Source organism: Lepisma saccharinum, chromosome 25 (assembly GCF_977018435.1).
Source record: "Lepisma saccharinum chromosome 25, izLepSacc3.1, whole genome shotgun sequence".
Lineage (NCBI taxonomy): Eukaryota > Metazoa > Arthropoda > Insecta > Zygentoma > Lepismatidae > Lepisma > Lepisma saccharinum.
In genome coordinates, this window is record NC_139253.1 from 24493652 (window position 1) to 24637830 (window position 144179).

Sequence of the window (144179 nt, forward strand, 5' to 3'; positions counted from 1 at the left end):
GTAAGACAATAAAGAAATGATTAAGTAGAGAGGCAGTATAAGCACGAATGAGGAATATTAAGACAGAAAAGAATATCGATATCTAAAAAGAAGATATAACATTTACAATGAAAGAGTAAGTAGGTAAGTTTTCTATATTCCAGAGAGGGAGGGGCTCAATCTGACTCTCCCATACTTCCCCGCTTACATTTTCTCGACATGTGTATTTCAGGAAAGTAGATTATCAAAATTAAACAGGATGACATAAACTTCACGATAAATAACTGAAATATAAAATTGGAAATATATTTTGTACTACTTCTGCATAATAATATTCATGTCCAGATATTATTAAAATAATTCAATCAAGAAGACTTAGATGAGCAGACCATGCGGCACGAATGGGAGAGGAAAAAAGAGTTTACAGGATTCTTGTTGTAAAACCTGTTGGCAAAAGATCTGTAGGGATAACGTTCAGAAATCGGTAAGGATGGAAAACATTGGATTGATCTTGGTAAGGATAGGGATAGATGGAAGGCTTGTCTTGCTGCAGCCATGAACCTTCGGGTTTATGAATGCCAGAGAGTTAGTTAGTTTAACCACAGGTTCGTTTATCTATGGTTTAACTTACTACTTCAGTGTTGGGAGATAAACTTTTACTTTTTTCTTGAAACTTTCATTTCCCCCTGACATTGACATAGTTTATTTCCAGTTACAAGAAAATAAAGCTTATTACTGTTTATTGCTAAAAATAAAGTTCAAATAGTTAGTATTCGAACAGAAAACCAAAGTAAAAACTGCCTTAGATCGAAAACATTGAGTGTAAAATACAGGAGCCAGAATATTATTCCATTTCCTACCATTTAATCTAAATAATAAATGGTTCCACAGTTTTCAAAATTCCAAAAATAAAAGTTTTATGTGAGAGGTCATAATAGAACATAAAATTTACGGCTAAAATTTCCCCCTAACTTTTGAAAGCTTTTTCTTGAACGAGGTTGTAAAAGTTAATAAAAAAAACAGAATGCATTTCAGTACACTAATTGTATGGAATGTAAAAAAAAAAGTTTTGGTGGATATTCACCCATCTGGTGGATAGAGTAGAAGAATCTCTCGAGGATACGAGGATATAACAATGATACATTTGGAATAAGATTGGTGAATTCTTATTAGATTGTATTAGTTGTTATTGTACAGAGTGTTTCAAGAGTGGTGCAACGCAAATTTTTAAAATTTATACCATGAAAACCGTAAGAGATATTTACACCGGGTTTTCTGCATTATAAAGCCTCATTCATTGAGATATTTTCCAATGCTTAACATTATCAATTTACTCCAAACAGAAAATTATATAAATTAATAACTGGCGGAGGGCAGCGTTAATTTTTTTTTCCAGAAATGCACCTTTGAGTGAAAAAAAAATATAAGAAATTATCGAAGGATCATAATTAAATGTCTGATGGCACTTTCGTCTATCATCTGCGACCAATATGGGTAATGTGCAAAATTTTATGCACTTGTCGGTTAATATAATACTAATCATAACCATGATAATAATAATAATTATTGTTATTTCTACTATTCAAATTGTATCAATGGCCTGAAAACCTTTACAAAAATTTCTGGCGAACCCATGATTGGTTTTAAACTTTACGGTCACCCTGTATATACCCCCTGGACTAAAAATTTGCTACCAGAGAGGAAGATATAGGATGTACTGGGGGAATTCCCTCACAGCCCCTGTGTATGAAACTTTCCAGAGCAATTGGACTGAGATATTTATTTTTGGGCCATTGTACGGTATTCTTAAATTGAAACGCAAGTAATTTTCCTAGCGGGTGTCCACATGACCTCGGAATTTCCGATGGAATCTTTCCCTTGATGCGCTGTTCCATTTCCTTGAACGGAAGAATGATTGTCCGTGTCACGTGACAGTTGTTGAATGACCAGGCGGGGAATACCAGCAGCAAAGGCAAAGACAACAAAAAGCCAGGCGTCAATAAACAAAAATAAAACTAAGAGTAGGCCATTGTCTTTCTGAAGCAGGGAGGAATTGATGACCCTCTCTTGTGGAAGGCGGGTGAGGTTTTCCTTGTAAACTGTCAAATGTTCACCGCTTATTCATTAAAGATATAAACTATATTCTTAATTCGATATTGCTTACATTTTGAAGTCAAAAAAGAAGGGGGCGGACATTAGCATAGCCAGAAGGGTGTGAGGAGCAAGGGTGTCCATCCCCTCACCCCCAAGATTATGTTATGATCCTCAAATAAAGGTATTTAATTACGACCGTGTATGTACTACTATCCTATTGCTGAAGGTCACTTTTTTCTTTGAACACATTACTTCATCTGTGTCCCCTCCCCCCAAAATTATTCCATTTCTTCATTTAACGGATTAAATATGACGCATCTAGTAGCAAAAGTGACTTGGAAGCAGCCGAAGTAAATGAATTACTAAAGATTTATTTTCTGATTCCTCCTCCACCCACCACATTGCACATATTACAGCATGGTGCCAAGGTGTAAACTTTTTTTTTCCACATGTATATTTCAGAAAAATATATACATGTTGAATTTTATATTACGTTAAGGAAAAAAATCCAACCGCCAAAATTTTGATCTTCATCTTTCTGTCTTCCACGGCTTGGAAGTTTGAGTTTGGGGACGGGACTTCGTGTGGTAGTAGGGTAGGTACCCTATAGGCAGGGTTGTTAAAGGGCCAGGAATCCATAAATTCTGATGGGTTCTATTGGGTTTCTTTGAAGAACCGGAACCTTTCGTTCCTCTTCAATTTAAATTCGGTCCAATTTGCGTGTTGTTTCATTGAAAAAAGGTTGCTGGACCGGATTTAAATTGACCCGGGATAAAAAGTTCCTAAACCGGCAGGGGTGCCCATCCCCCCCAAGGCCAATGGCGCAATCCCCCCAAATCTCGTCATGCGTCCCCTCCAAATCATGTGGTAATCCACATGAAGTATTTAATTACGATACAGTGTCTACTGAAAGTAACGTTTTTTTAACCTTTATTGAACACGATACTTGATCTGCCCGTCCTCCTTAAACAGAGGTTTCCATCCCCCAGCTAGACCGTGGATGCATTACCCCTCAAAATATTTTGGTGAATACGTAACAATTCATTTTATTTTTATACAATAGCCTGTTAAACTGTCTACATTTGTTAATGGTTCAAATTTTCGAAATAACGAGAAGCTAGCAATCTCAAGTGTCATAATTATATAAATATGTATTTAAACAGTGTTTGTGGTTGGAGAACAAGATTTCAATAACCCACAATTTGGGAATTAAACCAAAGTCTTATACAACTTAAGATCGAAAATTACAGAACCCTAGCTTGAAATTCCTAAGGCAGGGACGAGAATATAATAAGGTGCCTCCTTCAAAGAACTCACCCCTCTGCTTGGGGTAATTACATTTTTTTTAGTAATCCATAGCAATAATTATAGGGATTTCATCTTAAGTGCAGATTTCACTTGCTAAAGCAAAATTACCCTGCAACAATAAGTTAGAAATGCGAATTTGACACTACTTATTTTCCTGTTTTATCGAGTAATGTGCAAGGCGTTACTATGAAGTACACAGTTAGTACAACTATTGCAAAATAGCCTACAGGGAATCAATAATAGAATAATATTGCCAATAGAACCATATCATCGAACTGACTCACCTGCTTTAAATTAAGCAGTAGGCCTATATCGACACTAAACCTATTTTAAGAAATTATATTATTAATAAATATTGAGAATATTGTTTATGTCTTGTAATACAGCTACAGTATAATTCTTCACAATCGTCTCATGAAAATGCCAGACACACATTTTTGTAACGCAAGAAAATTTTTATATCAATTTCTTCGCAGGCTTGCAAGAATATTAATTTAATGGGACTTCAGTACTTTCATAGAATCCCTTGATATTTACTCTTTTCCAGCTTATCTTTTCCCATGTTCGACGTTGAAACGTGCGCATACCATATCGCTAAATGTGGTCCCCAAATATAATGTTCGAACCCTAAAGAAATCCCTTGTCAATCTAAGATTTTATTTTACACTTTATTAAGAGCTCCATATCTCATCGCCTCAAATTTAATGTTCAATCCTTCAACCTAGATATTACTCTCTCCAAAACAAAAAACCCTCCAAACCACATTTTCCGCTAAAATCTCAGACGTAATATTAATACACAAGAGTTGTATATCCCCCCAAATTTAATGCTCAGCCCCCCTAACTAAAAATCTCACGATAATCTAAGATTTAACAATGATATTCTATCGTCGGATATTGCCCCCCCTCCCCCACCGTTTAATCCTCAATCCCCCACCAGAATCCACGTGTCGATCTAAGACCCAATGTGTAAGAGTTGGATATCCCCACTTCCTTAATAATAATATTACCCGTTACAATTTCCTTGGCAGTCTAGAATTTGCTATTTATGTAACAGCAATGGATAATTAATAACGTAATTCAACTTGTGCCAAATGCTGTACTGTTTCACATCAAATGTCCATCACAAAGAATGCCCCCCCCAAAAATAAGTTGCTTGGACATAACGTGAGTTCACAAACCCACTTGTGGGCATCATCGCTACCGCTACCTCTATACTTCATTTTCTTCATCTAATGGATTAAATATGGTGTACCTAAGGTGTAAACGTCTTTACATTTATTTTGGAAATAATATATAAATGTTGAATTTTATATTAATACATTAAGGAAAGAATCCCCCCAAAAAAATTTCGATGGCGCAATCTGCGCCACAATCCCCCCCGTGGGCACCCCTGCTGAACCGAATTGAAATAATGTACAGATAAACAGGTTCTGTACGGTCCAGAACCCATTTACGCTTGCTGATTTTATCTCCTGGCCCGGAATTGAATTTATTTATAATTCCTTGACCTTTAACAACCCTACCTATAGGAATTGATATGCCAAGGTTCGTACTAGCGCGCACTAGTCAGTAAATTCCGAGAAATAGCGCATTAAAATTCATTGGTGGCAACAGTGAGCCTGTGCCTACAAAGGAACATATACAGAGCATTCCGTGACATTCGCTACGAGACTCGGCGGCAAGCGGCCCTGCGCTGACCGCCGGGCCGCTTGCCGACGAGTCTCGTAGCGAATGTCACGGAATGCTCTGTATATTAAGAATGAAATTTATTTTTCGACGACTTATAGCGCCAAATAGAAAAACATACTTGAGAAAGCCGGTTTTCCTCAATAATCTCTATACAATGTGAAAGTTTCGGCGGTGACATTCTGTATATGCTTTTTATAAAAGTAAATGTTTCGAGACTCGATATGATTGATTGAATTTGATTATTTTACGTCCATTTTCTGCCTTTTGGCTAATCGCACAATTTTGTTTGAGTTCGAAGTCCACTTTATACACAGATAGCCCATCGGGACTGAACCTACAGTTTAAAGTGAGATCCGAACCACTGTGCTGTGCCTCCACAGGGTATCAAACCCGGAACCCCTTGATTATAATCGCGTCAGTGAGGATGAGTGATGATAAAATGAAATTGATGAAGCGACATCCACCAAAGAACACCCATGCACAGGCTGGGATTCGAACCCAGGGTTCCCGGCGTCGTAGCGCGCTTTGCTAACCACTCTGCCACGGAGGTCGAAAAGAGACCGAGACAAATACTTTCAACTCGAGACAAGGCCGAGTCATATTCAATGTTTCATATGTTTATGTACGAGAAGCAGGGGCACAAAAATACAGGGCAGGGCGTCCGGTCGCCTGTAAATTTTCACCTGGCGCCTGAATTTTTAAATTCGGTTCGAATTTCCTTTTTAACATTTGGAGTTCGCTTATGGAAATTTCCGTTACATTTTTAATTTTTTCTTTAATATTTGTGTCTTTTCTGTATCACGTGTATAATTCAATGGGAATAAACGGCCTCCGTGGGGGAGTGGTTAGCACATCGCGCCACGACGCCAGCGGTCCCGGGAGCGAATCCTGGCCTGGGCATGGATCTTTGTGAGTGTCCATTAATCAATTTCATCAACTCCTAATCTTCGCAAATTAGCCAAAAGTGGCACACGAAGCGAAGTAAAATAAAGCAAGTCAATTAAATGGGAATAATAAACATGCATTATAATTTTTTGCAAATCTGCTGCAATATGGTAGGGTTGGCCATGTATTAGAATGTATTGCATAGTTATCCATGATCTTTGTTAACAGTTGAGCCTCCTTTTAAAAGGTCACTTGGGCGCAAGAATTAATTAGTTTTAATCCAATTTTGTATTAATTAATAAATTAAATGTTTTAAGATTACATTTCATAGCTTATCTTAGTTGGGCTCATGGCTTTCTTAGCGATGGAAAAAAAATCGCCTGAGAAAAGGAGGCTGGCGCCTGAATTATTTTTAGTTCTCTTTTCTATCCCTGCATATAAGTATGTAATAGTAATAAAAATACATAAGATAACAAGCATTAAGAGCACGAACCCAGGGTCCACAGACAGTGGCCAAAGAGGAGGGGGCCGTATTCCCTTTTGGCCCAGTATTCCTAAAACAAAGAACTCCAAAAGCTGAGAAACATGACAAAATGAGGGCTGACTACTAAAAAATTACACGTAACCCTCCCTTTGAAAAATCCCGGGCACGCCGCTGCCCACAGAGTACCCTCCCCTTCTAAACTAAGAACATGCTAACCACCAAAAAGAGAATTCAGACGCCCTCCGAAGACCTTGATGCATGAAATAATCCTCACTGCAAGTCAACCACATTCCGGTTGCTCTCATTATGGTTCATATTACAGTGACTATTATGAAACGCTTGCAAGTGCATGTACCGTCGCCCTCAGCAAAGAAATGGCGCTGCCATCGTTATTGAACGTGATTCGTCCATCACAGTGGCCCAGAAATCAAGAGAATGACTTTTCAGCCACGCTTCCTTTCCCCTCATCTTTTTTTCTTCCACGCTGGAGTGGGATTCTGAAGCTGTGGACATAAAGGCTATTTATTACAGGGATTGGGCGTGGTGTAAAAGGCAAAACCTGTTCCCCAGAAGCTACGATTTTTTGCCATTCTTCGAGAGGGGACTTGATGATAGGTTTAAGTGCAGTGAAGGTATAGCACTAGGGCTTCTGATGCGTATATTCATGAATACTGCATGTATGACTTAGGCTTCGGACTGTTACAAACGATGGAAGGATTTATAGATACTGAAATATTGGATCTCGACACGCAATGGCACTAAAGTGGGGACAATAGGCACTAAAGTGAGGGAAATAGGTACGAAAATGGGAAAATATGCATTAAACGTGGGGAAATAGGCACTAATGTAGGAAAATATACACTAAATTGTGGAGAATGTAGGCAGCACTAAAGGTGGGGAGAATATGCACTAAAGTGGGGAAATAAGCACTCAAATGGGGATAATATGCACTAAAAGTGGTGAAAATAGGCACCCAAATGAGGAAAATGCAACAAAGTCGAGAGAATATTCATAAAACGTGAGGGAAATAGGCACTGAAATGGGGAAATAGGCACCTAAGTAGAAATAATGTGCAGTAAAAGTAGGGAAAATAGGCACCGAAGTGTGGGAAATAGGCACTCATATGGGGAAATAGGCACCTAAGAGGGAAAATATGCACTAAAAATGTGGAACATAGGGACCAAAGGCAGAAAATAGGCACTCATATGGGGAAATAGGCACCTAAGAGGGAAAATATGCACTAAAATTGGGGAAAATAAGGACCAGAGGGAGAAAAATAGGCACTAAAGTGGGAAAATATGCACTAAAATTGTGGAAATAGGCACTAAAGTGGGACAACACTGTCCTGACATAAATTTTTTCCTACATTGCGCAAAATATTTCCCTGCTTCATGTGTATGAAATCAAAAGCAGGGGGAAATAATAATGTAAAACCGTTACACTTTGTTTAGAGTGTATTTGGATAGTACTATTTTCATTGTTTAATTCGTATCATCAAAGATATCTCTTCCATTGACTTCGTAACAATAAGATTTTTCAATTTTACATTTATTTTTCTTTAAAATATTAAAGAGAAAATATTAGCTGTGATTTGTTGGAACAAACCATTGTAACGTGTAAAGTCAAGATTTCCTGCAATATCGAGATTTATAAAAAAATTCTTATCTCAAAAATTTGTTCTCAAATTATGAACATTTTCTCTCCTGGCAACACCGCTGTGATCCCTGATTCAAGTACAGCGCACTCCCGATGTACCCGAGGCAGTAAGCGGAAAAGTGGGGACAGTGTTCACAGATTCAGGTCAAGGTCGCAGGATTGCAAAGATACAAAAAAATGACATGATTAAAGCATTCGGTGAAAAGTGCTTGGTCCTAACTGAAGTACCTCAACTCCAATCTAATTGATCCAGCTTCTATCTCAATGCACCTGCATTACGAAAAGTTCCTTAATGTTAGGCAACCTGTTAAACTTCCCTGTGTGCGTGGGTAGCGAACACTTAAGGGTACGAGATCCAATTTTGATTTCAGAAGATATATTTGAAACGTGCAGAAGTGGGTTAGACAACTCACATAACACATCGAATATATTGATTGCACACTATACAGAATCTCTATTGCATTTACACCAAAATAGAAAGCCTGGTGTCATTTTGTTTTTGTGTTTTTATTATTAAAACACTTCCACCTACTTACTATTGTACAGTCAGCGACACTTCTTGGTTGTAACGCTTCCATGAAAGTAAACACAACACAGAAGTGTAGGGGTCCCGGGTTCGATACCCGGTGGAGGCACATAGTGGTTCGGATCCCACTTTAAACTGTAGGTCCAGTTCCGATTAGCCATACTGTGCACAAAGTGGACTTTAAACACCAACTCGTCAATCAATCAATCAACACGGAAGTGTACGTGACTGTACTACAAAATCTGGTTAGTAATGACTAGAGCTCAGATTTGGTTTATAACCTATTTTTTTTCCTTTACAGGTATGTAAGAAATAATAAGTTACGTCAGCGTTTCGTTAAAAAACGCAACAACTGATGAGTTTCATAGCGCCTAAAAAAACCTATTTTGCTTGTTAGAACCTATTTTAGGTTTATGCGCCTAAATCAAGCCAATTTTTAGGTTTTTCTACATTTTTCAAGGTTCTACAGGCTTTTTATGTCACACAGAGGCATTTGCTTTGTTTGGTCACGAAAACATTCAATGACGAAACGTACTCTCTGTCGATTTCCCTTCCTACAAGTCCATGGTGATTTTTCAAAGCTCTAAACAAAGCAAAATGTCTGGTGCCACTGTTAACTGTAGAATCCAAAGTGATCTGATCTGTGTGATCTTCCTCACTTTCGCGTCACTTCGGTGCTTTGTGGCATTCACGCCTTGCAAACTAACATTTCAGCATTGAAGTTTGCACCACTGACTATGTTTTTGTTGAAGAATTATTTTCAGCATATAAGATGATCCTCACAGACAAAATTCCGGAGTTTGACTGTGGGTAACATCAACACAATCAACATTTTTCAGGATTTTTGAACTACTATCATAAGTTTTTTTGAACAGATTTCAGGATTTTTCGAGCCTAAGTTTAGATTTTTAAAACCTATTCTAGGGTTTTTATAACCTATTTTAGGATTTTAGAGCCTATTTAAGGGTTTTTAGAACCTATTTTAGGATTTTTAGAACTCTTTTAGGGTTTTAGAACCTAATTTTAGGATTTTTAGAACCTATTTAGGGTTTTAGAACCTATTTTAGAATTTTAGAGCCTATTTTAGGGTTTTCAGAACCTATTTTAGGGTTTTTAGAACTCTTTTAGGGTTTTAGAACCTATTTTAGGATTTTTAGAACCTATTTTACGGTTTTTAGAACCTGTTTTATGGTTTTTTGAACCTATTTTAGGATTTTTAGAGCCTATTTTATGAACCTAAAAGCACACTTTTTAGAGGTCTAATAATGACCAGGAAACGGATTTATGTGTAAATACATATTTTTGTACGAAGCTCTGAAATCAGTTATATTTTGTATTATCTTTGCACACCGTTGCATGTTGGCTCGAAAAATTCAGTTTTTATTTTCCATATTTGTACATATATTAGATTTTGGCCCATATTTGACATAATTTGGTTATTTTTACACATTATTTCCATATTTCAAAACATTTCTCAATATATACTCTATATTCACGCAATAACTACATATATGTCCCCGCGTGACCGAAAGAATTGGGTGAATTTCTTGCGAATAACTGACCAAGTCCGAACCGACGTTAAACAAATCAAAGTTTATGACCTTTTTTATGCCCTCCAATCGCATTAATTACAAGTTTTCTGTTATCCGAAAAATAATGTTTTTTCTTTTTTTTACACCTCCCAACTGTTCGCTTTTGCTATTGTAAAACACTTGAGATTCCTGTTTATTTACAATTAATTGCCTACAATAGAGAATGAGGTCTCAAGTATCGGCTCCTGCTTGTTACAAACATTATTTGGTAACATTGGAAGAGACTCCCAAGCTAACCCCACCCTCGCAACTAGTTGCACGCCCGACAGCAGCGCCAGAAGCAACAATTTTGTGGCATACGTACGGGATTCGCTTCTGGTTTCTCTTCAGCACAGCCACGGTAATAGTTACAATACCGAGACTGTATTTTATGTAGCTCGTGTAGTGTCTTATATTATTACAAAGGTATTTTTTTACAATTCTAAGTCCATGTTTAACTCCATATGTTGGTGATAATAACTAAATATGTATTTACATACTTACCACATTTTTAATACATGTAAATCCGTACCCTGGTCACGACTAGGGCAAAGCATATACTGACCTGAAAAATCCAAAAAATTACTTAAAAATTGTCACCATTTAGTGGACTATAGTGCAAAATTTTTAAATTTACTATAACTCGTTCTGGGAAGCGGTAATGCCCCCTTTAAGAAGCACTCTGATATCTGATAATTGCATAACTGACAAATAACCTATATACAATTTAAAATCAGTTTACAGAAAAAAAATATCCTGTATTGTTATTGCAAACACGAATTGCAGTATGCATATTTGCACAAAGAACATAAATACTTGGCGGATATTCCAAAATAAAAATGGTTGTCTATTGTTTGCTAGTGAAGGCGTACATGGAAAAACTCCTCTCTGCTTCCGGAGTAGGTCATAGGTCAATGTCTCTTGGATTTAATTCCCAGAATATATATATATATATATATATATATAAAATTCACCTGACAAAACTTGAAAAATAGGGTTAGGAGCTAATGCTATAGGCCTAATTTGTTTCCTGGAAATGTTCTTTGTTCTATGTGTACACAAGCATTAAGAAGCTGAAATATTCAATAACAAATAAAATCTCAAAATATAACAAAAAATACATACCCTTCACGGAAACTATTAAAAATGCTAAAAGGACGACAAATGTAAAAATCAAAAGTACAAAGTAACTTTAACCAATATTTCATGACACATATTTACATATATTCGAGCAATCTTTCAGCCATTTCGAAAAAAAAATATGCAAAATCATCAAATGAACCTAGTAATAACGTTCTTCTTCCTCAAAACCTTGGAAATGCAGTGACGTTTTAGCATTATATTTTCAAGAACGTATTGTTACACTCAACACTTCTATTTTTTTTCTGAAGAATTTACCTACACTTCCGTTGAGTGAAAGCAAACTTCCGATTTCCCAGTTATCAGTAAGGTTAAGAAATGCCGACGATGGTGTCGGTATAGAATAGGCAGTGGCGTATGCTGAGTCCATTACCCGGACTAGCTCACTATGACACGTGGTCCTAGACAATGGAGGAAGAGAGAAGACTATAGGCTCGCATAAACCCTCGGTATAAGTGGTCAGACTCGCCCATTTTGCTCGCTCTTGACGCTACCATCCCAATGGCAGCCAAGTTGCAAACGTCTAAGAATTTGGTTGCCAACTCCTAAGAATTCAGGTTGCCAACTTCAGAATCGCCATAATTTTCTTATTAATACTCTACCTCTACACGCTTCAGGCTTCGTAGATAGCCTATCTAACCTAGAATATACGCTCCTGAAATAGGAGTAAGTCTACGCTGTAGTTGTAGAACTACATGATTTCATGGTTTCCCGCTGGAACTCCGTTGGGGCAAAACAGTTTGGTGCCGAGACTCAGTTCCTGCTGCGACATTGGACAAGAAGACAGGACGGACAACACACAACACTATAGAGGCTTATACTAGCCGTAGGTTCAGACGCCAGAGCCTCGTATGCCTGTAACATTGCAGTTACCGGTGTGTACTTACACTCCACGAGGGAAAGAAACAGAGGAACAAAGAGATAACGAAACAAGATGAAAGAAAGAAGAAAATATAAAAGAATGAGAGTGAGATAGCAAAGGGCAAGGAAGAACTTTTAAGTCACACAAAACATTCGCAATAAATAATACATATTTCTAGAATACGTTAGAAATTAATTTAAAATTGACACTTTACTGGTACATCTCAGAGAAGCCAATTTTTTCCAACATTTCAGGTTTAGTCAAAATATATTTATGATGAGAGACTTGATAATCAAACTCTTCGAAACTTTAGGGACCAGTACCAAACTTTTTACAGACTTTATGAAAAAATTATTTCTCTCACGAGTCCGTTGTGCTGAATGCTAATGGAAGTAGTCTCTCAACACTTGCATTATGACCTGTAATGGCAAACCAATATTCAGCAATTGCCGTAATTTGAAATGGTTCCAGAAGTTCCACCTTGGGTAGTTTTTAGCTCAACAACTCTGTTATCTATACCCCTGCTTTGCAATCAAAATATTGAATAAGAATGGGAAAACATCTTGTTACATCAATATAAAGTTATAAACCCCACCACTCAGGCATTGAACAGTGACATGATCAGAATGTGGCCCCAAAACTTTGTTCACTAATTTCTTCCGTTTTTCTTCTACCAGGACAAACCTTTATTTTCTCCTTGTGCAATGACTGAATTAAAATAAATGTCACTATTAAGTGAGTTTGGGAGCGCAGTCAATAGACATATTTTTCAAATTTCTCCCGGAAGACGGACATAAGGTTAAAATGTAGGACATGTGCAGGTAAAACCAAACGTCTGGTAACACTATTTCTGGGACTGTCTCATTGTGCTGAGAGTTGCAGCGGAGAATCTGAAAACGATGAAAAGTTCCATAGATAGAGTGGATTCATATAGGGATAGGCGGATCTGAAGCCTAGGGCGCCATGTGCAGAGGGCGGCATGTGCAGAGGGCGCCATTCGAAGCTTTATTTTTAAAGGCAACAAATAAATATTTTGTAAATGTGACTTACAATAAGGTGTAATACATAGTCCATAACGATGTTATTTTTTCAAGCAGAGTTGAATAATTTTAAATTACAAATTTTTCCACTACATTCTTTAATTTTATTTGTAACTCAAAATAGTAGTAATAGTAGGTTTTGAAGATATTCTTCAGACACTAAGACATACCTGAAATATCCTTGAATATGCTAAACCATTTCTTTTAAAATCAGAAATACAAACTGTGAATCTTGAGTTTTTCTTCGTTTTCTCATTTCAAATTTTGTATGATGTAAATACCACAAACCATGTTGTAAGAAGTAAATATTGAAGGACGCACAAAAACATGCCTGTGCTTGGTAGTGTGGGTAGATGATAAAGGAGGCCTCCAGCCAGAATTCTGGCTATGGCCAAAATATCTAGCTACGGGGTTGATTTAACCCTTTTGGTTTGAATTTTTTGTTACGGAACAAAATGGCAGTTTGAAACATTTATTTGTATGGGTAAGACTTCCGACAACAAAAATTCTTCTGACATTGTAATAATACTAATTACAACTAATGGGACATGAAAGTCCCGATAGGCCACTAAATGATGTAGTATATCATATCTTAGTTATGAAATATAATATATCCTTTCAACACTTACATGCAAAATATCTACACCCTACCTGTTACACATTTTAGAATATACTCCTCAGAAGACAAATATATAAATTAAAAGACAAATAAGCAAGAAAGAGTAAATAAGAAGAGTCATCACCCTTGACCTCCCAACAGTGGCGTGCCCTGGATTTTGATAAGGGGGTAAGTTATATATAGCCTACTTTCTTTATTAGCCATCCTTTATTTTCGGTTTTTCCCACATTTGGATGGTCTTTTCAAACAATATTAGGCCAAAGGGCAGGGGGAGGGGTGTTATTAATCCCGCCAACACCCCCTTGGGCACGCCACTACCTTACATTCATCGCTATTATGCAGGGGCGGCGCCAGAAATTTTCGACCGGGTGGGCAGAAGCTCCATAGTGATAGATTAGGGTGGGCAGTATAAATGTAAGACCATATATAGTATATGACGTATGTATCCCCCTCTCTCTTACACTCCCGATTTTCCTCTTACTTCTTTTCCCTTTCCTTGTTTTCCTATTTATTCTTTTCTAATTTATTCTCGCATCTTGTTCCATTTCCTTTCGTTTTGTCTTTGATGGACACAATTATTTCAAGGAAGTGTTTACACATGCGCAGCCATACCCCAGCCATACATTCTAATCAAATTCTTTCATGCATGTTAATACAGTGAAATAAATGTGAATTAGGTTTAAGCTTGTGTTGCAAATACAAGGCACATACTTGATTTTATGTATTTGGTGACAATGATAGAAAGTGCCGTGGTAGACAATCGTGAAGTTTCTCGTAATTTAAATGCATGTTCCTGAGCATAGTATTTTCATCGTATGAGTTTTTGACTGAAAGAATTTTCTTACTCCTTGGGGGTTACTTTTCTTAGCTTACAAGGTTTGTACAACTGACAAATCTATCTGAATGTTTGTAGTAACAGCGATTGGGTGCCAACATTTGAGGGGCAAGGACAATCTACGCAGGGATAACCATCCCCCCATCCCCCAAGGCCAATGGCGCATCCCCACAAAAATCATGTCCATGTCATCCCCCCCCCCAAATCATATCATTTGCGCCCTGAAACTATATCGTAATCCCTACACCGAAAGTAACTTTTTCCTTAGCTCTTTGTTCCAAATGATGGACCTGCTTTAAAATAAGCAGTATACCAACACTAAGCACTATATTTCAAGAAGTGATGTTACTCATGAATATGGAGAATATCGCTCATGTCTTGTAATGCAGCTATAGCATAAAAATTCACATCCACCTCTGTAAAGCGCCAAACACATTATTGTTGTTGTTGAGTTGATGTTTTAAGTCCACTTTATGCACAGTAAGGCTAATCGGGACTGGACCTACAGTTTAAAGTGGGATCCGAACCACTTGTGCCTCCACCGGGTATCGAACCCGGGACCTCTTGATTACAAGGCAACGACGCTACCACTGCGCCATCGGGGAGGCCCCCAAACACATTATTGCGAGCGAAGCAAGCAAGAACATTTTTACATCCATTTCTTTGCAGGCTTTCAAGAATATTAATTTAACGGGGTGTCAATACTTTCTTAGGATCCCGGGATATTTAGTCTTTTCCAACTTCTGTTTTGGCACGTTCGGGGTCGAAAACGCGTGGATACCATATCACTAAATACAGTCTCCAAAATTTAATGTTCAAACTCGCTCTTCACTACAGAAATCCCTTGACAATCTAAGATTTAACACTTTATCAACAGCTTCCTATCTCCCCCTTTAAATTTAATACTCAATCCTACCACAAAAATGTCCATGCCAATTTTAGACTTACTGTTGATATTGAAGACTGGATATTGCCTCCTCCAAAAAATTAAGTCTCAGTCTCCACACCAGAATTTCTGCAACATTCTAAGACAATAGTAATACACAAGAATTGGATACCTTAATGCTCAATGCCCCTCTAACTAAAATACCCGCCATAATCTAAGACTTAGAATTGAATACTGTCCCCGCCAACGTATAATTCAGAATTGCCCCCAGAACCCACGTGTCATTTAAGGCCTAACATATAAGAGTTGGATATTTATCCCCCCAACTCGCACCTTCAATAATGACCTTAAACGCTTTCTTTTCTTCATCTAATGGATTAAATATGGTGAATTTAAGGTGTAAAATTTTTACCTGTATTTTGGACAAATATATAAATGTTCAATTTTACATTATTTGAAGGGAAAAAAATCCCCCAAAGAATCTCGATGGCGCAGCCTGTGTCATAATCCCCCCTGTGGGCACCCCTGAATATACGTTTTCTTGGTAGAAAAGGTTTAGCATAAAGAGGCCATAGTGCGGGGGCAAAAAGTGGCAAAATGTGGCTGGGGAACTGCATCCCCCACTTCCCGCTCCTCCTAATCGCCGCCATTGAATGTTTGGATTAAAATGATTTAAAACACACACAGAAAACAAATCATGTGTTGTTCATTGTCCATTAAGTATCCGTAGGCTAATGAAAGCCTATTTTGACAAATATCACTCGTCATAATAAACAAGTAAGACTGAGAAATCTGTTCAGAATTTAAGACATTATTAGGTAAGTTGCTATTCGTTTTCTGTCATATTACTAATGCGGGAGAAGCAATACACGTATGGTTACATGAACATATTTTTTGAGGTAACAAAATGATTTAGGACACAAGGAATTCATCGAAGTTGATCATCGTACCAGTAATATTTAATCTATTTTTCATTGGGTTGTATGGCGTGGCCATTTCGAACACACTTGAATGTCAACCTCTATCCTGTGCAGCATACTGAAACATACAGAAACTTTATTATTTCAGGGAACGAGTCCCTGGCGCCTGGAACCACTGTCAAAGTAATAATTTATGAGGGTTTGTATTTTGAGTGTCAGTGTGTGTTTGTTTTCGCCCCTTCGTTACTTTCATCTAATCACCATTGAAGCTTATAACGTCGTCATTATTAAAATTAGCAGAAAAATGACTTACAATATAACAAATCAACCAGAACTTACTCTTCCAAAAATGGAGTTTCATTAGTTTATACCTCTTAGAAAGTTGAGGGTTTCATTAGTGGATCAAGGCAGCTAATTCCGTGAACAATGAAGTTGTTTTCCGAAAGTCTCAAATATTTGTCTCAGGCAATCACCCTCTTAAAATAGACGCATCTTCTGTGGTGATAAAATGCCACGTTTGGTGCGAGTTCTTTCTGTATATTTTTCCCCCAATGGCATAACACTGTCGTATTATAATGAACAGGTCCTGTGTTTGACTCCCCCTCCTCTGGTGGAAGCACAATGTACACTGGTTTGGACTACACGTTAAACTGTAGGTTTAGTCCCGATTAGCCTATCTGAGCATGAAAGTGGGCTTAGAAACACACTAACAAAATCGTCTTCTATATACTTCGCGACATAACTTTTTTTCTTTACTTCAGCTTCATCTACAGATTCTGTTAACATTTTCGGCTGATTCATGTGACGAAGTTTATGTGTGGAACGAGGATTTCTAAATAGGATAAGCCACTCATTAGCAATTGAATAATTCTGTAGCTTTTTCCATATATAACTGATATATTAAAATTTATTCACTTCGGTATTGTAGTGATTGTTGTGATTACTTCTTTTTAGTAGAACGAATATTAAGTTGATATTTCGTATACCATATTGATATTTGAAGATGACAGGTATATAAAAATTGTAATGAAAAAAAAGGGACACTTCTGGAATTTCAATGCAGAGCTAATTAAAATTATATTATACTCTATAGCAGGTAGTGTTGCCCACGAGACGAGACTTTGGCCTGTCTCGTCTCGTGGAAATGCTGTCTCGTCTCGAAAATATTCGTTTGTCTCATGACACATGGTCAATCTCGTCTCGTCTCGAATTTTTAAAAGCCTGTCCCTTTTCGTCCCGTGGACAACACTAATAGCAGGCATGTCCAACTTCAATCAAGCAGTGACCCTACTTTTTATTTTCACAACCGGCAGTGAGCTACTATTAATTGTTCATCTCTGCAAAAATGTGTACCTACTCAGCCATTATACATTATAGAAGTTGAATTCAAATAACGTATATTCGTATAATTACAATAGATAACTGCGATCGACCAACAAACGCCCCGCGATCGACCGGTCACTCGCGATCGACGCGTTGGACATGCCTGCTCTATAGCATACTTAAACCCGAAGGTTTATGGCTGCAGCAACACAAGCCTTCCATCTGTCTTTATCCTGGGCAAGATCAATCCAATCTTTCCCATCCTTACCGATTTATTTTAGGTCCATCTCAACGTTATCCCTCCATCCTCGTCTTAGCCTTCCTACTGGTTGGTCCCTTACCATCAGGTTTCCCAACAAGAACCCTGTAAACTATTATTTCCTCTGCCATTCGTGTCACATGGCCTGCCCATCTAACTAAGTCTTCTTGATTAAATTATTCTAATATTAATTAAAAAGTCGAAATAATTTATTGTGTTGCTGGAGGAAGTAACGCTAAGATGATGTTTAGATTTGTTTATTTGGAGATTATTTTAACCATAGCCAGGCCGGAATATATATATACGTAGTGGAGGCCCGGAGCTGCAGTCCTCAAGTTCGCCCTCAATTCTGATTTAATCTTCATCATACCCTGCATAATTTTCAGCCTCCTAAGCCTACTAGCTGCTTTTAAACATGGAAGTATTCATTTGATCACAGTTTTTGTTTCAACAATGACAAAAGTGGCTTTTTATGGGTTGATAATATGTGAACATTTCCAGCATAGATAATATTCACAAGTAAAATATACATGTTATGAACACCAGGTTACACTTAAATATTTAATCATTCATATATCCCCGAGTATATGTACTTATTGAATTTGATTGGATGGGCAATCGGGTGGGCACAGGAATTTTTGGGTGGGCGCTTGCCCACCCGTGCCCACCCCTGGCGCCGTCCCTGCTATTATGATCAAATGGTGTTTACATTAGAGACATTTTCTGTCAGTCACCCATCAATATCCTCACCAATATCGATATTTGTGCCATAGCCCTACAACACCAAAAAGAGCTGTCTAGAACATTAGGGTGTGCAAGGAGGGGGCCTTGGTGGGGGTCAAAGACCCCATTTGGACCAGTCTTCGTAAAAAAATAACGTCAAAATTATGAAAAATGGCAAAATGAGGGATGATTGCTAATAGACACCAGAAGCCTGTCGGGCACAGTCAAAGTGATGTTTTGCTCTTAAAACAACTTTCCGATCATATTTTGTATATATGTTTTCTTCACGCTATAAAGGCATAACCGACCGCCGTGGCGGAGTGGTCCCGCAATGCAGGGGAAACAGAGGGGCAATTGCCTATCTCGATTTCAAATTTTATGCAAATAAAAATACGTTTCTTAAAATTTTCTCGCTCACTTCGCTCGCAATGCCTGCTTGTCTTACAGTCTCATCAAATTCAGAGCCGTAGCTGGCGCGGCAGGAGACGGACCTGAGCATCGAACGATATAAATGGAAAAAAATGTAAAGGAGAGAATACCATGGCGCCCCGTGAAATTATTTGAGCCCTATTAAATCAATATTGATTTCAGTTTGCAAAAATTGGATCTAAAAATATTCTTGTTCGCTTTGCTCGCTATATCATTATTTTCTGCAATGCATTGTAAATTAGGGATGGCCAAACGGATCCGGATCCGAAAAATCCCGATCCTTTTGGATCCGAAAGTTCCGGATCCGGATTCAATAGTTTCGTATCTTAATCCCATTATAATAATACCACACCTTAAAAGGTATTATGATCTTCGATTACAAAGAAATTTTTCATTTGTTAGTCCTACAAGATTTTTTCAAGTGTTGTTCCTAAAATAATTTGCTACTCATCGGCTAACACACTCGTGCATAAAATAATCTTACTTGTTTAACATAAAATGTCAGAGGTGATTTTGTAAATTCCATTGAATCGAATATGTATTCATTCGAATGTATTGGAAATGGAAACACACATAAATGTGAGACATTCCATTCTAGGATGAAACCTTTAACACATTTAACAAGATAGAAATGTTATACAAAAATTATACAAACGTTCTACAGTTACAGTTTTAAAAATTAAAATAAAACATTATACGTATAATTAATTACAAGGTATAAGACTAACAAGGGAGGTTATCTAAAAGTCCCCCTCCGATTTCCATAAAACTTGGCAGGTGTATAGAAGGGCCCAAAGGAAGAAATACGTGTTTTTTTGTTTCGGCTAAAATAGTGTTCTAGGGGGCAACCCCCCTCTCAAATGTTAAGATGAGAACAAATTGAAGTGGAGATCTGACCCCTGTGTCCCCCTCCGATTTTCATGAAACTTGGCAGGTGTATAGAGGGGCCCAAAGGAAGAAATACGTGTTTTTTTGTTTCAGCTAAAAAAACTGCTTTAGGGGGTAAAACCCCCCTCAATGTCAAGATGAGGACAAATTGAAGTGAGGATCTGACTCCGGTGTCCCCCTCCGATTTCCATGAAACTGGGCAGATGTATAAAGGGGTCCAAAGGAAGAAATACGTGTTTTTTGTTTCAGCTAAAAAACTGTTTTAGTGGGCAAACCCCCCTGAAATGTCAAAATGAGGACAAATTGAAGTGGGCATTTGACTCCTGTGTCCCCCTCCGATTTTCATGAAATTTGGCATGTGTATAGAGGGACCCTATGCCCCCTGTTTCTTGCTATGCCATATTTACGTGGTTTCGGGGTCAGATCCCCACTTCAACTTCTCCTCATCTTGACATTTGAGCGGGGAAGGGGGGGTTGCCGCTTTAAACCGTTTTTTATCTGATACACAAATACATGTAATTCTTCGTTTGGGCCCCTCTATACACCTCCCAAGTTTCATGAAAATCGGAGGGGGACACTTAGATAACCTCCCTTGTAAGTGTATTAATTATAAATCGCGCACGCGCACTATATATTAGCAGATAACAACATATTATAAACACATTTTTACTGTCCAAAGAAACGTTCATGTGGGATGGCCAAAGGAATCAGGATCCGAAAGTTCTGGATCCGGATACGAAAATTTTTTGGGTCCGGAACCAACCGGATCCGGATTTCGGATCCGCCAAGATCCGGATTTGGCCATCCGTATTGTAAATTACTAGAGGGGGAGAGAGAGAGAAGTAAGACCAAATATGTACTTCAGCCTGTTGCTGCTAAACAGTTTTGTTTTAAATATATGAACAATTGTTTTGAGGAAAAGAAGCACAAACACGTGAGATAAAATGTACGTATGTCATTTTTGCCGTTGGTTTATTATGTACACAATTTAGTGTTTATATGCTGCATATGTGTACATGTATATATATATATATATATATATATATATATATATATATATATATTAAACAAACTTTGAATATGTAATATGTACACAATTTACCATTAACATGTTGCATATGTATTTTCTTATTTTACGTCGCTCCATGTTGCATATGTGTAAAACACATGTTCTACATGAAAGTTACACATGCCCTATGTACAAACATAATTATTTTCGTCATTTTTTGTCTTTCAAAAATACAGTTTGTTTGCTTGTTTCCCATTATTAGCTAATGTGAAATTGAACGTGTTTAAAAAAAACAGGAAAAAATGCGAATAATAATAATAATAATATAATAATAATGCCACTATTATTATTATTTTTTATTGTTGTTGTTATTATTATTATTGGCACGTTTGTCCTCCTGGTACTTCCCGCCCCCCCCCTCCCCCCAGGTAAGACGTGAATGTTTCTGTTTGCTGAAAACTAAAAAAACTTGTTTCAAGTTCACTGTATTTCACAATGACCTTCCGACGCAAATTTCCGGAAACTCGTCAGGTTGCTGGATTCCAGAAAATCGCTTCAACAAAAATCAAATTACAATTACAACTTTTGGGTCAAGTTATGTCACATTTTGCCACATTTCAAAGAATGCACTTTCCATCTTGTGACTCTTTTCACAGCATTCTCCCCTCCTTCCCCCCAATTGTAGCCCGCGCCTGTAGACCTTCCCCATATCGAGTCTGATATGTGATTTGAAACGACTGTCCGAGACATCATGTCTAAGTATTCTTAAAAATATATATGCAGTCACAATGGCATATTCACTTAGTAACATCACTTTCTGTTTCCTATGTTTGGTTATTTCTGCTCTACAGTACATTAGGCAGCATAAAACTTACGAAAACAAACTTAAAAAGCTGCGAGGATTTCAACCCACACCTTTCATAGCTCTTAACCTGACAGATGCTTGAAGTGTATTTTGCTTTTCGTGTTAGATTGTTAACAGTGTAGAAACAACGGCTACACTGCTCTGCTGTGTTGATTATGTCACCAAGCGGAGGGGGGGAAAGTGGTGTGCAATCAGGGGAGCAGATCTAATGGATTACTAATGCTAACATCCGTTGAATTAACCTTGAGTTAGTAGCTGAACCAGTTGGAAACAGATCAAACGCAGTTTTTGTTTCTTTGTGATTTTCTTGGAGAAAAGTGGAGCGGCAAGAATTGAAAAAGTAGCCACGTCACTATTACTTTTTCCTCCTCTTGCATTTGCCACAAAGTGCTTGGAAACAGTTCGCGTGTGTGCAAGGACATCGCGGGAATTGGAAAAAAAGATGGGCACGGATTGTGTAAAATCAGTGGCGTAAATAGCACCACCGCCAACCCCACGGTGCGGGGTTGGGAGGGGGACGTATGGGTTCGGGGGCGCAATAAGAATGATAAATTAAGAAAGACCGATAGTTCACAAAAGTTTTCCTTTCGGCATTAAAATATATTTTCAACCAATCATATTTTATTTCTATGTCCTTACTACTGCAAACTTCTTCTTCTTCTTCTTATTTGGCGCTAAACTCGTTATGAGTTTTGGCTTGCTCAACAATATATATATATATATATATATATATATATATATATATATATATATATATATATACATGTACACATATGCAGCATATCAACAATAAATTGTGTACGTTTCTTTAATACACACATACATAGCTATACCTATATATACACCTGCCAAGTTTCATGAAAATCGGAGGGGGACACTTAGATAACCTCCCTTGTAAGTGTATTAATTACAAATCGCGCACGCGCACTGTATATATATATATATATATATATATATATATATATATATATATATATATATATATATATATATATATATATATATATATATTAGCAGGTAACAATATATTATTTAAATACATTGCATAAACAATATATCCACCTCATAATAAACCAACGGCAAAAATGACATACGTACATTTTATCTCACGTGTTTGTGCTTCTTTTCCTCAAAACAATTGTTCATATATTTAAAACAAAACTGTTTAGCAGCAACAGGCTGAAGTACATATTTGGTCTTACTTCTCTCTCTCTCTCCCTCTAGTAATTTACAATACGGATGGCCAAATCCGGATCTTGGCGGATCCGAAATCCGGATCCGGTTGGTTCCGCACCCAAAAAATTTTCGTATCCGGATCCAGAACTTTCGGATCCTGATTCCTTTGGCCATCCCACATGAACGTTTCTTTGGACAGTAAAAATGTGTTTATAATATGTTGTTATCTGCTAATATATAGTGCGCGTGCGCGATTTATAATTAATACACTTACAAGGGAGGTTATCTAAGTGTCTCCCTCCGATTTTCATGAAACTTGGGAGGTGTATAGAGGGGCCCAAACGAAGAATTACATGTATTTGTGTTTCAGATAAAAAACGGTTTAAAGGGGCAACCCCCCCTTCCCCGCTCAAATGTCAAGATGAGGAGAAATTGAGGTGGGGATCTGACCCCGAAACCACGTAAATATGGCATAGCAAGAAACAGGGGGCATAGGGTCCCTCTATACACATGCCAAATTTCATGAAAATCGGAGGGGGACACAGGGGTCAAATGCCCACTTCAATTTGTCCTCATTTTGACATTTCAGGGGGGTTTGCCCCCTAAAACAGTTTTTTAGCTGAAACAAAAAAACACGTATTTCTTCCTTTGGACCCCTTTATACACCTGCCCAGTTTCATGGAAATCGGAGGGGGACACAGGGGTCAGATCCTCACTTCAATTTGTCCTCATCTTGACATTTGAGGGGGGGTTTGCCCCCTTAAACAGTTTTTCTTAGCTGAAACAAAGAAACACGTATTTCTTCCTTTGGGCCCCTCTATACACCTGCCGAGTTTCATGGAAATCGGAGGGGGACACCGGAGTCAGATCCTCACTTCAATTTGTCCTCATCTTGACATTGAGGGGGGTTTTACCCCCTAAAGCAGTTTTTTTTTTAGCTGAAACAAAAACACGTATTTCTTCCTTTGGGCCTCTCTATACACTTGCCACGTTTCATGAAAATCGGAGGGGGACACAGGGGTCAGATCTCCACTTCAATTTGTTCTCATCTTAACATTTGAGAGGGGGGTTGCCCCCTAGAAAAGTTTTTTAGCCGAAACAAAAAAAACACGTATTTCTTCCATTGGACCCCTTTATACACCTGCCAAGTTTCTTGGAAATCGGAGGGGGACACTTAGATAACCTCCCTTGTTAGTCTTATACCTTGTAATTATATAATGTTTTATTTTAATTTTTAAAACTGTAACTGTAGAACGTTTGTATAATTTTTGTATAACATTTCTATTAGTGTTGCCCACGAGACGAGACTTTGGCCTGTCTCGTCTCGTGGAGTCTCGTGGAAATGCTGTCTCGTCTCGAAAATATTCGTTTGTCTTACGACACATGGTCAATCTCGTCTCGTCTCGAATTTTTAAAAGCCTGTCCCGTCTCGTCCCGTGGGCAACACTAATTTCTATCTTGTTAAATGTGTTAAAGGTTTCATCCTAGAATGGAATGTCTCACATTTATGTGTGTTTCCATTTCCAATACATTCGAATGAATACATATTCGATTCAATGGAATTTACAAAATCACCTCTGACATTTTATGTTAAACAAGTGAGATTATTTTTGTGCACGAGTGTGTTAGCCGATGAGTAGCAAATTATTTTAGGAACAACACTTGAAAAAATCTTGTAGGACTAACAAATGAAAAATTTCTTTGTAATCGAAGATCATAATACCTTTTAAGGTGTGGTATTATAACGGGATCCAGATCCGGAACTTTTGGATCTGAGATCCGTTTGGCCATCCCTAATTTACAATGCATTGCAGAAAATAATGATATAGCGAGCAAAGCGAACAAGAAAATTTTTAGATCCAATTTTTGTAAACTGAAAACCAAAAATAATTTCACGGGGCGCCATGGTATTCTCTCTTTTACAACTTTTTCCATTTAGATCGTTCGATGCTCAGGTCCGTCTCCTGCCGCGCCAGCTACGGCTCTGAATTTGATGAGACTGTAAGACAAGCAGGCATTGCGAGCGAAGTGAGCGAGAAAATTTTAAGAAACGTATTTTTATTTGCATAAAATTTGAAATCGAGAGGGGCAATTGCCCCTCTGTGCCCCCCTGCATTGCGGGACCACTCCGACACGGCGGTCGGTTATGCATTTAGGCGTGAAGAAAACAGTAAAAAGGAGAAATGCAACAGCGTAGGTGAATTGAAATGACTGTGTTCCATGACAATCAGTGTGGCGTTTCTGTCCGTGACCCATATGCAGGGTACATTCAGCAAGGACCAGCCATGGGTGAGAGCCAGACTTTCGTTCGTGTCAATGCCCAAAATGCAACCACGTTTCCTGCTTTTACTCTCGCAGGGCTCTTGACAAAGTTCCGGTTTCCTTTTCCAGCGTGCTCCTAACTTTGCGGAAGATGGAGGGAGATATGGGACAAGGTTGTGGGACTGATTTGATACGGAATGCAACGTGTTAAGTGGGAGAGAAACGATTTTGCAAGCCTATTATTGATACAATGGTGAAACTGCAGTTAGGCAAGGTTAGTGGTACGTTCAGGGTTCATGTCGTCATCACATAATTTGATTTGAGGATTGGCTTAAGAGAGGAAGGAATATTTCCATGTGGTAATATCTATGCCCTGTCCCAAACAAGTCTCTACGCAAGTAGTGACGCGAGACGGCTCCAGCAAAGAAAACGTGAGAGGGGATGGGATTGCATGGAGGGGGAAAGAGACTGTTCTTACCAGCGTGTACTGCTTCGCTCTGCCCACACGATTTCCTCCCCTTCTCTGATGTTAAGCGCGGCCTTGCTCCAGAGATAGTTTGGGTAGGGAGGTATACTACGGTTCTTTTGTTATCTCCTCCCGCTACTCTCTCTCTCTCTCTCTCTTTCTTCCAGCGTTTCGCTTTCATTTTCATTCTTTCTATTATTTCCTGCATATAGCCGGTGTTACTGCAGGTAACAGCAAAATGTAAAGAATTAAAAAGTTGTTTCAATAAAATGACAACATTGTTAAATACGTTAATGAACACCGTTGCCGTCGAGTAGATATTGTCTAGGACATTTTTTCTGCAGCCGACAGAAGCGAAGAAGGAGGCCGTTCCGCTACCCTGAAGAAGCAACAAGTTAGAAGAGGGCGCCAATGCAAGGAAAGTGCGGGGAAGGACTTTGGGACATAGTGTGCTATGGGGTTATTCATATGCCTGTTAAGGGGCCCTGTTGCAGTTCAGACCTACCGGATCAGCCAGTGTTGTCACATCGGATTGGCAGAAAAGAGCTAAATCTCGCCTAAAATGGAATACCATTTCTGTGAAGCAACTAGAGATGGACTGCAGAGCCAAGACTGCATTGAACTACAACTGAGACCAGTTAGGTAATATACGAAAATATAGTTCCTTGTTGTGAATCGTGATTTGGACAAACCTTGCTCCAAAATACTAAGTTGGCAACAGTAGTACGTACAGCTGGGCTTCCACAAAGGAGCGGAGTTCTGTCGTCTGCTCAGTGCTCACCACACAAACGTCAAACTTACCCAAAAAAAGTGTGGTTCTTCTTCTTCCCCTTTGCACCTCATTGCAAAGAAACAGAGACAGATGAAGAATTGACAAGGGTCTACCACTATTCATTGGATTTTCGTGGTAACTGTCTCATGAGTGGTATAGTTCTTTCTAGGAGTGTTTGTGGCTAAATCACTGTGCTGATTGCAAAATAAGAACGAAATGAACAAATATGTAGCTGGAAGACATGTTTTCTTTACCGGGGGGGGGGGGGTGATAACGTCTAGCAGGCATAATTGTCGTACTGATAGGATAGCCGGTAACACTTTTGAAAAAGTCACGCCACGCCACTGATTTCCTGTTATTCTTTCTTATCAATTTCTTTATTTTGATCCATCTTCCTTCGTATGTCTATAATTTTATTTTCCTCTGTTACTGGACACCTTTCTCCCTTCCTGTGTCTTTGATCAGCGGCGTATACTCTGGGTATATCTAGGTAATCGGAGATAACCCGGCTATAATGTTAAAAAGATATATATATATATATATTTAATTTCTTCCCCGCAATATTCTTCCGAACCAATCTTTGATTCATACTGCTTCCAGGGCGCGAATGTTTTCAACCGTTTGCCGCTGAATGTCCGAGAGGCTCTCTCCGGCTGGTAGAATCTCCTCAGGGTGAGATTCCACCGCCTGCCTTTAAATCCCTTGGCGAGGAGGGAGGGGAGAGGGGAAGGAAACACTGCTTCTCAAGCGCGGCGATTCCGTGGCTAGGGTAACCTCCTTCTGGAGAGAGTCCACCGGTCACACTCTCCACCCCCTATCCTTCTGCTGCCATTCTTCCCCGATGCCCATTGTATCGTAGGAGCTGTGTTGTGGATATTTCTCAGGTTTCTGAATACACCCAAATGTCAACCTCTTCCATGTAGTGCACCCTGAACTTCATTTTGCACACTAACGAGGCTCTGGCGTCAGGAATCGCAGCCAGTAAAATCCTGTATAGGACATGTGTCCATGTGGGTTTATGATTGTCCTGTGATCCATTTAATTTTATCACCAATCAGCTCCAGTTTTGCGATTAGCCAAAAGTGGCATAAAAGCGAAGTGAAATAGAACATATCAATCTCTCTCGTACTTCTCAGTGAGTGTGATTTTTTCTCCCAAAAAGGATTCTGAAATTTTACCATGTAGGCTCGTTGGGTGGCAAGGCGGGGTGGGGTGGGTTAAAGGCTCCTCACTCACCAGCATAGGCGTAGCTACGGGGTGTGCACACCCTAATGGGCTGCTTTATCAAAGAGCTGAAAAACAGATATTTCAATAAGAGAGAAAATAAGCGGCCGTTTGTAAGAAGTTGAAAATGTCATTACTTGGTACAAACGTGTGCATTATCGCTGATGAAACGGGTGTCTATAGATTTTCGATTTTTTGATGTCATTGGAGAAAGAAGATATTTACTGCATTCTACTCTGTACTGCAGCGACTTTCTTCTATACCTGTCACAAGCTGCACGTGTGAGAGAGCTTTCTCCAAGCTTACCCAAGTTAAAACTAAATTAAGAGGAACTCAGAAGCAGGATAGATTGGAAGCCTTGCTCTTGCTATTTGTGGAACAGAAAAAAGCTTAGTCTATTGATGTAAATGAAGTTATTGATGAGTTTAAGAACATTGTACCTTTTGACAGACGTCTCTTGTTATAGATGACGTGTATTTTGATGTATTTGTTTGTAACATTTATGAACATTTTGTGTGTGTGTAATTTCAATGCAATTTGATATTTTCTACTACATATATTCAGAAATGTTCAACACTGTCATTTAGTGAATTTATATTCCTTTACAAACATCAGTGCAGTTAAAGAGCCAAGTGATTGTGTTGCAATATATGCTATTAAAAAGGTACAATATCTCATTTTTTTTTCTTTGTGCACACCCAGATATAAAGTTCTAGCTACTCCTATGCTGGGTGTATACCTGTATGCAAGTAAATTTTGTTTTAAATTTGTATATACTTTCCTGGTACTTTTAACATTCGTTAGATTTTTAAGGATCACTTAAAAGTGTCTAGTAGGAATATCTCTAATTTCTGAAAAACGATATCGTTCTAAATCCAAGAAAATATTTCCATCTATAAAATATTCCATTAAAAAAATAAGATAAACGTTTTTCTTTATTTCAGGCACTAATATTGGATCGGATCTGCCCCATTTTTTCCTTAGTAATTTCTCAAAATTTATGGTCTTACCGTTTCAAGGAGTTCTCAATCAAATTCCTTTCACTATCTTCAATCCAAGACTATTCGCTGTTAGTATATTATTATGACACTGAATAAATATTAAAAAAATACATTAATGTAAGAAGAAAGATATTCCTACAAGCCTCGACTATATCAAAGAGAAAAGTACCTATAATTTAGTTGACACATCTCTTCGTTGATTAGCATAGTAGCTACAGAGGGCATGTACTGTAGGTTAGTTAAGTGTCATGTTGTAACACGTGTCTGTCTGGCTTAACGTTTGTCAAAAAATAAAGCATCAATAATGCATTTTTGACAACTTACTTATGGATCATCCTGTACATCATCAATAACAATCGCATTGCTATGAATGCGAAAGCCAAAATCTATGGTTGATTCTCGCACGATCTGATTTCAGTTCACTGCAATCATCTTTCCACCAGCGTCAGTAATAGAGCGAGAAATTTAACGGGTCAAGGCCATTTCAGTACATCGAGTAAACTTGAAATTCTAGTAGCGCCTACAGCATATGCCTCTATGCACCGACGACAGTTAGGCAAGCGCATGTTCTTGTGATGCAAAACCTCCCCTGCTCGTAACAATACGTATCGGTGACGTAGAGAGTCCTGATTGGCCCCGTTGGCCTTTTCCACCTCATTATTCAGTCTTGAAGGAGATTACCGGTATAAAGGTGATTGTTGTGACGGTCTGCCGTGAGAATTTTCTCCAGTTGTTTTGCGGACAGGTTCAACGAAATGAAGGACATCTTCGAGCAGAAAAAGGAGAATGGTAAGTGCTTGTCTTGCAGGCTAGCTTTTACTTGTATGTAACAAGTGAATACCGTTTCATATCAACTAAACTGTTTGGATTAAATGGTCAAAACCGGCTCTCGTAGCTGGGTCAATGTGATCGAAACCTTGACCTGCTGTTGTCAATCCACGAGCTTGCTAAATTCTACAAGGTTTGATTTGATTGATTTGCTTTATTTTACTTCGCTGTGCCACTTTTGGCTAATTCGCGAAGATGGGGATGAGTGATGATACTGATGAATGGACACTCACAAACATCCATGCCCAGGCCGAAATTCGAACCCTGGACCCCTTGCGTCGTAGCGCGATGTGCTAACCACTACGCAACGGGGACCGGCTCTACACGGGTGTGATCGCACACCTACAAAAACAGGCTTGGTTGATTGATTTGGTGTATTTTACTTATCATTTCTGCCACTCTTGGCTAATCGCGAAGATGAGGATGAATAATAATATGATGAAATTGATGAACGGATACTAACAAAGAACACCCATGTCCAGGCCGGGATTCGAACTCGGACTCCCGTCGTCGTAGCGCGTTGTGCCAACCACTGCGATACGGATGTTGGCATGAACACAAGTATCTTATGCACCTGCAGACTCATAAAGTGCAGAGAACTACTATACTCACAGCCATGAAAATAGCCGTCTGGGCACAATTGCGCTGGTGCCACATATGGGAAAAGCAAAGCGAGAGCGGGACAAAAGTCGCTGGTTCCCGCGCAATGTGCGGCAACGTCCAGTGTTGCCACATGAAGGGAAATTTCCCTTTTGCAGGGAAATTCGGACTGAAGTTTTAGCCAAAAGGGAAAAGGGAATTTCGATAAAAAATATCACAATTTGAGGGAAATTTTAGGACTTCTGACTCTATATTATTACAGTTTATGTCAAATTCCAGTTTCATATTCACATTTTTATTTTTTTCTGATCCTTCTTATTTCTGCTCCCTTGAATATAAGCCTGTATCTATTTATATTTCTCTTAAGTTTATTGTACGTTGCTTTTCTGTATCTTCGGATAATTGTAACGATTAGAATTAACGATTTAATGGATTCCTCACCATGATTTAAACCTGGGACATTTGACCAGAAAGCGATGAAGCTTACATGTATGTGTAAAATTTGTGTAACAAATTTTACTACTACCACTGCTAATAATAATAATAATTATTATTAAATTTGTTTAAGTGAAGGGAAAAATGGTCCAAAAAAGGGAAATTTTGCCCCTTGGAAAGGGAAATTGTGCCCTCAGATTGTGGCAACACTGGCAACGTCAACTGGGCTGAGTTGCCTAGTTCGAGCGTCAGACCGACCTCTCTCCGGGGCACTTTTGTGTCATCCCTGACCTTTCGAGCAAATACTCAGATTACAGAGACCAACTCTACAACGAGATATTTCTCTTCAACCTCCGAACTCACGGGGGTTGTGCTCTGATATAGCAACAGCGTGAATTTCTGCCACCCGCCTAATTTCATGGCCGTGCGTTTTGGCTAATGTGCATTTACGCATGTATTCTGAATCGGCGTAGTGGTAACGTCGTCGCTTTGTAATCAAGGGGTCCCGGGTTCAATACCCGGTGGAGGCACATGGCACAGTGGTTCGGATCCCACTTTAAACTGTAGGCCCAGTCCTGATTAGCCTTCCTGTGCATAAAGTGGACTTAAAACAACAAATCAATTAATCAATCGTATTCCGAATCGCTATGATTTTCGCCCTATGGGTCGTCAATTTTTCCAGTTGTCTTAAGTAACCTATTCGTAAATCAATCACATGCGTCATGGGAAAGTATAGACTATTATCGTTTCTAGAGATATTGCACCTAACCACATAACCTAGCACCATAATTATTCCCCACTGGACCTAACGACCTAATCTCAAAACTAGAACAAAATACAATGTACTTTTCTCACTAATAAATCTCTCCTACGAACTAATTCTGCAATAAAAAATCCACACACTTTGACAAATAGTGACTGGATCAAAAGTTTAAGTGACCAACAATAGCCATTATCAACAGCTATTAACACGGAGACGTAACATCTATACGTAGAACAACATAATCTGTGCATTTGTTTGATTATTGATATGAATATGATACCGGAATGACAAGAAGTAATGTAATAAAATATTACTTTTACGAGGAAAGCAATACATTGTACAAAAAGAATGATGTAGTGTTTAGATTCGATTAGTCAAGAAGAATCGTGCGTCTGAAAAATAAGAATACAAGGATTGCTTATACTCATGTACCGTAGGCAAAAACGGGATTTAATTTTTCCCAAACTTATTAATAATTTACACGTAATGTTGAAGGGGTGTAAAGGGTGACATTCCGAGAAGGCACCAAAATGTCAACCTCTATTCCATGTAGTACACCCTCGACTGCACTTTGCAGACTAACGAGGCTATGGCGTCTCAACTCACTCACCGCCAGTGTAATCCTCTGTGGGGTTTGTATACTGTGCATAATTGTTTGTGATCGTCCTTTCATCAAGTTCAGGAGCCACGGTGGCGGAGTGGTCAGCGCAGAGCGCTACGATACCAGGGGTTTCGGGTTCGAATCCCGGTTCAGACATGGATGTTTGTTCTTCTCCTGAATTACAAAAACCGATAAATTAGTAAAAAATTATATTTGAAAATTAAAGAAAGTGAATGACGAGGGAAACTACCGCTTACGGGCTTCCTTTAAAAAATTGTCGGTGGGGTGACTGACTGCCACATGGAAGACCCTGGTTCGATTCCAGAGGTGGGTGATCTAAGGTCGGATTTTTTCTCGGCCTTGTCCACTGATAAAGAGGTTGTGGGGCTCACCTAGCCTCAACTAAATGGTTACCTGGGGGTAAAGGCAGTCGGTGCGTGGTGCCGATCATATCACCTCCATCATACCCCTCGAGATCGATAGAATGTGTGGGGCCCTAACCTTACATCCTCCTATATATGCTTCATGGCATAGTGCAAAGTGCACGAGGAACTTTACTTTTTTTCCATCAAGTTCATCTCATCACCAGTCATCTCTCATCATTGCAATTAGCCAAAACTAGCAGGAAAGCGAAGTATAATCAATCAATCAATAAGCATGCTCGCCGGAACAGCCCTCTCCCACGGTATATTCCGCAATAGATATAAAATAATACGTGGTTTGTGTAGTATTTTTTGTAGTCTTTGAACAATTTTTGTAAAATGTTCAAGGTCTAAGAGTAATATGCCGAAATATTTACGACTCTCTCCGAAAAATTAACAAAGTTAAATTTTTAAAGTGGCGACGAACCATAATAAATTAACAAACGATATGAAAACCCGTTTCAAGAGGAGTAATTTAAAAGAAACCACATCATTCTAGGACAAAAAGTTTGCACCGAACAACCGTTTTTACGAATGAGTGCAGAAATCTAATTATTTTTCAAAACGGTGGTAAACTGGCGTAACGGGACTTTTTTGGTGATGAATAGGATACCTGTTTATATAAATCAACCGTTTATCCTTTGTTATCATGAGTTCCGATTTGAAATCATAATTGCACTGGATACCTTGTGTTTCTCCATTTTTATCTCTCTACCTCTCTCTCTCACTTTCTTCCACCGTCTTCTTATCTATCTCTTTCTCTGTTTTTCCTTTTCATTCTCAGATTAGTTTTATCACATTTCACTGTATTTCTGTTTCATTGTTTCTCTCTGTCCCTTCCGTTCCATCTCTCTCTCTGTGTGTGTGCGATATTCTTGCTATTATGGGTGGGGTGTGAGGGGTGACACTTCCGCGTAGTGCATCCTGGTCTGCATTTTGCAGACTAACGAGGCTCTGGCGTGTGGACCTATGGCCAGAATAATCTTCGTAGGACCGTGTGTGTTGTCCTTGTTTGTGCTGAGTGCCCCTTTACAGCCTCATCTTGTGTTATTTTAGATAAGGTAAGGGCTATTTGGTTGGGCGGCTAGCCCACCTTAGGCCTATCCCACACTGGAGATAAATCTACATCTGCTCAGAGTGTGGTGAAGTCGAAGGATTACATCGAAAAATTGATTGAATTTATTGATGGAATTATTGTTTTAAGTCCAATTTATGCACAGAAAGGCTAATCGGAACTGGACCTACAGCTTAAAGTGGGATCCGAGCCACTGTGCTATGTGACTCCACCGGGTATCGAACCCGGCACCCCTTGATTACAAGGCGACGACGTTATCACTACGTCATCGGGGAGTTCCTACATCGAAAAAGTCAACAACTCTAGACATAGAATGTAATAAAATCTTCACAACAATACGGTCTGAAAACATTTATTGAAACTACAAACGAAGAAGTGCTGCTGTAAACATTTTCTCTAGAAACCAATAATTTCAGTCCCAAATAGGTACAGAAGTTGATGGACTATATGGATTTTGACGCAAGTTAGTGCCAAACTTTCCCACTTTAGGAATTTCCTCGGACTGTCATGATACTCACTTTGGTTTGTTACCCTTCTTCGCCTTCTTGTTGGCTTGTTTGTCCTTACGAGCCTCGCGATACCGTTGCTGTGCCAAGAGAATCGCTTCAAGCCTCCGAACGTTCTCTTGAAGATCAGGGGGAGGTGGACGCTGGGGGGCATTACCCTCGAAGAGATTCTGTAGTTGAACCCCAAAAAGATTAGGACGCTCTGCTTCATCTTCATCTTCCTGAACATCTTCAACCGGAGGTCTTGCTTCAAGCTCCTTCTTCATGGTGGTCGCCAGATCTGGGAAGAGATCGCAGAAGGTCTGGTCCTTCAGATTGAACTTGAGGCTCGCTGCGGCCAAACGCTTCTTCATGTCCTCTGTCGTTATGACGCTCCCCAAGGTGGGAGTGTCCTCCATCATGAAACTCATCAACCCGGTGAGAATGGTAGACACGGACCATGCGGGATTCCATTCGTCAGGATGGAAGCTGCTGAGAGACAAACACAAGGGCGATCCGGGCTTGAACCTTCCGCTGGGTGTGATCATGTAGATGGTCGGCGGCTTGAAGGGGAACTGAGGGGGGAAGGTAAGCTTTCCGTGATAATACCCACCCTCGTATGGAGTTTCTGTTGGTCCGATGACGACGTACCGCCATTCCAGAAGGTTCGACGGGAGCGGCTCTGCCAATATATGCGGCAATGGTTCTTCTTTAAGTTTCTGGTAGTCGCGTTTCAAACGAGAACAGGCACTTACCCTCTTTGCCATGGCACTTAGTGTCAGGGACTTGATCAATTTAAAATTTGGTTTTGGTTTTGGATATTTCGACTAAAATCTCACTGCCTTCATGAGCGGCAAATTGTTGTGAGGCAACGTGTGGTAGCTTTTGAACAATGGATTCTATTGTTCCATTCTGGCGTAGCGCAAGTGTGAAGTTACCATCCATTTTTTGAATATAAATTATGCATTGTCATTGCATTTGTGGCAGTTACAGAACTCATAAGTCACAATCCTTTCATGTCTAGAAATAAAAGTAGAATTATTTTTGTCAATAATTTCCATTACAGAATAACGCACTTACTGGCAACATTGGAAAGTAAACTGCAAGTTATTTTAGAATATTCAACATGCTTCACAGAAGTAGTGCCATCTAGTAGCTGAAATTCAAAGTCGGCCCGTGTCCTGCTTAAGTCCGCTTCTGCTGGGTCCCCAGCAAGGTAAACGAAGCAGCCATGCTGCCGCTAAGCTTGCTGATACACACGGCGACGTTCTTTTGTACCTTCTGCCAGCCAGAGACCTGCGGAATATTTTTACCTGTTCTCTTCTTGATACCTGGCAGGAAGAGTGGGACGCGGTCATGGGAAACAAGCTTCACGCTATTAAGCCCACCATAGGTTCATGGCGTTCCTCGTCCCGTTCCTCCCGTCGGACTGCGTATTGGACACAGCCGTCTCACCCATAGCCACTTGATGCAAGGGCTGGACCCTCCAACGTGTCATGTCTGTGTTGTCGTTTTAAATGTTCGGCATATTCTTTTTGAATGTGCCGACATTGCTTTCCTCAGGCAGACTTTTCATCTTCCCAACTGTTTGACATCCCTGTTTGAAGATGTCAACAGTGTTTTAGCAAATGTTTTTAGCTTTTACGAAGAGCTGGTCTCTTCCGTTGTCTGTGAAGAAGTTTCTAGCTGATTCTTACTTTTCAATGTATCATGTTTGTCTTGAACAGGTTCCTATACATTGAAGGGTGCAAAATGGTCATACGTGCCAACGCAATCAAAAACTTTAAGTCTATAATCTATCAATCAATCAAAGCATCTCCAACTATACTGCGTTTGTTACAACCTGTTACGTTTCCCGCGCTAGCAATAGCTCGACATTCCCGGTGCCAATGAGAAGCGAGGGAAAAAATCGTCTGCTTGGCAGCGAAGAGCGAATGGAAGCCAGAAGAGAGGCGCTTACGCAATCCCTGTTGCCACGTTGTGGTCTAACTCCCATGTGTTTTGTTTCTGTCTGCGTGGTGCTGATTAGTGTGGTGTTGAATTTGTACATTCCCGCGTATCTTATGCGCAACCTGACCTCGGCTTCTGCCATCCCAATGAGAGGTCCAAACTGTCTACAGTGGCAACGCCGCGTGGTTTCTGCTAGAAATGTCAACGATCGGCAAGCGCGGGAAACTTGACAGGATCTACCAACCGCGGTATAGAGCATCTCGTTAACTCAAGTATTCAAAACTCAGAAAAACAAATCTGTTTGGAATTAGTCCTAAAACAAGCAATAGAAGCTTGGTTAAGATGCGTATGTGTATGTGTGGCACGAAAATCATTGTAAACATCTAGACAACAATAAGTGTATTTTACAATATCCGCGTGGTTCCTAGATAGTATTGCCCACGGGACGAGACGGGACAGGCTTTTAAAAATTCGAGACGAGAAGAGATTGACCATGTGTCATAAGACAAACGAATATTTTCGAGACGAGACATCATTTCCACGAGCCTCCACGAGACGAGACAGGCCAAAGTCTCGTCTCGTGGGCAACACTATTCCTAGAAACAGAGATATCTCTAAAATACATCACAGCGCAAACAAAACAGATCACAGAATCTCAGAAATCCGTACCAAGAGGAGAAAAAACGCATCACGTTCCAAAATATTGGTTAATTCCAGCAACACTTCACTATCCGTTGATCAAAGCAACAAAAAAGTAGGGAACAAAATTTTCAAGAGCAAGGGCGGGCCTCTTGAATCAAGGACATGGCTTTTACATGCTCGTATATCACTTATTTAATGAGTAGGAATGTGCAACATACACAAATTAAGGGGAAACCATGGGAGCAGCGGCCCCCGAGACCCATGGCACCTCCACAAATTTTCCGTGACTTAGAGGACATTTTACTTTAAAACTTTTACAAATCTTTAAATTATTTCCTTCGGAAACTTTTATGTACATCACAATCTGTCACCGTTTTAGTTATTGTACTTGTTGGGATATCGTTAATTATGGCCCACTTTCATCTATTTACGATGGCTGTTGTAACACGTGACATATCCTTTTCCGATCGAAGAAAGACTATTTTCACGGATTCTTCTTCCCCGCCGCGTTCAACTTCAACATGCACCTGTCACCCCTATTTTGCAACTGGACTCGTCAGGCAGAAGTGGTAGATCAAGAATAAGAAAAATACGGGGGAAAATGCATTGGATTCTAAGTGCCGACAATATTTTGTAATTCCGTTTCCATATAAAAACTGTATCTCCAACCGATATTAGTTTTGGCACGCAAATAAATTTTGCATAGATTTTCTAACGGACAATCCCCACGAAGAACGCTCAACTATTGTTTAATATCTTTCTTGTAAAAATTTAACGATGACACGCGAATTTAACTTCAACAAACATATGAAGACATAAACCAGATATTTCAACCATAATAAAATACCAATTCACTTCTCTATAAATATGCAAAAGTGCGTTTCACCGTCAAATTGATTCAGATAAAGTGTCCATATATCCTATTAACTGGTCAATTTATTAAGGCGAAAGTACACACAAAGTTGTCAAACGGGTTTACATGAAAATGACCAATCCTTGACTCTTAACCACAGCATTTGAGTCTTCACAAGAAACTAATTGGCCACTCGACACTTGCTTCTACAAGCAAAGAATTTATGGGGGCAAAAAATTGCTATTTGACGAGCGCACTCTTTCCCCAAGCTAGATATGGATTACTGGGAGCGGATTACGTAGGCAGTATGCACTTCTTATGTAGACCGTAAGCAGGAGCAAATAGAAAGTTTTTAATTAGCTAGAACAATAGAGATAGGAAATTGAAAGTCCCGTCCACACTAGGACCCGAACCTGTAACCATCGGTTGGGAGATTTTGAGTCCAGCAATCAACGAGTACGGCCATCCGGTATCTTTCTGGGAATATTTTTTTTCAGTACTTAAATGATCTTGTTATAGCCAGCTGCATATCTCTATTCAGGCTACTTTAGGCGAAGAGTGACAATTTCGCACCAGCTATGCATTTACTTCTAAAGCGTCGCAACACAAACAAAATCTTCAAACTGTCCTCTTCCCGTTCATGTATTTTCCTACACTATCGGAAGTTTGATATTCCAAAAGAAACAAGTAAAATAATACACTCGTAAGCATAATGCTAAGTTTTGTCCCATTCCTACAACCATCTAGAGAACAGGTCTCTCTTTCTTCGGCTTGAGGTCTTTGCGTGAGGAGCAGTTTCGGGTTCTCGCGACTGGCTGGACGTGGAAACTGTTCCTCGTGCCCTTAAGGGATGTAACAAATATAACAAGAACAATAATAATAATAATAATAATTTCTTCCGCTAAGGGGCAATGGTTAGCTCTCTCACTTTGGTACAAGTTGTCTCCAGTTCGAACCTGATGGCAGCACCAAATATTCTGTATCGATTTAGCATAGTGAAAACAATCGGCGAATTACTGGACAGAAATAGTAACAAGTATATAAGAGTATGGATCCACGCTTCAACCAATGAAAAGTCGCTCTGCAAGCCTTGGCTCTCAATGAACTGTTGGCCCTCAAATCTAATTTAGGGACGTGGATTCGATTCCCGTGGTGGGGAAGTCAAGTGAGAATTTTTTCGACATGCTCCTTCATTAAAGCAGCTCTGGAGCTAGCACAGCCTGTAAAAAAGTAGGACTCTGAGAGGTTAAAGCTGTCGGATCGGGACCCTGATCACATAACCTACACACTCCCTTTCCCTACACACTCCCTTTCCCTACACACTCCCTTTCCTATCGAGGAGGCGTCATGGGTATTCCTTTATATTTGTTCTCTCGCATATTTCTTCAAAACATTATTCATATTTATAGTCGCAATTAACCTTAAACATAGAAAATCGACATAAAATAAGGACAATAAGACAATAATAAAATATTATTTTGTAAATTTAATAGACAAAAGATTGGTTTGATTGGTTGATTTAGTTTATTTTACTTCGCGTTTTGTGCCTCTTGGCTAATTTGCGAAGATGGGGATGAGTGATGAAATGATGAAATTGATGAGTGGACATTCACAAACAACCAATACCCGAGCGGGATTCGAACCCTTGGCTTATTGACTTACACCATTTCAAAACAGAAAAACAAATGGTGGCCATATTAACTTATTATGCTTTTAATATGACCCAAAGTCAGACTTAGTTCACGTGCTTAATTTTTATATTCATAATCACGAACGAAACTTGTTTTTTTGGTATGTTATAAACAAAAGACCAACAAATTGCCTCGCACAACTTTTGTTTGCAAATTGCATGCGACGATGTCAGGATAATTAATTAAAGCTTAATGTGGCCATATTTGAATCAGAGACCTTATATCGAAAAAAGAGAGAATAGTTTCATCAAAGATGTGTTACATTTACGTTTTTTTTTTCTATTTCGGCTAATCGCGATGTTTCATCAAAGAGTAAGGCTAGGATAGTTTCATGTATTTAAGAAAACGGAGCAATGGAAACATGATAATGATGATGATACAAACTAAAGTATTCTGCAAATTATTAAGTTGGAATTTTTAATATGCCTGTTCGAAAACACAGGAATTTTCGTGTTACATTAAATCAGAAAAGACAGAGTTGCTCTGGCAGTTCAACAAGTAGAATTAATGGACACCATACTACACTTTGCAAGTTTCCTTAAGGCACTATCTGTTAACTATTAATAGAATCGGAGAAACTACCCCTTTTCCTGTTTGAGGTTGCTTCTTAAAACCGGCGCGATTCGAACTTTCGGACTTTGGATATTTGAAGAAGTATCCAATCACGCTCTCAAATGTATGTACGTACGTACACAGTAGTTGAGATTCAGGATGACATTTTTCGGGTAAATAAAAACGCGTTTCCTCTCTCCTGAACAGATGAAGATATCGTCTTAGAGTGAAATCGATATGTGTATATGCTGTTTAATGCCGTTCTTCTCATTTGACCATAAGTATTTTGCATCATGGCCACTATAACACAAAAACTCTAGCGCTTGAATGTTTTGTTCGATGTGTTGGTATATAGGCCAATCAATAAGGGAGTCCAATAAGGAAAAAAATAGGGAAAGCAGGAACAAATTTTATTATTTTTCTAAAAGGGTCCTTAACAACATATTAATTTTGCACCCCTGTACCACCTCGGATTTGGCCGCCATCTTTGAAAAATGGGGCCCAAAATCAGTTTTTTGCAAATATCTCGCTTGAAAAGCACCTTACAGCAAAAGAGGTTATGATGAAAAATAATCTACATAAAATTCTCTACAAAACATGTTCTGTGCATTTTTCTTCTAGGATGCTTCGTTTGGGTGCTAGATGAGCAAGAAAGTTTAGGTTATTTTCCTGCCCCGTTTTGCAAGCGCGGAACTCAAGAAGCACCTGTTATATGATGTTTTGCAGTATATCTCTTCTATAACACTGGACTTATTACATTTGTTCTTTCTTTAAGAATGTCATTTATTGTTCAATTCCAACTTCAACACCATTCCCTGGTTTTGATGGTATAAAGTCAATAATCACAGGATTAACAGGAAACAAGAAAACCAATCCTTCGGCTGCTCATGATATTAGAATGTCTTCAATGTTGAGTATTTGGTAAATGTCAAGTTTGAATGAAATAAGAGAGATAATCACTGGATCAGTCACTTCTGAAGTGAAAGTCAGAGATGCATTGTATCCAGTTGATCCAGAGTTTTTATTTAAAATAATATTTTACTAAAAAAATCACAAGACCTATTCAGAGTACAAACTGTCCCATACCCGTTGTGATGTGATCAGCACCATGCCGCCTTTACCCCCAGTTTCCTCCAGGTGCCCACTTTATACGACGCTGTGTGGATGCTGGAGCCGCTTGTACAGGTGGAAAAAATCTCCGTTCTCCCCCGCTGGGGATCGAACACAGGTCTCTCACGTGGTGGTCAGATGCCCTAACGACTATTCTTTTCTCAAGGAATACTCCTATGCGGTAGTATTCCCCGTCATTCACCATTTTCTCAACTTTCACACATATCGATTTTTACTAATATTCTAGGTTTTTCTCATTACGGACATACACAAGTATCCATGTCCTAGCCGGGATTCGAACCCGGGATCCTTTGCATTACAGCCTGTTGTGAAAACCACTCCGCCACGGAGGTCGACAGGACTGAGCTACCGCGGCTCATACATTTAGAATAGGTAATTTAATAAGAAATAAGCCCTCAAGTTACCTTGGATGAAAGTTTCCTTGTCTTTCGCTCTTGCAAAATAGAGTGGAGAAAAATAAGTGAAATTACTCGCTCCTCTAGCACCCTAACTGTGCTTCTTACAAAAACCTATTTTGTAGAGAATTTTATGTAGATTATTTTTCATCATAACCTCTTTTGCTGTAAAGTGCTTTCCAAGCGAGATATTTGCAAAAAACTGATTTTGGGCGCCATTTTTCAAAGATGGCGGCCAAATCCGAGGTGGTACAGGGGTGAAAAATTAATATGTTGTTAAGAATTCTTTTAGGAAGATAATAAAATTTGTTCCAGCTTTCCCTATTATTCTTCCTTATTGGACCCCAAAATCATCCCTTGTTGACTGGCCTAATATGTAGCATGAGAAGGGAATTGATGACTCTCCAATGGCGGAGAATGATACCCCCACAGCAAGAATGTATTTAGGGGGGTCCAGGGGTTCCGGACCCCCCTTCCCCCGAAAGACTTATCAAGAACTAAAATTAAATAATGAAAAAATATATTCGTCTAGCCTTTGTTGTATAATTTCCTCTGAACTTATTGGAAGACAAGGATTATGTTGGGATGATACGGCTTTGAATGACATTACAAAGAAGATTTATGTACACTACTACTCAAAATAACATGCAAAAGGTAAAGTGTTCCCCTGTGCTTAGCACCACGCCATGAAGGCGTATAGGGGGTATGGGGGTAATGCCCCACACTTTCTTGATCCGGTCGTGAGTGGGGGTGATGTGATCAGCATCACGCCCCTGACCGCCTTTACCCCCCAGGGTTTCCCCCCAGGTACCCATGTTATTCGACAAATAACATTCATAAAATATTAATCAGAAACTTACTTTTCACCAACTACATGTAACATCATTTTTGTTATTTGATAAATATTCAATTATTCATCTATTTGACATTAATTTCGTTGCCAGGGCACTTGTTTTTATGTACATTATTCCTATCTTAACTACAGGTAAGCTACGTAATGAATATGCGCTGTTATATCTCTATTCTTATACAATCTGTTTACCTATTTGTGTAATAATAATATAATATTAATTTTTGTTTTGTAATTAGTATTAATTTGATGTAATATAATTATTGTAATTTAAACATTATTATTATTATTATTATTATTCCTGAGACACTTGGTTCGGTCCCCCGAAACATATTTCTAGGTACATGCCTGCCCTACAGGGGAAACGGTAATTGTATTGAACCTGGGACCCTATGATTAATCGCAAGGCAACATCACAAGGACTAATACAGGGTGATGCAGAAAAAATTGTTGATTTTTAAAATGATAAAACACAGTAAATAAAAAAAGAGTTCGTCTATATTCATGCGCTTGCCTTACAACCATATATACGCCATTATTATTATTAATATTATTGAAAAATGTATGATTTATCCTAACATTAAGTACGGAAAATAATATCTTACAAATAGCGTCCATTTGGTCCATTGAGTGAACGACTCACGATCTCTCCTTCAAAGGTTCCAAGTTCATCTCCTGCCATGGGTACGGGTGTTCAATTGCGATTATCTCTTCATCAACTCCATGTTGTCATCACTCATCCTCACGATTCCCGTGAAAGTGGCAAAAAGCGACGTAAACAAGGAAGTTCAAACTTTCAGTTTTCCGTTATTATCTCCTTCATGCGAAATTGCTTTGTAACCCAGGCGAAATGTTGCTCGGTTAAGGTTGCTTGATAACTCTGAGCATAATGGCATATAGCACCAGCGTAGTCACTAGAAAATTTCCTTTGGGTGCTCTCAGGAGGTGGAAAAATAGTAATCTGTAGGACTCTTGATTCGGTGATATTCTCTATTGTTTTCTATATTTCTCGTTCTTTCACTTTCATTTCTTCTGTGGCGAAGTGGTTAGCACAGCTGCACAGCGGAGCCAGGGGTCCCGGCTTCTAATCCCGGCCTAGGCATGGCTGCTCTCCACGAATGAATGTCCCTTCATTCATTTTATCATATCATCACACATCGTCATCGCCGCGATTAACCAAAATTGATAGTGACAGAAAAGCGACGTCAAATAACCTATTTTAATTCAATGAATCGTTCATATCTTTCTATTCTCTGCTCTGTTTCCTTCCTTCCTTCCATCTTTGGTCCTTCCTTTCTCTGTCTATATTTTCTTTTCTTTCTCTCAATCTTCTTTTGTTCCTTCTTTCTCTGTTTCTTTCCATCTTTGTTCCTTTCTTTTTTCCACCATTCTTCCTTCCTTTCTCTGTTTTCCCCTTTTTTCTCTATCCTTTTGTTCCTCCTTTCTCTGTTTCTTTCTTTCCATCTTTGTTCCTTCCTTTCTCTGTTTTTCTGTTTATCTCCTTTTTTCTCTATCCTTTTGTTCCTTCTTTCTCTGTTTCTTTCGTTCTTTCCATTTTGTTCCTTGCCTTCTTTCCACTAATTTTCCTTCCTTTCTCTGTTTTTGTTTATCTCTTTTTCTCTATATCTACTTTTTTGTTTCTCCTCTATCTCGATCTTCCTTCTTCTGTTCTCTCTCTTTTTATCATTTCATCTCCGTCTCCTTTCTCTCTCTCTCTCCCTTACACCTCTTGCTCTACGAACAATTTTGGAGGGGCCGGTTGAACGTCTGGGGGGTGGAGGGGCATGAAGCTTTAGCACCTCCTAACAACAGCCTGCACATGGTCTTTAAAATCTGAAAACCCCGATGATTCCCTTCACCAATTTAGATAACTAATAAACATAAATGATTCGATTGATTTCGTTTATTTTACTTTGCTCTCTAATCGTGAAGACAAAACATTTTGAACCTCACAATAAGAACACTCCACGGTGAGCTAGAGCCTCCGCTCACCCACCTGGCGTACGCCCTGTGTAGTACGTCAATGAACATTATCTGCAGTGGAACTTACGACATGAGTAAACCGGAAGGGGTTTTCGGAAACATATGTCAAATTCGCGTAAGCTGCCTTGAGCACGTCATTCTAACTGGGAAGGAAACATTTTCTAAATTTCCTTTAAAGCTATTAGTCACTCTGAGGTCAAATCGTACCTTTGCCGGCACAAAGCGCGTTAGGCACACTCCCTCAAGGCTGTTTATGCCTTAAAAGCGTTACGGATACAATTTTTTCCAAGTCTCAGCAGACCACAAAACAAGGATTTCCCTCCGCAAAAACCTCCCCGAATGACGTCACGCTAAATTTTCTTCTCTCTGGGAAGTTTAGGCGAGAAGTGCAAGGTTTCGCCGCCGCGTGGCGCTGGAGTCGCGTGAAGTTAAAGAAGGGAGGGAAGCGAGAAGGCTCGTGCGCCAGTTGCATTGTGATCGAAGCGGGCCAGCGAGCGGGTGATAAAAAAAGGAACCAAGATGAACAACGGAATAATTAACAGCTCTCCTGAAACGAACAACCACCACGGGGTGCTGGTGAAGAGGCGGTGCGAGGTTCCAGCAAGATTGAGGAAGGTGTCGTGGTCCGACAGTGTGGACGAGAGCGAATTGGACGTCCCAGGAACACCCCGTACTCCGCGAACCAGTACGACACCAGGTGAGCATGGTTTTCACTTTCTTCCGAAACTTGATCCGCAGGCGGCTTTTTGACGCGAAAAAAAAACATGCTTGGCGGAACACCTGTTGGATCTTCTTCGCAAGAAATTAACTTTCGCGCGACTTCTCCTAAGTTTACTTCCGGAAAGCGGTGGTGGTGAAATTATATTAAGGGGATATTTTAATGGTTGAACTGGGTCTACTGCCCTGAGGCACTACTGAAGCTAGTATTGCTATCTTAGGCCAATAAATACAATGCTGTACATGAAATAATGATTTTCTCATAGGAAGTGTGACAAACTTACAAGAGTAGTTTGGTAGGCGAAATGGTTAATTTTCAACGTCAAACAGAGAAACTTCATTTCAAAATCACCTTATCAGGTTATCCAATCAGGATCTTTGTCAAAACGTACTACATAACCTTCCAATCAGCAGTCTTACTAAACTCTGACCAACAAAGAACGTAAGATATAATTAAATTAATAATTGTTATACATTAAAACTAAATGCAACGAATTTTACTAAATTTTAAAAATTCACAATACTTAACAGGGTAACTCAGATTGTTTTGACTTTTTCAAATTATCCTAGCAGAAAGACTAATTATCGTAGAATTTTGGAAATCATTGTCACACGAAATTTGAACCTTCCTTAGTGTAATGAGCACTGTTTGGATTCGAAAAAGTTATTTATGTTGAAAAACGTAACTTAAAAATTACCTTACGCAAGAACGCGTGCTTCTCATGGACAAGATATTCTCCGTTGACAAGTGACAGCAACTATCGTAGACTAGTGGGAATGAATGTAGATTCAAATCGGAACCTGCGTGGAATGGATATAGGTACTTTATTTTAATGTTAAGAGAACCAAACCCAACCTGCCTAATCTAACGACGAAAGCATATATTAAGCAAAATCTTAACTCCGCAGTATGTGTAACAGACTTAATTCGAACCATATAAAAAATTCATTCGTAGCATGATGAAATCGAAATAAAACAAAAGGAACTTGGGGCCCTTAACAGCGCACACAAGTGATTCAGTGTGATATAAATTATGCACGAAACTATTAATAACATTAGCCAGTATGGTGTATCAATATTGAAAAGTGTTCGTAAATTAGTTTTAACAGCCAATGGCGGCGATTAGGGGGCAGTAGCCCCCACGTTTTGCCACTTTTGCCCTTGCACTATGATAAACCTTAAGTACCAAGGGAAAGTAAACTGGCCTTGCACCCTAGTTTTCGAACCCAATCGCCGCCACTGTTCACAGCTGTAACTACTCGAATACGTAGTGCTTAGCAAGCAATAGGACTGTTCCTGTACAACTACAATTTACAGTGCGGTGCTGTTATGTTGATACATACACTGTAATTTTCTAATGTACAGTTAAATCTGCTTATTAACAATTATATTCCAGATTATTAGAAATTGTTTATCCGAATCCAATCGAAACCGGGCAAAGGCAGATTTTGACTTACTTGGAAAACTATCTTTGGGGAAGAGAGCGAGAGTACCATGTAAGGAAAGTTTTCCCAGTGCCTCCTTTCTGAAGGCACTCATGCAGGCTCTGGCGCCTCCTGTCCTTGCGTACTGACTCCTTCAGCTTCTATTATAGGCTTGGGAATATTAGTTCTTGAGTTCTTTGTACTAGTTTTGAATTAATATTATTGAAATAAACTTGTCCCAATATTTTATTTCTATTGTGACGAGTGCAAATAACCAATATGCTGAAGTACCCCATTTTAGGATTAAATTTTCCTATCTCTTTAATTTCCCACCTTACTGAAGTTCCAGGAATTTTATAATTTCTGCAACTTTATTTCGGTTACGTCGCTTTTTGATGAATGAATGAACTGGAAATAATATCTTTGTGTAAATACAAATAGGAAGTGAGGCGTTGTTCTGACCCCCCCCCCCCAACCGCTCTTGGGTGCGTCAATGTCCATGCCTTACCCAGGGTTCGAACCAGAGACCTTTGCCAACGTAGCACAATACGCTGACCACCCCACCTAGCAGGGATAGCCTATACCTAGTCTGTTAAGTTTAGCGGGGCCAATACATATATTAGATATGTTCTACATATCAATATTATTTACATGTTAACCACACACCATAGGCGGAGTCTCGCCCGTCCATTTGTGGAGGAGGGGGATAACGATATCGGTTATTATCCATTACAAAAATTACTGACATTCTCCTTTGAAAAGAGGTAACCCACATATCCACATTGTGTTGCCATCGCAGGAATGAATACACTATGACAGATGAAAAGAACACATATCTTCTTTAGAATAAAGGTATTTTAATATGTGATTAATGGCATGGACTTCCGCAGGATTTTTCCAGCCTTTTCCTCAAAACTGTTGCTCATGCATCAGCAACTGTCTTGAGGAAAAGGCTGGAAAAAATCCTGTTTGGAGGGTCAGAACAACCCTCTGTGCCTCACTTCCGAACTGTTTAGCAGCAACAGTCTGAAGTACATAGTTGGTCGTAATTCTATCTGATAATTTACAATGCATTACAGAAAAGAATCCTGTTGTGAGGGAAGTAAGAAAGAAAATATTTAGATCAATTTTTTTGTAAACTGAAAACAATATTGAATTAATAGGGCGCAAATAATTCATCGTTAGCTAGGGAGCGGCTGGAGAAGACCCTGGGAAGCGAACGATCTAAAGTGTAAAAGAGAATGCCATGGCGCCCCGTGGAATTATTTGCGCCCTATTAAATCAATATTGTTTTCAGTTTACAAAAAAAAAATCTAAATATTTTCTTGCCCACTTCCCTCGCAACAGGATTCTTTTCTGTAATGCATTGTAAATTATCAGAGAATTAGGACCAACTATGTACTTCAGACTGTTGCTGCTAAACAGTTTGGAAGTGAGGCACCAAGGGTTGTTCTGACCCTCCAAAAAGGAATTTTTCCAACCTTTTCTCAAAACAGTTGCTCATACATGAACGAATGTAATTAATAGCTGCTGTTCATGCTCCCTGAATTTATCCTTCACCAAAGTTGTGAGCAAAATAATATCTGCTGTCTAAATTTTCACTCTTCACTGCAAACGAATTACACAAAATAGTTTTACCTAATGTCAAAGGGGCTGACCTCAGTGCCAGGGGGGCTCAGCCCCCCCCCCCCCCGGCCCCTGCCTGGCTACGGGACTGCCTCTCTCGACCTTATCCGAAATATTTTCATATTTGCTATTCTGAAACAATACTGTAGAGAAAAATGTGCAACAAGTTATTTGGGTGAGATTAACCCCCCGTTGAGCACATCATCAATGAATGGTTTTCCGATAATTTCCAATCCCCAAAAGATGTGATTAAGATTTCTTGTTCTACCTACAACCAGCAAGTGGCCCACAAGGTTCACCCGTCACAAGGAGAGTTGAACACAACTTTCAAACGCACCTGCTTCGTACAATGGAAAATCCAAATAAATCTCGCGCGTCTACATACATAGACGTCGTGACGCGATGCAACGTGCACAAAAAGCTTGGAAAATAGTGATTTCACTAATGAACTGTAGTGATCATTTAATAAATCGATTTCACGCGATTGGATCCCTTCTACATGATCTCTTCACGCACGTAATACATTCACAGGAACTAACTTCACTTCTTTGAGCTGACGCCTTTTCCCTATCAAAACTGCTATTCTATTCAAGTATCTATCCAATGACGGCTTCTCTTTTTCATGTTCAGAAAAACACAATTGTAGTATGAACTTATTGTTGAAAAGCTGCTTTTATGTAAACACTGGATGCAACGCCGCTATGGTTACAATGCAACAATGTTTACCATGTGGTCCAAGGTGGAAGATCAAAAGAAATACCGGTGCTAGCTATATTTTCTTTGAAAAATTGTCCGGAACATATGGTCCCGTAAAATGTGCGTGCACTTTTACTTTTATTGTATTCTATCAAAACATAATTTGAAATTCCTTCCTTGTATGACTGCCACACCACAAGAGTAAAACTTAAAAGTTTCATGAGAATTTTTATATTTTTTGTAGTTTCTCTTTACTTAATTTTGTGTACATGTCGCATGCGTCTGTGGGAAGGGGGCCTGCTTGGTTCTGGCGGGGCTTAGCCCCCTAGCCCCTACCTAACTACGCCCATGCCACACATGCAATTTCTGTGCCATATTCATTAATACATAGTAGTAGTTTTAATATTTATATATTACATTTACATTATTCTATATCCCAACAAATTCAATAACTGAAAACTTGAAACTGATAGTAATGAACATAAATAATTTGGAGTTTTTAAATATTGAAAAGCATTTCCTCTAAACCACGAAAAATTGGGGGGCAGGATGAAATTTCTGGGGGTAGTGCCATCCGCCCCTTAACGAAGTACCTGCCGCCACGGATCATTTCTGGAACAAAATTTGATCCAGAAAATTGTTATTGCACGGTTGAATTGTTGCTGGGAAATTTTGGATTTTATCTCGTGTTGATGACTTAAGTTTGCATTTCTGACAAACCGTATGGAGAAGAGAGAAGTAAATTGAGAACTAAATCTCGGGTGTCTTTAACCTACCATTAAAATAGATTGAAAATAAATCAATTAGAAATTAAACGCTGGGTTTATATCGTTCCGTTCGTTTGGTGAAGTAGCCACATCACTTGTTACGTCATTCAGAATTTCACCACTGACTGCCAGCATGCGTACCAGTATGTTGCGTGGCGCAAAATAGGGCAATGTGGGTACAAAGCCCTTGGTGCTCCATTGATATCAAGGTAACGTTAAGTACTTGTCTATATCAAAGATCAATGTTTTAGTCCTAAAAACACTCTTCCCAATACTTATTGTGTGGTCTGGATTAAATTAAAATGCTCGGTTATAATACAGTATTCGAAAGAGCGGTATTATTGTTGTACTCGGAAAACATACCGACGGACAATTGCCCACTATCAAAATTGCTGTTGGCTCTACACCCCCCCCCCCCTAGGAATCCGAACTGATAATACTGCATAATTAAGCTCTGGCGACTGTTATCACAGATAAGATCAGATTTTCAAATTCAATCCGTACTCTGAGGATGGAAGCCATTTTCCAAAGCACAAGAATTTCGTAAATAATCCGAACAATTGTTTCATTGTGAACCATATTGAACTATACAAACATCTCCCACCTGACTGAAAATAATAAATGTCTCCATATTTTACAAATGTATGCAAGTTGCAGGACTTAATAACACGTGATATACTGGAATAAATTTTAAAAGTTGGAGGGTAAGCAAGCACATTAATCAATGTGTTTAGCATATGTAATGAATTAAGTATATTAAATTTTGTATAAATTGGTACAAATCTACGGATTTTAGGCGACAAAATTCGATAGGCACCTTCAGTGGTGGCGATCGGGTGTCAAAACGGGGGGGGGGGGAGGGAGCAGTTTACTTTGTTGGTAGACAAGTTTAGCATTGAGTTGCCTCCACACGCCCCTCCTGATCGCCGCCACTGGGTACCTTTAATGCTTATGCACCTCTAGAACACACGCTTATGGTAATTTAATTAGATTTTTGTTAATTAGCGTCTCCTCACCTGACACTTTGGGTAATCGTGACGATGTGATGAAGATTAAGGGGGACACTCAAAGAACATCAATTCTCGGGCCGGCATTCGAACTCGGAACACCAGGCAGCATAGCGCGCTGTGCTGACCACTCTGCCACGGAGGTAGATACGAATTTAAGAAAATAGCTGCCTAAGAGTTATATTAGCGAGTAGCGTGTATCATTGCGAAACTACAGGATGGAATTCGAGTAAGGCAGAACTGTACTTTTATCCATTTCATAGTTTGTCGATTTCCTACTTTGCAATTGTGGTTGGTAAAACCTCACTACGTAAGATAACAATTAGCAGAGTGCTCTGTGTAGATCAATTAATAGTAGTTCCAGTGTTCTGACTCTATACGACTTATATGCGGTGGAATGAAGACAAATGCTTGGATGACATTTTTAAAGTGATGGTGAAAGTTCAATGCCCACTTTTATCACTTGTAGAGGCCGTGCATTCCTCTTGTCAATTCCCGTTTTGCGAACCGTCAGATTCCAATTTCTTCTAATTTAAGCTGAAGGGGGAATATTACAAATAAGGAAATTTGGGGAATCTCCTTAACCCGTGCAGAAAATACATTGTAAATTCATTTAGCCGGCAATGATTTATCAGTACCAGCCAAGAGGTGTTTACAAATTTGTCCAGTCTTTGGATAAGAGGTCTTGATAAGGTATACCACCTTAACAAGACCTGGAAAATAGTGTAGGCTTAGAAAATAGTGTTGATCATAATAGTTATAATCATGTGCAGAATTGAGGAAGATTCACGAAAGCTGAGAGTACTTGACATTGCAAGAGATTAAAAGTATTTATACTGTAGCGATCATGATTAGTGGTTTTCGAGATTTCCCAAGGTTATGTAAATATGTATTTTCTGAAGCCAGTTTTCATGTCAGTGAACTAGACTAGATGGATGAAAGTGTTCTTAGCCACTGTTGACTATTTCAAAAGGTGGATGAGCCACCCAAGGTCTGTTCTTGTGTTAAATACTTTCCAGAAACTTTGTATTGTTGATCATCGGCCACTTTTTGGTTAATCGGGACGTTTGAATTCATGAAGTGCTCGCATGCCACGCCCAAACTCGAACCTGGGACCGTCGCAAGATAGGTCCCGAGTTTAGAACTCTATGCTCTCTGCCAGTAGAAAACTTTAGTCAACGGTGTAGAAATGGCCTTTAACAAAATTTTCATAATTCCCAAACATCGAAACCTTTCTTTCACCATTATATAACTTTTTTTCTGTAATGTCTTAAAAGCATGTGCTACTCATTGTTATGGAAAATAAACACTTGCATACAATAGGTAGTGGAATGTAGCTAATGCTGTGTGCTTGGTGTTACGTGTTTGGTTGAGAGAAATCTCTTTTGTGTTGGGACACAATCTACGCATTGCAAATCGTCGTGAGAGAATCTGAGGGACATAAACTGCAATTTATCAAATTTAAAGGAGCTGGAGAGAGGAGATTATGTATTCTTAGGAATATGTCTGACTCTTAAAAAAAAGTCTGTAAAATTGGATATATGTGACTCCACCTTACTGCTAAGGATTAGAAGTGAAGATATCTCTATCTGACTCGAAATAGAGCTTTTCAGAGGAGTTATTTTTTTAAAAAACTGAAATCTGAATTTTTGTAGTTACGTTCCTGTTCGGGAATGAAAGCATTCTGCTGCGAGCCGTCTGCGGCGCATGCGCGCGCAGCGAAGAGACGAACTGACTTGCTCATGTGAGCTCGGCCGTGCAACATACTACGCGCGCGTCTCCTATTATCTACGATATTAGACAGTTGTAATTACGGTTCTACATACCAATATGTATTATTTAGTATTATAAATATTCTAAAATCTAAATCGATGTACCGTGTTATTCATCTGGTAGAACTACGCCTAAGGTAAAACAGTTAACTTAAATTACCAGAGTATCAACGCATCATAAGTCGGTCAATACCACAACATATGGTCCTCCGCAAAACCGGATGAATTACGGATATCGGTAAACGACGGGACTGGTGAAAGTGCAGTTTAGTGAAGTGAAGTGATACAGACAGTGAAAGTACAGTGAAGTTACAGAACAAAGCAGTTTTCCCGCCACTTCAGCCACGCCGCGCGAGGGGAAATTAGAGCGAGCTTGGAGAATCAACGGACAGCACGATCCAGTCACAGGGTTGCCAAGAGCAGAGGAATTATCGACGGCTGCAGATTCCATGTACGTGAGTAAATCCTTTTATTTTCCTTTTCCATGCTTGTTTGTTCATATTCCTAACCTTGCCTGAGAAAATGCCGGAAGAAAGTGAAATGCTTGAGAAGCTCGTGAGACAACGCAGTGTAATTCAAGGACAATTAACTCGGCTTCAGAACTACGTGTCGAATTATGACGAAGCAAGTGGTCATGTAAACGAAATTGTAGCAAGGCATAAGCAACTCGGCAGTGTTTGGTCAAAACTAGAGGATGTAATGGACAAGATATCCGAATTATCAGATGAGCAATCTCACGACGAGAAGAGAGCGTCACTTGAGCAAAGTTACTTCACGTTAGAAGCTAAAATGCTTTCAATAATAGACAAAGACTCGACGAGAAAGAATAACACATGTAAGCCTGAAACTAAATCTCCAATCAAGCTCCCAGATGTAACTTTACCAACGTTTGACGGAAACTACACTCAATTTTCATCGTTTCAAGATATTTTTGTAGCCCTCATAGAAAAAAATGAAACCTTGTCAGACATACAAAGATTGCAGTATTTACGGCTTTCGTTAAAGGGTGATGCATTACAAACGATTGAGAATTTGCAACTCACAGGTGCTAATTACAAGGTTGCCTGGGATTTGATTCAGCGCAAATACAATAATCCAAAGTTAATAGCCGCTGCTTACGTAAATGACATTTTGAATGTATCTTCAGTCACTAAGGAAAGTGTACCAGAATTAAGAAAGTTCACGACTACGATTAGAAGTTCTATAGAAGCATTAAGAAACATTCAGGGAGACGCGGACTTAATTGATATTTTTCTCGTTCAGTATCTTTCAGCCAAATTGGATAAATGTACGAGAAGAGACTTTGAGAAACAATCAAGCAATACAGAATTCAGTACCATCGAAGAATTGCTTATATTCTTAGAAGCTAAGTGCAACTATCTACAGAAATTCGAAGCGAATGAACCTTCGACATCAACGAAGTCGTTTTCAAGGTCACCAGCTGTTAGTAACGTCAGGTCAAGAACGCCACAAGCATCTAACACGTATTTTACTGCATCAGGTAAAAGCTGCATCTATTGCAAGGATGCCTCTCCTTTTCATCCTTTATTCAGATGCCAGTCATTTTTGAAATTGACGAATAAACAGAAATATAAATTCCTGCATGAGAACCGCATATGCACGAATTGTTTGCGTTTTGCTAATCACTCAGTGTTAAATTGTAAAGCAGGCTCTTGCAGGTACTGTAGGTTGCGTCATCACACGAGTTTGCACGAAGAAAGGGGTGGCGAGCGCCGTGTACCTCCCCTCATGCCAGGAATATCAGCTGCGAACGAAGCAAGCAGTGTTTCCAACCCTCTAGTCGGAGAGGGAACCAGTTCATCGTATTCAGTAAAGAATAAGAACCAGAATGTTTTGCTGGCTACTGCCTGTGTTCTAGCAAAGGACAAAGATGGAAAATACTTGCCTTGCCGCATCTTATTGGACCCGGGGTCTCAAGTGAACCTCATTGGTATGGATATGGTACAACGTCTTGGGTTACGAAGACAGAGACAAAATACGTTGATACAGGGAATAAGTTCCAACACTGTAAATTCACCTTTTGCTGTGAATGTGGAATTAAAATCAAGATTCAATGAATTTACTGTAGAAGCACAATGTTCTGCCTTGAAAAATATTACGGAACGTTTGCCTGCAGAAAAAATGGATATTTCAACATGGGAGATACCTACAGATATTGCCCTGGCGGATGAAAACTTCAATGTTCCTGGAAAGATTGACATTTTAATTTCTGCAAGTATATTTTTCGATATCTTACTGCCAGAGAAGATGTCGAAACAAGGACCTTATCCTACGTTACAAAACACACAGTTCGGCTGGATTGTAGTGGGCAACACTCCAGGAACAACGTCACATCCAAGCAGATCATTCTTTATACAGGGTGAGCCGTTGGAAATGCTCTTACATCGTTTCTGGTCGGTGGAAGATTTGTCGGAAGAAATTATGTCGCCTAAAGAAAAGAAAATGGAAGCACATTTTCGCCAAACTACAGAAAGGAATAAAGATGGCACTTACACGGTACGCTTACCTTTGACGGAAGATAGATCAGCATTAGGGGAATCTTTGGAACATGCACACTCCAGATTTTTACAGTTAGAACGCCGACTAGATAGAGAACTGGAATTGAAAGAAGAATATGTGGAATTTATGAGCGAGTACGAGAGATTACACCACATGCAAGCAGTGCAGGAAGTGCGAGAGGCGCCAGCAACGGGAGACATCCGATATTTCATCCCCCATCACCCAGTTGTGAATATAGCCAGCTCCACGACGAAAGTACGAGTCGTATTCGACGCCTCAGCGAAAACGACCAGTGGCAGGTCACTCAATTGTCTACAAAGTGCAGGACCGGTTCTACAAGAGGATCTGTTCGGGTTACTGCTTCGCTTCAGGACTCATATAATCGCTCTGAAATCTGATATTGAGAAGATGTATAGGATGATTCATATGCACCCTTCTGATAGGAAATTACAGTGTATATTATGGAGAAAATCTCAAGACGAACCACTGATGATCTACGAATTAAACACTGTAACTTATGGCCTGACATCTAGCTCATATCTAGCAACTAAATGCCTACAACAACTGGCGACAGACGAAATGCACAACTATCCACAAGCTGCTGAAATACTGAAGAGAGACTTTTATATAGATGACTTGCTGTCAGGGCAAGAAGACGAGAATCAAGCCATTAATCTACGTAAAGAACTGTCAGCATTATTATCGGCAGGAGGATTTAAGCTACGAAAATGGGCATCCAATTCTGCAAGAGTAATGGAAACTATACCTTTAGAGCTACGGGAAGTTAAAGACACGATTCTGTTTAACGACGACAGTACAAAAACTCTAGGTGTCAATTGGAATACCACCGCTGACACTCTTTGCATATTAACGGCCGAAGATTCAGCGCTAGCGCGAGAACGCAATACTGAGTTGGCTACACTCGTACCGGCGAAGAAACATCATCTTACAACCTACCCCCTACGCAGGGATCCAGTACACGGGAAAGCAGACACCAACGCTTGTTTTGTAAACAATCACCCAGCTATCAACAATCAAAGAAACAATAAGGCTGCTGGTTGCAGCAAACCTCTTTACGATAAACAAAGCTTTTCGACGATACGTGCAAAGAAAGAAAACAATTTAGCCTGCTACGATTTGAAAGTTCAAGAAACATTAAGCAAGCGCAGGGTTGCCAGTCAAATCGCGCAACTCTTCGATCCGCTCGGAATTATTGGGCCTGTTATTGCATTGTTTAAACAGTTTCTACAGAAACTATGGAAGTTAAATGTATCCTGGGACGATGAGTTACCTTCAGATGTATTAAGCGAATGGAAGACTTTACAAGCACAAATATGTCACATTTCAGACATGAAGGTTCCACGATGTATTTTACCTAAAGGGAAGATTATAAACATTCAAATCCACGGGTTTTCTGACGCGTCTGAGAGAATGTACGGCGCATGCATTTACGTCAGAACTGTAACTGCAGGAGGAGAAGTTAATTCACGGTTATTGTGCAGCAAGAGGAAAGTTGCACCGATTAAGAAAATAACTTTGCCTCGTCTTGAGCTGTGCGCAGCACTTATCTTGGCAAAATTAGTTAATAAAGTGATACCTTTATTGAATCTCCAAATAAACAAGGTATATTTATATACAGATTCGCAGATTGTTTTGGCATGGATTGCAAAGGACCCAGAGACATGGAAACCCTTTGTGGCAAATAGAGTGGCTCAAATACAGGAATACACACAGGTGTGTGATTGGCGGCATGTAAGGTCAAAGGATAATCCTGCTGATATGTTATCGAGAGGAGTCGAACCCCTGAAGCTAAAGGGAAACTCACTTTGGTTCCACGGACCAGCATTTCTAAGCCAATCAGATCAAGATCCGAATTTAGCCATCAACGAGATCAGTTTTGGAATGAATCCACCTACAGAAGTACCAGAACGAAAGAAGGTGAAAATAACCTCATTGGTAACTACCCACAAATCAGATGAAATTCTTACGAGATTCTCTAACTTTTTGACAATGATAAGAGTTATGGCACTTTGTCATATTTTCATTGATAATTGCAAGGGGCCCACGAAGAGAAATGTTTGTACTTCGAAACTGAATGCCAAGGATTTGCAACGAGCCACAGATACGTGCATTAAAGTAACGCAAGCCTTATTCTACGCGAAGGAAATAGAAGACTTGACTCACGAGAGAGAAGTTTCTCCGAACAGTGGAATAAAAAATCTGTATCCATTTCTCGACGCCGATTCCATTGTTCGCGTGGGCGGACGTTTACAACACAGCGATCTAGCTTTTGAAGCTAAACATCAGATAATCTTGCCTCCTAAGGCCCATCTTACACGGCTGTTAATTGAATACGAACATCACAGATTACTGCATGCTGGAACACAGTTACTACTTTCCTCTATCAGACAAAAATATTGGATCGTCCGGGGAAGACAAATAGTTAAGCACATCCTACACTATTGTATTAAATGCCATAGACTTAAATCAGAAGCTAGTAAACAACTGATGGGACATCTACCGGAGCACAGAATCCGAGCTGCTTATCCATTCATGTACACTGGCGTAGACTACGCGGGACCTCTAAAGATAAAGACTGGAGCGACAAGGAGCAAATCGACGAGACAATGTTTCATTGCACTTTTTGTGTGTTTCTCAACGAAGGCTGTACACGTTGAAATTGTTACCGATTTAACAACTGAAGCATTTTTAGCTGCATTGAAAAGATTTATATCCCGAAGAGGAAAATGCGCAGCCATTTACAGTGACAACGCCAGTACCTTTCGAGGTGCACACAGAGAACTTCAGGAACTACGCAATATGTTTGAATCTACACAGTTTCAAGATGTCATTCAAGACTACGCTGCAAATGAGCACTTTGAATGGAAATTCATACCGCCAAGAGCGCCAAATTTCGGTGGACTGTGGGAAGCGGCGATTAAGTCGCTAAAACATCATCTACGAAGAGTGATGGGAAGCACCATACTAACCTACGAAGAGTTAAGTACCTTACTTTGCCAGATTGAAGCAATATTAAATTCAAGACCACTTTGCGTTTTACCCGACGAATCAGATTACCAGATATTAACTCCAGGGCATTTTCTCATTGGCAGACCCATAACAACCTTCCCAGAACCTGACCTTACCCTCATACCTGACAATAGACTCAGCAGATACCAGCTGATACAGAAGATGAGAAGATCCATTTGGAAGCAGTGGAATAAAGAATACCTACATTCTCTTCAACAACGCCAGAAGTGGACCTCCTCCACCAAGAACTTATCTCCAGGGACAGTTGTACTGCTGAAGGAGGACGACGTACCCCCACTACAGTGGAAACTAGCTAAGGTGGAAGCGGTGCATCCTGGGAACGATGGACTAGTGCGAGTAGTGACAGTGAAAACGAAAGACGGAGTTTTTAGAAGAAGTGTTAGTAAAATTGTGCTCCTCCCCATAGGTAAAGACGGAGATTAGTTGAATTATGTTCATTCAACCGGGGGGAGTATGTTCGGGAATGAAAGCATTCTGCTGCGAGCCGTCTGCGGCGCATGCGCGCGCAGCGAAGAGACGAACTGACTTGCTCATGTGAGCTCGGCCGTGCAACATACTACGCGCGCGTCTCCTATTATCTACGATATTAGACAGTTGTAATTACGGTTCTACATACCAATATGTATTATTTAGTATTATAAATATTCTAAAATCTAAATCGATGTACCGTGTTATTCATCTGGTAGAACTACGCCTAAGGTAAAACAGTTAACTTAAATTACCAGAGTATCAACGCATCATAAGTCGGTCAATACCACAACAGTTCCTCTGATTCTCATTCGACGAAATGCAATTCATGGACTTATTGCAGTTACATTAGCCAACATTTGCAATCAGATCTCATTTTAATCTCACCCAAATAACTTGTTGCTCATTTTTCTCTGCAGTAATGGTTTCAGAATAGCAAATAGGAAAATATTTCGGATAAGATCGAGAGAGGCAGTCCCGTAGCCAGGCAGGGACAGGGGGTGGGGGGGGGCTAAAACTTTTTTGTGTAATTTGTTTGCAGTGAAAAGTGAAAATGTAGACAGCAGAAATTATTTTGCTCACAACTTTGGTGAAGGATAAATTCAGGGAGCATGAACATCAGCTATTAATTACATTCGTTCATCTTGTTTATACGAAGTGTAAGTAGCGGCAAGTATTTCGGAGATTCTCTTCTCTAGACTTCAGAAAGTTCCTTCACAGGGGAGCTTCTTTATCTGTACCTTCGTTGCCCCTGTTGCGACCTCCCATTTATACAGAAATCTGTGGCTTTCATGTCATTATGCAAATTCCCTCCGTATCTGCGTCAAGGGTTAACAGCTCCCAAGTTTTGGGAACGAAGTGGAGTTCTATTGTTTCGGCCAGGGAGTGGAATGTACGCTAGACACTATGATTGAATATTGTCAATCTTTTCTTGTGTGATATAAATATCTGTATCATCAAACGTAGTATGGAGATGATTTCAGTAGCAGCCAATTAGCACTTCGGAGAAAATGTATTTGCGTGATATTTCTAAACTTTATGTAACTTAATGACCCCCCTCCCCCACACACATAATTTACCTGAACACTGTTAAACTTTTGAAAAATGGACTTTTATTTTCAAAGCCCCCCCTGATAACCCGTGACCCCCCCCCCTTGGAGATCAATTCTGGCTACGGGCCTGGAGAGAGGACGCATCTGTCGCATCGAGGAGTTTATCGCGATGAAATAGATAATTTGTGGAGCCACGTAGTTTCAATCTTCTCCCACGGAAGGGACAGAGCAGCTAATAGATCTTTGTTGGATCTAGTTTCTATTTGTCCCCTAAATTGTCAAATGTTAACGACTAGGGCATGTAAATATCAATGAATTGTGTAGCGTTTCTATATTTAGCTCGATTGTAATGTAACATAGCAAATTCAATGCACTGCTGTGACATTCAGCTTCATATGCTCTGTCAGTAAGGATTGAACTATATAGACACATGATAAACAACCTTGAATCTTTAATTATTCTTACCCTAATCGAAAATTCAACTGAAGTGTGAGGTGTCCATTCAAGACATCTAAAAGTCCTCACTCCAATGTAGTACAGCCTGCACTGTATTTTGCAGGCTAACAAGGCTCTGACGTTTGAACTCATAGCCCTTTATGGGACTCGTGTGCTGTCCATGTGTGTGTGATTTTCCCTTCATATATTATTTCATCCTATCACCATTCATCTTCATTCTCGCAATTAGCCTAAAGTGGCAGAAATGCGAAGTAAAAAAAATCCAACCAATCAATCGAAAATTCAACTGGCAAAAATCCAGTTTCAATCATTCTTGCACGACAAATTCACACCAATAAAATTGTTTTGCAATAAGCACTGATAATGGACATGCCACCATTAAGGTTAACCAATCAAACAACCTTATTCGAGGAAAAATGAGCGAAGATTCATATTTTCTAAGTGGCCGAACCTTCAGAGCGTGCCGGAAGGAGATTTCCCCATATGCCAAAATTAGGGTGGGTGACTCAAGGTTAATAATTTCAATGCCACAACTGTAATTAACCAGAACGACTGATTTCACTTCTGCTACTGAATCACGTGCAAGCTTGTATACTCTATAAAACTTACTAAACCGTAGTAAAAGAGTGAATCAAATTAAGAGCGTTGGATAATTGCACTTTGTTCAGAGATTCCCCTTAAAATGCAGTGTGGATGATTGTGCAGTTTCAGAACACCTTTGAGGAACTTTCAGCACACACTGGACAAATGTGTTGTGATCAAAACTAGTTTCTAGAAGGTCTTAATGTTTTGTTTGAAAGATTAGATAGAATCTCGAGAAATATTGTATATCGTAGATTAATTTTAGATCGATTGATTTGGTTAATTTTACTTGCTTTTCTGTTTTTCCATTCAACTACCAATCAGAATTGGAGAGTCACTAGATGTTTCGACAGTTTAAGTAACTTTTTCATACAAGATAATACGAGGAAAATACTTCTTGTTGATTGGAAAATCTGCTAAGCCAACGTGTCTAAATTTCCTACTATCATATTGATATTTTGTCAGTCGCATACAAATATTTTGAACATTAACCAAAGTATTCTGAAATATATAAAATGTGCTGTGTAAAACCGTAGGAAATCTATGATACTGTATGTGATTATAGTTTTTAAAATACAATTGTAAATACTGTATGACTTTCGAAGTAAGTTTCATAATAAGTATTTTATATCCAGAGATGTGAATGTAATGTAAACGTGATAAACCTAGTGTGAACAGTAGCTTCCGTATTTTGAATATTGTTGTAAAGTTTATTTGGCTAATTTGTATTACGGAATAAGTTTTAAAACTGTTCGGAGAAGGGATTCATTACAAGATGCAACCCCTATCGTAATATGGCTAATATAACTGTATATATATATATATATATATATATATATATACACTAGTGTCAGTAAAGTGTATATAATCATGAAATAAAACTTTACATAACTCATTTCACTCATACGAGCTACTGTACATATGCTGCATTTTCCAACAGTGCTAATGTTGGAGATTAGTTGAAGAAAATATTAATTTCCCATTTTATTTGTAATTAGCATCTAAACTCGTGTTTGTGCACAGTGTTTTTAACGACCGTGCCAGACCCCTCATGCTGCCCTCCTGAAGTGAGGACGTAAAAACTTAACGGAAGTTTCAAGCTGAAGGTCGATCCGGAAGCGAGGCCGTACCTAAGTACCATATGAGATTGGCGTAAGGAAGCAGACGCCAGAGCTTCTGTTCAAATTCACATTATGCATAATTTGTTACCTTAATTACAAAGAGCACAATTATACGCTATTTTGATCCTTAATTGTTATACTCTAACTGCTAGACTGAAGTATCTACTTTAAAAAAAAGTATTCATAGAAATGAGCAGAGACTCGGACAAGGCACCCATTCTGTAAAGGTCTGACAGTTGAGGTTTAGCTCCAACGGACTAACTTTTTAATCCCGGGGGAAGAAAAATCAAACATTAGCAAATGTCTTGTTAGTTCTTGTGGAACGCCACTCCTTTCACAGTCACAAGGACCAATGTTTTCAATACATGCCTAGCCGACAAAGAAAAACTCCTAGTAGTGACCAAGATTCTTGATGTAATACGTGAGATAACCTAAGGGAAGCACAAAAGGTATGTGCTGGGAAAAAGAAGGCGTTCAAGGTCATGGTTCTCTCGTCTAGTTTTCACTTCCCCGAATGCAATTTAGGAATGTAGCACTTAAAATTTTGACCCATCAGATATGACCAGACGCAGCGTAAATTGATAGGGATTTCCAGTGAACTTCTGCAGAATCATTATAGGCCTAATAAAAAAATGTTCCCTTTTTTATGGAGGGTCTTCTAACAAAAAGTCGATCCTTTACTTTAGGTCATCGCCATCTAGTTAATAGCCTTCAAAGTTTTCCTGTTAGGGAAGCCCCATCCAAGTAGCGGATATTACCTAAAGCAGTGCTGCCAACTGTCACTTTTAAATATCCACTTGAAGATCCTAATTGAAATGACAAATGGGATTACTGATAACTCGTTTGAACCAGTTTCCAAATTCAAGTACTTAGGAGTAATACTAACAACTGAAAATGATATTAAAGAGGAAATACAAAGCAGCCTTAATTCAAGAAATGCATGTTACTTTTCTCTTCATAAACTTTTGTCTTCTCGTTTAATATCTAAGAAACTAAAAGTTAAAATATACAAAACAGTAATTTTGCCTGTAATATTATATGGATGCGAAACTTGGTCCCTTAACATTAAATTGAGAGTATTTAAAATTAAGATCCTTAGGGAAATATTTGGGCCTAAAAGGGATGAGGAGACAGCTGAGTGGAGAAGGTTACATAATTTATAAGTACATAATTTGTATTCATGTCCAGATATTATTAGAATGATTGTTAGAAGAGTTAGGTGGGCAGGCCATGGGGGTACAACTAAGTTTCAATGTTTTGTTGTTAAATAACCTTGTCCTTAATCTATGCTGATTTGAGATAAGTGCACTCGTGTACATATGACACTAATGGTTGAATTGATATATAAAGAAATATGCAGGTGATAAGATTTTTTTCCAAAGCGTATGCCTTGGAAATAAACTTTTCGTGAATTTCCTCAAGAGGAAGACTGTCGCAATGAATTTCCCTGATAACGAAAAATAGTTGACTAACAGCCAAGAAAGGGACAGACCACATGAAAGTCTCTAGAAAGAATGGACACGAGAAAGTGAACATTCTGTAGTGCCTTCCCTATTGTGCTTGAAGATAAGTTGTATGCCCCAAGGGGTGTTGGTGGGGATCATAACCCCATTTGATAGTGTTCCAAAAGAAAAAAAACGAAGGCAGGAAGAGATGGCGAAATGAGCGACAACTGAAAAAGAGTATCTCTCTCCCCCTTTAGAAAATCATGGGTACGCCACTGGATCAACCCGTCCTTCCGCTGCACACATGCATATTTCTTTTCCAATTTCTGTATGGAGACGATAAGGCCTGACGAGCTCACGAGACTTGATAACATTGGTGTCTAATTGCGTTTCGAACCTAGTAAGTTGGTCGAAAAGCATAGGCCTATATCTGAGGTAATCGCAGCAAGGTAAAAGTTCTGGATCTCAGCTGTACGTAAGCAATTGGCTTGGCTTCTATCAAGTATTTGCCTTCTCTATATTAAAATATTAGTTTTTTTTAACGTAACTGAAAATGAAGGATAATTGTGATTACAATAGTGCAATTGCCGTTGAATAGAGATTTAACATAATTTGAATGTTCTGAGAGTTTACACCGGACTTCATCTAAAATATTTCTAAAAGTGGACTAGCCATAAGGGTACTACAGATGTGGCCTTGTGTAAAAATTTAGATAGAGCTTTGTGGTGCTAAATGTACAGAATTTCACCCCATAATAGTTAACAGATTTTATGTCTCTTAAACTTAATAATTATTTATTACTAAACTGTCTTTGGCGCAAGATAGGGATGCACAAAATAGTCGTGAATATACATTAAAATTATAGTCCAAATCGACGCACTGATTTCTTTGCGACAATTTATGGAATATTTTTCTGGTCTGGAAAAAGTGAGCACATTAGTTGTCATTGATTTGTGCATTATAGTCGAAATAAAACTTACGACAGTGTTGCCAAGTACGGACTTAATCATACTTAATGTTCTTTGTACAAAGATTCTGCGCCCCTATCATTGGATTCGTTATCTGATGCGACGATTTAAAGGTTATAAACAAATCTTGGACTGGAAGAAACTGGGTGCGACGATTATGAGGTGAAGTACAGTTATCATTGCTCTAATTCTGAACTTTAATTTCCGCAAATAAAAGGGAAACTATTACGAAGATCACTAAAACGCCTGAAGTAAATCAGTAAATTGTGTCTACGTAAGATCTGATAGTACTTGAAAACGCTAGGCTGCTTGTAGAGTCACGGACACTTCTGGGTTGTAATGATGCCATAAGCTTTCAATGGGATTGTTACAACCCAGAAGTGTCCGTGACTGTACATTCTAGTCCCTGGATGCATGACTGACATACTGAAGAAAGGTGGCATACTGTGGCTACAGTCACGAATATGCTGGATCTGGAGTTCAAGTTGTGTGGATTGTATGGAAGTTTTCCAGAAGCTTTCAGGAAACCCTGTTATACTCAGTTACTGAGACTTCAATCTTATCACACCATTATCTTATAGGAGAGACAAAAAACCTATTCGTCAAACAGGGATCCTCGAACTACATTCAGAGATGTATTGCTGCGCGCTTTGATTTCTGATATTGCATTGCCAAATCTCTCTTCTTTGTCTCACCATCCCAGACCCATCAAGAATCGAGGGAAAAGTGGAAAACTAAGATCATATCTGTTGCCAGGAGAATGGCGAAGTTGTTGCTAAGCAACCATTGAGGAATCGAACGATGCAATGTGCTCTTGATGGACTGACTATGATGAGTTTTATTTTTAGGCCCTCGTATTGCAGCCTCGAGTGTAACTGTATTAAGGTATGACAGAGCTGTGACGAGATCACTTACTGCCTGAACCCATATCAGTCACGTAACATCAAACGAACTTGTAAAGGTTATTGGATTTATGCCTACAATGGTGAAACGTTTTCCTCTCATTGGTAACATGAGCAATATCAGTGAGATAAGTACTCCCGGAAGAATGCTTTTGGTTTTATCATTTCATCGTAGCTAAAGTACTTTGGAATTATTCACGACGTTGTTGTAATTACCTCCCGTCTGACCTAAGCATATTCGGCAGTGTTGATTACCTTATTTGAACACTACTATATATTGGACGTAGAAAGTTTAAAATTTCCAGTATTAACGAATACTAGTGAAATGTGTGTGGAGCAGGCCCGTACCCAAGGGAGGGGCCGTGGCCCCCCTCGAATCATTAAATATTTAAATGTGAACCTATAAAAGCTACGAAAATAACATTGACAATTTTTCAAACTTGTAAAAATTTCAATTTTGTCCTTGGATAAATTAATGTGTTTGTTGTGTAGAGAGGTTCTGGGTCCGAATCCCAGCCTGGTCATAGGTGTTCTTTGCGAGTGTGTTCCTTCATCAATATCATACCCTCGCTCATCCTCATCGTCGCAATTAGACAAACTTGTCAGAAAAGCAACGCAAAATAACAATATTCAATAAAACTCGCAGCATTTATTGGTTCCAAATTTTTGGATCTACCCCCTCCCCTGTTAAAAAAAGAAACAAAAAAAACAGGGGCTTATAGCAACATATAAAAAATAGATAAAACACGAATTCGAGGCTAACATAAGTATGAAATCATTGACCATTATTAACAGAAGGCAATAATTAATTAAAATATAACATGTAAAAACACTTTTCAACCAGCTGGGTACGGGCCTGATGTGGAGTGTAGCTATTATTGTATGCGCATAAACTTGTACGCTGCTCACGCATGAGGTAAAAACTGTTGAAGGCTTCAGAAATGCAATGAATGGAGTGGGTGAAATGGACAAAGAAATGTAGCTTGTATTATACTGGAAGGAAGGGAGGAGGGGCACGCTAGAAGTGATCAAGAAAAGATAAATCGGGTGGGACTCCCCCCCCCCTACTACGAAAGAACTGCCTGCTAGAAGATGCGCTGGAAGCCATGGTTAATACAGAAAGGATATCTATCTCTCCCATTGCCTGCGAGGAAGTTTTTAGTGTATTAGCTAGGTATACATTGGACGATAATCGGCCGACGCAGGACATTCGACGATGTTGCCCGGCGATTTCAATGCCGGTTGAAGGCGGGGCCAAAATCGGCCGACGTTTGAGCGGCAAAACATGAAAAAGAATCGGCGTCGTCGAGAAACTCTTAGCAAATGGAAAACATCTGCCAATGTGTATGCCCGCTTGTCAACATCGGCCGGCGATTTCTCAATTCAGTCAGTGGTATGATTTGTTTACATCGTGGCGCATAATTCTCGTAGTAAAATATATTAATATTGGCATAATTATATTTTTATTAATAGTTATATAATTATATAACATTATTATATATAAGGGTACTCACGATCTTGATTTAGCATGTTAAATGTCGAAAGTTAGAAAATATCAAAGATTCTGAGCGGTACTTTATACGAGGCTTGCTATATGTTATTTGCTAAGATAGGTCAGGTACACTCCGTGTTATCTTTGAGGAACCAACAATACGAAATCGGGTTTTTCACAATAAATAAAACAATTGAACATTGAAGCACGTTTGGTAATTTTGGGAGCCACCAAACTAAGTAGCTCCTCAAATCAGATTTCTACATTCGCACGAAGTTTTTGAACGAACTTCTATCGATTAGCAAGAGTTCGACCAACAAACTGATCGCTGTTTTTTCCCAGTTTTTAAACTGGTCTCTTTTTCCACAAAAGTTTTTTTCCTTTGCTTTTTTTTTTTTACTTATAACAATGAATGCAGCCGCAACACCACCAGCAGTAAGCAGATCCATCGTTTATTCCGATACGTACCACCAGCGGAGTTTGAAATCTGGAATCTGCATCGGTTAAAACGTTTTGCTACGTGGACGCGCACAATCTGTCGATTCTACCGCACGATCATAGTCGTTGTGGCCGGATGATTTGGCGACTATCAGAATTGGCGTCCAGTGGGCGATAATCGTCCAATGTATACCTAGATTTAAATTTTTAATGTGTTGTGCTTGTCCTGTACAGGTCCCCTTAGAACCTTGCACTTTTAACTTTTCCCAAGGGGCTTTTTAAGTAAGAATTTTTGTTAAGGGGCTATTTCCCCGCATACATTGAGGGCTGCAAAATGGCCATATATGCCGAAGCACACAATAATTTTAATTCATTCATTCAGCTGGTGAGATGAAGTGGATTCTACTCTACGCAAGATCTAAATACTTGGGGAGGTTGCAGTAAAAAAAACTGCATTGACCAAAGAATTAACGAAACTGTCTGTCTGTATATTTTATTTGCAATGTAGTATTATAGTGTGCTTGTATGTCCATTAAAGGGCGTATCTCGCAAGCTCAAGAAATAATGCAGGCGTAACTTAGCAGCGTGTGAGTGGCTTTAAAAGCTTCGAATGATACTTAGTATTTATAAAACTGTTCATATGAATTTTTGAAAAATGGGAAATTTCTGTAAGGAAATTGAGAAAATAAGGAGAGTATCATCATAACATAGGAAAATTAGGCAAGAAAAAAAAGTCCTGTTAATGTTGATGTAATTTCAAGATTTTGAAGTGGAAGTTTCCTAAATGGTTCCTTTCTTTTTTGCCAGGTCACGAGAAATGCATATTTCATCATGACCTGGAGCTGGACCACAAGCCCCCGACTCGAGAGGCTCTCCTTCCCGAAATGTCTAGAGCCTACCGCCTCGTCCTCAGCAGCCTGGGCGAGAACCCCGACCGACAGGGTCTCCTGAAGACACCCGAGCGAGCAGCGAAGGCTATGCTTTTCTTCACCAAAGGCTACGATCAGAGTTTGGAAGGTAAGTCGCACATGTATTTATTATTCTCTCAACGCACGTTTGATTCCCCGTGCAACAGCTATGACCTTGTGCTTTGCGTTCGCGGCAGAGCTTGCGGAGACTTGACCTGGAGTTGCGAGCTCTCGGTTGCGAGGTGAATCAAACGCCATCTGCATATTGGGGGGATGATTCCCTATGCAACCGCCGAGAGCTTATGCTGGGCTACCGCGGTAGACCTTGCGTAGACTTACCCGGAACAGCGAGATATCAGTTGCGTGGTAAATCACACGCTATATAAGCGTAATCCGATACTGTTATTAGAGCCATTTAGTATATCCAATAATTTTGAAGGTATGTGAAAAAAAATTGCTTTTAGGGTACATTCAGAAGTTTCCTGATTCTTCATTTGGCAAACAGTCCGGTGTTGGCCCATTAGAAAGCGGGCCACAGTAGATATAACGTACACGCGGAGCTTTACCTCTTAGTTCCTGACGATAGGCAAAACTGAGCTTTTGTTTTAGTCCACTTTATGCAGAGATAGCCTAATCGGGGCTGGATCTTCAGTTTAAGTGGGACCCGAACCGCTGTGCCTCCAGTGGGTATCGAACCCAGGATACCTTGATTACAAGACGATGACGTAACCACTACGCCATCGGGGAGGCGATATACAAATCTAAGCAATGTAATTTCAGTAGTACTTCTGCCATGTTTTAAGAAGTAATTTTAAGCTATTAACCACTCTTATTTGAGAATACAGCATCACTTAAATGATAGAGACCAGATAAGATATCCAATCTCGAATATTTGGATTAAGGCACCATCGTGGGTTTGTTTACCCTTAACGATCAATTAAGTTCACTCGCTTGCAAAAGCTGTTTACAAAGTTACCGGATGTGATGTAATATGGCGGAAGTTAATCCCGAAGTGAACTTATTGTTTCACTCGAAGGGATCAAGGATATGGATTTTTTTTTTTTGCTCTGAGTAATGCATTGATTAAATTTAGATAACCACCAAAAAGCACAGTGGGAAGTTAGTGGTGAGTTTAGTACGGTATTTAGATTTATTTTCGCTCCAAGGTGAAAGCTGAAAACAAGTATTTTGAGAGTTTGCAAGTTATAAGCTAACACTTGCGAAGATAATACTATGAGGTGGAACAAAGGGGGTTCCTGGTGCAAGTTAACATCCCCCCAAAAAAGTATTATTATAAACATCACTCTCGTACAAAATATGGTTAGTTGAAGTATTTAGTTCTTTACAGAACATTGGTTTTCAATGGAACGTGTTTCTTCCATACGTGCAGACATATGCAGGCGCAGTGGCGCAGGAACTTTTTTCTATGGGGGTTACAAAATTCAACCTCCTCCCTCTCTCATATGTATATAGTGTGGATAAATAATGTTCATTTCTCTATATTTTTAGAATTCATGGCTATTTAAAAAAAACATGTTTTTTAGAACAGACAACAATTCCAAAATATATAGAGCTCTGAACCTCATTCTTGGCTAATTTGGAATTTAATGGAACTAAAAATCAGAAGTTTGTAATACGAAAATTGCGAACAAATATAAATGTATTCATTTTAATATAGGTTACGATTTGAAGGGGGGTGAGGAGGACTCCCTCTCCACCTGACTTGAACCATCCCAAAACAGGGGTAAGAGACCCAAATGTAAACATCACTTCCATTGTAGTACACCTGCATTGTGGTGACAAGCGAAGCTCTGGCTAGTATAATCCTCTCTAGGACATTGTGTGGCTGTCTTGTGTGTTTCTGATTCTGCTATTGTCAATTTTATCTTCGCGATTAGCCAAAAGAGGCAGAAAAGCGAAGTAAATAATTTCAATCGGTTAACATCTTCACCTCTAACTCGATCCATTCTGCCACATCGCGCTACGACGACAAAGGTCCCGGTTTCGAATCCCGGCCAGGGCATCGATGCTTGTGAACATCCATTCATAAATTAAATCATATCGCTCATCTCAATCTTCGCAATTAGCCAAAAGTGGCACAAAAGCGAAGCAAGAAAAAGCAAATCTATCCATTCTGCATGACAGAATCGAATTTATAGAACATCAGTGGAGCTGCGGACCTAAATAGCACTGTAATGGGGAAAGATAGGGCAAATATGCCTCTTGCCCATTGTCCTCTACTCTTACAGAAACAAGTCTTCGCTCAGAGCACTCGAATGACTTTCCCTTTCTATTGCCTTGGCTCTGTTTTTGCGGTCATATCTGTCCATATGTGCGTCTTATGTTTAACCCAATTCCTGCCTTTCTTGAAAAAGCGTCGCCGAAGGGAACCTTTCTATATCTCGAACTGGCACTCGTCAACATCGACACAATTTCCCGTCAATTCTGAATTGAAATAAAAAAAATGAGCTTAATATCAACTTACTCTGTTCGATATTAGTTTCGCAATGCACTTCAGTATAGGGGGCCTTGAGATACGCGTTTCAAGTGCTTTGGAATCTGTATGTGAATGTGCAAATAACAATAATAGGTTAGGTGTAGTTATCCAGGGAGTGTCTTATGATTAGCATACCCAAATGCATAATGAAACTCACGATTGCCTTGGAAGAAAGAGCAATGTGCAGGAATGTTGATCTAAAAACGATCGGAAATTAGTATGGCGGCACGTTTAGTACCTTGAAATTTTAAGTACTTTACGTCAAGGGTAAATCCACGAATTAAGTTTTTTTTGCTTAAGTTGGGGGAGGCCAATTAAGTGGCGTGTGATTTCATTTCGAGAGGTAGTTTGTTTTCCCTGGGTATGCAAATTTATATAAGTTAGCAGTTAGTAAACTAAATTATTGCCTTGCAGTTCTAAGTAGATTAGATCATTGGTCATAACGTAGGTCATAAAATCTTATAACATTTATACGTAATTTAGAAACACTTAACAATAATTACATTCTTAAGAAAACTCTTACACAAAAAGTTATCGAAGTAGTAACATCGAAAACTTGACCTAGTTTTTTCGTATTACCAAGTTCAAACTTGAATATCCATCCAACCTACTTAAGTTTCTTGTGAACACTTTAATACATGTAAAATATTCAGACATGAAACTTGTGCAATGAACTCGATTGTCTCGGCTCAGTGACGTTTATCAGTTTCAGAATGGTATCCTCCTTTAATCCACAAGGCTGTATACTTTTCGGCAGGGAAATAAATCTTTGACTGGACCATTAATGGACACGAATGACTTTTCAATTGTGTTCGTTACTTAGTTAAGAAAATGTATAGTTTAATTCTAATTTTCTTTGAAGGGAATAAAAACTTCCCTGGCAGTGATAAAAATAATTTATTTTGCTGGGGATAAATTTTAAGGCATCCCCCCCCCCTGTTAATTCGCACATTGGTTAAAACTAGTTGTTTTTTTCTCATAAAACTCGCAGATATTTTAAACTTAATGAGCAAGTGAGTAATAAAGAAACTTGTTCATAAATGGTGTTTCAGTGTTTAAACATTGAGAAAATTACTATCGACACACGCTGGGATCTCTCGTATATCAACAGTAGGACTGACTAGTAATCAAGGTCAGTTAAGTTCCCGGTTGAAATTCTATGAAGCAATGAATCTGAAACCATCTTAAAGTAGTCTAAGGTCAATTTTTTTCTTCAGCTTCACCTAGACTGGTCAGCTCGAAGTTTTTTTGTTCAAGAGAAATTCCCTTCAAAATTTAAACATCCTCCTAAAATTATGCACAAAGGCCAAACTCATGGTCATTTTTAGTCTGAATGTATACTTGCACCCCTCTCCCTTCCTTCAATCCGATGGAAAATTCTGATTAAATCCCTGTAGTTATTCAGTTGCCCTGGCAACACTATGTAGACGCAGGCTTACTGACATTACTCAAAACAAGTAACAGGAAACTTACTTAGCAAAACCCTGATATCATTTCTGGGGTACATTTGAGGACACTAGTGCGTGACGTCCCATTGAAATCTTTGGTCATCTGCGCATGTGCAGGAGGCTATGGCACTAGAATAGCTGAATCTTGAAGAGCTTTCCAGAGTTTTGAAGGTGCTAGTCTTTGGATTCGACCCGGTTTAAAGTGGTAGTACTACATACAATGTTTAGTCAATTTAACATTCAATTATTTCCATTCTAATATATGGTCAAGACGCACGGCTCATGGATATGTCAACAATGAAGCTAATGTAAAGTAACTTTAAGACAGTTACATTTTAAGGACTTGCTTGACAACGCCATAGGCGAAGGAAAAATAAATTTACCTGTACAGAGATCAGGCAAGTGTTCAGAGTATTATCTGACCAATATTCTGATGCAATATGGTCTAAATTCCATCTTGGTAGTGACCTTCAGAATTGCAAGTTACTTTGCAGACAAGGTTACATTAGCATCTGACGTCATTTATGTAGGAACATCAAACAGTTTTCGAATTCTGCGTCACTGTATGACGCTGCTAATCTCTTATAGCACAAAGAATTGAGCATGGTTCATCTGACATCCGCGAGGTTGGTGTTCTGCATCTTCCTGCTAGAATTAATAAGTTCTGTTCTCAATGGTACGATAGCGGAACAGAATGTACATAAATAACACTTGGAAGTTTCTGCAAAATTACAGACTGAACCTGGACTGGTCCGGGTATGGCATACTATGCAATTGCTCTACCACCTCAAAGAACCTAGACAATGCTTTTCATTCGATTTTTCACTTCCTCTAACCTGTGTGGGAATTATATGGGTCAGTGATACCGCAACTATAATGAATATCAAATTGATGTAGACACACGGACACTTCTGGGTTGTAGGGATTACATTGGTCTACATAGTGTCACAATTTGACAGAAATAATCCTTAGGTGTCATCAAACTTTTAGACCCTTTGATTGATTTGGTTTATTTTACTTGGCTATTCTGCCACCTTTGACTAATCGCGGAGATGTGGATGAATGTAGAATGAATAGAGGAATCTAAGAAGGTATTTCATCATGTACGTGATCACTAGTATTCTTCATTTATCTTAACGTGAGTTGAAGATAAGATTTTATGGGTTTTCTTCAATCCATCGCCCTTAAAATATGACGTGCAGAGTAATGAGTGTATGCTACGGACTTATTAATTGAAAGATACTGGGCCGCGATGGTCTAGTCTGTTGGACGTGACTGCCAGGCGAGGGGCCCGGGTTCGATTCCCGAGGCGAGTGATCTGAATTTTTCCGGCCTTGGTCTTACATAAAGAGCCTGAAATATGTACCTGGGGGCAACCTTGGGGTTTAAAGGTGGCCGGGATAGAGAATGTGCCCCTGTGTCTCTTCATGGCACGGTAGAATGTGTACGGGGAACTTTTGTTACTTTACCTTATATTCTCGTATAGGTGCGTTTTGAACAGGTAGAGTAAAAAGGTACATAGCACGTAGCCACACATTCTCCGCCAGAATGATGTGATCAGCACCATGCTTCGATCGTCCTCACCCTCCAGGGTTACCTGACGTAAGAGGCCGGATGAACCAGAAGAATGCTTCACGCAGGAATTTTTTTCGGAAAAAAAAATCGCACCTGATCATCGAACCCGGGTCTCCAACGTGATAGTCAGACGCCCCACAGACAGGAACACCTCATATCTTCATTTATCTCCCACAGAAATTAATGAAACTTTTCTCGATTTGCTTTATTGAACTGCGAATAAGGTACTTAGAGCGTACACTTGGGAGCGTGCAATCTTGGACCAATTCGTATTAATATCTCCTTACGTTTCTAACAAATTCCATTACCGCGTCTTCCATTTCTCCATCTCTCCACTTCTCTGCTCGCTTCATCTCCTCGGCCGCTGACTAATGGATGGCTTCCCCCACCCCCTCCCCCGCATTTCTTCGGGTTCACCGATTCCCAAAAGAATTCTCTGCCAAGCTCTGAATCACGGAGAAGCCATTGTTAACTCCTGATATCGACCGAACAGTGTCCAAACTAAAAGGGCTCTTACCATAGAGAAATTGATCAATTGCCGCCGACCTCCGGGGCGGAATGGTACGATGCAGGGGTCTCGGGTTAGATTCCCGGCATGGGTGTTCTTTGTCTCTTAATCAATTTAATCACTCGTCCTAATCTTCGCCAAAAGTGGAAGAAAAGCGATAAGTTGATATAAAGTATCCTTGAAACTATATCATCCGCAATACTAGCATAAAATTTTCATGTAAGGCAGCTTTCAGACCGAAGCGACAAAAGACACGTGCATGGACCTCTGGAAGAGAGGGGGCACGTACCCTCCCCCCCCCGAAAATGAATGTAGACCTAAAACTTATATATATTTCACACGTAATTTCATTTGTCAGTTATTTGTTAATCAATTCTGATTTTTTTTGATGAAATGAAAAAAAAAAATATTCTGTTCTCTAGACATTACATACACACATGAAAAAATGTTTAAAAAATAACAAGTGAAAAATATTATTTTTATGAACAATTTTCATAAATGTGACAAATGGCAACATCATGCATTGAGTTGTGATTATTTTTTCTTCTTAGAATATACAAATTTCAACATAAAACATATACAAATGAAGTTTTATTCGAAAAATAGTGAAAAATATTAATTTTATTCACAATTTTCATGTGACAAATGGCAACATCATGCATTGAGTTACTTTATAATTATTATAAAATACAAATTGCAACATTATACAGGGTTGTCCACGGAAAACTGGCCCGCCTCATATCACTTGGTCTGAAACAAAACTTTCTCCTAAACGCTGTTAATCTGCACGGGGGAATAATGACATGACCATATGGGGAAAGTAGTGGAATGGGCGATTGTAGATGAAATAAAATATTGATTGCTTTGCTTTATTTTACTTCGCTTCTTGTGCCACTTTTCGCTAATTTGCGAAGATAGGGATGAGTGATATGATGAAATTGATGAATGGGCATTCACAAACATCCATGCTTACGCCAAGATTCAAACCCGGGACCCCATGCGTCGTAGCGTGATGTACTAACCACTCCGCCACGGGGGCCGGCAGATGAAATAATAGTTTGTGAATGTCTGACAAGATGACTGTCCAGTTTTTTTGTGCCCAACCCTATACATTTCGGATTAAAGGTTGTGTCCACGTCACTGTCATCAAAATCAAGATCAAATTCGCTACCACTGGGGATTTCTAGTATAATGCTTTGTCAATGGCCTCACAGTTCCGCCATCATCCACAAAGCTTATACGAGGGGCTGCTGAGAAGTTTTGAGCCTTACCCAGCAAAAAATTGAGCTAGGAGACTGAAATTTGCTGAGTGTACTCGTCAATTCTTCTATATGTAATGCTTCAAAAATAGACATTCTATGATTTTAACTTCCCCTTTGTTTTTCATGTCCAAATTGAAAGTGGTAGCACCTCCAGAAAAGCTCTCCAAAGACGTCATTCTGTTGCATGACAATGCCACACACTGCAGGTGAAACAATGGCGACACAGACCTCGCTATTCGCTGACCTGGCCCCATATAACGATCTGTTCCCCCATCTGAAAAAACACCTAAAGGGACAACAATTTACAACATGATGACGCCCTTGGAGAGCTTTTCTGGAGGTGCTGCCATTTTCACTTTGGACCTGAAAAACAAAGGGAAGTTAAAATCATAGAAAGTAAATTTTTGCAGCATTACATATAGAAGAATTGACCAGTACACCCTGCAAATTTCAGCCTCCTAGCTCATTTTTTTCGGGGTAAGGCTCAATACTTAACAGCAGCCCCTTGTATTGTAACACTTTGCTCTACTTTGCTCTATTGTCCTGGACCATACCCCACACACAGTTAGATAAAACTACAATGTTCAACAAACTCTCACAACTACAAATCACGCGATGACACCACATTTTTATGTATTTTTTACGAAAGAAAGTCATTTTATTGTACATAAAAATTACTAAATAATACATAAAAAGACCACGACCTTGACTAACGCGGTCATAGTACATTATTTAACATTAATGAGCCTTTAAGTTAAATTCATAACATCTAGTGCTTCAAACGGCAAACTCATATTTCAGAGAATAAAATGAAGCCATAGAACTGCCATCTAGCGAATAGTTGACATAACTACGATGCAGTAAATTTGATGTAGCCAAATGGCAATTATAAGTGTGTTAAAGGGACACAATAATTTCAGACTGAAACAGTGATTTTTGAGAGCATCACTATTATGGGGGCAAATATGCCTCCTTTGCCCCCTTGGGAAAAAAAATTACCTTGCTTGCCCCTCCCTGAAAAAAATCTTGCAGACGTCCATGGACAAGTCTCTTCTAGAAACACACCTTCAGAAATACATGCAACTTTTCGAACCGAAGTGAAAAAAGCTGCACGTGTCGCATCGACTGGGCTGTTTTCTTAAATGCGTGCATCATGTCGTGTCGCCTCGGTCTATTGGAATTTTCCCTTCACTGGTTTTTTCAAAAATACCACACTGCAAGTTTACTCGATATGCAATACTTGATTATAGCTTTACCTGAAATAGTGTAAAGTAATCAGATTCATTACAAACTCGCTTCGCATAATAGGTATGATATACCAATAACTATCCGTGGATCTTCTCAAAACTCATCCAGTGTTAGCCTATCATTTGATCTTCTCTTCATTTGTTTGTCATTGTTGTCCTCCAAGATGTGTAATTACCAGTCGAAGACAATTGAAATGGTGCAATCCAATAATATCTGACGTAATAAAAAAGAATGGAGCATTTTTTTTTTTACAAGATTGTAAAACCACATAATCTTCGGTGAGCAATTATCATTGCCTCCTAGTCTCATCAAGAGAGAAGGTCCACCTGTTAACAAAAATCGTCGACTGGTGGAGTTAAATTGTGTAATAAAGTTTCTAGCATGCCTAGAGTTCGAGTAACGCTAGAGTTCTAGAGTTATCCACTGACAATGTGAAGATAAATGCCCTGAACGATGGAAAATCGGGCAAGCGATTACTAAACAATTAGACCCTCAAAATTCTAACATCCGTTAAATTTAAGGTCCTGCTGGGTATTGTGAATGCTAGAAGTCTACCTAAATGTAGCCAATGTGGTTACACTAGTCCTGGCCCAAGATAGCCAGATAAGAAACTAACTTTATTTCGTGCGAAGCAGTGGCTCGTTGGAAAAATAGTTAGTGGTTCTGCAAATAACATAAATTATAAGCAGGGTGATTTTTGAGAGTGGATTCCTTCCTCGAGATTTTCATCTGGAATGAACAAATACTCTAGACTGACACACATCATTGAATTCCATGACCCCTTCAAGCCCGAAGTTGGACACACATTGTTCTACATCTAATATTACGGACGTTAAGGCAACATCTTTTGTTTTCAAGGGTCTCTTCTGTTATTTTGGAAATCGCCCAAGTAACTCACTCTCGAATGAGCCCGGGGCCCGGTAAATTGGTTTATTAAAGGTCGATGTCCCAACCTGAACAATTTTACTCGTAAATACCTTTCTAATTTGTTTAATTTTATACGCTGATTAAATAAATAAATTTCGAAATAATCGAGAGTATTACTTCGATAATGTCGAAGGTTGTTGACAAATATAAAAACTAGTTTAAATTAGTTAACAACTGGATCTAATGGAATCTTTTTAGTTTCCTCTGGCCAATAGCATTAAATTATTTTAAGTGCTGATTTTCATTGGCATATTCCATTTCGGGCACCGAAAAATCCCAATTAAGCAGTTGAATATAAGTAATGTTAATGGTTGCCAACTCTAGCTGCAAATCGCTTCACCCATCCGGTCCCAACTCGAAAACTGTTTTATGAAAAGGATTTCATGTAAGCTTAATGGTTTAGATTGAACATACAAATATAAATTGAATAAAAAATAAAGGTTTGGAGGCTTAACGGGTGACAGCCCCCTCTGAGGCTTTGATTTCTCGCCAGCGAGAACGAATTTAGTCTTATCGCTGATGAATACCGAACGAAAGGCCATCTTTCCAGGTGGTTGCCAGCTCGGGCTGCAAGTCGCGAACTTCAGGAGAACCTTTCACGGCCTCGTCGGATGAGAAACACAGGAGTCACTACTTGCGCGGAGGACAAGGTTTCGTTCGCCTGCTCCACAGATTCCCGCGACAGTGTACGAATTTCCACTTCTAACACTGCTTAAAGCAAAAGTTAGTAATTAGTACTAATGCGAAACCCTCCCCCAAAAGGCAGTCGTTCTGAATCCACGGTTTATGCCTTAATCCCATCTACATTACTTCAGCCTCGACAAGCATAGTCAAACCCGCCCCTCTAGGGAAGCATCAGTGTGTTCTAGCGTGAGCATGTCATCCGCATATGTGATCGGTCTTAACACCATAGAAGCTGCACTCCATCCCAGACGAGGCACGCCAGAGACCTTCGGGGCTCAGCAACAAGTGGCCTGAATCGTGGATGCTCAGGAAATAGCGCCGAGAGTCGCTTGAGAGGTTTCGGCAGAGAGGCCAACTACAATGGTGGAGAAAGACCGCCACTTTGGGAGAGGATCGATCCGTCCAACCTCCGGCTCTTTGAAGAACTTAAGACTTCTTGCAAAGAGAGGAAGTCAGCCGTTCTGGACGTGGAAGAGATTGTTCTGGATTCGGAAAAGTCATTTTAAGATCATTAAGCCGTGATAATCGGCCCAGAAAGGACTCTACGCGACGGGAGTCGGATGCGGGTGTTCATTTAACAATTCTAAATGTGCCTAGCAGGAAAATTAGATTGAGTTTAAAGGCTTTTGACGGTTCTGAATCAATATAATCTCCCTTACCTCTGGCTTTCCCCCCTTGTAAGTAAGTCAAAATAATACATTGAACTTTGTATCCTTCAAAGTATTTCATTGTGAAGTCGTAGTCACTTCGGCTTATCTAGCAGATCCAGTTTCCTGGATTCAATGCATGTTGTCACAATCTACCTAACATTACCAATACCAGACTTCAGAACGTTAATTATTGCAGGAAAATAAGAGTTCGTCCACTTTATGCACAGATAGGCTGCTCTGGACTGGATCTACAGTGGGATTCCAACCAGTGTGTGTGTATCTAGCCGGGACCCCTTGATTAAAGTCAATGACGTTACCTCTACGCCATCGGGGAGGCCCTACCATGAAAACTGTCAAGATGTTCTTTGCAGCAAATCTTCTCATTGAGACATTTTCAGTCCTTCGTTACCGGATTCGAATCCCGGACTGGGCATTGGTGTTCTTTGCGAGTGTTCTTTCATCAATTTCATCATATCCTCATCTTCGCGATTAGCCAAAAGTGGCAGAAAAGCGAAGTAAAATATAGCAAATCAATCAATCAATCCTTCGTCCCTATCATTTACACGTATTAAGACAAAGCGTTTGCTTGTGTTTGCGAGTGAACAACTTTGAACAACTCTTATACTGTAACACAGGTCAGTACTCGTTATGCAATATAAATGTAATTGTCTACATGCTAAAGATATGAGCGTAAATAAGCGAGACGTTACGGGACGAAAATGCCGGCATGTGCGTCATTCACGCGCTATCTCGGCCCAGAGCCAAAACGAACGCACTGTACAAAGTATTCTAATTGGATATTAATTGAAACTATTGCAACAGAGTGCATCTACTTGAAATCTCCTGGTTGTTTTTCAACGACAATTCAGTTATATAGATGTACAGGTTCGCCTAGACCTGAAATGTGGGGAACCACTGTACCTTAAAAAACACCACGCGAAGCAAAATTTAAACCTTAGGTACCTCATTCATAAGTGTTCAGTTCAACTGCTGAAGACATTTTCAATGATACCTGTAGGAAAATAGAGCGAAATGCTTTCTTCAGAAAAAAAAACAACTGGTCAATATTGGAGGTTCTTTGAACAAGTGACTTCGTTCTTAGAAACTACAATGTTGTTTCTAATGTGTAGATGTGAGATAATATTTTGACCGATAAAAAATAGGCTTACTGGGAGATGATGTAAATACAATTAAGAATAATGCTAAAATATTTTTCAAAGCAACTAAAGAGAGAGGTTTGAAAGTTAGCAAAGAAAACTAAATATATGCTTACAGGCCGAAACAGTGTTAGGTAATAATCAAAATCTAATTATTGATAACACTTTTGAACCAGTTTCCAAATTCAAGTACTTAGGAGTAATACTAACAAATGAAAATATTAGAGGAAACAAAAAGCAGGCTTAATTCAGGAAATGCATGTTACTTCTCTCTTCATAGTTTTGTCTTCTCGTTTAATATCTAAGAAACTAAAGGTTAAAATATACAAAACGGTGATTTTGCCTGTAATATTATATGGATGCGAAACTTGGTCCCTTACATTGAAAGAGGAGCATAAATTGAGTATTTGAAAATAAGATCCTTAGGAAAATATTTGGGCCTAAAAGGGACGAGGAGACAGGTGAGTGGAGAAGGTTACATAATTTGTATAATGTCCAGATATTATTAGAATGATTAAATCAAGAAGACTTAGGTGGGCAGGCCATGTGGCACGAATGGGAGAGGAAAGAGGAGTTTACAGGATTCTTGTTGGGAAACCGGATGGTGAGACCAGTAGGAAGACGAAGATGGAGGGATAATGTTGAGATGGATCTAAAGGAAATTGGTAGGGATGGAAGAGAGTATATAGATCTTGCTCAGGATAGGGACAGATGGAAGGCTTGTGTTGCTGCAGCCATGAACCTTCGGATTCAAGAAGGCTAGAGAGTTAGTTAGATAAAAAGTAACAAGTTTTCAAGTAAATCTCGCAAACTAGGAAACCTTTGCATTTGCTTTCAACAAACCTTTAAAAAATGGAAAATCGCTTTGCATAACAGGTGTATTGCACATAATCTGTATAGTGTTTGATCGTTTGTAGGGCAAGGGCAAATACGCTTGGTGGAATCAAGGTGGTCCTCGACCTGTTGCGAATATTGTCTATGGTCAGTGCCAAGAGCAGAGCAAGTTTTTATGGTACCTGGCGATAGAACACTAATTAATGTAGGAACTTGTTTACAATCTGAAACCAGTTTCCATGAACAAAAGATGGAGCAACAAACTGCAGTTAAGTCAATTGTCCCCAGTAATGCGATGCGTAATGATAATGCAAAAATAGCGCATGACAAGTAAAAGATCCCGATTGGTTAATTTGATTATTTGTAATTATGTAGGTAATTGCTTACTTGTATTATTGGTCACTGTATGTTTGTATATATGCTAATTGTATTGGGTCTGTTCATTTTTTGTTTATAAACTTTATAGTGTGTTTATCTGCCTTCTGTAATTGGAGGTTTTATCTCTGTTGGTGGCGGTAATTAAAGTAGTGAGATAGAACCCAGAACGTCGGTCTCGGGAATATTACAGCAATTCATAGGTTCTTCGTGCTTCTTGCACAGTAGCTCTGTCACCCCTCACATACAGTTGGGCAGTTTCTATTCATAATGACTATTCCATAATGTCATAGAGTAATATATATTACAATTTTTTGGTCGTTAGGGACTTACTGTTATCCTGTCCAGTTTCTTTCAGACCAGTTTAAAGTTTCTAACTTAACCTAAAACCCTTTAAAGAGGAGGGCTCAGCAATATCACCAGACAATTTTGCTTGCGTGAGCCAAGTTTAGAACAAAACATTTTCAGTTGGTCTATGCTTTGGTGGGTCCGATTTCTAACGTTCCTTTCATCGCTTTCCTGTGGCTTCTCCCCACCCTTCTTTCTTCCTCTGTTCCTCTCTAATTCTTAGTTTTTGTCTTCATCTTTATCTTCCATTACTTTTCAGCCTCTCGTTCATTGTCTTCCTCTGCTTTTGCTTCTTTCTGCCCTCCATCCACTGCGTCTTCCTGAATTTTGTGCGATTCTTGCTCCATCATTAACGATCCTCAACATTTATCACGTATTTATTTGGTTCGGGTTAGAGCCTACCTTTGGTCACCTATTGGTGGTGATCCTACGAGGGCTACAAAAATCCTGGGCCACGTTTGAGTCAATCTGCCAGAAATATGAATAACTTAACCTGCTGGTGACTTAGCGAACAGACCTTTTAATATACTCCAAAACAATAATCCAGAGTCCAGCTGTTAGTCTGAAGGGAATGAAGCCATAGCCAGCCAGTGGTCTATGCGTATAATACGCTGCAACCTTGAAAGGAAACTTTTTATCTCTATACAGACACGGGTGAAGAAGTCTGTCTGCATAATTATATAATTAGAATAATTATCTCTAGCAGTAGCGATATCTCTATACAGACACGGGTGAAGAAGTCTGTCTGCATAATTATATAATTAGAATAATTATCTCTAGCAGTAGCGATATCCTCCATTCACCTTAGGCATGGTAAGGTAAAGTTAGTATGTTGTGCATTGCTTGCACTGTACCATGAAAGCACACAGAGATGTAAAGTCGCATATACGAGTATTCTCGATCTCGGAGTTTGTTGCCACATGGGTGCATTATTTAGACTGAGCTTCAGAGCAGTTCCATATTGAGACATGGTAAAAAAATTTCCTCGCCTGAGACCCTCCACCTCATGAGCTGAACGCGGGTTTTCCCTGTATCACTACACTGTCCCATCTCCCTCTGGAGCAGACAAACTAAAACAAGTCTCTGCTCAAGTAGAGTGACGCAAGACGACTCCAGCAATGAACACGCGAGAGGGAACGTATTGCGTGGAGGGGGAAAGCGACTGCAGTTACCAGCCTTCAGCAGCGTGTACTGCTTCGCTCTGCTCATTCGATTTCCCCACTTCTCTGACGTTATGCGCGACCTTGCTCCACAGATCGTTGGGACAGGATATAGTCTACTTCCTTAACACGTACCATAAACAACTTATCTGCCTTGTAAAAAAAAAAACAGTTAAAAAGATTTTTTGTAGCGATACTTGTTGAAATACGTATGCCTTTAAACTTCAAGGTAAGGCGAATTGTCCATGTCCAGTGTCTATTTTCCACAATGTGATAATCGTGAACTGAAATAAGAACGTCAATAAGCAGAGGACATCTACTTTGCAAAACAGAATTTCATTCTTTAAAACACATGGCACAGAATAAACATTATCTTTATTGTTGGCTGTACGTGATGGTGTAATGCAGTGGCGTGGCGTGAATTTTTAAAAGTGTTACCGGTTATTAGTAGGACATTTAAGGGAGACTTGGGCGCCTCCCCACCTCATGCCCCCCCCCCCAATGTCTTCCAAGTAGTTCATATAATATTAATCTGGTACGTATGCAATTCAATACTAGATTTTGGTAAAGTTATTAATCAGGAAAAAAAATGTTGACATAAGGACTGAAGTGAAATCGCAAACATTGGTTGTTGACACAATAATACGTAATTTGATACTTACAGAAACATCGAAGGGTACTTATAGAGCAGATCAATCCGACTTTGAAAATAGTTATGATACTGGGATCCCGGGTTCGAAACCTAGCTTGGGCATGGGCGTTTGTGATGTCTATTCATCAATTTAATCATATAATCACTCATCCCCATCTTCGCAAATTAGCCAAAAATGGCACAAGCGAAGCAAAATCAATCAAGTCAAATCAAAAAACTTCTATGATGCTGTCATAAAGAGAAGTTTTTCATTTGAATTTGAATTTTTGGGTGCGTCATGGTCATGGTCCATGTTGTCCACATCTGAATTCGACACTTTTTTTTTCACCCGAAAATAGAGTACATGGCCAACAAAAGAGTTTAGACAACTGCACACATCCACATAACCACGGATAGTTGTTATACCACGAAACATTGAAATGTCGGTCATATCCAGCAGTCGACTTGGTTTTTAAATCGTTCAAAATAGGCTTTGGCCTCCCTTTCGCCACAATTTCGATTTTTTCTGCAAAATAACGAACCGAAAGATTGCTTCAAAATATCTTCTATCGCACGATTACACGCACTGTCCAGATAGGATGAACCCGCCACCTCGGAACTCGGAGCAAGCTTCATAAATTAATTGACAATGCCCGAAAACAACATAAAGACGAAAGACACCAGTCACAAAACTCCCACTGCACAGTCCCTCCCACAAACCGTTGTTTACTTTTGTAACACGTGAAGCACCCTCCTTGCCCCCTCCCCTCTCAGCATCGGCCCTTCCCCAATATTTCCTTCGGAACCTGCAAGAAGTCCAGTTCTAATAATGTTGCCATCTTAGTTCTTTTGAAACCAGATTTGCCCAAATCGCGAAACTTTTCGTTTCAAATAAGACGTATGTAGAGTAGATCAAGATGTAGTCTTCATCTGTTTCCTAACTACTCCCACGTTTCGCTAAATCCACTGAAATCTCATTTCTGACACCACTACTATTTCGTATATTTTACGTCCTTTGCTACCTTTAAGGCTTTCGCTTTATATGATAATCGTGACGATGACGATGCATGGTGAATTATTGAAATAAAATTATTATTTCTTTGTGTATGTAATTATTAATTTTTATAATTATGTAAGTAAAATAATAACGAACATTGAAATAACCATTTCTTGCTGAGGATTCGAACCTGCGACACCTGACACTTCAGAGCGTGCTAAGATAACAATCGGGAAATTATGCTTGTAAGTATTGTTTTCACCCAAAAACAGATCTACCACCTCAAAAACATTGCTTCAATCCGAAATTATTGCATTCCTGCGACAACGTATGTCAATCTCAATCAGTATTATCAACAATTATCACAAATTCCTGTAACCGAAATAAAATTATATGTGTGAAATATAGGATTTTAGGTTGACATTTTTAGAAGGACAGCGGACCCCTTGACCATACCCATCCCTCTCCTCGCCCATGATGTCGAAGAAGGACAAAGAGGACTTTCATAATCGCTGATATTTAGTGTAATTACAAAATATCACTTGGTAGTTTGCTTTTGCCCCAGTGTGATTTGATTTTTTTAAATTTTGATTTGGCGATTTAAGTCCACTTCATGAACAGTAATGCTAATCGCGACAATTTAAAGTTGGATCCGAACCACTTGTGCCTCCACCAGGTATCGAACCCGGAATCCCTTGATTATAAGGCGGCGACGCTACCACTGCGCCATCGTTCCCCAGTGTGACTGGACACCTTCAGAGTAAGATAGACCCGATTAGGCGACTTAGCTCTTTTCTGTCAATTGAATATGGCAACACTGGTATGTTTCCGGTAACTATCACCGGCAACTGCGCCGGCTAAACAGGAATGCCAAAAACCCGCCTCTTCCTCCCGCGGTCAGTCTTTGCCGCAACGCGAAGTCTTCCCAAGAGTCTTCCTTGCGTGGGCTCAGGGCCCTTTCTTCATGTTGCCTGTGGAGGGTACCGGATCAGTCCTCTTCTTCGCTTTTGCCGGTGTCAGAAAAAATGTCAGTCTGCAATGTTTACTTTACGACAATATTACCAGTTTATGTACGTAATAATATTTTAAGACGGGTTCTTCGATTCTTTATATTTTGGTGTTACCTGCGGTAACAGCGGCTACATGCACGCCACGCCTCTGGTGTAATGGTTAGCGAAAGGGGACCATTGGGTTGAATCTCTAGTAGAGCAGGATTTTTTTTTTTCAATTTCACAAGTTTTTCCATGCTACAGTCGAGGTTAACATTTCAAAAAATGGTACAAAAGCCGCTAGTATAGTTGAGATTATGGCATTTATATGTATGCTCACTTAAGTTTCTCTAACAGCAGATTTGATAAATAACTGCAGTGTGTATAAATAGTTTAAACTCTCAAGATAGTTATTTAGTGGATCTATCACCATTTCTATTTGAGATTCAAAATGCACAAAACTTCGCCACATCTTTCAAATGTTTTGAGCAACTTGTTGCTTGCAACTAAACAGAATAGTATCAGCGTCTCATCTGCATGAAAGAATTGGCATTAAATTCGTGTATACAAAGAACGTCGTTAATGGGGGGGGTCGAGGGGCACGGGCTCCTCCGAAACTTTCAAATGCCCCCCAAATTTTCCGCGGCTTAGAAGAAATTCACTTTAGTATTAGAAAATCCCTTCAAATTATGTGTTTAGAAAACTTTTCATGAAGGTCACAATCAGTTTTATTTGACTATTGTACTTGAATGATTTAGTTTATTTACTTTGCTTTTCTGCCACTTTGGCTAATCGCGAGGATGATTGTTGATGAAATCTATGAAGAGACAATCACACACATGGACCATAAGAGTCCCACAGAGGATTATCCAGGCTTCAGGTCCAGGCGCCAGAGCCTCGTTAGTCTGCAAAATGCAGTTTATTTATTTATTTATTTATTATTACCTTCAACAGAGGTATATCCTCCAATTACAGAAGGCGCACATATTAATTATAATGATAATAAATAATAATTACAAAATTACAGAATTACAATACAACTTCAATTACGATGGATACATATGCAATCTATTCACAAATCGTATTCATTACAGAAGTATAAACATACAGAACAGTTTATAAGTAAAATAATAATAATAATAATAGCCTAATCATATAATCTTGAGTATATTACGTAAATTACTATGTATTAACATGTTAAGGGTGTACTGCGTAGATGAGGTTGACGTTTAGGTGTCTTTATCTAGTAGATTTCTGTATATAGGGTTGCACGAGTTAACTGCATTTTAGCACAGACCTTTTGCTGATCTACATATATTTTCAACTTTGAGTTATTGCCTGTATTAAGTGTTTGGGGTCCAGGTGTAGTCACTTATGAGACATGCGAAAGCCTTTCCACCCATCTGCCTGTCTACGGAGTCCATTGTCGAAGTTTCTCCTCCATTAGTAAACTTGCTGGTGTGGTAAGCATGCACAGAGATATTGAATTTTCATTTTCCAAGAAATTTCTGTAAGATTTAGGTTGACAGAGAGCAAGAAACAATTCCTCTTCACTGGTACAAGTGTGTATAGGAGGCACAATCTTTAAAATAACAAAATGGTGTTTTCAAGCTCACTTGATTAGTGTTGCAGCCTTGATGTCGTTTTGTAAATAACAGTTGATAGTCGAATTACTTTCGGAACATCTCCAGCAGACTACGCGAGTCTGTCTAGCGCGCCTAGTGGGCGTTAAGAGCCTGAGCAGGGTGCTTAGCTATAGGTTGAGTTGAGTAGGGTTGAGTTGACGTCAGCGGCTCGCTTCGTTGATTGGCTGCTTCGAGAGTTGTGACTCGTTCCGAAGCTTTATATTCATAACATCTTTGGCTGTTATGCATTTGATCTCCCTCTACCGGATATAAATTTGAGCTGTATACAGTCTGTTATTGGACTTTTTAAGGTTTTCATTCGATTCTTCTAGATATGTAAACTCGCGTAACTATGTACATTCATACACAAATGTGGCTTCCTAATGCATCAGACTATTCTGTTTAAAAAGTTTTGAATCTCTTACAAAACAATGCAAACATAAGCTGTAATGTTTCCAGTGCTTGAAATTCTAACTTTTCTATTACACAATGGATTTTTTCCCCTGGACTCCCATCTTCTTGACACCAAGGGAGAGACTTGATCGCTGCCGCCAGGGATGATTGCGGCTACGTTCTCCAGCACCCGATTGCATTACAAGAGGGCCCCGCATTAACCTCGCCGACTCGGAACAAACTGCCGCGAAATCAATGCCAAGGCGGGCGAAGATGGAGAACTCGTGTTCAGCCTCCTTCGACGCTTCGCCTGGAACGAACTGCCAGAGATTTCTTCTGCACTTAAAAATCCCTCCGACCCCCGACCCCAATCTCTTAAAAGTGGTGCTGATGTACGCCCACGGAGTCCCTCGGAAATCGTTTGCCGAGACAGAAAATCTCTTGGCGGAGGTGAGTTGATTCCGTGATGAACCACCGCTAAGTCAATGTGATTTATCGCTGGTGCGTCGTCTTCAATAGTAAAGAGGAAAGTACATTTGAGATACTTGCGTCAAATGTTCTAGCAAAGAAAGGGTTAACCCCCAATCGATAGGCTTACCATATTTTTTTGGGTCCAACCCAGGACATATTCGCGATCAACTCGTTACTGCTGAATTTGTTTTTTTTTTTTTTTTTTACAAAAATAAATTGAAATTACTTAAGCCTTAACATTTTATTGGAACATTAAACTATAAATTGAACAAGAAAAAATATTAACATTATTTTCTAAAATCGATCAATTAATTTTCAAATGTTTAATTGAATAATACATTTTCTGATATTCAGGAAACCTCTCTGTTCTAGGTAGCATTATCAGTTAAGCTACCTCTTTGTGCAGACCAAATATTCCCCATAATTGAAAACACACACTCAACTGGAGCCGATGTTTCAGGCAAAGACATAACAAATAACCAAACTCAACCATTTTAAAAATGTTGGCACATGAAATATCAGTCTTTTGAAACACCTTAAAAATTGCTTGCCTTGACCACCAAGACGCTCACGGAAGTACGGAAACGGAACCGCTTGGAAGTCGATATCTCGAAGAAAGAAAAGGTATAATCGATCCTTGCCGGTCATAATATTCAATACCGGTAACTATATTCATGTTCAGATTCTGAAAAACCCAGACATTTTGCAATCCCGGACAGCACTAAAAACCAGGACTGTCCTTGATAATCCCGGACGTATGGTAAGCCCATCAGTCGACCATTAACGTTGCCAAAGAGCAAGATGGACAATTCTTTATACTTCAGGAATTTTAGAGCGCAGAAAGTGCCTTCTGCCCCTTTCAAACTCGCCTCCATGGTCAAACTATTTCTTATTCAAAGTTTGTTCTGCCTTTACAAAATGCATGTTCCAGTATTAAAAGCGTGGAAATAATATCAATGCTGATGCAAGGAATATAACTTTGATTAACGAATGAATATTGATTAACTTGGTCACTTAGGAAAATATGATATAGATTGATTGATTGGATTAGGCCGACGTAACTATCGGAAAGTATAGGTTGGAAATATATTTAGATACCAGCCCATACTTTCTCTTTTCACAGGGTCCGCAAAAATGTCGTGCAACACTTCGTGGAGTCTAATTGTCGTGGGAATTATGAAAAATTGCACTTCTTTTTATTTTGCATGAAGACCTGTATTTTGTGATTACATGTACTTTTAATATTCCGATGCTTTAAAATATTCAAAAAATGCAAAATTCTTGATAAATCAATGCATATGATTGAAATAGAATATTTGCACAAAAATGTTCATCAATATTTAGAACTTTTATTACAATTTTCAAATATTTACATCAATAAGAATATCGGGCATCGGTTCAGCCCTAGTTATTTTAAGTAACTTTCTGCCACTTTTTGGCCAACCGCGACGATAAGGAGTGATATGATGAAATGAAAGAACACTCGCAAAGAACACTAATGTCCAGGCGGAATTCAAACCCGGGACCCCTGGCATCGTAACTCGCTGTGCTACTGCTAACTATCCCGCCACGAAGGTCGGCGAAAATATGATCTAGAACACCACTATGAATACTAGTTATGCACCCTTCATCAGGCAAGTCTGTGCTCGTGAACAATAACGTACATTCTAAAAGACTGGTGATCTGAAAGTAGATTGTGAGGGCTAGTGTGAACAGCAGCATCAGTGATCTTTTTATCAGCCGCTTGAGGCAGTGAAATAAAAGCAACCACGACAAATGATTAATGATGTCCGTTCTTCGTCGAAAACCACTGTAGATCCATGCCTGAGCAAGTGACCTATATATTATTAATGCATCTGGGGTTCATTAATATCACAGATTATGAAAATGTCAACCTGAAAAGAAACTGCAATTCCTGAAAAGAGTATGAGATACTCTTAAGTTTGTTTTTTTGTAGTTGCCTAAAAGCAAACTGCCTCTACAGCCGAAGTTATACTTTCAAAATGATTTTAAATAGCGATTTGATCAGACGTTGATGCCATTGTACAATCAATGCAAAATGTTTACTAAACCAATGGGAGGGATACGGCAGTGGCAGATCCTTAAGTTTCAAAGGAGGGGCAAGACAAAAATTCTCCCTTATGGTATAGTTGTTACAGCCCTCTCAAAAAAGTATATTTCAATTGTGTACTTAAATTTTATTCCCGGCACACCTAGCGAATCGCAACCGCTAGGGATGGTACAGAAACGAGACAAATCTTGAGAGTCGTCGCCAGTTTTAGATACGAAAAGATCAGGTCCTTTAAGACTCGTGTCGAAACAGAACGAGACAGGCCTCTTTAAATCGAGATGAAGCTTGTCTTTCAATTTCACTTGCTTTACATCGCTTTTCTACCGATGAGATTAAATGACTGAAATACATGGTAGGACAAACACAATTGTACATTCATGAATTAACAGGCTTCGAACCTGGACCCTCTTGTTTCGAAGCAAGTTACGCTGAACATTTCGCCACGAAGACTGGTGGGATTCCAGATTTCGTTCGAGACTTCAGTGAATTGTAAGTAAGAAAACTACAGGGCGTCCGAAAATGTTCACCCGGCGACTTAACTTTTAAATTCAGTTCTATTTTTTCCTTAATTGGAGTTCGCTTATGGAAATTTTCATGTTTTTTTTAATAACTACTACAGTGTGCGTGTTTTAAAGTTTTTTTGTGTATCACATGCCATTGTTGCTAGCCGGATTTTACTGCAGTGATGTGGTAGATGGCCTTATATTAGAATGTATTGTTTAGTTATTCATGCTGCTACCAGTTGAGCCTTCCCTAAAAAGGTCACTCCGGTGCATGAATTAATTATTTCTAATCTAACCTTGTATTAATTGTTTTAAAATCGCATATCATGGCTTACCTTAGTTGGATTAATGGTTTTCTTAGCTCCTGAGAAAGAGGCTGGCGCCTGAATTAGTTTTTGTCTACACCTGAATATGAAACTATAATACAAAGTAAGACTGTTTCTAATCGCAGTACACACAAGGATGCCGAGATAATTTGTGTACGTTAAAACAGCATCATTATTACAATGATTGATTTTAATTCAAGAGATTTTTTTGTTAATGACATACGTGCTTAAAGGGGAGGATACTGCCATGGTCTGGTGGCAAGCGTTCGGTGCGGAGTGAGTGATCAGAAAGATTCCGAAACCTGTAACTTCAGCATGGCGTATCTGCTGAATCCATGCCTGTGAACCTGTTGCTATGCCTTGGCGGTATATCTAGTCGAGGAGCAACAGGTTAGGCTCCCGTGGCAAACTCAAAGGAAGCTCGTAATAGAAGCGACGACAATTCCCCAGTCCTTAATCAATATCCCGATAATTGCAGGCTAATGAGAACCTTGTATCATCCATGACAAGATCAGGGTGAAAAGGCCTTGAAAGGATAATGGAAGACGGAACTTCGGAGAAAATTTACAATTGAGTCCATTAACTTACACTTCATCTAACTCGGGAGCGTTCGATCTGAGCTTCTAAGGATGATTAAATCTGTACTTAAAAATGAGAAATAATTAATTTAACTGTCCAGAATTGGCTAAAAAGGAGTTTCTTATGGAAAAGAACTCTTGTCAAAGTTTTAAAGGTGACCTGTTTTACCACTGACGCAGCACAAAAAAAAAAGTCTTAGTTTGCATATTACTGACACACGCAATATGTGGATCGTGGGCATCCCTCCCTTTTCTTAAATTATCGTGTATTTAATTGTAGAAAACAAACATTATTCGATAAAAAATAAACATTTCAATTAATATTAATAGTGAAATTGGCTCGTAAAATTTTCCACGTTATACTAAAGAATAAACGGTTTCAAGAGTGTTCCAAATTCCAAAATTTATGGAAAACTTTGGTCACGAATTAAAATTCTGATTTTTCTTGAGGTTGAAAGTTATTAAAGTTAAAATATATGGAAATGACTATATTAACGGTTCGAACTTTAAAAACTAGCTAATCTAGTATATATGTTGTATCTCATGTGCAAAAGTCACTCATTTATTATTTCTAGTTTGCATAATAACGCATTATCAGTAAAGAATAAAAACAAATCTCTTGTACATTTATTGAAATTTGATGTTCTTTTGTCATATTACTGTTGATATGGTGATTTGTAGCATGATTTACAAGAAGTAATATGATCTTACGTCAAATGACATTTGCAGATATCTTTACTTTTGCATAAAATAATTTTGTAACAAACTGGCCACACTGGGGACAGTTGCAAATGTCACTAGTTCAAAATCCAGTAATCTATCTCTATATTTACGTATATAAAAATGGATGTATGTAGGTTTGTTCCGGCATAACTCTCGAACGCCTGGAGCGATTTCAAACAAACTTGGTACACATATCACTTACAATCTCGAAAGAAATACTGTGGGGTAAGACACCCCTGGGCGAAAGAGGGTGACATGTAAAAATAATCAAACTACCGATATTTGTGTGGAATCCATATTTTGGTGTATTTGAATTATTTTTTTAATAATAGTGGCTAGATAATATTATAATGAATAGCTACACTCCCAGTGCCGTTCAACCCCAAGACACCCCTGGCATCCTAATGGTGGGAAAGGATGACATGTAAAAATAATCGAAAAGACAGATATTAGTGTGGAATCCATAGTTTTCAGGGTCGCTAAGATGAATAGTGACACTCCCAATGACGTTAGACTTCAAATTCATCAGCTGTCGGCATGGGGGTGAGAGGGGGTGAAAGAAATGTTAAAAATGACCTACATTAGTGTCGAATCCATAGTTTTCGGAGTCGCTAAGCTAATTGGTGACATTCATGTTGACATAGGGGGGGAGAGACACAGACAGACAGACATGCTTTCTCGATCAACAAGTCACAGGGGCAGTCTATTAAGTAATACGGAGTGGATTTAAGATCGCCATGTTTCTCCCACGGACAACTTTAATAGATGATTGGGATAAACAAATACCCGGGCAACGCCGGGCAATCAGCTAGTTATTTCATAAATTCTACTGAATTAATTTTAAACAAATCTAACCCTTCCATCCCCTTAGAAATATTAGTGTGTGGAATATTTCCGCCTGTGAACGAAATCAACTTTGTCTAAAAGTTGTGAAGGAACTATTTGATTTCCTTTCCCATGAGCTGTCGCTAGTTGTCTGCACACAATATGCTAACCAATCCATTATACCCTGATCGTTTTCGTATAAGAGTGCATATTTTTGCTGCATGGAATTGTGAACAAGGTCTATAGTAGTCCGGAGAGTTTCCATTGTTAGCATTTATTAAAAGACGTGCTGAAATTCTTAGAACTTGCACCCAACTTTGAGAAACAACCTTGCATCTGGATTTTTACCATAATCTGGCATGCTGCCAAAAATGAATATAAATTATAGTAATTTAGGGAGTGTTTAAATTGGCGCTTGAAGTAGAAATTCGTAGCCGGAGGTAGGTGTGTGTGTGCGTTAGGTCGAGCCTTGCTTGGACTATCTCGTGGGATGCTCCTATGGTTTATCATGACAGTAAGATGTTTTGCAAAAAATATTGCTAACTTGGGGATACCTTTCTTCCCTCACTTCGACCATTGGTTTAAATGCGACGTGACTCCATAAATGTTGGAAAGAATCTTTTTCCAGTAATTCTAAACAGTCATTTTTTCAAAGAGTGACAGACGCGATTAAGTTCTCGTGGTAACAAGTACTCCGTAAATAGTTATTTTAGGTATTTTCCTATAGATTTCAACAGTAACTATTTGTATAAAAAATACAATTTTTATATACAGTGTGACGAGCAAATATTGTAGAAATTTCAAGTATATGGATTTACTTCTAATTTTCTCATCTATATTTTCATATTTTAACATGAGATTAATTATAATCTAATGAAAATTGATGTTGTTGTAATCAGTAAAAAAATGTGTGCATTTTATGCATGCAAATGGTACATTAGCTTTCTTGTCTAGAAAAGTGTAAAGGAAATTTGATTACTTCCTAGCTAAGCTCCATTTCACTGAATAACTGCAACTGAATTACTTTTTGAGTAAAGTATCTGTAACAGTTACTTTTACAGTGACTATCCAAATTGCTCCATACTTTTATTGCGACTGTAGTTTTTAAAATAGAAAAGTATTAGAAAGCTGAAGGAGCAGGAGGTGCATCTCGAGACAAAATTCACTCTTCATCTGTAAATGCCTTTTACACATTGAATAAAATGGACACTGTGAAAGGCTCATTGAAACTGGAACACGTGTCAAAAGCTCTGTCGATTTTCCTCTCTCTCAGTGTCGCTCACTCGGCAACGAAATCTAATTATTGCCAACTGCGAGACTGAAATATGATTAAGCATTCGAGCAGTGCAACTCCGCCTCCTTTAAGTTCTCTTCTCTTTACATATTTCTTCGTTTTAGAGATGACACGCTGTTAAATTTTCTCAGATCTGGGAGTAAGCGCGTGCAGGACTTGCAGTTTCATAACGTTTGTTTCTATTCTGCTAATGTTTGAATATATTTAAAAGATGGCGCCAGAATTATTTTTTTCGGGGGGATGGTCAGTCTGTTCATAAAACTTGAACTGTAGAAATAATAGTGATTTTTACGCAATAACTACTATAAACCAGGGTGGATAAAAATCAGGATTTGTATTAAAAAAAATTTTTTTTGATTTTTTGTTTAAATCTGATTTGTTTGATCTAAATCTATTTTCTATTTATAAAAAGTCGCAATTAAAATTGCTTGTATAATTTTTGGCACCATACATATAGATACATGTTTTTTTATAGAAAGGCTTTATCTAGTAAATGGCCCTGTAAAATATTTGAACAGTTTGATTAAAGCAAATAAAGATTACATGTAAATATATATTTTTCTCTTTGATACTGTATATATGAACCTACTATGGAAAGGTTTGTTGAGTGTGTTGATGAAACTATAATAATTTCAATAACTCTTCTTCCACTGGAAATAAAACTCTTTATGTACTTACTCTATAATTATAATTTAAAATATTTTTTATAGGCTTTGAAGCTGAATTTTGGCAATTTTTTAAATGATAGTTTGCAAAATATCAGCTAACATGTTTATTTAGTTTAATGACACTCTATTTATGGTTTAACATGATTATTATTTTGTATATTTTTCTACACAAAATGTTTCCTATTTTTTCTTATTAAAATTATTGAATTTTAAATCAAGATAAATTTAAGTATCTTTACAGTTTACATATTAAATTTCCTTTCGTATGATCTTCACCTCATCAGTACATATATTTTGTTTTCTTTCTTAGAGCCTAATAAACATCATTAAATGATTACAACTTACAAGATTAATGTACATTCACCAAAAGTGATTGATATCTACACAATCCTTATGTACATTATTCCATAAATTATTTATTTAAAGTGATTTAAATCAACCCACCTTGCTATAAACTAATAAAAATACACCAGTTTTTTTTCCAAATTTATTATGTCACTGGAGACTTTACTATTCGAACTACCAAATTAGCATATATATCTAGTACTTTTCATGATTTTTTACATTTCATAGTTATTGTACTGAAATGCATGGTAATTCTATCTTTTTAACTTTACACACCTTTATAAAAATTAGGGGAAAATTGTAGTCAGTTTGTTGTTTGACCTCTCACATAAACTCTTAATTTTCGGAATTTGGGAAACCGTGGAACCATATATTCTCTGGATAAAATGGTAGAATATTGAGAAACTGGTTTCTGTATTTTAATTAGTTTTTCAACCTGACGCTGTTTTTTAGTTATTCTGTTCGATAAACAAATTTATTTCTGTTAACAATAAAATAATAAGATTCTTGGAACTTGAAATAAACTAGGCCAATTTCCCGGGTTTGGGATCGACGGGAGGGTTCAATCCCCCTCCCCCCAATTCGACGACAATCATTGCAAGCTGCTTGTGCTTATTCATAGCACTTAGTTTATTCAAATCTCAAGAAATATCTTCTCAAACATGCCTTTAAAATACATGTGGGGGGGGGGGGAGGGGCACTCCAACCGACACGCATTTAAAAGTGCCTCCAGTACAGCACAAGTTACTATAAACTGGATACAAGGCAAGATTTTAATTCTAATTTCGTGCTCGATGCCTGAAAGTTGAAAGTGGGTTTAGGAAAGTGGTATTTCTAAATTACCAGCCTGAACGCCTAATAGTACAGTTATTTGTGTGAGCGGTCTATTGCCCTACCTACACCTTACAAATAACCCGGGTCGCTTTCTCTTGTATTTATATAATCAAGCATCCGATTGTTAAAATACAGTTGCCATTCTTTTCCGCTGTAACCATTAATAATGATGCTTGGCACACGTGACTTGTTTTTTATTTACTTTATTTTTTGTGTGTGAATGAGAAAGCCTTTCTCTTTGGGGAGTTTAGAATAGTTGTCTCGTTTTAATCTCTTCACGAAATAAGATACAAAAATGAGATGCTTATAAAAACAGGTTTCTCCACAATATCTACAACTTACCTAGAAATAGTCACGCCATTGAAACATGTAAACGAGTCTCATAGTGAAGAAATTTTGATTTAAATGAAATTTTTATGTACATTCCTTGTCAACAATGGAACATAACATTTATCACAAGGATCAGAATGTCTTCATTGTAAGAATGCATGAGGCTTACCAGTTAAATGAATGTAAACCTCGGTCTTATACTGATCTCAAGTTTGTCTCTAGGAGTACGTTTCGTTCTCGTCTAGCATTCCGAACAGTGAACTCGAGACTAGACTTTTCTAGGTGGAATCTCCAGAAACCCAGGAAAAACTTTCTGGCCTGAAATACTTTAAGGATGTCAAGTAACATTTTTTAATCTCACCCAGTGACAACAGTCTGTAAACTATAAATCATATCTGACATTTCAGGATGCGGACAAACATGTAGTTATCTGGAGAAGCGGAACTAGGTGTACATAATGCCCTTTCATAATTCCATCTTGAGTTCGATATCCGGTGGAGGCACATAGTGGTTCCCATCGCACTTTAAGCTGTATATCTAGCCCCGATTAGCCTATCTGTGCGTAGTACAATTTCCTCTTTGTCCCAACGCTCCTAAAAATAGTCACACAAAAATATGGCAAAATATAGGAGAAATAAAAGGAATGGGGCAAATAGAGGAAAAGATAGAAATATATAAAACAGAAATGAAGAAGAAAGGGATTTAAGCACGACCAAAGATAAGACTGCGAGGATGCAAAAAAAAAAAAAAAGATTCAAATAAAAAAGGACTAAGGAAATAATAAGTAGGCATCAAGCGACCCATGTATCTCCCTGCAGGCGTTTTTACGTAACCATTAACGCAGCTCCAACAACAATTCCCCCCATACTAACAGTCTTTGCATCTTTTAGTATTGCATCTTCAAGAATCCAACTTATGTGCTGTTAAAGTACATTTCAAATATCTTGAGTTTTAAGCGTCAAATAAAATGACATGTCTCGGCAGTTCTTGTCAGTTCCTCTTCAAAATAACAGCTTCGTGACCAAAATCTGGTCGCAGGTGTAGCTTTTTTTCTCCACGGGCTAAGTTCTTTTATTTTGTCGGAAGTAGTTTAAGATCTGATCCAATCTGGGGCTCGTTCTCCCGTCTCTGGGTCGGATCATGTGCGTGACGCTAAGAAAATTGAGTCAATAAGAGACAGCTTCGGGGATGGGCGGGTTGTTTGCTGCTCTTCCTCCAGAAATATGAGAAGAATCAATGCACCAGGAAACACGTTTTCCCCTTCAAACGTTATAACCTCTGAAACAGATAGGGTGCACACTAAAAACTGAAACAATTGCTATAGGCTATTGATATTGTATGTTTTCCAATCTTTTATACGTTGGCACAGAAATAGTGTATTTCAGACCTCTGACCCAGTTTTTTTTTCCTGCATAAAGGTCACTCAGGAGTGGAGTTAGCGATACACGATTGCCATGTATTTTCAGCTGTGTCACGGACCTGCAGTCATGCGTAGCAAAATGGTGCAAGCGGTCCCGGGTTCGATTCCCATTGGGGACTCAAAAAAAAAAAAAAAAAATGTATTTACCCAGTATCATGGTGTGACAATTGGGGGAAGCTACTTGAAAGCACAAGTAGCGGGCTCTGGCATCGAAAGTCGGAAAATAGAAGCGGTGGGACACTATACCTGACGTCACCCAGTGAAAAATGATCTGCAGGCTCTGTTAGGGCTGTTGGGGGTGCAAAGGTTGTCCTTTCTACGGACATCCAAATGCCAACCTCCCACGTAGTACTCCCTGGACTGAATTTTGCAGACTAGCGAGGATCCGGCGTCTGGACTCGGCCATTATAATCCTCTGTCTAGTGGAACCGGAAGCAAAAAAGCCTGCGCAGACCCGCGACTCCTGTGCACCGTACTCCCGCGTGGAGGGAAGGGGCAGAGTGGAGAAGAAGGGGAAGGTTCACTGAGACTTTTCGTCGAAGGTTATTTTGTTGTGGTCGCTCTATAGGGCTTGTTTTGTCGTCCTTATATACTTGTGATTGTTCTTCATCAATCTTATCTTATCACCATTCATCCTCATCTTCGCGATTAGCCAAAAGTTGCATAGAACAACAAATCTGTTAGGGCTATTGGGTTACTGATTACAATTTACTTCAGTTTTTCTATTGGGCCCATCTCTAGTTGAAGTTTTTTACTTGTAACAAGTGTTGGTCTTCACGATGGAGGAGGCATACGGCAGTTCGGATCTTACATTAAACTGTAGGTTCAGTACCGATTAGCCTATCTGTGCATAAAGTTGACATAATAAAGGAAAAATAGCGTTACGTATACTTAGTTTCTCTGGCGGTACACAACGGCTATGTCCTATCGGCAACTTTTTCGTACTTTTGATCTGAGAATAAAAACTCATATTACTTCCTCTTAGCGAAAATAGTATCACGAAAATAGTATCAATGTAGCATATTACTTTCTAATGCAATACTGCAGTACAGTGTTCTTGTTACCACGGAAAACTGAACAACAAACCAGCGAGTTAGTATGAATAACATTTTCTGGTGGATTTGAATGATACCATTTGTGACTACGAAGGATGCCACCCACCTATGTGTGTTGAATAACGTAGTGTAAAATTCTTACATTAGCCCCGTCAGAGGCGGCGACTATAAGCACTGGCCCTTCATGAAATAATCCAGTTCATCCAAATCTATTTTCTAATATATAAAAATGGATGTATGTGTGTATGTATGTTTGTTCCACCATCTCTCTCGAAAGTCGGGAGCGATTTCAACCAAATTTGGTACACATATCACAATCTGGAAAGAAATACTGTGGGGGGTAAGACACCCCTGGCACCCCTAGGGGTTGGGGTTGGAAAGGGGATGACATGTAAAAATAATCGAAAACTACCGATTAGTGTGGAATCCATAGTTTTCGGGGTCGCTAAGATGAATAGTGATATTCCTAATGTCGTTCAACTCCAAGATACCTCTCGCACCCGTTGGGGAGGGGGTGACATTTAAAACGACCGATATTAGTTTGGAATCCATAGTTTTCGTGGTCGCTAAGATTGATAGTGACACTCCCAATGCCGTTCAACTCAGTCCATTTTACACTATAGTTAGAATTCATTATTTTTCTGTCTAATAGAAGATTGGGATAAATAAATACCCGGGAAACGCCGGGTAAGCAGCTAGTAACCTATATATTGGGAAGAAGGGTGCAGAAGATGATTTTTTAAATATTTTTAGTGCTTTTGGACCGATGAAAAGTTGATCTGAAACATATCACTTATAATTGTTTGTTTGGAACCACTGTCTAATTTCAATTTAACATATATGAAACTTTCAATTTAACATGGGTATATGAAATTTTCAGAACTCAAACGTGGTTAAATTAAAACGAAGATTCAAGCAAACCTAAATTGCAATTGATACGCAATATACGTGTGTTATCAGATGCTATATTCATACTGCACTAATTAGATAGGTGTTCGGTAGGTAAAAACCGGATGTAACTAATTCTGCTTCTCAAAAGCACAGAATGTAGGCTGTGAAAACCAGAGACTGAAGACAAAAAAAATATCGGGGCTGCGATAGTTGCCACGTGTGACGGATTCGCAGTAGTTGACAAATCGTGCTTTCTTCTCGAAAAAATCGTCTGGGAAAACTCGGTCGTCCTATGAAAAACTTCCTTTAAGCACGTATTCGATTTTACTCGGGGCGTCATAAGAGGGATGCAATAAGAAGGAGTGTGAGGGGACGTTCCTGACATTGTGCAGGGAATTCAAATTGTCACTAATAGTTTTCTTGAAAGCTGTTCAGTTATTTATATTAAAAATGAAGCTTTGTTGTGAATTTTCCAGGTTTCCATTTATTCTCTACAGCGAACTTTTCACATAAATGCACCCAGAAATTTTTAAACGAGCCTCAATTGCTGAAACATGTTTTGACTGCATTTATGAATAGAAAAATTAATTAAATCATTGACTTGTATTTAGGAAAAATAAACAAGTGGCGGCATCAAAGGGGGCGGGGGGGTGAACGTTCCATACCCATCACCCCGGGAAACTAGATAAATTTGGTTAGTCCTGATATGAGTTATTTGTATGACATTTCGATGTAATACTGAATGGGCTGCCCCTCTGAAAAAATCTAAACCAGCTACTTGTAAACTATTTTTTTCTTGGCGACTTTACAGCTTAATGGATTTCTTACCCTGATTTGACGTGCCTGATATTTCGACGTATATTCTATCCCGGGAATCTCTGGAGTAAAGCCGCGCATAAAGGCAGATAAGGTGAGAATGCGAGTGGGCGGAGCGAAGTAGTACCCACTGCTTCAAAGGCTGGTAATTGTAGTTATTTTCGCCCTCCACGCAATCCCGTTCCATTGATCTTGTTCATTGGTCGAGCCCTCTCGAGTGGCTACTTGCGCAAAAACTTGCATTCGTTCGCTCGCTCCAGAGATTCCCGAGTCAGGGTATAATATCGTATTTGCATATATAACCCACACTGGCCGAAAACACGTGTCGTCTGACTTCAGTGCAGGAACTATGGTTAGATTTTTCCGGGATGTACAAGTTTGTTACCTACTTACAGGCTGAGATATATTCACACCTTAGTGGCGACTACGCTACAGTTCTCTAAGTAAAAGCAGCCGCATTATGGCAGGGCTGTTGTAGGTCCAGGAATTTTAAATAAATTCAATTCCGGTCCAGGAGAGAAAATCTGCAAGCGTAAATGGGTTCTGGACCGTAAAGAACCTTTTTATCTGTAAAGTATTTCAATTCGGTCCAGGAACATTTTTCCCGATCAATTTAAATACCGTCCAGGAACCTTTTTCTGAATGAATTTAAATACGGTCCGGGAACCTTTTGTCCCGATGAATTTAAATCCGGTCCGGGAACTTTCTTTTTCTTTCTTTCAGAATCAGTTTAAATAGGGTCCAAGTTCCGCATTGAAATGAAACAATACGCAACTCGGAACAAATACGGACCTGACGATAAACAATTATCCACTTGCGAGCATGAAAGACTAATCCAGGTGCTGGCTGTCTCGAGAACCTAAGGTACGAGGTAGAAACGGGCGAAACGCAAACGCTGCAGTCACGTTACCACTCTCCATGTAGCCCCATTCTCTCGCGCGCTTTCCTTCACTTGGTTGTAGCAGCACTGCCGTTCCCTGTTGTGATATCAGCTGGGAACACAGCAGCCTCACGTTACCTCTACTACAGCGCCTAGAATAACGTAGTGTGGAAAACGGCATGGTTCTACGCGCTCTGGCTGGTTCCACTCGAAAATGATCCGCTAGAGGCGCTGGTGTTGACCCCGGTGCTTGGTGTTCGACTGCTTATAATGGAAGTAAATGGAGTTTTCGCTGCAACGTCTGATTCTTTTACATGAAGCATTTCTATGAATGTGATAATTGCTATGATATTTGGTACAGTGTTCGCGAAGATATTAACGAACATTCTAGACAGTCGACCACGTCCTGTTATCATACTTTCGTTAATAATACGGGAGAAAAAATACGCGTGGAATGCTCTTGGCAACTAAATTTTTGTGTATGAATTAGGTTCATTATTATTATCATCATCATAATTTCTTTTAAAGATATACACACTGAAGCATTTGTATTTTTGATATTTACAGTCTCTTTTCTTCCGCTTTAAACTAATCGCGGCGATGATGATAATGATGATTGCATGAAACGACAAGGGGAACCCCACAAAACTTTCTTAGTGCCATCGACATGAGTGTAAGGAAACTTTCAAACCAATGGGACAAGCGACACGGGATGTTCACACTGTCACACTAGTGACACACACTTCCAGACTGTAAAAAAGCATTCATTGCACATGAGGGTCCAAACAGCAAACGACACGTTCATATGGCGTATTCGCGTGCTACTTGTTACTTCGGTCGGAAAGCTCCTTAAAGGAAGGGTGCTGAGACTGAAGCGATGCGCTACAGGGGTAGTTCCCAACTAAGTGACAAGCGACATGGTGCCTTCAGTCTATTAGCAAGCGTTGCTTGCGAACAACAGATAGGCGACACGAAAAACCGTACATTACAACAACAGGTCTAGGCGACACGATAAGCCACACGTGCCGCTTTGTCGCTTCTGCGTCGCTCAAACTGGGCCATTTCCTCAATAGCTTGCAACATGTTGCCGTGGTTTGTTGTTCGCGCATACGCGATGCAATGAGTGTCTTGCTTTAGTGAGATTGCGCACCAAAGCGACAAGCGGCACGCGACACTTATCGCTTGAGGATTTGACCAACTGAACGCTGGCCTGTGCTTCCCGTCATGCCGCTACGATGTGAAATGTTGCTCTTGATTGGCTCCTTTCCAAGCAACATGTGTCACTTCGGTATGAAAGTTGCCTTGGACCGAATGACCCGTGTCGCTTTGGTGTGAAATCCTCGTATCGTTTGTCGCGTGTCGCTTTGGTGTAAAATCTCCTTGAGGAAACGGTGCAGTCAGAGCTTTTGTCCCTACGGTTCGAAAGGCTGCATTGATTTCCGACTGCTCGCTTTCAAGCGACATTTGTGGTTTGTCGCCTCGGTATGAAATATCTCGCAGGATACTATGTATATTCTAATAACATAGAAAAATAAACTCGAATACACAGTCCAAGACCTGACGTCCGGAATCACATTGCGATGTTTCTTCTTGTGTTACGCATGCTATTTATTTATTAATTTTATTTTACTTTTCTTTCCAAATTAATGCCATTTCGTGACTGCAAATCACTCCACAAATATAACTGTTTCCATCAATGCACTTACCGCCTTTCTAGAGAAACAAATCTACACAATATATTCCAAAAACTAAGCCACATTACTTTCATAACAAAATTAGCACCTGGGTCGATCGCACTGCCATCTACTTGTCATCGTCTCGGGGAACCAGTTTCTTGGGTCGTTTTCCACACTACGTTATTCAAGGCGCTGTACCTCTACGACGGCTCCTAATGGCTGCGGTTCCTGGATCAGATGCCGGAGCAACACGTGACTGGTTTGTTTGAACTCAATGCGACTCCATATAGTCCATTGCGTTATGTACAGTAACTCTTCCGACAAGGGAGTTTTTGAATCTGACTCACGAGAGAACAACAGCGTTTTGATTTATTCCCTGCGTTACGTTTTCTACAACCGCAGTGTGACGTTTCAGTGTAAACGTACTCGTGGACATTTTTAGAAGGAAACTTTTAATCGGTCAAGTCTGGTCTGTAATTGTAAATAAATTCAATCCCGGACTGGGAGAGAAAATCAGCAAACGTAAATGAGTTCTAGACAGTGCATAACCTTTTCATATTTAAATCATTTCAATTCGGTCCAGGAACATTTTTCCGGATGAATTTCAATTCGGTCCAGGAACCTTTTTCAATGTAACAATACGCAACTTGGACCGAATTAAAATTGTGCGAGAAAATGGTTCCGGTCCTGCATTAGAATTTATGGGTTTCTGGACCTTAACACCCCTGAATTATGGTGTCGCATATTTCATCTAGCGCCAAACCTGGTCCTGGAAATGAGGGATCTACCAGGGTTTGGAAAAAAGTAACTTTTAAAAAGGAATTCTATTTATAGCTACTTTTAAAAGTAGTTATAACTATAAGAGATACTTTATTGCAATAGAGGTAATGTTAAGTTATCAAGTTACGTACACTTAAATTTGTACCGTGTGGGGGGTAGCTAAATTTGGCAACTATTACAAACTGCGTGTGTTCTCTGGATACTAAGGTGAAAGGATTTTCGTGGAATCTTCTATGGCAAGAAAGCCATGCTTCGTTATACGCTAAATTTAGAATATTTATTGCAATTAGTCATTTTAATTGAGTATTGCGTATTTCTAGTTCAGTATTTGGGGAGAATTGCTGCAACCATTTGGACCATGGTAGTGGAGCTAGAAATAAGTCTAGGATGTCGAAGTGTTTACGGTATAGGTTTCTACCTGTGCCTTACATTACATACATAGAGTTTATTATGATGAAATATAATGATCATTCAAGCAAAGCTCTGACGGTTCTGTCATTTACTTGTAATAGGAGAAGTATGTGAAGACCAGAAACATAAGTAATACTAAAGTCTTCATATATTTCATTACGATTAGTAATCATTGATTGTATATAACTTGTTTGCAAAAATTTCCAGCAGAAAGTAACCGTAAAAGTTACTTTTTCAACCAAATAAGTTGCACTGATGTTGAACCAACTATATCAAAGGCTCAAGCAAGCATCCTCTAGCTTACCAATGTCCACCTCAAGTGCTGCCATAGACAAGAACATGATACGTTGCTGTAAGAACCCCTAAAAGAGTCTATATGTTCAAATTTACTCATATACCCTATTAAACTACTTAAGAAAATAAATTTGCCTCACTCTAGTAATAATCTGGAAGAAAAGTTGAAAAGTAAATACTACAAATAAGCTGACCAGGTGTAAGAATATATACAAAATTCACAATGTATGAAACGACTCACCTTTAAACTTGGGTTGTCTTCGGTTCTTGAAAAACTGTACGTAGTAATTCAAACCTGAAAATAAATTGTGTATTAGAACTGTTTTACACAATCGCTCAGATAAAGCATTTTATTCTGCAGCAGGCCCTGAAGAGATCAGGGAACTGTCTAGTTTTAGCCCCCCAGAATAGTTATGTAGCACTTACACATTCAAATTTTGTGACATAACAATAATAATAATAAGATCTTAGCCCCTGAAATAACATGAATATACCACTGAAAAAGATCAAATACATTTGCAAGAATCAAGACTGCCCCAAGGAAGGAATGAAAAGAACCATGTGCATCACAAGTGCATTCTAATTGACAACAGAAAAATGGACAATTCTAATAATTCTTAATCTTCTTTTCAGAGGTACTGAACGATGCTGTTTTCGATGAAGACCATGACGAAATGGTTGTAATAAAAGACATAGAGATGTTTTCAATGTGTGAGCATCATCTTGTCCCATTCTATGGAAAGGTCTCTATTGGATATTTACCCAAGAAGAAAGTACTTGGACTCAGCAAACTAGCCAGGTAAGAGTGTGCTGTATTTCTATGTAAGAACATTAAGAACAAAATTTTCATTGAGAGCGTTACAATTTCCACTAAGTGTTTTGTAAATTATCAAGATTAGTTATTTCTGTATCATTTTTGAGGATGCAACTATTTTAATAATTTAAATTCAAAATTGGTTTGATATATATAAAGAGTATATCAGACAATCCTAAAAGAGATTGCTCAATTTACATTTTATAAAGGTACTTTCATTATCTAATACAATTTGATATCGTACCATTTTGTTAGGCTAATTTACATGGTATTTTTACACTTAATTTTACTATAACGTAATAAGATAGGATAGAACTTTCCTTCTATGACAAATAATAATACAACTGTTTTCATTATTCTTGCACCAACTATATAATGTCCTGGGAGTCTTTGGAGCAAGAGAATGAAAACAAGTCTCTGCGCAAGTAGACTCGAGAGGGCTTGATCAATGAGCACGTGAGGGGCTATAGCTAACAAGCTGTTTGCAACAGTGTGCACTGCTTTGCTCTGCCCATTCGCTTTCTCCCCTTCTCTACAGTAATGCAGCCCTGATCCACAGATTCCCAAGACAGTGTATTTGATGGATTTTGTGTCATTGCTAGTTTCTTGGGGGGAAAAAAATCACTGCATATTGTAATTTTAATGGCAGTGTGTGTGTGGGGGGGAGGGGGGGTTGCATTGAAACACTAAAGTTAATATTCTATTAGTTTATAGCTCACATTCTAAGGGTGATTTATTGGGTTACAGCAAAGGAAAAATTTACTATCAAGGTACTGATTAAACCAAACCTCTATACCTTGAACATAATTCAAATCTAAACAAAACTTGTAACAAAAAAGTTTTCAATTTTAGTTTGTTGAGATGGTAGTTGGACCTAGACATAAAAGATTTGATATTAAAGTGATAAATTAGGAAATCCACTGAAAATCAGATTTATAATTTGTTGATTACACAGTGGTTGCATTGAAAACTAGGGATAATTATGCCAGAATTGACAATATTTGCAAAATATTTTATTAACTATTAATTAAAATTCATTTCTCCTTCTCAGAATTGTTGAAATTTTCTGCCGAAGGCTACAAGGTAAGTATTTTTTCTTTCCTAGAACATGTTCTTGAAGTACTTAATTGATAGATTCTACTTGATTCATTCTTCCCTTCCAACACTTCTATTGAGAAATGAGCAAAATTTAAAATATTTAAATTAGCAGCAAATTCATAATAACATGATCAGGTGACAATGATGTCATTGTCAACATAATACACAATGCTGTATTATGTTTAACTGAAAAAATTAACTTATACTTTACATTAGCAATAAAAATGCAATACAGTATTTCATAACTTAATTTTGTTTCAAATGCACAAAAAAATTCAGTAATTAGTGAAACATCAGAAAATGGTTTTCTTCAGTATGATTCATAGGTACGATCAATTAGTTTCAAAATTTAAATTTTAAGCACTATTCAATCATGCACATAAATTGATTTCTATATAGAAAATGAGCTCATCACTCTTGGAGAAGCATATTTAAAAATGTGTGGTTATGCATAGAATAGCTTGTTTTTAATTACTATTTCAAATTTATTGCTCGGTGTGACAAATTTTGCACACTATGTTTCGAGTTTTTTAAATTTCATTTCATTATGTTACCCATAAGAAATAGCTTACCAGAAATACTGCAAAACACGTGAGAATATATACTGCTGGACAAAAAAAAACTGACACCTTAATATTTGACATTTGAATTGCAATTACTTATGAATTACGCTCTCAGTTTGGTAGTTTTCTGTAACTTTCGCTTTTGTTCTAATTGAACTTATAAACTAACCTAACCTAACTTCATTGTAAACATGGTTAAGTGGTACAAAAGGCTACGAAGCCTTAACTTCGCCATGATAAACAACTCAATAAATAAAATAAATAAATAAACTTATTAATGTATGTAGAACTTCGTCAAAGTTTTTCTGTTGAATATATTTCCAATAATTTAGTTAGCCTTCCAATCAGAATTTATGCGTTATTACAAAAAAATGCAAGTGTCCGGGTTTTTCTTTTTCTTGTCCAGCAGTGTATTATTTAACTCCATGCTAGGGGACACTTGTCAAAGGGATCTTGCAAATCAACTAAAGTCGTTTTCACGTTCAGAAGACACAACGGCGCTTATGGAGAAACTGCAGTGTTGCCAATACAGCGCTAGTTCATGTCGCCGGGAAATAACCTTCCTTCACAATGAAGGTGTTACATATTTTTTTTTTTTTTTGGCAGAGTCTGCTGCCACGCACGTGTCAGCAGTAAGGATAAGCGTCAAATTTGCTGCTGTCACGTAATTCGTCTGCTAAGAGAATGTTACAAATCTTAAGAACAGATTGAGACGAGAGAAATGCAAGTTTATGATTAGTGGTAATGAATGTACAGGTAATTTAGAACCTTTTTCTTTAGAAAGCATTTAGCGATATTACTTTAATGCTAACAGAACCTAACCTAACTACGAGAGCATTTAGGTTTATTATTAGAAGAATGCTAAGGGACATAATCTTAAAACATTTTTGTGAAAGTAATCGCTACAACTTCACAGTATGTGTTACAGACGTAATTGCATTCATAGCATGATGAAATCACGATAAGACAAAGACCAAGTCTGCTGCCTCGCGCATCTTTTTTGAGGTTCCAGCAGAAAAAGAACGTCGCAGCAGACATTACCTTTTTTTATATAATGATATGTAATTATTAATATTATACTGTGAACGTTACAGTTACCCTTTTTACTATGATCCATTGCGATCACTACACGCGCGAGTGTAATGCACGAATATGACACTTCAGAAATCACTTAAAAAAAGTAAAAATCACTGAGCGCTCACACAACTGAAAACACTTTTTCGAGAAAGAAAAAAAGTCTAAACGGACCAAAGCAGATCTCTCACTCAAGTAAGGGGAACCTGGCACATGGGTTAGATTCAAGTTGCAACCCAAACAAACAAATGAGTTATGGCCCACTTGAACTGATACGCGTAAGACGTCAATAACTCAAGCAAGGCATGTATTTCTATCTTGAAGCCCCATATTTTGTCACGTGTTGGAAAGCCTTTCAAAGGTTAATATGGTGTCTATGAATTTATGTGTACGTTGGAAACTGAAAGGTGATCTTCATTTCAGTATTAATGTCGACAGTAATATAAACAAAAACAAGGTCTACTTGCGACAGCACTAATTAATGTTGCTCACAACAGCAGCATTGGAAATAATTGTCAATTATTAAATTTAAGTAATTGCAATTCTATTATAACAAACTGCATGAAGTTAATATTTTTTCTGAATGGAAATAAAATAACAACTCGAAAACTTGGTGGTGATTAGCCTGAATGCTGCGGTGAGTCAGCTCAAGATGGCCAGACAACGTCTCCTTACTTCGCGTGCGGTTCGGGTTAAAAAGAAACTCCAAATGCATGGAAGTAATATTTCTGGGAACCTTTGAGTGGTTATAAAAAATAATTTCATTATTTTCTCAAACTTTTTCGCTGGAAGTTTTTACTTGGAATTACAGAACAAAAAATGGCCAGCGACGACATTTTCTACTTCACGAATATAAAAAATCTCCACATACTTTATTTGAATATTTTTTTAATGCAAATATGCTTTAAAGTATTGATAAATTCTGAGCACCACCATCACCTATGACAATTAAAAAACAGTGTCAATTTTTTCATAATGAACGCTTCAATTTTACGGCATGTTTCAACGTTAGGAATAAAAACAATGTAAAAATTTTGTTTTCACAGAAAATTTGAGTTTTTAATTTATCTAAAAATATGTAAGCAAGTTACCAGTTTTTTGTGTTCACCATCGTATTCTCTACAAAATTTCCTGCAAAACTGCAGGTACCGATTTTACTTAAGCTAAATTTGTAAATCCAGAAATTTAACAGCGCACTCGTATTTTCCCATAAGAAAAGCATTGTCCATAAGAGCGTATTGTCTTCTGAACGTGAAAACTACTTTTTTTAGTGTGATGAGGGTTGGGAGGCTACAGATCAGAGCCTTAATCTGCAAAGGAGCTTCAACTGGGGGGGGGGGAAAGGCTTTGAAAATAACCAAAAAAAAAAATGAAATAAACAAATAAATTTCAAACTAAAATATAAATCATGTAAGTAAACCAAACATAACTTAGCTTAAAAGTTAAATGGAAATTGTATATAGGGGCCTCGATGATTGTATTAGCCCTGGACTTCCATATATGTATATACTAGGAATTTCAAGGCCAGCAGCTCACTGATAGAGTAATGGCATAACACAGTAGACCAGGGGGTGATTTTCAACGTAGTACACTCAACTGTCAACCTCACTTCCACATAGTACACCCTGGACTGCATTTTGCAGACAAACGAGGCTCTGGCGACTGGCCCTATGGCCAGTATAATTTTGTGTGTTGTCCTGTTTTTTGTCCTTGTGTGCTGAGTGGCGGTTTACAGCCTCAGCTTTTAACTGAAGCCAGAATATTTTAAGAATTTAGTTATGCAATGTTAGAGTTGTTATTTGAAACTGTAAGGGGCTGGACCCTGTATAATGTGATGGGTGCAAAATAGCCTAAGTGCTGACGCACCCAAAATTTTAGTCAAATTCAAATAGTAGGCCAGCAACCTGGATGAAGTCTGCTTCAGCAATATTTTCACTTAATTTCTGTCCCATATGTCACATTAAAAATTTCACACGAATAAGTTAATCAGGAAATGCAGATCTTTCATGAATTAAATATATTCTGATTTTTTCTTTCAACAATTGCAATGGATCAAAATAAAAGATTCCTACACAAATTTTTAGATGTAGTTATCATTCAGAAAAGAAACTCAAATGTGGACTTAATTATTATTCTACAATAGTCATTTGTGATGAAGTTGCATATAGAACATTAAATATTATTTTAATTTCTTTACAGTGCAAGAAAGATTAACAAAGCAAATTGCAATCGCTGTAACTAAAGCACTTGAACCAGCAGGTGTAGCTGTAGTTGTTGAAGCAGTGTAAGTATTAATTCTGCATGATTATAGAGTTTAGAAAGAATTAGTAAAAGGCTTGTTCACAACTGCCTAAGTACCACTTTCCTTGCAGAACAATATGTGCTGTAATATCTTATTAACAATAAATTTGTGCAACATCACTTTATGCTGAAATAGGCTAATTGGTACCTTGTTTAAAGTGGGATCCAAACCACTGTGCATCCACCAGGAATTAACCCAGGACTCCTCCATAAGAACAAATGCGTTAGCCACTTCTCTGTTGGCAAAACCCTATTTAATACTGAACTAAATATGTATTCGTAGTGACTAGTTAAGTCTTTGAAGTAAGTCTTCAAGCTTTCCTGGTGATGATGATGAAAAGATTCTGTGACTACTGACCAGGTGAGTTGTGGAACACATAAATTATAGCCAAAATCATCAGACTACTGGGACTGCATCATCAAGGAATAAATAGTCATTCATTGGGGAAAACAAATCTTAATCTCGACATGGGGCTTCAACTGGACACAGCCTGACTAGCAACAGTCAACCAACAGCGTGGATGCAGAAGACACTGCTCCTGATTGGTCTGTCATCTTCACCAAGAACCTCAATCTCTGGACTCTCATCAGAGTAGTGATGAAAGCTTGGAATCCTTACCACAACTCACCTGTTTGATAGCCCAAGATAATCTTTTCATAGTTATGTCTTTCTTACATCTATGTATTAATCTATGTTACTACATGTTTTTTGAATTTGTTTAACATTCCATAATTGTTCTTGGTTACTTTTTTACAACCCTTGAATGTACTAATGTTTGCTAATAACCTATTGATTGACTCACAAGGAACACCCAGGCCAGAATTCGAACCTGGAACCCCTGGCATCATACTGTGCTGTGCTGAACACTCTGCCACGGAGGTTAGTGGCAATGACCTATTGAAACCATCCTAACTGAGATAATCAGTTTTTCTCAAGTCAATCTAGTAGAACATTAGTAAGGCATCTTGAAAACCTAACCACACAACTGAAATTCAATTTAATCAATCCAAAACCCAATTTAAACTGTTCTAGTAGAGAATCAGTTTATTACTTCAAAATATTCATTCCTCTTAGAAATTTTTTTCTTAAATGTTCTATTTCTATTTTTATTATTTATCTCATCTGACTACCATGGGAGAGACCCAGGTTTGATCCCCGGCGGGGGAGAACTGGGATTTTTCCACCTGTTCAAGCAGCTCTGGCACCCACCCAGCGTCCAATAAATTGGGTACCTGGAGGAAACACTGGGGGGTAACAGCAGCAATGGGCATGGTGCTGATCACATCACCCCCACCTTCGGCCGTGATCAAGAAAGTGTGGGGCCCTAACCCCACACCCCCTACTTGCCATCATGGCATGGTGCATAGCACAGAGGAGCACTTAAACTTTTTTTTTTTGCATTTTTTATTTCTTTTCTACCTCTAGATTATATTAAAATGATTAGGAAAAGTGATGAAGTGCACATCCATGCTTTACTCAAGATCTGGCCTTTCAGTATGTTATATTAACTGCTGCCACACACACACACTCGGCACAATGTTCACTCATGCATGATGCCAGGTATTAGGAACCAATGCGCAACATCATCATACACTTTGCTAATGTTTTAAAATTTCAGTAACTGTACCAAGCCAATTTGGTTTACATCCTTGTAATACTGTACACTTCATAAGGAGTCATTAAAATAATTGATATGGGTTAGTGCTCACTGTCTTCACACAACTTAATATGAAAGCATTGGTAAGACATTAATATTTTAATTGTAAATAATCTACTTTGTATTTTACAGCCACATGTGTATGGTGATGCGTGGTGTTCAGAAAATAAATAGCAAGACAGTTACCAGCACCATGTTGGGTGTCTTCAGAGATGATCCAAAGACGAGAGAAGAGTTCCTGAATTTGGTTCAGTCAAAGTAGACAAAAAAAAAAAAAAATAAATAAAGCAGAAAACCTTCCAGGGACCAATGCTCCCAATGTAAACATGCAACCAAATTTTCCTTTTTACTATTCCTCGTCGCAGGTTCGACTTGACACACATGCAGTCATACGTGAGATTCTTTCAGCATTTTAAATCATGTATATGCTTTCCTTATATTTTCTAACATATTGTTTGGGAATAAAAGTATCACTGTATATTAAGAGCAAATTCTAGGATAAATTTGGCGTACTTTGAATACGACTAGATATATTTACAAATTGGTCAAAAACAAAGAAAATGCTGATGTAATTATAAAAATGTTCCAAAACTAATGTTAAAAAATATGTCATAAGAATTGAAGTGGGTTGTCGTATATTTCATGGTTGTGATTTTAATTTAATATTTTAATATACTATGATTATTGAATTTTATATATTACAGAATTTATATTCTCCACTCTTGTAGTTGCAAATATATATGAAAAAGGCAGCTATGCTTAAAAAGTTTGCATCAGCAAAATGTTGACATTCCAGGAGTTTTAAGAATCATCAAATCGTAAATCGTGATAAAAAAGTTAAAATTAAAATTTTAGAGGTAAATGTCATGTATATTTTTAATATTTTATGAACTTTTCAGAAGCATTTACTATATATGATCTCCAATGAAAGGTGTCTTTACTTTAGCCATTGATTTGTAAAGAGTAACTTTTATGCAAAAAAGGAAAAAATCTCAACTTGAAAGCTGCATGTAATCTCACTACATAATGATTTCAAAAACAATTTTTCATACCTAGTTCATCCTTAACTCCCAAACAAGCTCTTGAGTTCAAAAGATTGATTTGTTCTTCTAACCATGCAAGATCAGTTCCAAAAGTATTGTGTATGGCTGCATTATACTATATTTATCTAAGTGATAAATGGGTAAATATGTAGAAAGTAAAGATGAATAAAACTATTTACATTCCAACAATGCTAAAAGCAGAAATATATGTAACAGATGCCTAACTTTAACTATACTTAAGGTACAACCAAAAAAAGCAGTATTTTCATGTAATCATCAAACTTGTACATGTTAAATGTGATGTGCACCTATTACTTTATATTGTTACATGTAATGAGGTGCTATTTTTGTATAGTGATGTATAATAGTAAAATGTACTGTCTACAGAAATAAATCTTTCCATGTACATGCACAGAATGTTATCGGAAAGTACAACTCAGCCTGAGGATATTCACAGGAGTTATTTGTCGATTTGATTCATACTATTGAACCTTTGCTTAACTAGCAACAATTTTTGTTTCAAAATTTTCTCAATTCATTTTTAATTTCATTGGAAACATTTAAGCAAACTTTGATTTTGTACATTAACTATTCCAATTGTATCACCTTAAGTTCACATGATTTTCATATTTAAGGTTTTCTACTTCTGTACATTAATTGATGTGTTGAAATTTGAGAGCTTTTCATCAATATGTTTATATGAACATTTTAAAAAATAAAGTTTATTTTATTACACAACATGGTCTTCAATTTTATTTTTATTTTTACTTCTATTATTAAAGAACAATCCTTGAACACACTACTGATTTGAGTAGATAAATTTGTGAAACAAATTTAGATAATTTTGAACTTCTTATATTAACACGCATACTTAATTTATTTAAAAATGAAAAAAATACTTGTTTCTACATGGAAGGTAAGTCCAGCACCCTGGCTGTTGGTCTAAGGAGTCAGGCTTAAGGCTCAGGATATGGAATGTTTGCTGGTTAGCAGGGGCGGCACATGCATTTCCAGGCAGGCAGGGCACATTTTTCTTTTGGCTGGGGAGGGGGGGGGGGGCAGATAACCTCTAAATTTATCTTTAAGGTTTTTGAAAAGAGTTACTTGACATAGAGTAAGTAAATTGTTTGAACAGTGGGTCACTATTTGGAATAAAATGTAACAAATTCCAATCATATATCAATAACTAACTAGGAAGATGATGCACCATTAAGTTAAGTTACAACACTTTTCATTGGGCATGTACCCCCAAAAAGATAATTTCTATACTTAACGAAGATAATCTGCATGTCAAGTTGTCTGAAAACGCACACAACCACACAAATAAATACACACGTACAGTAACTATAAACCAGTGACGTGCACTGAGGAGTAGCTAGTCTAGCAGAGATAGATCAATCAATCTCACATCTCGAATTATATTCAAATCACAATATTTATTGTCTTGTTAAAGCCACCAGAGCTCATATGCAACACCTTCTTTTCCACGCACTTCTCGTCCATCGGTGTTCTCCGCGGGCAAAGCAGGCTGGATACCCTAGCTCGCTCTTCTTCAGCCAGGCCAGTTTCCAGGTAGAAACGGCCGGCCCAAGGAAAAGGAAGATTTCGACCTCTACTTCCCTTGCCCCCACGACCCCCGCTGCAATGGTTGAAAGCCCAGGCTTTCAGGTCCCCCCGTCTACCTCCTATAGGACAGATAGGGGATTGGTTTCTCATTTTTTTTTGTAAATCCTCTAAAGAACACAGGGTAAAATTTTCTGCAGTACTTATGTTCTCTGTATTTACACAACCTTTTACACGTTGTACAATATGTGTGTATGTATAATATGGGATGTAGTTTTATTATTTATAAAATGGGAACGTGTTCTGTGCAGACAATAATGTTATGCTTTCTTTCTTTTTTTTCTTTTTCAAATATGGAATATATAATGATTAAATTACAAATATGTGCTCAGGCTCTGACTCTCGTTTTAGTAGGGTTTTATTTAAATATACTAATATATTGGCCTGTAACAGTCATAAATACGGATGTATTTATTTGGGCAAGAGAACGCGTGTTCATATTGTTGTTGGTTTGGTTTATTTTACTTCGCTTTTCTGCCACATTTGGTTATCGCGAAAATGAGGATTGAGTGATATGATGAAATTGGTGAAGGGACCTCATATGAACAATCCAGGCCAGGATTCGAACCCGTGATGAGTGCGCATTCTTGTCCTATGTGTTGCAGTGAATAATGAAATAATTTGGAATGAAAAATGTATCTCGGAACTCAAAAAGTCAAATGAATATCATTGAAGAAACTACAAAAAAGTGTGTTGTGTTTTGTTTCCTGTCACCAAATCAACCAAGCGCGGGGGAGTGGTTATCACAGCGCGCTACGACACCAGGCGTTCCGGGTTCGAACCCCGACCTGGGCATGGGCGTTCCCTATGCTCGTCCCTTCATCAGTTTCATCGTATCATCTTCACAATTAACCAAATGTGACAAAAAAGCGACGCTAAGTAACAAAAATGAAATCAAATCATTGATTGATTGCTCAAATTGGTTTATTTTACTTCGCTTTTCCGCCACCTTTGGTACAACAAAATAGATGAAGGAACACACACAAAGAACACAAATGGCCAATCCGAGATTCGAACCCAGGATCTCTGGCTTAGAGTCAAACCAAATAGTTTTTTTATTTTCGAATGTGGGTGGGGGTTACGTGTATTTTTTTCTAGTACTCATTCATCATTTTGCAATCTTTTCCTGTTATTGACATTCTTCTTTTTTGAAGGAATACTGGCCCTAAAGAGAGGAGGGGTGTGACTCACACCAACCCCCCCCCCTTGAGCACGCCACTGACTGCTACCCCAAGTGTCGACGTCACCGCACGTCACTGCTATAAACTCTTTCACTCGCGAAAAAAATTATTTCATAAGCGATCAATACGCAAATAGATGGAACGCAACACACACTCGCACACTAACTCAAATCCAATCCGTATGCATGCAATGGAAAGGAAAGGAGGGAGGATCTTTTTGAAAACACAGAGGGGACTAGTTTGTGCAATAAAAAGTGTTGTCATCTTTTCAGGTCGCCGGAACAAGCGCGAAGAAAAGCATTAGAGGATTTTTTTTCTAGCTTATTGCTGCATCTTACTGAGAAAAGTGAAAGTACGAAGGCTGGAAGAACGAATGAAGTGATTGCCAAGAGTTGGAAACACTGAACGGTGAACGAGGCAAACATGAATGGGCAGGGCACCTCGTCCACTGCCCAAAGACTACTACGAATTTTGCACTTTTCCATTGTGAGGGGGTACCGTCCCTTGCCTATGCTGTAAAGCTGTGGATCGGTCAGTGATGTCACGTCTCAGGGCAGAGCTGAAATCTGACTCTCTCCAACAGGATGCAGAAATATATTAGTTTCACACAGGATGCACACCCTGTACATCTCGTTGCAGCAACGTACGAGTGGAGGGAAAAAAGTTATATACTGATAGTCTCTTCAGATGAACTTTTTATGTTAAAATTGTTGTAGGGCAGTGCCCTAGTTGCTCTTTATCATCGCCACTGCTGGTTAGTCTCGTGGGGCTGGTGGCAACCCACCATCGTGAGGAAATTGATGAGCTATGAATAAGTAGCATAACCTGGTCATGGAGACCTAAAATGACTACTGGGGATTGGTCATGCTGACCACCTGGATGATTACCCATCTTTGCTGAGGCATGTGGAAGTTGTTGGCAGTGGGTAGGTAGGCTCTTGGGGCCCTCAAGAGCTGTTTTATCATGGGTTTACATGGAAGGTTTTATTATTGTAAACTCTTTCTTCTATCATTCTTTAACTCTAGGAAATGGAAGACCAAAAGATGAGTAAAATGACTGAAGAGCCCAGCCCTGTAGGTGCTGCACCTACAAAAAAATGTTTGGTGTTTCCATATATGGAGTCTCGAATCTTCTATATCACCATACAAACCTATTTTGCGGTACATTATTCCCCCTAATTTGCACCTAAACATGAATTTTGCACCTATTCTGCCCTTAAAATATAGTTGCGGTGAGCGAATTAAAGTAAAAATGAAATGAAATTGAAAGAATTTGTGCACAATCCCTCTTTACAGCAAGCGTGTTTTGTGTTCACTCTTTTAAACTAATTTGTGCATCAAGAAAGCAACTGGAGGTAGAACTACCAGCCTCTGAACAGTGGCGGATCCTCACAGAAACCAAGAAAAGTCTTCAAGGATTTGCTCTTCACAAACTAGAACATAATTTGGCCAAAAATCAGGACACATTAAGAGTTGAAAGTGGTGATGGATTATCATTAGAGGACAAGATTTCTCGGAAGTTTGCCCCCTTAGTGTCTGTTGAGGTGGAGAGCTCATTCTCTGCATACAAACACTTCCTGACCTATAAACTATTAAGGTTTGAGTTCACCAACATAGGAGAGTACAACGTAATTCAGTACAACTCATTCCTTTTGTATTCAGAAAACAGTGCCAGGGATGAGTGAAGGTAAAGACTCGATGATTCTCTCTACCAGCGAGTGTATATGTAATCAAAGTATATCTGAATTTCTCGCAATAGTTTCCTTGAAATGTTTAAAATGAAAAATTGTGATACACATGAATGTACTTGAGGCTTTCTTGATTTTTTTGCACCTAAACATGCACCTGTTTTGGGTTTCTTGCATCTAAAGATTCAGGCTCTAAAAATCTGTATAAAAGTCTACGTGGAGCTTTCAAATTTGAGCACAAGGACAGCTCATGGTTTCCAGCAATGGACTTGGTGGGTTTTTCTTCTTGGGTAGTTCCCTTCATGTCTTACAGGGTATGTGGTTCTGTGCAAATCCTTTTGTCTGTAGTACACCCAACGGTAAAAGAAACAGTAGGCAAATTGTCAATCACTATTTTCATTCTATTATTCTACACCCTATATTGTTTTAAGGCATGGAATTCTGTTGATGGGAAGTACATATTTCCCTCTGCGTATTGGACGTTTTTATTTCAATTCATGATCATTACGTTGTGGAAAATAGTCAGTGAAAATGGTGATTGACAATTCACCTTATGACCATCATCTGAGGCAGACAGGATAACATGTCCCCCTCCAGTAATCTGTCATTAATTGATCACCTTTCTTATAAATTGGGCACATTATTCTGGATTCCCATTTCTGTGGCACTGTTTTAGTTTCCCATATTACAATTAACCTATGTATTGCTGCCAACAAGGTGTTAGCCCACAAACTTGGGTAAGTTCTATTATCACTTCATCCTCACCTGGAGCTCTATTATTGCAAATTTTCTTCATTATAAATTCAAGTTCATTCATAGTAGGTTCTTGCACCTCATTACCATCTCGGTTTCCTACATTTCTATTACACTGCTCTTCTTGGAATCCCTCTTTATTCAAAATCTCCATCTATTCAGTATCACGTTCCCTTCCACAATTACTTCCCCATTGTCATCCTTACAACATTCTATTCTTGGCTCAAAACCTATTTTCATTCTATCTATTGCTCTATAGAATTTTTCTTATTTCACTTTGTTGATTTAATTCTTCTATTCCTTGCATTATCTTTTTACACATTATTTTCTTTTTGGTTACATACTCAGTGTGCTTACCTTCTTAATTCCTTATACCTCTTCATATTACTTCAAGTTTCCCTCTGTATCATTCTCTCTCTAGCTTTGTTCATCTCATCTATAACCTGTTTGAATTATTCGTCAAACCACTCATTCCTTTTAGTTTTCTCTTCTCCGAATGTTTTTTGTCCTACCTCCTTTATCATTCCTTTCATTCTTACTCAACCACTCTTGGTCTGTTATTCTCTTTCTCATTCAGTTACTTTGTACTTTACTTACATATTCACTAAACACTTCCTAGTCTTTCATTTTATTCATGTTCCACTTCTTTCTATACATTTAATTTCTTTGCACATCTATCAATCAATTTTTCCATCATTACTACTTTTAATAACTGATAAGGCATGACGTGCATTACCCAAATATGATTAATCTGGTTGAATGTTCCATTAGGTGACTTCCATGTTCCTAAATGGATTCTTTTATGTTCAAAACAAGTAATTTTATGATCATGATGTCACCTAACCTGTCTAGCACCTTTGGACACTACAGCTATCATTATGTTTCTTTATTGGATGAATTATCTAAGGCAGAAGGTAACACCTAGTCCATTGTCAGATTATTATCCACAATAATTTTGTATTGAGTCACTGCCTTTGGGATTTATTTGGTCACGTTGCACCTCTATCTCAGGAACATACTTCCCTAGCTTATAGCTTGATTATTTTATTGATGCTGCTGATTCCTGTGGATAAATCAAATGTCTCGTTAGCAGTGAGAATTAGGTACCAGAGTGAATACCTTGGGTTGCCTTAACTGCTATCAGTGACGTGCAGTGACGTCGACACTTGGGGTAGCAGTCAGTGGCGTGCTCAAGGGGGGGTGGGGTTTGTGTGGGTCACACCCCTATTCCTAAAAAAAAAGAATGTCAATAACAGGAAAAGATTGCAAAATGATGAAAGAGTACTAAAAAAAGTACACGTAAACCCCACAAACATTCGAAAATAAAAAACGATTTGATTTGACTACTAAGCCAGAGATCCTGGGTTCGAATCTCGGGTTGGCCATGGGTATTCTTTGTGTGTGTCCCTTCATCAATTTTATCGTATCATCTTCGCAATTAGCCAAAAGTGGCAGAAAAGCAAAGTAAAATAAACCAAATGAAGCAATAAATGATTTGATTTCATTTTTGTTACTTAGCGTTAATTTTTTGTCACATTCTGTTAATTGTGAAGATGATACGATAAAATTAATGAAGGGACAAACACAAAGAACACCCACGCCCAGGTAGGGGTTCGAACTTGGAACTCCTGGTGTCGTAGCGTGCTGTGATAACTCCCCCAGGGTTGGTTGATTTGGTGTTTTAAGTACACTTTATGCACAGAAACAAAACGGGTAACAAAACACACCTTTTTGTAGTTTCTTCAATAATATTCATTTGGCTTTTTGAGTTCCGAGATACATTTTTCATTCCAAATTATTTCATTATTCACTGCAGAGTACAACACATAGGACAAGAATGCGCACTCCTCACAGATTCGAATCTTGGCCTGGATTGTTCATATGAGGTCCCTTCATCAATTTCATCATATCATCCATCACTCATCCTCATTTTCGCGATAACCAAATGTGGCAGAAAAGCAAAGTAAAATAAACCAAACCAACAACAATATGAACACGCGTTCTGTTGTTCAAATAAATACATCCGTATTTATGACTGTTAGAGGCCAAGAATAGTATATTTAAATAAAACACTACCAAAACGAGAGTGAGAGAGAGAGAGAGAGCCTGAGCACATATTTGTAATTTAATCATTATATATTCCATACTTGAAAAAATAAAAAATAAAGAAAGCATAATATTATTGTCTGCACATAACATGTTTCCATTTCATAAATAACAAAACTACATCCCATATTATACATACATATTGTACAACGTGTAAAAGGTGGTGTAAATACAGAGAACATAAGTACTGCAGAAAATTTTACCCTGAGTTCTTTAGAGGATTTACAAAAGAATCTATGAGAAACCAATCCCCTATCTATCCTATAGGAGATACTGGGGGACCTGAAAGCCTGGGTTTTCAACCATTGAAGCGGGGGGCGAGGGGACAATGGAGGTAGAGGTAAAAATCTTCCTTTTTCCTTCGGGCGGCCGTGACTACCTGGAAACTGTCAGGCGGAAGAAGAGCGAGCTAGAGTATCCAGCCAGCTTTGCCCGCGGATCACACCGATGGACGAGAACCGTGTGGAAAAGAACGTGTTGCATATGAACTGTGGCTTTAATAAGACAATAAATATTGTGATTTGAATATAATTCGAGATGTGAGATTGATTAATATATCTCTGCTAGAGTAGCTACTCCTCAGTGCACGTCACTGCTGCTGATGATGCTGGTGATGACCAAACGAAAGGTCCTGGTTAGGTTTAGGTAAATACTTCTCCCCCTTCAAGTTTCTGTGAGAATCCTCAGACAGTGATGTCTTCAACCAATGAGTTAATATACCCAGTTGGCAGGACAGTTTGGGTGGAGAGCACATGAGTAAATACCCAGTATGTCTCATTGTATCTGTGAAATTTCGCCGCTTTTATAGCAGGAGTTTGTTGATTGCATTGCTATGCAGTATTCAGCCAGAGGGGGCCACTCCGCAACTTGCACGTTATTGGCTAGAGCTTGTGACGTCACCAAGCGGACACGAGCGGAATAAAGCTATGCGGAGAATGTAGCAGATGGCCCATGAAAAGCTACGTTTTCATTCATCTTTTGATATTATACACCAAAGCTGTTAATTTAATTTGACAACAAGAGATGAAATACGCGATAGAAGAATACATTTATTCCGAAACAATGCATAGTTTCTTTTTCAGACATTATTTGCGTGATATCTTGTCCCTGTAGGCTGTAGTTTACTGCTAGCTTTTTTTTCCAGCTAACCTATTGCATTTATTTTAAATGTCTAATTCTAAGGAAAATTCTTGTCCGGGCATATTCTCATATGACTTTTTACTGAATGTCCTGGAATTTCCCTCTAATATTTTTACGTTAATTTTCAGATTCTCCAGTTGATCGCCACAAATTTGTTTTTGTTATTTAGCGTCATCTTCCACTTTTGGCTAATCGCGACGAACAGGATGAGTGGTGATTAGTTTAAATTGATGAAGGGACACTTGCAGCAGGCACGTATCCAAGGGGGCTTAGGGGGCTCGAGCCCACCGCCGAAAGTTTTCGGTTTACACTAGATAAAATGAGGTTTTTTGTTTCTTGTGGTGTGAAATAAAATAACGTGACGATAATTTAAGGAGATAAATAATTCCAAGGTGGGAATCAGGGGGCTCCAGCACCCCCTTCAGGAATTTTTCAGTTTACGCTACATAAAATTGGGTTCATGGCTTCTTGAATAATGTGATGATAATTCGAGATAAATAATTATCGAGACAAGACACAGAATGTTCTATAACCCTGTTATTGTTAATAGCACGTATCCAAGGTGGTATCAAGGGGCTGGAACCCCCTTAAAGTTTTTCAGTTTACACTAGATAAAATTAGGTTTTTATTTTCTTGAATAATGTGCCGATAATATAAGGAGATAAATACTTACCAAGGTAACACGGAATATGTTCTATAACCCTGTTGTTGATAATATTGCATTAGAACTTTTCTTGCGCTTTCGGTGTTGTCGCAGCACTATGCAAAGACTTGTCAGTATTTGGAAGCTGCAAACGTAGCGCCACACGTAGGACGATTCATTGCAATTTTTTAATCTCTGGAAAGCGTAAGAGGGAACGTTCTTGAATAAGAGAAGGAGTCGAACTACTGGCAACATTAACGAATCGTTTTTTCTGCGGAACGTTCTAGAATATAATGAGGTTAAAATGTAAGTGTGACAGTTCATACAGTCGATTAGTGATCAGTCAGTGTCCATTGGTGGCTTTATAAGATCTAGTGATTCGAAAATGAAAAGGACTAAATACCGTAAAGTAACGAAGTCTCCTACTTTTCCAGTTCGGGTCCAAAGCTGAAGACATTGACGACAGCGGAACTTCCGGAGCCTCAGTGTAGTGCTACTTTGGTTCGAGGGACGAAGAGATCAAAGGTCTCTCTCTAAAGTGAATATTTCAGCAATACCGGGTATTGGAGCAGTTTATTAAAAAGAAAAGAAAACAGTGACGTACGGTAACGTCAACACTTGGGGTAGAAATCAGTGGCGTGCACAAGGAGGTTGGTGTGGGTCATAATCTCCCCTCCCCCTTTAGGGCCCAGTACTATACCTAAAAATATCAAATATTATGAATGCCAACAAGCAGATGCACTGAAAGAGGATATATAAACATTTTTCGTCAGAGGCGCAACCACGAATTTTTGTCTGGGGGCAAGTACCAGGATAAACGTACCAATAATAAAAACAAAAACATATATAAAAAAAACAAGAACAATAATGGCATTATTATTGTTATTATTTCTACTACTACTAGTGGTAGTAGTAGTGTCAAAGACGTTATTATCCTCTTAAATTACGCAAGAAGGGGGTAGATGTCTGTGCTAAAGCATTTATTTGGAAGAAACTATTTGAAATATTTTTCAACACCAGCAACTTTACATTAGCTAATAATGGAAAAAAGCACACAAACTGTATTTTTGAATAGCAGAAAATGCGAAAATGCATGCCGAAGATATTTTTTGTACATATAACATGTATAACTTTCATGTACAACATATGTTTTACGCATATGCAACATGGAGCGACATAAAATAAGAAAATACATATGCAAGATGCTAACACTAAATTATGTACGTATTCAAAGTTTATTCAATACATATATACAAAACATATTATTTAAATACATTACATTACAGAAAACAATCACATTGCGAGCGAAGCGAGAAAGAAAATTTTTAGATTCAATTTTTGCAATTGAAAACAATATTGATTTAATAGGGAGCAAATAATATCACATGGGGTCAAGGCATTCTCTCTTTCGCAACTTTTTTTTAAAAAATTTAGATCATTTGGCGCCCATGGCCGACTCCCGCCGCCCCTTACCTATGGCTCTGAACTTGACGAGCCTGAGAAAAGCAGGCATTGCAAGCGAAGCGAGCAAGAAAATGTTACGAAATGTATTTTTATTTTTATAAAATTTGAAATAGAAGGGGGAAATTGCTCCTCTGTGCCCCCTGCAGGTTCCCTTGCCCATCAATGTTTGCCCCTCCTAGAATTGACTTCCGTCGAAGGTTGGGGGCAATGCCCCCCCCCCCCCCTCCATGTGGTGGCACCTCTGAGTAAGTCCGAAATTTGGAGGAACAAATTGAATCAATCCTGCTGCAGCAACTTGTTTTTTGAGAAGCGAAGGTTACTTAATTCCAGGCAATTATCTTCTATTATTATTGCACGTGGCAAGAGCACAAACAGCGCGATTTGTACTCATTCTACCGGCATTCAAGAAAGGGTGTGTATAAGTAAAAAATCAACCCATTTATTTCAAGCTTCCGTATAACGAAACAAGTTCCATTCTGTCCTCTTAATGATGTCATAGCGCGCACAGGATCATGGGAAATAATCTCGGAACCTCGGGAATGGCCTACCTTATAAAGGTACCTTCGTATTCAGCTGTCTGAGCGTTGCTAAGGTGATAATTTAGATATTAGCTCTTCTGGCTTTCCAAAATTTATAAGTAATACTCCAAAATTATCTTCTAATTTATTAGAATTTTTTTGAGATTATAATCTTTTTTAATTTCTGCAGCGTTATTTATAAGAGAAATATAATTAACATTTGCTGTTCTAATTTCCTCCAGAATGTCATTTTGAGAAAGTGACATTCATAGGAGAGTCATAACTTTCAGATGACAGGAAAGTAGTGCTCATAGAGAGGTAGTACCCATCAAGTCGTTTCTTTGCACACCTCTTTTCCTCAATTGCAACCAGATCATACCTTATATTTTAATCTCTCATTTAACACTTCATTCATTTTCTCAGGTCTTAACAATATCCAGACATTCCATGTTGCAAGTGATAAATCGTTAGTTCATGAAGATTTGCCAGGTTTGAATTCTATTATATCCATCCATCATCCGAGGTTGTTGCTAACAGTTTTATTTCTTCATGGGGTGGGGTGTCAGCTCCAAACCCAACCCCCAACCCAGAGGACCATTATTTGCATATGGTTTTCTTCCCTTCGTAGGCTGGCATTACTGTGCCTTCGGAGTCCTTCCTGTCCCTTGGATTTCTGTCAAGGTTTCTTTCCCTTAGTCTTTGGGAGTCCCTCCCCTTCCTGCAAGACAGAAGTGGCAGTGCATTTTTAATGGTGGTACTTTCTCGCCATGTCACAGTGTCGTTATAGGGCTTTCCTGGCATTTTAGTAAGTGTGGTTCTGTCAAAGCCACCCTGATGAGTGATGACGCTGCCACCTTGGTTCAGAACTGCTTATTTGAAAAACAGAGATCCTTGGTTTGAATCCAGGGTAAAGCATGGGTGTTTGTATAATACCCTCATTTCTTAAATATTCTCAGCCTCATGGTCACATTTAATCCACCAGTAGAAAATGATAAATAGGAAATTAGTCAAAATCACTTCCCCTCTCCCAAATTTGGTGTAGATAAATGGGTTTTTTAACCATCATAAGACCGCAGGCGTATTTTTTTAAAGCAGATGATGCCCCGAGCCTTCGAATATTTTGGAAACATCTTTCTATTTTTTTTAACTTTATGCACTAATTAATCTTTAAATGTAATGTCAAAAAATTAGTTGGCAACCAACAAATCTAATTAAATCTTGTAGTTTCCTGAAGCCAACATCATTAAATTATTTCAGTAAGTACTGATCTTCATTGGCATGTTTTGAACACAAAAAGTTACAAAGTATTTATTAATGAAAATTCCTGCACAAACTAAAATAACCCAATTCAGAAGAACCTTGAGATCGAATATAATTGATGTGAGGCTCCAGAATCAGGCTGCAACCCATCAGTTGAAAAACACTGACTTATATTATCAAAGTTGAATATTTTTTACTTCCCCCCCCAAAAAAAAAGTCCTGTAATGAAGGGCATGCATCATACAACCTCCTTTGGACGCCTCTGATAAGTAGTGAAGCACAAAATATGTTGTGAGCAAAAATTAACTTCGCATTGCATTTAAAAAAGAAGTATTTGCAGTAATTATTCTCAGGTATGACTGCTTGGAAGAGTATCATATAACATCTAAAGCCTGGTAGAATGGATGTTTCAATTGTTGCATTTATGAAAAGATTTATTTTTTATTTGATAAAGCAGTCAGTGATTTATCCACACCCACCTCAACTCGCTAAAATTTTTCACAAAGGTCCAATTTATGGTCAATTTGGCTCTAAATTTACCCTTATGATCCCCACACCCACACACATGGGAAATTATGAATAAACACATAAGGGCAGCATTATAAAATATAAGAAGTGGAGAAAACCTAAGGAAGACACACCTATGGAACAGAAAGGGACATAAGGATGTTGTCTTCATATTATTTTCTATATCGATTGAGAAACACTTTGGAAAGCTATCAAGAACAGTGGTGTGTCAGTAAACTGCTCATGCAGTATTATAAGCCTATAATTTCTACATTTCTATTTTCAGTTCATATTCTGTCTTTGTTTTCAGACACCTCACACTGTTGTTACTGACATTAGGTAAAACTATTTTGTATAATTTGTTTGCAGTAAAGAGTGAAAATGTAGACAGCAGATATTATTTTGCTTACACCTTGGTGAAGGATAAATTCACAGAACATGAACAGCAGCTGTTATATTCGTTCATCTTGTTTATGAGCCGAAGTCTAATTAGCGGTAAGTATTTAGAAGATTGTCTAAACTTTAGAAAGTTTTTTTTCATAGGGAAGTTGCTTTATCTATACCTTCGCTGCCCCTGCTATGGCCTCCCATTTAGACATAAATATGTGACTTTCACGTCATCATGCACATTCCTTCCACATCTGCATCAAAGTTCAACAGCTCCCAACTTTTGGGAACAAAGGGGTTTCATTGCTTCAGCCGGGTGTGGAACGTACGGTAAGCACTATTATTGAAAGTTATGCATTTGTCTTGTATGATATAAATATCTGTATCATCAAAAGTAGTTGAAATGTGTAGTAGGGGACGATGTCAGTAGCAGTCAATTAACACTCCAAGTATCTTCCAAGTTTTAGAAGATATAGAAAAAAACTGTAGTATTTGTATATTTCTACATTTTACATTTTAACTTAATGACCCTCTCCCCCCTGATAACCCGCAAGCCCCCCTGGAGATCAATTCTAGCTATGGGTCTGGGTGTGTTGAAACATTTGGAGGGGGGGATAAATCACTGCCTTTAGAATGTGTACATATACTGTACATACTACATCTCATTATGGACATAGTAAAATATTGTGCCCCATATATAGTTGAACCGTTATTGCATGTAGTAAATACATCTGTAAGAACTAGAATATTTCCAAAGGTACTAAAATGTAGTTTGATAATACCCCATAAATAAAAAAAGTATCAAAAACAGATGCATAAAATTACAGACCTATAACCTTAGCAGGTACATTTTCAAAAATTATAGAGAAAATTGTCTAAAAAAAGATAATAAAATTCTGTAATAAATATGAACTAATTAACAATTCTCAACATGGATTCCAAAAGAATAAATCAGTAAATACGGCTATAGATTAATTTGTTGAGTATGTAACGGAAATATTAGGCATGAAGTGGCAAATGCAGTCTTTCTAGATCTGTCAAAAGTGTTCGACAGAGTAAACCACAAAGTGCTCATGAATAAGCTTTTTTTAATTATGGAATGAGAGGAAGAACAATGTAGTGTGTATAGTGTACAGCTTCCACAAGGAATGCAAAATAAATGCAAATGTAAACAACTTCCTTATCATTTGGATTAACCTGGGGAGGGAGGAAAGCGACATACACAAAAACAGATATACAGAAGGTTGTTCCCTTTATATCTGACCATTTTTGATGGGTACTCACCTTAAGAGATACCGCGCCGCCACCATCACGTTCTATTGGACCCCCAGCATTGTGGACTATCGCCCGACATCGCAGTTTCCATTGCAGCAAGCTCCAGCGCTGGACAGGCATGGGAATTCTGTCCCACTCCTCCCTGCAAGTGTTCCATAGACCATCCAGGGTGCGCGGGCTGCGATGTTGAAGACGTCGTTTCAACAGTCCAAATCCGCAAAAATCCATTGGACTGGCATCTGCGCTTTTCACAGGAATGTCTTCAAACGGAATGACACGAATTCCTAATTCCTCTGCCATTTCCTGATAAAAACGTAGTGATGTTCTGGCGCTATGACTCGAAGCCTTGTCCTTATGGATCATCACCTGGTTCCCGTCCATTCCATACAATTGTGGGATGTCTCTCCGATAGATAGGTGTCAGAATGGAGTCTTGGAAGTATCTGGCATTCACCTTCACGTTTTTGTCCATCTTGCGTATCATCAACTTACCCTCTTATCCGAATCCCGTCACAACCATAAAGCCACGAGGGAAACTTTCCCTGCACTGACGAACAAAGTTGCTGCACCCCTTGCCATCAATGTCATGGTATGTGATCGTCCGAATGTGACCACCAGCAGTGAGATGGACATATGATTCATCCATTGTGACAACTTTCTTCCATTTGGAACCCGCCAGCTACTTTTCATAGAGTTTCCTGCAGTTCGTCTTATGTTCGGTAATGTGATGCGGTGGAAGGTGGTGTACACGGGCCTTCCGCACACACTTCAACCTGTTTTGTTCACAGTTGACAGTGCGAGGTGAAATCTGTGGGCCATATCACGTTGAGTCGGGGGATTTTCTTGATACGCCAATCGACGGATCCCCCTTAGCACTACGAGTGACACTTTGCTTGCAGCCCTTCCCCTGGTGGTTTTCGTGGGTGAATGTTTCGCAAGGAGAGCCTGTTGTGTGTAACGTGCCACAATAGCTTTCGCAGTAGTCACCCCGAGTGTTAACCCAAGACTACTAGAAGGAAAGGCTGGGGTCAGACAAGCCTCTTTTCGCGACTGCTGCGGGTGTGGCGTCATGGGCGGACAAAACCCAGCTGAGTCTTTACCCCATACGGAAAGAAACGTGGAAAGGCTGATCTGTTTTGTTCTTTTCGCTCCATTTTTCTTGTATTTCTCGATTGTTGGGTTCAGGGTGCGAAATCCTGGAGGGGACGAGGGGGATTTCCCCCCACCAACAATCTTGGCCACAAAAAAAAACCACCAAAAATTTCCCGGGGGAAAGAGTTTTTGTTATAACAATGAAAAGATAAGCAATTATTTTAAATTTCAAATATACTTTACTAAGAATAATATTGAAAACACACACAAATTAGTGTAGTTGTGAGTGTTGAATGCTTTCTGTCTCAAGAGATCATTAACAAATCTACATCAATATGTATGAAAGTAACAAATTAATTTCTAATTAATAATCACAATAATTATTTTAATTGAGTAATTTATTTTTACTTTTAATAACATTACAAATATGCACATCGTATAATTCACACATATGTTTGTGGGGAGGGGGGTTGTAGGTTACGAACTTTCTCCCCCTCACCAGTTTTCAATGATTTCGCACCCTGGTGGCTTGTGAGGTGTTGCAGTTCACAATGCCTTCAGTGAGGTGTTGCGACGTGTCGTGATCTCCGATGAAAAAAATAAAAACAGCGGGCGACAATATATAACTGAACACATCGCATCTAACGAGACTTGTTAGTGGATTGCAATACCAGTAGTCTCATTACACAACATCAGGCTACCATACACTTCAAAATACACAACTTGCTATTTATATACGAGTGATGCTTAAATGACAACTTAGTTCAACTTCCGTCCTCCATTGTTCTATTATTTATTCAGTCAAATTTTCATCACAATCCCCCCCCCCCCAAAGTTAAGTGGACTCAACCAGCTTTCACATACCCGCCTGTAGGCACCCCTGTTCGACATTCCACTGATTATATATACGTATAAGTATATAAAGTGACCCTCGACTTTCTTCAGTTCTATGTCTCAAGTTTTCGTTCAGTGAAAAGTTTTTTAAAGTGTGTGTTACATAATACACACGGAACTTCCTCACATTCCTCCCTGTGTAGTTCAAAGATTCATAAGACTCAGAATTGTAATCTGAATAAGGAAATTTAATTAAGAAATAAATACCAATAGTCGAAGCAAAGTTACCAAATTTGAAGAAGTTAAGTGAAAACAGCTCCTCTCTCACTCCTAAAAGAGAGCAATAGACGAGATTGTTTTCTTTTACATATTCAACTTATCCATAATTTTGGCTTTCTGCCTTTCTTTATTTAACAAAATTATTTTACGCATTCAACATATATATTTTTCTTTCTGCCCTAACAAAATGCATTACTAGGTGTATTAACCGCAATTTTACATGAAACTAATGTTTCACAGAGGAATGTGACGACTTATAAACTACCGATAAAATGTGTGCGTAAATGGCTGTGTAATCCAACTGTAAGGACATACGTTATGTCGGATCCTAAGTAAGTCTGTGTATTCACTCCCAATTAGCTTCTGGGCATAATTACGGTTCTTTTTTGTTCATAATTACTGCTTTGATTCGGCTGCGAAACCGGAGCGTAGAGCGATCTGTCCGCGCGTGACGTCATGCCTGACGTCAAGGACCACGTGATCAGGTATGGCCCCAGCCTTCTACTCTAGTAGTCTTGGTGTTAACCCATTCTCCCGACACTGTTTCACAATGTGTATGTATGAAAACTTAGCATGGAAAAGGGCCATTACGTAACCCTCCCAATACCAGTTGATTTTCGGCGCCATTTGATAACATTCACTACCAACACTCACGCACCTACAAGGTCAGACACAACACTGCTCCCGCCAGCAGACCCATAGTTCCAGCATGATACGCCAGGTGGCAGCACCGAATCGACAATGGTCGGATATAAAGCGAACAACCTCTGTATATTTAATGCTCGTTTGGCGCTCTGTATATGCCCTGCTGTCCACTTTTCTCTGTCATTTGCAATAAAAACAAATCACTGCAGTGTCGGCATCGGGCAGCAGTCACACACAAGGGTAAGAGCACAAGAAGAAAATTAACAACCCTCCCTCCCACAGCGACATTCATCCCTTTCCCAAGAACTCCGGGATGAGCCTAGCATTATAATAAAAAAAAAAAGTAAAGTGCTCCCCTGTGCATAGCACCACGCCATGAAGGCGTATAGGGGGTGTGGGGGTAACGCCCCACACTTTCTTGATCCGGTCGTGAGTGGGGGTGATGTGATCAGCACCCACGCCCCTGACCGCCTTTACCCCCCAGGGTTTCCCCCAGGTACCCATGTTATTCGATGCTGGGTGGGCGCCGGGGCCGCTTCCAACGTTAGAAAAGTTCCCGGATTTGAACCGGCCGGGGATCGAACCCGGGACCTTTAGCATGGTAGTCAGACGCGTTACCGACTGAGCCACCGTGGGTTAAGAACGTGACGTTTTCAAAACCAGCATTATAATAATGCTGGTTTTGAAAACGTCACGTTCTTAACCCACGAGTTTGCGAGCAAAATTGGCAATGAATGTTTTTTTTTTAATATTTCCACCTAGCATTGACCACCAGGCAGTTAGATGCCTTCAATGTCACTTTTGGGTGCAGCACTTTCACTTGAGTCCTGACTTTGATCTTGCCATCTGCTTTCCAGGAGGGTGCATCATTTTCGGAAATGTACATGGAATTCATATGCTGGACCCCAACCTGTCACAAGGAAGGGTGAACGAACTTTTGAACAGGAAAAAATCTTGACAAATGAGTTGCTTCTCTTGGTCGCTCTAGCCACTCAAAATCTTTGGTATCATCGCCTGCCCCTGTGGCGGAGTGGTTAGCACATCGCGCTATGACGCCAGGGGTTCCGGGTTTGAATCCCGGCCCGGCATGGATGATTGTGAGTGTATATTCATCAATTTCATCATGTCATCACTCATCTTCATCTTCGCAAATTAGCCGAAAGTGGCACAAAAAGCGAAGTAAAATAAAGCAAATCAATCAATCAACCTTTGGTATCAAATGGTATCGGTGAAACAAAAACCGATACTTACCGATACCCCTGGTATCGGCTCAGCCCTAATCTAATTCAATCATATTTGCAAGGTAGAAATCAATACACACAAATACAATATACGAAAGACAGTGTAAAAACGATTTACAATTCAGATAAGAAATATGTTGAAAGAGGAGTACCACAAGGGTCAGTATTAGGGCCTTTATTTGTATATAAATGATATACCAGGTCTTGTACAAAGTAAAATCATCAATTGAATGTGTGAGACTGTAATAAGTCCACTCCCAGCCCCCGAAATGACGTATCTTTCATACTCCGGGACGGGGCCAGACGTCATTATGGGTACGGGAAACCGGTCGTGACTGTTACTTACGGTCCAGGTTTTTTAGTTCGGTACTGAGACAGTCGTTTATTGTCGTACTAGTGCGAGGCGGAGATAAATACCTTGAAATGTTACACTTTTTGGTTTACCTTAGATATGTAGACTCGAACAATAATAACACACTAATAGCATTATACCAGATACCTGAAAAACATCAAATGATAACACTGACGAACGGTAAAAAGATGAATATATTGTATCAACAAAAAAATATTGGAACCAACAAACTGTTTACATCGCCTTCTCACTCACTCTCTCTCATTCATTACTTCTGAGGAATATCACATGTGAATATATATACAAATCATGGATCTAATCAACATACCATTTCCCTTTTTGTTTGAACCTTTACGTGAATTTAGGTCATTAGTCTGCCCGCTCCTGTGCTCTTTTAAATCAAATATGCGCCAGCCCTCGGACAGCAGTTATCTAAAACAATTGGGTCGGCGTAGTTAAACCTTTCGTTCGAATGAACGTACGCATCAACTCGTAAGCACGACATTTACCAAGTTTCTCGGACGGGGGTAATACACACAAGCCTCTCTCGTCCATTGAGAACAATTACACCCTACATAGTGGCTCCTATACGGCTCCAGTGGCCGGAATACACAAATCAATCGTCGGCGCGAGCAAAAATTACAACAAAATCCACTATGAAATAAAGAATACTACACTCGCACGACCTTGCAATCTAAAATACGCTTTCAACAAATTAAAAAGACTAATCGATCAACTATTGACAAGCTAATTGAAGCGACGGGGCGGTCGGTTACACAAAAATGGAGCACACTTTGACAATTTATACGAAAAATTAACGTAATGGAATGGAGCTTCTAACTCTGAATGCAGACAACCAAATTATTACATATGAACATGAAATGACCTTTTATATAACATTACTAAAAATATCAGACACGGAAGTTAGGTTCGGGGTTCCTGAGTCACTTCGCAAATCAGTGAGACTTCGGCGTTTACGGTACGGCGTTGATACAAACAATACATGCTTACATGGACATAGACCATCTGAAGAATACTCTACCGGACTCTACTACATCGTGTGATCGTTCATCTTTCCTGGATGCGGGGCTTTGAACAAGGGTTCCTTTACGGGGAAAATGTTCTTCGTGGTGGAACGCGGCGAAGGATGATTGCGGCGATATTGGGCACTTTCACTTTCATGGAACGTCGCGTGTCTCTTCTCACAAGCGTCGGCTGTACGTTCTCACGCGTCGGTCCGGAATCTCTCTTGTGTGTCGGGCATCAATCAAACGTCGTCCTGGAATCATCTCTCTCTCTCTCTCTCTCTCTCTCTCTCTCTCTCTCTCTTTGAGCTTCTGTCGGACGTTGATCCGGAGTAGTCCCTCTCTCTCTCTCTCTGGTAACGGGCTTCTGCCGGGCGTTGATCTGGAGTCATCCTTCTCTCTCTCTCTCTCTCTCTCTCTGGTAACGGGCTTCTGTTGGACGTCGAACAGGAAACGTCCTTCTGGGCGTCGGGCAATGATTGGTTTCGCGGCGTTGCGTGTCGGTCGCGTCGGTTTTGGCGTTGGCTTTGGTGTCTGCTGTCTTCACCGGATGGTGGCGGTTCATCGTTGCAGGCGTCGGGGAAGGCGACGGCCTCCCTTCTCTATCTTTTTAGCCGGCCATCTTTATGGTAGTCCACGCTTGGTAAAAAAAACACCGCGAAATGCTTCACAGAATAAAGCGTACAGTGGTAAACTCACTATCGGTAACTCGCTCACGGTACGCAAGAAAAACAAAATCCACGGAGACAAAACAATAGTCACGCGAGAGTGTAGCGCGGAGATGCTCTCTCTACAAAATCCGGGTAAAACTGTGTGGTGAACTCGAAGTCCTGCAGGTTTATACCAGATTCAAAATTGTCCGTTGGAAACACGTTAGAGTGGCTTGGCTTGGGTTTCCGAAGAGATGGAAACGACCTCTGTCCATTGTCTTGAAATGCGGTCATAAGACGTGTCCTCGGTTCTTGCTAGCTTGGGCTCCAGCTGATTATCCTGGTCATCCGTGAAAAGTAGTTTCGGCCTCCCGCGGTGAATTCTCCGTTGGTCCAGACGAAAATAAGTCCATCCTTTCTCCGTGACGACCCGCTTTGGTGCAAATATGCAATGTACTTTGCCGTATTGACAGTTCGGCTGTCACTCAGGACAGACCGTCTCCCAACTCCCGATGCCTGGCTCGGATACTAATTTTGCCACATAATAAACCAAACCTCACACTTTACATTTAAACATAATATGAATCAATAAACAAAAAGTATTAATATCGAACGGTGTTTTTTCACATGTCACTGGATACCGTGGCATGAGAAAGAAGGTAAAGATTCCACATTTTCATCATTTTAAACTGAGATAGCCATTTTATTAATTTACCTAAGCTCCATCAACTGACACAGAAAAAGCAAACAATCTCCCTCTCAGCTCGTAGCAGTAGTCAGTAGGAAATATCATTGAGGGGAAGAAGGAAAACATTCCTGGAATGTTTACCTTTTAGCTCTCAACACTGAAAAGCAGCAGCCAAAGAAGAGCACTAAAAGCTTGCAAAACAGAGAATTGTTTCAAATTAGCAAGTACGGGCTTCTCATATAAAAAGAAGAAGAAAAAGGATATGTGACGGCCATAGGCGTAACTAGCGGGGAGGACGGGGGTCCAGACCCCCCCCCCCCCCGACCTGGACTCGACACCCTAAGGTTCGGACCTTAAAACCTTGTATTAGTGTGTTGATATATGTTATTGTAAATGAACTAACCTGTTCAACATCATGTACATTATGATTTAATGAACGGAAAATAAATGAATGAATGAATGAAATTTTCTTTAAATTTATATCGTCTAAAAAGTGTACTAATTCATGCAATGAATCATAATAGAAATACATAATTAGAACATGATAAAACAGAACATATTGAATGAACTACAAATACAAAATATTCCATGTTAAAACATAGTCTTGCACCATGGCCATGTGGTCTAAGGCATCAGGCTTTGGCTCAGGCTACAGGACGCATGCTGATTTGTGTCTGCTGGAGTGGAAGTGTAACAACTTTTGTCCTGAAATTTCGACCAGTGTATGGGGCCGGTGGCAACCCACCCTTGGAAATTGGAGAGCTACGAATGAGTAGTGTAACTCGGTTCTGGAAAACATAAGACAATGACTAGGGGTTTGTCATGCTGGCCACACATTATCTGTACACATCAACACATCATGCCGTGATCAGGAAAGTGTGGGGCCCTAACTCCACATCCCTATACGCCTTCATGGTGCAAAGCACAGGTGACCACTTTATTTTTTTTTACTTTGCAATAATATTAAGAGAAATTCCTTTACATGATTTCTAAATGTTCCTTCTTCACTTTCTTAAATGTATTGGGTAATTTATTGCATCTAGGCTAGTTTCAACCCTGTTTGGTCAATACTATTTTTTGGTAACAGTAATCTTACTGTCTCCAAATGAAAGTGTTTTGCTGTTCTCATGTTATGTTAGTGGTAGTTGCAAGAAAGGCACTAGTAATATATGAATGCACAGTAAGCAATCAAAGTTGCAACACATCAGATTAATAATCAAGGGTTGAAGTGGAAATCGTTAGGTGGAGGGATGTTTACATGAACACTGTGATTAGCTGGGGGAGATTTGCCATGGCCATATTTAAAGTTTCCTTTCCAGGGTTCAAGCCCCTCCCCACAGAAACTTCTGGCAAATTGATTAACGCAGGTTCAGAAACCGAAATTGGAAACTCATTTTCTTTCACAACTACTTACACAAAGCTTTACAATAATACAACTGGAAGAAAATGATGAGAGAACTCTTTCTTGAGACTATGCAAAACTTTTCAAAGATTTGGAATTCCTGGTGCAGATTTTTATTCTTGAAAAGATTCGAGCTACCCTGCCATTGCACTTTAATATGTTAATTCTAAAGTTCAGGAGTACATAATTTTCGCAAGCTTATGACTTGCTCTGTAATCTTAAAGGTTTAATAGACACATTTCTATTGTCGATTTACACGAGGAACCTTTACCTTCACAGACGTGAAATTAATATTTGAATAGCCATTCCATCGCGCTCCATTATCTCCCTTATTGCACAACGCGAGGACAACCTGGCGTTGTGACCTCACCGGGAAAAACTTGCACTTGTATTGTTTTAGGCTAAATGCCTAAGTTGTTAGGTTAGCTTTAGTTGTCTTAGCATAATACATTTTCAGTGTATTTATGCTAAGAGCACCAAACCTGGTAACAGACACCAAGGGACGGCGACAGGGGTGGGCACGGGTGGGCAAGCGCCCACCCAAAAATTCCTGTGCCCACCCGATTGCCCACCCAATCAAATTCAATAAGTACATATACTTGGGGATATATGAATGATTAAATAAAAGAGTGTATTCTGTTGTTCATAACATGTATATTTTACTTGTAAATATTATCTATGCCGAAATGTTCATATATTATCAACCCATAAAAAGCCAATTTTGTCATTAAATAGTGAAAGTAATTACTATAGCTATTGAAACAAAAACTGTGAACAAATTAATACTTCCATGATTAAAAGTCGCTAGTAGGCTTAGGAGGCTCAAAATTATGCAGGGTATGATCAAAATTAGATCAGAATTTAGGGTGAACTTGAGGACTCTCCGGGCCTCCACATACGTAGCCTATATAAATTCCGGCCTGAGTATGGTTAATAAATCTCCAAATAAACAAATAAAAACATGATCTTAGCGTTACTTCCTTCAGCAACACAATAAATTATTTCGACTTTTTAATTATTATTAGAATAATTTAATCAAGAAGACTTAGATTGGCAGGCCATGTGACGTGAATGACAGAGGAAAGAATAGTTTTCAGGATTCTTGTTGGGAAACCTGATGGTAAGAGACCAGTAGGAAGACCAAGACGAGGATGGAGGGATAACGTTGGGATGGGCCTGAAAGAAATCGGTAAGGATGGGAAAGATTAGATTGATCTTGCCCCGGATAGGGACAGATGGAAAGCTTGTGTTGCTGTAGCGATAAACCTTCGGGTTTAAGTATGCTAGAGAGTATAATAAAAAAAAGTAATGTAAAGTGCTCCCCTGTGCTCTGCACCAGGTCATGAGGGCGTATAGGGTGTGTGGAGTTAGGGCCCCATACTTTCTTTATCTCGGCCGAATCTGGAGGTGATGTGATCAGAGTATAATATAGTTTTAATTAGCTCTGCATTGAAGTGTCCCTTTTTTATTTCATTGCAATTTTTATATACCTGTCATCTTCATATATCAATATGGTATGCGAAAAATCAACTTTATATTCGTTCTACTAATATGTAGGAATCACAATAATCACTACAATACCTAAGTAAATAAATTTTAATAAACCAATTATGTTTGGAAAAAAGTGTCACGAAGTATCCATTAAAAAAATTTGTTTCTTTGTTTTTAAGCCCACTTTTATGCTCAGATATGCTAATCTGGACTAAGCCTACAGTTTAACGTGTGTCCGAATCAGTGTGCATTGTGCTTCCACCAGAGGAGGGGGAGTCGAACACAGGACCTCTCTATTATAACGAGAGCGTTATGCCATTGGGGAAAAATATATACAGAAAGAACTCGCACCAAACGTGTCATTTTATCACCACAGAAGATGCGTTCATTTTAAGAGGGTGATTGCCTGAGACAAATATTTGAGACTCTCGGAAAACAATGTCATTGTTCACGTAATTAGCTGCCTTGATCCACTAATGAAGCGCTGTGCAATTGAAATTACCACCTCAACTTTCTAAGAGGTATGAACTAATGAAACTCCATTTTTTGAAGAGTAAGTTGTGGTTGATTTGTTTTATTTTAAGTAATTTCTCTGCTAATTTTGATAATGACGACGGTAAGGTTCAATGGTGATTAGATGAGAGTAACGAAGGGGCGAAAACAAACACACGCTGACACTCAAAATACAAACCCTCGTAAATTATTACTTTGACAGTGGTTCCAGGCGCCAGGGACTCGTTGCCCTGAAAGAATTAAGTTTCCAGGGTATGCTGTACAGGATAGAGGTTGACATTCTAGTGTGTTCGAAATGGTCATGCCATACAACGCAAGACATGGTACGGTGATCAACTTCAATGAATTCCTTGTGTCCTAAATCATTTTGTTACCTCAAAAAATATGTTCATGTAACCATACGTGTATTATTTCTCCCGCATTATTAACATGACTGTTCAGAAAACGAATAGCAACTTAGCTAATAATATCTTCAAATCTGAACAATTTTTTTCAGTCTTACTTGTTTATTACTTATGAGTGATATTTGGTCAAAATAGCCTTTCATTAGCCTAGGAATACTTCATGGACAATGAACAAAGAATTGGTTTTCCGTGTGTGTTTTAAATCATTCCTAATAAGACGTTCATTTTAATCCAAACATTCAGTGGCGGCGATTAGGAGGAGCGGGAAGTGGGGGATGCAGTTCCCCCGGCACATTTTGCCACTTTTTGCCCCGGCACTATGGCCTCTTTATACTAAGCCTGTGTTACCAATAAGAAGTATATTGTCCCTGCCCCTCAAATGTTGGCACCCAATCGCCGCTACTACAACCATTCAGATAGATTTGTCAGTTGTACAAACCTTGTGTGCTAAGAAAAGTGACCCCCCCCCCCCAAGTAGTAAGAAAACTCTTTCAGTCAAAAACTCATACTATGAAAATACTATGCTCAGGAGCATGCATTTAAATTACGAGATACTTCACGATTGTCTACCATTGCACTTTTTATCACTTTCGCCGAATACATAAAATCAAATATGTGCTTTGTATTTGCAACACAAGCTTAAACCTAATTCACATTTATTTCACTGTATTAACATGCATGAAAGAGATTAGAATGTAGGGCTGTGCATGGGTAAACACTTCCTTGAAATAATTGTGTCCATCAGAGACAAAGCGAAAGGAAATGGAACAAGATGTGAGAATAGATTAGAAAAGAATAAAGGGGAAAACAAGAAAAGGAAAGGGAAAAGAAGTAAGAGGAAAATCGGGAGTGTAAGAGAGATGAGATACATACGAGGCGCATCCAGAAAGTAAGTTTCCCTATTTTTTTTTTAAAAAAAAAGCAACACAGTTTCAGGAAACCATTTATTGGCAACAGGTACAGCAAAGGTTCAGCTATTTTTCAACATAGCAACCACCAGAATTGAGACACTTGTCGTATCGTGGTATCAACTTTTGGATCCCACTGTCGTAGAACTCTGCCGCCTGTGAATGGAACCAGCGTGTGACAGACGTCTTCAGCTCTTCGTCGTTGCCAAAAAGCTCACCGGAGGACAGGAATTTCTTGTGGTGCAAGAAAACGTGAAAATCGCTGGGAGCCAGATCAGGACTGTAAGGTGGAGGATCAAACAACTCCCAGCAAAATTCCGTCAAAACAGCTGCTGTGCGCCGAGCCGTATGTGGACGAGCATTGTCATGGAGGAGCACAACACCTGCAGTAAGCATGCCACGCCTCTTGTTTTGAATGGCACGTCGCAATTTCCTTAGTGTTTCACAGTCATGGTCAGCGTTCACCGTTTCACCTCTGGGGAGGAAGTCAATGAGCAAAATGGCCTTCCTGTCCCAAAACACGGTGCACATCACTTTCTGTACCGACAGCGTCTGTTTGAATTTCTTCTTGACCGGAGATCCACTATGCCGCCAATGCATTGACTGCTGCTTGGTTTCCGGGGTGAAGTGCGAAATCCACGTCTCATCACCCGTGACGATCTTGTCGAGGAAATCATCGCCGTCATCATGGTACCGTTGCAGGAATGTCAGTGCTGCTCCTGAACGTTTCATTTTGTTTTCGGGTGTCAGGTTTTTCGGCACCCACCTGGCACACAATTTTTTGAACAGCAGGCGCTGCGTGACAATCTCATGCAACACGAATCGCGATATCTGCGGAAAAAGGCTACTCAACTCCGTAATCGTGAAGCCATAGAATGATGAAGCGACGGTTCTCTACGATGCGCTGCCGCACCAGCTCAACCAGATCATCAGTGATGAGGGACGGACGCCCACTGCGCTCTTCATCATGGACACTTTGACGACCTTCCGAAAACTGCCGACACCAGCGACGCACCATCTGCTTACTCATAATGTTCGGCCCATAGACCTCACAGAGCTGACGATGAATGTCAATTGGCGCAATGCTTTGTGCATTCAGGAACTTTATCACCGACCGAACCTCGCATACGGCGGGAGAAGGAATACAAGCTTCCATTTCGGACCACTGCTGCCTCGCTACTGGCATGCGGCGGGAGAAGGAATACGAGCTTCCACTTCGGACCACTGCTGCCTCGCTACTGGCGCCGGGCGGGATCTGTCCGCCTGGCATATGATTGTTACGTCTTAGCTCTGCTGCGCATGCGCAATTTACACGGCTCATTATGTTTACTTTCACGGGGAAAAAATAGGGAAACTTACTTTCTGGATGCGCCTCGTACATACGTATTACATACAGATACGTATATACTATATATGGTCTTACATTTTACTGCCCACCCTAATTTATCATAATGGAGATTCTGCCCACCCGGTCGAAATTTTCTGGCGCCGCCCCTGCAAGTAGTGTAATTGATGATAATATTGGCGCGATAAAGTATGAGCCCCCCTCAGGCAGATTTGGCTACACTTAAACCTAGCTCAAGATGTGCATATGAGCTTATTGCTCAAGTGTGGTACTATGTCTAATCCAAGATTTTTGTAAAAAGTGCCTTCGGGAATTTCCCGTTAAAGTATGGCCCCCCTCAGATTGATTTGCCTACACTTACAAAAGCCACATCTGACAGATTGTTGTCCATAAGCTTGTCAAAAATATGCCCCTCTTGATATTTTTTTTGGCTACACTTAAAACTAGGCCAAAAAGCCACCCACACCCACCCACACCCACCCACACCCACACATATTTACTTCCGGTCCACTTCCGGTTTAAGTTCAATTGAACACCAGCCTCAACTTGCATATCTAGTACTAAGACAATGTAATATGCAGAGACTTTCTAGAATTGCTCTGTGACTCTCTCATTTCTTACATCATAAATATATGATTTTTCACCTATAAGAATAACACTACATATAGTGTCATCAGGGAGTGTATCGTGGAATTCACAGATAATTTTAATGTTTGTCCTGTCATTAACCACAACTTGTTTCCTTTTTGAAGTATTGATGACAAACATGGGTCTCTGTGCTTTGAATTCATCTGGTGTGTAATACATGTCGGTATTGCCAGTAGTGACCCTTTTGTATGCTGTAAATGCCTCATATAATTTAAGGAAATCATCCTTGGACATGTCTAAATTATAATTTTCTCTAGGAAACACCTCATTTCTGCCATTTTTAAGATATATGTTCTTGATGTTGCAGCTATCAAATTTACTTGATTTTTTTTCCTGATTATTGTGTCTTCCAGTCTGAAACAGTACCACCACAAAATCTGGCATGTCATATTGTATACTGGAGAATGAATTTGTAGCATCAAACTCATAATAGGTACCAGTGGCAGGCTTCTGCACACATTGATATGTATAAAATTGTAAAGGAATCTGTGGATTTTTTAGAATATCTGCTTTGTATTTAAGAGCATAACTGGCTTCATATTCAACAACCGGGATTCTTAGCTCCATAGTCTGAATAATGCATTTGCCTTCATTAGGTAGGGTATTAGGCAGAGCTTCCCCTGTAGAGTTTAATGTACTGTACCTCATCAAAGCATTATTATCATTGGCAGCTCTTCTAAATGTAATTCTTAAACCACCCTTCCACATAATATATTTGTAATCTGAGAAGAATCCTGGCAACAGGCGCATAGGGAACAGCACTGTGTGGCTTTTAGATATTATTTTATCACCAGCCTCAAATCCACCTATTTTGTAGTAAGAAGCCTCGGTTTTGGATAATTTTAATGTGGCCAAAGCTGTAGAGGTAATGCCAGGGTAATCTACTCTGTTTATAACAACACCATGTTTTCTGATCTCAATTTCAGAGAACAGATGTGGCACAAAATTGTCTACCAATCTTATATCTGAATTTGCCGGATAATCTGTACCATCAAGCTTTACAACATCAAACTTGATGTATAGATCTGCTCTGTGGGGGTGTATAAAGCCATCCCCTACATCAAGATCAACCTCAATCTCTGTGTTGGGTTGATTTAAATTTGCAAAGGTCCTCCTGTTTGGGGGGAATGATTGTAGCTCATAACTCTCAATATTTTCCATTTTTTTTGTATGTATTTTTATTTAAATATTAATCTCTATGATTGCAGTTGTTGTGGCTCCAGCAAAATCAACTAATTCTTCTTTTTCATTAGTGACCATCAACTCAATGTAATCTATTCTATTATGGCACACAGGAAAATATAATGTTGGTGATGGAGTGTAGATGATTGGCTCCATAAATTCAGAGTTAGGTTTGAATGTTGCAATGATGCCAGTTTGTTTGTGAGTGCCTATGCCATTTGATTTGGTGATCATACCCTCGGCCACATTACAGTGAATATTCAGAGTCTCTATGGCTAAGAATTTATGTATATTAATAGCAGTGTGTTTGATGGCTGGTTCAAGTTTTGTGTTGTTCTCAAATCCTAACAGCTCTCTTATAGTACCCAGATCCACTGTTTCTGTAGCAGACACAATCTCTACTCTGTGAGTGACAGAATTTTGAGTTAATACTATACCTCTGGGTAACTGAGCATTTAGAGTAGATAGATTATATTGCCCTGGAGTGATGACAATTTTTTGATCCCCAACTGCAATCTTGTTGTTGTGGTGTGTAATATTAGGGATCAAGTACATGCCATAAAATGCTCTGAGAGCTATTGTTTTGGGATACACTATATCATCATGTAATCTAAGTTTCAATATTGAATTTTGGCTGGTGAGATGGAATACCCCCATGATGTTTTAAATACTGTGTGGCTTTTTGAAAATCTTCAATTGATGGTTTATTTATTTGAGACAGATATCTAAGAACAGATAAACACAGATGTCCACAACTAACATCTGTGAAATTTTGAACACGGGCATTATTGTAATAAAGATTAGCTGATTTTAGATATTTTATTAAATTTTCAGGTGGAACACCTCCAAATGAATCAAACACAAATGCCTCATCTTTTAAATATTTAAGATAACAGATCCAGTGAGTGCCCTGATTTTTGTACTTATCCAAATTAACAATGCCACACTCTTTGTTGAGTGGTTGTTCTGGTAAAGAATCAGACATGTATACACCTCTAAAATTTTTGATGCCCAGTGGCTTGATTAAAGCTTCAATATCTTGGTTTGTAAGTGCATCTTGTTTTTTTTTAACTTATTCATGGCTCTCTTAACACCTTTGCCTTGTTTCTCAATGGCCAGGTTATGGCGCTTCAATTCATCTAATTCTGCCTTATTCTTCTTGGCATCTATTACTGTTTTTGCTATAGCAGCTGATCCCCCAGCCAAGCTCCCAACAGCCCCCAAAGCTGCTAAGATGGCCGGGATAGTAAATATGAAGCCACCCACCTGTGATTTTTTTTCTAGATTGCTGTAATTTTTTTAATTGGGGGGTACTAAGTAATAATTTCATACCATGGCCCTTGGCAAGACAAGAATTTTTTTTCTTGCGCTGTTTTTTGGTTAAAAGGCTATCAATAGTTTTAAGAGATTTAAGACCTGCATAAGGTATCTGATACATAACACCCTTGGCCTTCATCCTAGGTTTATTATATACATATTCACAGCCCCCACCCCAGTTTTTGTTTGGTGTTCATAGCTATGGTGGTCCCCAATGCTGCTATTTTCTCACTTAAAGAAGCATCTTTGCTTACAAATCTACCAAATGCAGCCTCTTCTAATTTCTTGTCTCCAACATGTCTCTTGTCAAGATCAGTATGTGTGTTGTATGCTATGTCATGGTCTCTACAAGCAGCATCTAGAGGATTAACACCATTATCACCTCTGTTTAATCTATGGTCCAATTTTGTACCGGGACCACAATACTGATAGCCTGGAATGTGTAGTTCAAATGGCAGCTTGTTTATAATGTCATTAACCAACCCCCGACCCTCAGAAATATTCCAAAATTTAGGTGGTAGAGTATTAATAATTTTTATAAGATATCCAATGCCCTTAGTGTCATTCACTATAAAATTAGACAATTTGGTGCTTATCATGTCCATAATTCCAACCTTTTCATTGTAAAAATTGTGGTTGCCAGCATTTTCCTCCCCAGCTATCACCAGCAACCTATCTACAAGTTTCCTGACATCATCAACCCACACAAATTCTTTAGGCAGGGTGTTGTATTGTTTGATTCCACTACCTGTCTTGATCTGTGACCATATGGGCTTGATTAAGTTGTTATATTTTGCTCCACTGCTAGCCTTGACTCTTTTTTGTGTGGGATCATTGTTCTGGTATAGAGCATCTGATTTTATTAATATTTCTTTGTAATGCTCATAATCTTGATCTGTATAGCTGCCAGGTCTCTTCCTAGTCATCAGTTCCCACAATCCAGGTGTTCCGGGATACTTAACAAAACCACCTTTTTCTCCAAGATGAGATTCTGAATAAACAATTATAT

General features: G+C 38.9%; 1 protein-coding gene and 1 pseudogene across 2 annotated transcripts; one reads left to right on the plus strand and one right to left on the minus strand.

Moving 5' to 3' along the window:
- Positions 1-29608: 29608 nt before the first annotated feature.
- On the plus strand, positions 29609-113349 carry Pu (GTP cyclohydrolase punch). 2 transcript variants are annotated; one of them, XM_083112035.1, is made up of 6 exons: positions 29609-29682; positions 67461-67670; positions 104694-104859; positions 105926-105957; positions 109809-109893; positions 111701-113349. In XM_083112035.1, exons 1-6 carry the CDS (start codon positions 29649-29651, stop codon positions 111828-111830), a joined length of 657 nt encoding a protein of 218 aa, XP_082968161.1. In that variant the 5' UTR covers positions 29609-29648; the 3' UTR covers positions 111831-113349. The 2 variants fall into 2 exon arrangements, with proteins under 2 accessions (XP_082968161.1, XP_082968160.1); XM_083112034.1 differs by lacking the exon at positions 29609-29682 and adding an exon at positions 44590-44846.
- LOC145978966 (ubiquitin-conjugating enzyme E2 J2-like pseudogene) lies at positions 33954-34960 on the minus strand (annotated as a pseudogene).
- Positions 113350-144179: the final 30830 nt, after the last annotated feature.

What these genes read in the sequence shown, in the direction of transcription:
- Pu (XM_083112034.1), top strand. Translation starts at nt 44,669, where the DNA reads ATGAACAACGGAATAATTAACAGCTCTCCTGAAACGAACAACCACCAC. An exon ending in CTACGATCAGAGTTTGGAAG is followed by an intron (nt 67,671 to 104,693) that starts GTAAGTCGCACA and finishes TCTTCTTTTCAG; the next exon opens with AGGTACTGAACGATGCTGTT. An exon ending in TTTCTGCCGAAGGCTACAAG is followed by an intron (nt 105,958 to 109,808) that starts GTAAGTATTTTT and finishes ATTTCTTTACAG; the next exon opens with TGCAAGAAAGATTAACAAAG.